We start from the raw sequence: 141917 nt of genomic DNA on the forward strand, positions 1-141917 counted from the left end.
TTTCATTGAAGGGAAGAGCCCCAATCCAGGGCCTGTTGCTCTGAAACAAGGGGGGGAATGATTTTAACCTGAAGGATACGTGTCCATATAGATATGAATTAATATTAGGAAGGATTTTTTCAATAAGAGGATGGTGAGGCCCTGGCACAGGGTACCCAGAGGAGCTGTGGATCCCTGCAAGTTCCAAGGCCAGGTTGGATGGGACTTGGAACAACCTGGGCTGGTGGAAATTGTCCCTGCATGGCCAGGGCTGGAACTGGATGATCATTGAGGTCCTTCCAACCCCTTCCAACGCAATATATTATGTAAAAAATTCCGTAGGCTCCCCGAGGAGGGGTCTGCGGTCAGGATCTGCCTTTGCGGTGTCGCTGTCCCCGCCGGGGCCGCGGGCGGGCTTTAGGACCCGGCCGCCTGTGACACCGCCTGTCCCTTCCCCTCCCAGCCGCGCTCCTCGCTCGGGACTTTCTCCAGCTTTATTTTTTTATTATTATTATTTTATTTATTTATTTATTTTAATTGGCGCGCGTGCGGGGGGGGGGGGGTGTGTGAAAACCCAGTTGTCTCTCTTTCTCTCTCTCTTTTTTTTCTTCATTATTTATTTATTTTCGGCGGGGGAAAATAAATAAAGAAGTTCTGCCCCCCCCTCCCCCGTCGGCGGCGGGGAAGGCGAAGGCGCGGCGATGGTGCGGACGGGATGAGCGGCGCGGCCATGGCAGCCCGGCGGCTCTTCCACCTCCAGCCCTGCGGTGAGGGACGGGGGTCTGAGGGGCTCCGAGGGGCTCTGGGGGTCTGGGGGGACCGGAGGGACCCGGCTGTCCCCCTGCCACCCCCGCTTGCCACCCCGGATTTTGCTTGTTGCACAGCGCAGGGGTCGCGGCGGGATGCGGTGGGCTTGGAGAGGGGGATGTGTTCTGGTTTTCCCTCTTGGGATGCGGGTTGGAAAATCTTCCCTTTTGGTTTTTCTTTTTTATTTTATTTTATTTTAGTTTAGTTTAGTTTTATTTTTTTTCTGTTGCTGACACTCCTATAGTTGAGCTGCTTGTGCAGAGCTGGATGTTCGAGCCCCGGGGATGCGGTGGGACAGGAGGACACAGAGGGGAAAAGGAGCGATGGAAAATTGGGGTCTGGCTGTTCTTGGGGTGTTTTATGCCCCGTTTTCACTTTGTCGCCTTTGCACCCAGCATGGGGCGGAGGGCACCGGGTGCTGCTCACTCTGCCGAGCGGATGAGGTTGCCTGACTTGGTGTTGGTGTAAAAACCGCAATAAAAAGGAGGGGGAGAAAATAAGTAGAAAAAGCGAAACTTTATTGCGAAAAGTTGGGACAGTTGTGCGCGCTGGGGAAGACCCCCAGCAAGGAGTTAATCTAAAATGCGGAGGGAGGAAGGGTTTAAATGCGCTGTGTGATTTGGGGTGAAGTTTCAGAGTTATTTTTGCGGTGTCTCCCCGCTGCCCTGCAGAGGAAGCGCTTCCTTCACCGGCATGGCCGCGGCAGCGCCGGGTGACACCGGCTGAAGTGACAGGGACCGCTGCAGGGACTCTGTGCTGGACCACAAGTGACTGTAGGTGGCACAGCAGCTTTGTCACCCGTGCTGTCCCCGCAGCTCGGGTGAGGATCGGTGTTCCAGGAGGGTTTGTGCCTCCGGAGCTTTCCCCGCTCCGGTTTAATGGAAAAGTTTTCATTTAGAGCTGATGTTCTGCCTTAGCTCTGCTGCTTTTTCACGGCCGTGTTGGCATTTAGAGACCTGCAGGATCAGAAAATCATGGATAGGTTTGGGTTGTCCTGCAGGATCAGAAAATCATGGAAAGGTTTGGGCTGTCCTGCAGGAGTAGAAAATCATGGATAGGTTTGGGCTGTCCTGCAGGAATAGAAAGTCAGGGGAAAGTTTGGGCTGTCCTGCAGGAACAGAAAATCACGGAAAGGTTTGGGCTTTCTATTCCTGCAGGAATAGAAAATCGTGGAGAGGTTTGGGCTGTCCTGCAGGAACAGAAAATCATAGAAAGGTTTGGGCTGTCCTGCAGGAACAGAAAATCACGGGAAGGTTTGGGCTGTCCTGCAGGAGTCAAAAATCGTGGGAAGGTTTTGGCTGTCCTGCAGGAATAGAAAATAATGGGAAGGTTTGGGTTTTGGACCTTAAAATACATCTCATTCCACCCCTGCCATGGTCAGCGACACCTTCCAATATCCCAGGTTGCTCCAAGCCCTGTCCAGCCTGGCCTTGGGCACTTCCAGGGATCCAGGGGCAGCCACAGCTCCTCTGTGTAGATTTGCACGTGGAGAATCCAAGGGAATTTCCCCCTTTCCCCCAAGTTATTTCAGTGTTTGCAGGATTTTTCCTGGACTGTCTCTAGGTGTGAGCACAGCCTTGTCCCTCCTCTGCCAAATTCCTGCTCCTCAAGTGCTGCAGCACGGGATAAACCGCTTGAGCCAGGATTGAGTAAACCCAGCTGTGCCTCACCTGGCTTACTGATGCTGGGTTTGTGGCTGCTTTTTTGGGGTTTGTTTGGGAGGCTGGAACAGCGAGGCAACACTTGGAGTCCTGTCTGCACAGCAACCTCAGTGATTGCCACCCCCCTGCGAGCCGCGCGTCGCCGCTTCCCGGCTATAATCGGGATTTGTTGGCTGATCCGTCTCAGCCAGAGCCCTCCAGTTTTGAAATATCTGTGGCTTTTGTACAGTTGGTGCTCCCTAAGAATGATGGACCGCAGAGGAAGTTCCCCTCCGGCTCTCCTGTTGTTCCTTGGCAGTTTGAATGCTTCAGCTTGTTTAAATAAATGCAGATAAAAAGGAAGGGTTGGGGTTTTTTTAAGTGGAGCCCTCGCTTGACCCACCTGGTGGCATAAGATATCTGTGTGTAAGTTCAGAGTGGCTTGACTTCTAGTAAAGCTGTAGTAAATCATTTGAGGCTGTAAACATTTATTAAAGCAAGCTTTATTTTTGTGTTGAGTCAGTGTGAAAACAAAGATGTCTTGGGTTTCAAAGGGAAAGGATCTGCAAGGGAAGTTTTCTGCGCTGGCTTAAAGGAAAGTGTCAGTGAGAAGTTGGATATTTCAGCAGAAGGGAGCTGAGCTAAGAGCTAGGGTCAGATTTTAGCTTCAGAGTTGGAATTTAATCCAGAATTATCAGACTTAGCCTGGTGCTGTTCAATTTGCCTGCTTGTTGTTTGGTTTGATCTTTCTTACAGGAGGCAGCTGAGGTAAGAGTTAGGCTCAAGGTGAAGCTTTAGTTGAAAAATTGGGTTTTAGTCCAGAATTACCCAGCTTAGCCTGGTGCTGTTTTATTTGCCTGTGTAAGACTAAAACCTCCAATTCTGTCCTGGCAGAACTGCACTGATGTTCTGCGCAGGTACTTCATGCTTAAGGACAGGTGTTAAATCACATTAACTGGGGAAAGCTGCTTTTTTGGGTTTGTTTTTTTTTTTAGTAATTCTAATAGTGTGCTGTGATTGAGGTGTCTCTGGGAAGCCACAGGGTTCCCAGAACCTTTCTGTTTCAGTAAGCTGGGTGGCACTTGAGTTACCTCCTCCTCATGTGAACCCACTTCTGGAGAAGTCCTGGTTCCTTGTGTAGGATTGCCCTGAGAGGAAACAAAGCCTGGGAAACTTTAATAACTCATCATCATCATCATGGAGCTGTTATCTACCCTCTAAATATGCAAATCCTTGTCAAGACATCTAGGACAGGTTAAGTCCAAGCTGCCTTTGCTATTCCCATCCAAACTGGGAATGCCAAGGCAGTTCCTCAAAGTTCATCCTTACTTGAACCTGAGCAGTGCTGTGTGATTGTGCAGTTTGCAGAGCAGCTCCTTCAGCGGTTTGAGCTGGGACCTGGCGATGCTGAAAATCAAGTTTTGTTTTTTATTCCTCTTTTTTAGTGGAAATACAACTTCCTAGCTCTGCTCTGGGCAGAGCTCCTCACAGAGGCTCTCTGCAGAGCACAGCACCGAGGGCTCCTGCATCTGTCAGTGCTGGCTGTGCCATCAAAGGGCTTTGCTGTCACTCATTGCTCCATGGGTTCTTCTACTCCCTCTTTCTAAATTCATCCCTGGCTCTGACTCCCAATTAAAACCAGCAGGACTGAGGGCTTCACTCTACCTCTGCTGCTGAAGGAGGTTCTGAGCTCTGAGCTTGGGTAGGGAACCTGAGGAGATTTGGGTAGGGAACAAAGCCAGAGCAGTGCCAATCCTCTGAGATTTGCTGAGAAAGTGCAAGAACACCAGGAGAAAAACATGAAAAGCAAGGCATTGGAGTGGGCTACACTTTGTGCTGGTGTTGGGTGAGGACTTTATCCTTCCCAACATGTTCTTTGGGGTTCCCCAGCTGATGGAAGTGGCAGAGAAAGGCTGGTGGGGCTGTGCCATAGTGGGATGGATGCCAGCAGTGCTTAATGGGGGCTGTGGTGGGGAAAACCACGATTTGAAGCTGGTGGAGAGATCTCAGCTGGTCAATGCTGAGAACTGGGCAACCCTTGTCTCAAGGTGTTCAGGTGGGCAAACAGTGGAGGTGGAGTTGTTGCTGGGTGTTACCCACTGAGAGGGGCTCAGGAGTGGAAATCAGGAGGACAGAGCAACTTGGGAGGAGGATGAGGTGACCTTCCTCCCGTCCTGGTGCTGGGGCAGGTGCTGGCACTCTGCAGTGCCCCCCTGGGATGTGCCATCCCATGGGACGAGGCGTGAGGCACCAGGTTTATTCTCCTTTTCCTCTGCCATCTCCTTTTCCAGGAGTTAAACGCCTCTTCCCCCTGCTCCGAGCCTAATTGCGTCCCCAGGGCTTAACACGCGTGTGTTTGTTTTATTCAACGTGTTGGCTGTTCCCACCGGAACAGGCTGATTTTTCTACTTTTTTTTTTTTTTAGGGATTGGGCTCTTTTTTTTCCCTTTTTTTTTTTTTTTTGCTTATTGTGCACAACAAGCTCCTGCACAAGATATTCGTTGCGGGAGGAGGTTGGGAGGGGGGGGAGGAACTGTAGTAATGCCAATACTTCTTGAATATTATAAACCTGGCTTATCAGCCCGACGCAGAGCTGGAATTTGTCTCTTCCTGTGCTGCATCTCTGCTTTCTGAGAGGGGCGTTTAAATACAGGCTGGAGACGCTGCCTTGCCAGTGTGCTCTGCTGGGCTCTGACAGCAGCAGCGGGGCTGCTCCAGCGTCTTTGGGCTTTCTTTTATTACTCTTTTTTTTTTTATTATTATTTTTGCACTAAATCCTTTGGGAAAAAAAAAAAGGAACTTCTCTGGGAGAAGGCTCTGAGACTGCATGTCCCAACAGTACGCGCTGCAGGAGGCGAAGGGAGACGCGGTTTGCTTCGTACCTGGCTCTCCTCTCTTCTCTGTGCTGATGGAGCCGGCGTCCTTCTGCTACCCCAGGCTCACCTTCCTGCGCTCTCCCTATGGCCAGTTTGGGGCCAGTGCTGGCTCTTCCCAGGATTTGGCCCCGTGGCCGCAGCATTTGGTGCAGCAGAGGTGGAGCAGGCCAGTGGATGGTGCGTGCCCAGGGTTTGGAAGGGTTGGGATGGGGCAGCAGAGCAGCCCAGGTGGGGTTTGAGGTGGATTTGGAGATGGGAGCAGCACAGGTGGGACTTTGGAAGGGTTGGGGCAGGGCAGCAGAGCAGCCCAGGTGGGGTTTGAGGTGGATTTGGAGATGGGAGCAGGTGGGACTTTGAGGATGATTGGTGTGGTGGTGGTGATGCTGTCCTGGTCGCACAGTTTGGCATCTCCACCAAGGAGCAGCTCTGGGAGAGCTGATAAACAACCTCAGCGTGGAAAAAATTAAAAATAGAAACTGATCTGAGCTAGTCTTTTGTTTCATGAGCTTGTTCACTTGCTGAAATGGATCCGGCACTGCGTGAAACCTGAAATACCTGCTGGAGGCTCAGCGGGCTCAGTTCACCTCTGGGGTTGTGATGCTGTCAGGGATCCTCTGGACTGTTAGTGAAGGTATCAGATGTGGGGATACAGGAAGGTTTGAAGATGTTCTGTGCAGGTTTGTCTCACTGTGAGGAGTTACCTTAAAAATTCCAGCTTGGTTCAAATCTTGCTTTAATGTAATATGGGGAACTTGGTGAATCCTGCTGGTTTAGGAGCTGAGCTCTGTGAGTGCTGATCCTAAGGATGGGAGTCTCAACTTCCTATAAAACTTTTTTTTGGGGAAGATATCTGGTGTTGTATTGCCCTGATTTCTCTTTAAAGGTGTAGCAAGGAGTGGGACTGGAGACCTCCAGGGGTCTCTTCCACTTTCTGAACCACGCTTTACCTCCTTAGCATCTTATTCCAGTCTGTGATGTGCCTTACCTGGAAAAGCTCGTCAGGTGGCATGGTAAGGGAAAAAAAAAATAAAAAATGGAGGAGACTGGCTGAGCAGTCTCAGCAGATAAAAGGCGTGGGAGGTGTTTAAAAACACGCTTTGCCTGTGGTTCTGTGCAGAGGAAACCAGCCTGGGGCAGGGCCTGGGGATGGGGGCTTGTGGCTGCTAAAGGGATGCCCCTTCCCCAGCCGGGTGCTGCCTCCCCTTGCCGTGCTCTGGTAAATATCATCACTGGGAATTATTTTACTGAACTCACAGGGATTGTCAGAGTTGCTGTAGTAGGGGAGTGACCCAGCCTTGCCAGCATTTGGATAATTTGCTGTTTATTTCTGTTTTATTCTTTTAGGGTTCTGCCTTTTCTGGGTTGATGTTGCTTTGGGGAGGTTGGTTGTTGTTTGTTTGTTTGGCCAGCTTAGACCATTCCTCTGGGGTTTAAGTCTCTGGGGGAGACTTGGCTTATTGTGCTGAAAATCTGGAATTGTAAGGAAAGTGAAGCAGTGTAGAACAGGCTGGAGCAGGAGGAAAGGATGTGGCATCTTCCCTCCAAAGCTTTTTAGGCACCTCACAGTCCAGTGCTGGGCACACAGGCTGGGATTTAAGTCCCCTCGGATGAGGTGAGGTCTTTCAGCTCTAATTTCTGCAACTTGCTGCTGGAGCACAGACTTGCTGCCCTGTTTCTCATTCCACTGCATGCATGCATTAACCCCTGCACTGCTGCTGCCGTGCAGCTGAGCTGGATGAAGCAGCAGAGCCCGGCAGGCACGGCAGCTGTATCTTTAAGGAATTTGCTCTATCTCCCTCTCAGCAGCAGGTTTTTCCCCCCCTCTCTTTTTTTTCATCCTCTGGCTTTCCCTGTACTTCTCTCTGTAAGGTACAGCATCTTCTCACTTCAGCTCTGGCTGACACAGAGCTTTTTTTCTTTTTTAAGGAGGCACAGGAGCTTTCTCCATCCTGCATCCAGCAAAACTCTCTGGAGCACTGCGTCGCTTTAACTACTCTATTTCTGCTCCTGGAGGCAAACAGCTCTGAGAGCTGGTGGGATCCGGGTGGCTGCAGGAGGACACATCCCAAATCCTTGTTTGGGGCAGTGGTGGCATGTGCAGAGGTGCTGCCCAGGTGTGGGTTTGGCAGAGCTGGGCTGGAGGTGTCCATCTGGGAGCTAATGGGTCGCGCTCTCACTCCACCCATCCGCCGCTCGCCAATTGGAAGTGAGGGACAAAGATGCTCTGGATGGATTCATGTTGGAGCCAGTGAAAAAGCAGGAGCCGGCTCTGCCTTGGCCACCTGAGCGAGTGGCCTTTGGGGACAAGTGCTGCTGGCTGGGGGGAGCAGCCCTGAGGGCAGCAGAGGCATCTGTGGCTCTTGGAGAAGTAGTGCAGGTAAGTTGTGGTCTTAAAACCCCTCCCAGGCTGAAGCGCTGCTGTTGCTGGGTGATGCATTTGGTCAGGAAATCTGAAAAAGCAGCTCTGCCAGCTCTTGAATTATTTAATTCACTAAAGTAAGGCAGTGCTTGATGTATTTTCTATGGGCTTTGCTGTGCTTGGTGATGATATCTATTGCCTGTGCTGGGTGTCTCTGTGTTTAAGGATGGAGAATGCCTTTTGAATTCCATTTAAATTAACCAGAGCGCTAGCTGTCAGGGTTTGAATTTAGTTTCAATGTATGCATGGGGAGATGAGCACTGAAGAGAGCTTCTCTGTTCTGGTTTTTCTCTTAATTAATGGCAAAACATCCTCCCAGCCTGTCAGTGAGCTTTCCATGAGCTGTTTCACTTGGGGGAAGTGCAGTGCTGAGTGGAGACAAAATCATGTATGTGGTGTGTCTGAAATGCTCCCAAACATCATCCCCGGTGCTGTAGCTGTGGAAGCCTTGTAGAGGAACCATAAACAACATCCTAATGAATAACATTATCTCTCAGCTTGTCAGTCTGCAGTTATTTCATCACTGGACTGGGGCATTTTAATTTTGGATTGATGATGGACTGGGAAATGGGATCTGGTGCTGCTGCCTCTCCCCCCCACCTGTGTTGTTGTTGTTGTTGTCACTGCTGTTGTTTTATGGCTCCCAAACTGCATGGGGTGATTGGTGTTGTCCTGCTGAAGCTGGTGGGAACTGCAGACCCTGTTTCTGAGGCTGCAGAGTGCAGCTCTGTGGCCATTTGGGGATCCTTTTGGGCTGTTCTTGCTTTTTGTGGCAGAGGGAAATTTTTCTTTCTGAGTCTTGATGAGAAGCACAGCTGAAAACGTGTTGGGTGATCAGGTGGCTGGGTTCAGTGCTCTGCTTCTGTTTCCAGTACAGACCTTAGGTTTGGCTTTAACTTCTGGTTTTCTGTGGGTTAGATCTGTTCCATCCAGTGATTTTGGGGGATGGTGGTAGGGAGGGATGCAGGAACAACTTTGCTGTTAAAGCTTGGCTCAGCCACTGCTGCCTTTTCAGCAGCTGTTTTCATTCCTGGTGGTGATAAGATAGCAGGGGGAAAAAAACTTTCTAGAAATTCACTTTGTTCCAAAACATGACCCTGGTACCCTGGAGGAGGGAGGGATGTTCCAGAGTGACACTGGTGGTGCTGCAGCATCTCTTCCACTTAACCCCCAAGAAAGGCTTATTCCCACCAGTTTACTCCTAATTTTTACAGTATTTAAACATTTAAACCCCTACAGGGAGCAGCTCGCACCCTGAACAGCCCCAAGTCAGTGAAATGTTGTCAGACTGTCTCTTAACCATTTCTGCATTGTTTACACAGTGCCACTGCAGATAAGTGGCAGGTGGTGGCCTCTGGAAGATCTGCCTGTACAAAGAAGGCATTTCAACAGAGAAAAAAGATCTCGGGCATCTTTTAAAAATCCATTTTCAACCCTAACAAAGGTTTGGGGCTGTTGCAGTATCTCTTTTTCTTTTGGATTAAGAGTGATGAGGCTTCTGATAGGGCCCTGCAAGGGAAAGAGCTGCTTGAGAAGCTGTCAGTAAGAGTTAATGCTTTCTAAATTATTTAAATGTTTCAGGAAAAGTCTACTGAAGAGCCTCAACTGGCCTGATCTTGGGCCTTTGCCAGCTTGTGGCATCTCTGGAGGTGTTTTGCTGTCTCTCCATGTAGTGCTTAAGCAAGAAATCCTTGTGAGAGTTAAATCGCTTTTTAGAGGGTCCAGCAAAACAAAACCTCCAAAAAAAAAGTAAAAATAACCCAAGAAAACCCAAAAAAAACAAACTAAAAAGGGGGAGAATAGCCAGACTAGTCCAACAGCCAAATCCCAAATGTTGTTGGTGCCTTGCTGCTGAAATTGTCCTGCTCACCTGTGAAATGCTGGCCAAGAAATCCAGTGGGTGAGGAGTGGATATCCTGCATGGCTCTGGATGTGCAGGGTGCCTTCCTCTTGCAGCTCACCTCTGGGAGGCAGCCTTGGATATTAATTGTTTGGGTGGGCTAAATTGTGATGAGTAAACCTAGAAAACGTGGTGCTCCTGCTAAATCCAAACAGCTTTTTTGTTTTTGGGGTGCTGGGAGCTGTCACTGCTGCACCCAGTGACTCTTTATTAGCTGGTTTTATTGCATGGGTGAGCTGCAGGAAGCTGAGGAGGGGAATTGTTCAATGCAGTGAGGAAAAGGCTTTGATTTGAAAACAGCCACGTCTGATCCCTGAGCCTGTGTGTGGGTGGGTGTTTGCCTGGCAGGGAGCAGGCAAGAGGATGCTTCCTGCTTTATCCTTTCAATATGATGCTTTATTTTTTCCCAGCCAGCCACTGTGAAAATGAGTTCTGGGGTTTCATTTACCACAGTGCCCCGTGGCATAACTTAAAACCTCCCCACACCATTTCCATCCTCAGAGGAATATCCAGCTCCTTGCAAATAATCCATGGTTTGAACCTTGAGTGCCTGCTGAGCCTCAAAGGCATGGAGTTGTGTTTGCTGCCTGGGATGTCATCCCACTCTGGTGGAGGACACTGTTTAGATAAATCCATGGAGCAAAACTTTATATCCAAGTGACTCAGGATAGCCCTGGAAATGTCAGAGGACTGCTTTGTGTTCTCCAAAAATCACAGAAATGGGACATTTTCAAGGGGTGTGATGTTTAGTTTAGATAATCCAGACTTCTGAGTCCTACAAACAGGGATCTGGGGGAATGAAACCCTTCTGGGAAACAAAGAAATGGTGAAAATCCTTTGGGGATACTTCTGGTAGGGGGATAGGGGAATAAGTAGCACATCAATGCATCCCTGTGGCAGGAGGAGCATTCAGGTTCCTTTATTTTAAACATAAAGGGAGTTCTAAAGAGTGATTTAACAGAAACATTCTCTCCTGTAAGGTTTTCTGGAGGATGTGTTTATGCATCAGGAGGGCAAAGCCTGTGTCCCTGCAGGTCTGGGTCTCTGGGCTGGAGCAATAATTTGCCTTCAGATTGGGGCTATTTAAAAACACCTTCCTCCTCAGTGTCTGCTCTGAGCAGCACTTCATCTTCCAAAAGTTTACTGGGGTGAAGAGCTTTGGAGTAGATTTAAATCTTTCTGGGGCATGGCTATTTCCTACACTGTTTTCAGGACCTCATGAGTTGATTTCTTGTAGATATTTGCATGCAGATGATGTTTTAATCAACCCATTTGAGTAAAAATCTGCAGTGAATATCCCTGTTTTGTTACCCAGTGATGCCAGTCACCCTTCTGTGTTAAATCTCCAGGTGTGCTGGGCTTTTTTTCCCTTCAGGGGCTGTCTTTTTCCTCCCAGCCTCATGAGGAGGATGAGGATGAGCTGAGGAAGGTGAGGGGCAGCAGATGCAGGCAGAGGGGAGCTGCCCTCTCCCTGTGGGGCACTGCCCACTCTTTGCTCTTCTCCTGGTGTTTTTGGGAGCTGTGTTGGGAGGATATTTTGCTGTCTGTGATGGGTGGAACCAGCGGGGAGCAGGATCCCAGCTGGGGCCTGTGGAGCTGGCTCTGTCCTTGCAGAGCCCTTCCCTGCAGCCCTGGCACTGAGCTGGGCAGGGATGGGGCTCTGCTGTGCCTTGGGCAGGGAGGATTGTCCCCCTCAGGCTCTGCTGGGGATGGATGTGTGGCTGCACTGCCAAAGGACAGCCAGGCTGCAAAGCTGTGCCTAAAAAGATTCCATTAGTTGATCTTGACTCAACCCTTCAAGAAAAAACTCCCTGGGACTCCCAGGGTGGATATTCCCCATCTGATCACTTACAAAAGGTCTTTTTGTCTTTGATGTTTTCCTTTGCCTTTCTCCATGATTTTTAGGGAAGGGTCCGTGTTTGGGCAGCATCAGACACCATTTACCTTTCCACTTTCCTTTCCAAGCATCCCTCACTGATCTTACTTGAATTACAGTGATCAGTTTGGAAACCTGACTTCTGTGATTTTTTTCCTTCTATTTTTTTGGTCACACCTCTCTAGGCATGGAGAAAAACAAGTGAAATCTCCAGCTCTTGTCCTCCTGTCTGTCTGTCAGTTGTGATTGCCCAGCCCAGCAGCACAGGGGCATATTCCAATTTCTGTGCCAGCAGGAGCTGTGCTCTCACCAGCCTTTTCCAGCTGAATTAGGTGGAGCTGTGGGAAGGAATCAGCTGCTGAAGGTGTAGATAGAAATGAGAAGTGGCAACTCCAGCCAGAATAGCTTTTTGCTTGCTGCTGCCCATTAATTCTTGCTGACTTGGGTGGTTTTAAATGATTTGCAGGGAATGCCTCCACTAAGAGCCTGTGCTGTTCGGTTCTTCTTGAAAATTCCCAGAATCTCTTGTCTTAAGAGCACAAGAGAGGCTGTGTTGGAGAAAAACTGTAATACTGACATATTTGGAGCTGTTCGTCTCGTCTGTGATCTGATTTGCTGCCTGACAAGCTCCTGTCCTGCTCTGTTGTCATGCATTTGTGTTATCAAAGGAGCTGGAGGCTTCCTCATCCTCCTCCTGTTGAGCTCTTGCTGCACACTGAGATTTTTAAACTCCATTTCAGTCAATGTTCCACATAATTAAAAAATTCCTTCTCTCCTACAGGTTTTCCCTGAGGTGTTATTTCCTCTGTGTGTGATTTTTCTCTGAAGTTTGGCTTGCTGCTGACTTTGGGTGGAGAAGGGGAGCAGCACCATTTGGTTATTGGGTATTTAAAGCACATAAATTGTGACTCTCTCCTTGCTCCAAATTGTGGTGCTAAGGAATCTGAATGCAGCTTCCAGATCTCTTGTGCAGGACTCCTTTGTCCTGGGGTGTTAATTCATGTTGGGGTGGAAAGAGCAAAGAATAAGAATTTATTAAGAGTTTAATATTGAACAGCAGGACTGGGGAGCTTTGGATGGGGGAAGCTGCATCATCTTCCAGCTTGAAGCCTTGGATGAGACCATGAATTTGTCCAAGTTGGAATTATCCCTGGATCTGTTTGAGGGGGTGCAACTTAACTGTAAAATTCCTCATTTTGCATTCAGTGAACTCCTGGAGTCAGCTGGAAGTGGCCAAAACCTTGCTGCAAAGCTCAAGTCCTGCATGTCTTCTGGGAAATTGATTTCTTTCCAGTTACCCATCCCGTTTCTGCCCAGTTATCTGACTGGGCAGTTCTGCATGATGCAATAATTGCTAATTCTTCCTGGGAGGAAATGGACAAAGTCTCAAGGCTTTTTCAGCACAAATGAGTGATTTTTGTGGTGACTTCTCACTCATAGTCTGACGTGTTTTGCTTTATCAGCTTTGAGGCAGGACATTGCACGTGCTGATGAGTCTGAGAAATGTCCTCAGAGCTCCAGCAAAAATGATGAAAATTGAGGTTCTTGAAGAAACTGTGGCTGCCCCATCCCTGGAAGTGTCCAAGGCCAGGTTGGACGGGGTTGGGGGAACCTGGTCTGGTGGAAGTTGTTGGAATATGGGGCTGCAGCTGGATGGTCTTTAAGGACCCTTCTGGCCCAAACCATTCTGTGAAATTGGGGTATTGGAGCACACCCTGAGTAAAGGACAATGAAGCTACATGATGTTTTCTGATCAGAACTTTTGGGCTAATTAAATTTTCCAGATGTACAAGTTGGTCATGTTTACAGACAGCCCAAGAGCTGCCAATATTAAAGGACATGTAAATAAAAAAGTTCTTCCCTAGTACCTCTTTCAAACTGGTGTTGTCTCAATACAAACTCCAATTAACTATCAAGGCACTAGAATTTTTACAGATTTAAGCCAAAAAAAGCCATAAATGCCACAGGCTGTGGCAGTACTTGTAGAAAGCTTTTGCAGAGCTGTTTCACTTCAATATAAGGCTTGTGCTGCAGAGGGCTGTTTATTTGGAAGATGCCAGCACCAGAACATTGTAATTGAGTTACCCAAGTATCCCGAGAATGTGTTTTTATTCATAATCCTCCAGTATTGCAAGGCTCAAGGGAACTTATTGCTAACTTTAAAACAAGAGAGTCAAAATGGGTTTATTAGTTGGAGGTGCAGTGTGCACAGGAATTTAATAATGGATGATGGCATGGCAGGGGTTTGTTGTTAAATGTAAAAATGATAAGAATGTAAGAAATCAGGAAATATACCCACTTCTTGTCTGGTGCTTCCCATGGCAGATCAGCTGTTCCATCCCAGCACCTTAAACAACAACAGCAACCCTGACTTTGCTGCCAGTTAAAAATAAATGTCATATCCAGGTCTGGTGGAAGGTGTCCCTGCCCATGGCAGAGTCTTGGATGGTCTTTTAACTCCCAGCTCAGATAATTCTGTGATTCTCTCATATTCCTCTGCCTTGGTGGCTCTTGGGGTCGCTGCTGTTGCCTCAGCTCAAAGGGTATTGGCTTAGCCATGAAATCTTCAGCTGCATCCTTGAGTCTGGAAAAAGCAGCTTTGTTTTCTCTTTTGCAGCACTTCAGCTCTTCACGTCTGAATTCAGTGCTCAGAAAGCTCAGAAATTTTCATTTTGAGGAAGGAAAGAAGTGGTAACACCGTGTGCCTCTCCAATTTAGTCTCATCTAACAAGCATCCCTGCAGGGAATAAGGTTGGGGTGGCAGTGGGAAGTTATTTTCTGGAGTAAATTAATGTTTAGAAAAGAAGAGCATGGCTTAAATTGTCAAAAGAGAGCTGCACCATGTGCTTTTGGGCAGACAGTGGAAGGTGACACCTTGTTCTGCCTTTGGATAGAGAGAACAGTTGGAGAGTCTGGTTGTCCTTGGAGGTGATGAGTGAGAAGGAGTCTGAAGAGAGGCAGGACCTCTCTGAGACCACTCAGAGGCACAGGAATGAGTTGTTGTGCTCTATCTCTGCTCCTTGGGGTAGTGCTTTCCAGCTTTGTCTCTAGAAGCGTTTGTCTTGCTGAAATTTCTTTGCTTGGATTTTTTTTTCTTTAACTGTTGGAGCCTTTGAAAGAAAACCTGAGTGGAAGAAACGGGAGGCATGGGATTGGTGGATCTGAGGGTGTGCAGTGGGGAAACCCCTGCACTTTACAGGCTGGAGGAAAATTTATCCTTCATGGAAACACTTCTGCAACTTCAGGCAAACGCTGGAGCATTACCATGTTGATACCTAATGAATTTGGAGACTTGTACTCCTGCCCAGGCTTCCCTAAGCCCAGCAATTGCATCGATCACTGCGGTGTTTCATAACTGGCCCTTGCTTGAACTCTTTTTAATTTCAGGAGTGGAGGTGAGGTGGGGAGAGGAAATACAAGGTTGGTGTGTGTGTCAGGCAGTGGCTGCTGGAGCAGAGCAGGCTCAGCCTTGCTGTCAGCTCTGCACAGCCCAAACCCAGCGCAGCAAAACGCGGCCGAGGAGCCGAGACCTTGGATGTGAAATCCTGTAAGCGCCAGGAGAGGGGAGCAGGTGGAGCTGCTGATGTGTTTGTCTTTCTGTCTGCTCCTCAGCCTGCACTTCAGCAGGAGCCAGCTGGCCTTGTCCTTAGGTAGCATCTCTCAGCATAAGGAATGCTGATGGGGGAATAAGGGGAGAAAGGGACTGGCGTGTAAGGAGATTAATTGGGCTGTCCCTGAGATCTGTCTGGTTTGTTCTGCTCAGTTCAGAACTTGGGGTTGTTCAAACTGGAAAAGAGATGTCCTGTATTAGAGGACGCATTTTAAGACATTTCCTCCTAATTTATCCAAAGCTGGGACAGAAGATTCTAGGGTAAACTTACTGTGACATTTTACTGCTTAAAGAGGGCCTTTAGGAAAGGTGGGGATAGACTTTTTAGAAAAGCTTCTTGGGTTAAGACAAGGGGTGATGGTTATAAATGAAAAGAGGTTTGGTTTAGATTAGGCATAAAGAATAAATTTTTTGCAGGTTGCCCAGAGATTTGGTGGATGCCCCATCCCAGGAAATGTTCAAGATCAGGTGTGCTGAGCAGCCTGATCTAGTTACAGATATCCCTTCCCATGGCAGGGAAGGTGGAATAAGCCTTTAGAAATCCCTTCCAACCCAAACTTTTGTATGAAAAAGTCAGGTGAATGTTGAATTCTGTAGTGCATCAGAGGTACAGATGCTGTAGCCCCCAATTTACCTTTCCCACCTCCACTTGTGCTAATCCCTGACCTTTCAGCTGCTCCCGTGGCTCCCTGCCTGTGTCTGGGCTTGTATAAACACCCATCACCTTTTACCTCCTGGGCACGCCAGGCACAGGTTCCTGATGTTAATGTGCCCCTTCCGTGGGGGATGGAAGAGCTTTTCCAAAGGCGCCAACAAGGCTGTTTGGAAGTCTGAATTGGGTTGGTGCTGTGGGACAGCATTATGTTGGGAGAAGACAAATTACCAGGGCTGGGTTTTTGCCAGGACATAGTAGGGTGAACGCCTGACTTTTTATCTTTTTTTTTTTTTTTTTCTTTCCCCAAACGTGCCATTGCATCTTTAATTACAAGGTTAAGACCTCTGTTTTATGACTCATCTGAAAAAAACAGCACCTCCACCATAATTACCTGAGCATGTTGCCGGGGGGACTGTGGTTCATTAGTGACTCAGAGGAACCAGTGGCACCTAATGAAATGGCACTGCCTGCTGTAACACCCCAGCCTTGCCCTTTTCATGCCTGCTCCAAGCAGGGACCAAACCAGTCTCCCATAAAGGTGTGATGCCAATCTTTGGGATGCTGCAGCTGGAAGGAATTTCTGAGGAAGAAACCAACCAATTCCTGATCATTAGACAGCATCAACCCACAGAAATAGCTGTGTTCAGTTAAAGGAAAAGCAGAGGGTCTCATTTTGCCCAGTGAAGGATGAACATGTTGCTTCAGGCTCCCTCAGAAGCCATAAGAGGAGTGAGAAATGGATAAACCATCCTGCTGGGAATGTGGGTTCCTTGGGTAATCCGCCCGCCGCCGCCGCCGAGGCGTATTTTGTTTGTTTCCCTGAAATACGTAAATGCAATCATTGCACAATAAAAGAGTCTTTAAAAACTTTCCTTTGATCATTAACATGCTAATCAGTCTGGATGGATCTTCTCCTTCCCTTCCAGGTGGAGGGAAACAATTGACTCGTGTAATGGGTGCCCCTTGGCCACAGTTCGGTGCCGTTTGTTCCTCCAGCCCATTGTTCTGGGATGAACTTTGGAACATTGTGTTTCTCCTTTGGACCAGACACTGGAATTGCCCTCTGGTTTATGTGCTGGCTATTTATTTTTTTTTTTCCCATGGCCATCAGGGTATCCCTTCAGGAACCTGTGGGCGCTGGAAGGTCTGAGTGGTGACAAGTGACAGGGCTGGGAGGTGCTGCCGTCAGTGACAAGTGGCTTTACATCCGTCATGTGCACAAGGGCTCCCGGGGGACCAGCAGCAATTGTGAGCCCTGAAAACGTGGCACACTGTACAAGGGAATAAAGAGCCTGCAACCTGGGAGCCAGAAGTGATGGGGCAGAGAAAGGGTCTTTGGGAAACAGTGTCATACCTCAAAGGAAGAGCAGGAAGCCTAATCTGTAGAACAATAAGGCAGGCAAAACCTCTTTCCTTGTTGGCCCAAATTCATCGCAGGCTTGCGTAGGTAATGTTTGATTAGCCTGATGAGCTGGGGAGAGACACAGCAAACCTATTCCTCTTTCTGATTGCATTTTGGCTGGGAAGAAATGTGTGAAGAGGCAGCATCGAGTCCCACGTTTCCAAGGGGCTGCTTGGGTGATTCTTGCTCAGGGCTTGAAATCAAGGGCTCTGTTATTGATGTAAAATGAGCCATGCACCTGTCCAGGGGCGCTGCTGCCCACACAGGCTGAGCTGTCACATTTTGTCAGCCTTCAGAGCAGCCAGGCTGGGTTTGGGCAGCAGGCTTTGGTCACACCTGAGAGCAGGTGCTGCTGTGCTCTGTTATCACACCAATAGATGTTCAGTGGCTGCTTTGCCAGCAGTGAATTGCAGAACTGACTCAGTAGCAAAACTCCTGTTCCTAATAAATGCTGGGGATCCATCCCTGCTGCTGCTGTGTTGGTGGATTTGCTCTTGCTCAGCATCATTTCCCATTTGTGGCTTCCTCACCAGACCCTGTTGGTGCAGATGGTGTTGCCTGCAGGACCTCAGCTCAGGAAGTGGGCCAAGGAAGGCTGGAGGGTTCTGGGGCTTATCTTCAAGTGCCAAGCACTGTTTGGGGGATATCCTAATGATCAGGAGCAGCAGGATGGAAAGTGAATTCCCATTTTCATAAAATTGAGTTGTTTTTTGTAAATTAAACTGGTTATTTTGTCTGAGCACAAGGTACTACCTGGGCTTAATTGTGGCTAGTATTTTTATAAAAACATTTCAGATGTTTAGTTTGTGTTTTTGCTGACGTACTTGTTCAGGTTTGGTAAATCCCTGAGATGATCAGAGTCATCCTGATCTTTAGCCTTGCTCTTTTGTGGTCCCAGCCCAGGTTGTCTGACACTTTTTTCCAAGTACTGCCTGTGGCTGTAAAGGAAATTTCTGGTAAATACTATAATATCAATAAGCAAAAAGTTACATTTACCACACTCAGGAAAATCTGATGCCTGCAGTATTTTGTCATTGGCTTTGTGCTGTAAAGTGAAGACATTCAGCATCTTGATGATTCTCATGTTTCACTTTTTTCTGTCTTCTCCAGAGTCTCCACCAGCAGCGATGTCAAGGAATGGATACTTCTTTGAAGAGAGTGGCAAGTATTATTTGACTTTTTTGCACACACACCTTATTGGAGGGAGAGCTGCACTGCAGGGGTAGCTGCAAACCTGCCATGGGTGATAGAGAATCCATTCAGCTGAAGTGTGATGTGAAAACAGTCTGGTGTGGTGCTTGTGTAATCCAGTACTGTGAGCAGGCTCCGTGTTTTTAAATCCTGTAGATGTTTGAGATAGGCAGTAAATAATCAACTCATTGTCATCGGTGACTGTTCTGGGTGGCTCCTTGTTTTTCAAGTTCTTTTGTGATGTTTTCCTGTCATACAGCCTGGCAGGTGTATCTGCTTGTCTTTTTCTGGAGTGGGGATCATGCGTGGGTGTTGGATCCCTTTGGAGACATCCTGCCAATGAGCATCAAGCAAAACTTGGATGGCTCTGGCAGACAGATCTTTAACTGCAAGGAAATTTTTTTATTTTCTTTGAAGCAAGATGAAATGGTGGCATTTGAAAACTTGGATCATCTGCCTCAACTTGGATCATCTGTGTCAAAGATGACTGAGATCTTGGAGGTATTGAAGTCCCATCTTCTCTGCTGATTTTGGAGAAGTAGAATGATGGAATAATTTTGGTTGGAAAAGACCTTAAAGATAATCTTGTTCCAACCTCCTGCTCTGTGTTTCCCCCAAAACAGCATGTATTTAGGGTATTAGGGAAAGATCTTCTGGAGAGTTCCAGCCTCTTCAGGAAGTAGTCCCTGAGGGCTTGGGGCTTCCTGCCCTTGAAAGTGCTGGAAATACTCAGGACTTCCAAATGGTGAGAAAAAAGACTAAAATTCTCTGGTTATTTAGGCCCTTAGATGCTTGTAGCTGTCACAAGGCTCATCTTTCTTGTTCCAGGGTGGGCCAAGCCTTAGGTTGACATCTGGAAGGGGAAGTTGAATATCTGCCAGATGTCAGCTGATCCAGCACCACTGGTGACGGCACTTCCTTTGGCACTGGCTCTCCCTTTCTCATACAAAGAACAAATTTTGGGGAGTCAAAGGACAAAACTGGAAGCCAGTCCTCTCATCTCTAGCCAGAGGTGTTCTCTGGAGGCTGGGTTGAGTTGCAGAAGGGCAGAAAATCATGCTTGAACTCAGGGAGGTTTTCTGAGGGCATGTGGGACGTGAGGTTGGGGTAGCCCTGCTCCTTCCCTTCTTCCCACCTCACTTGTGGGCTCGTGGTTGGTGCTTTCCTGAGGACTGGGAATGTGAGAGGGTGTCCTAGGTTGGGACCTGGGGAGGTGACTGAGCCCCCAGCATCTGCCTGAGAGCAGTGAAAGGGTTTGGGGGGATACACTGCTGATTTTGGCAGTACAAGGCCCTACTTCTTCCCCAAACCCTTCTGCCAGAGCCCAGCTGTCTGTCCTGACATCTTAGGTGCCTCTACATGTCCCCTTCCAGGACTCAGTCTTGCCTTCTTCAAACTATCCCCACAAACAACAAAAAACCCCAAAAGCAGATCTCTGAATGTTTTTTTTCTTCTTGTGGCATCTTCTGAGAGCGGCTTCTTCTTTTGTCGACTTGGTGCCATGGCAATGGGCATTTCTAGCCTGGATTTGTGGTATTACTCATCTTCCTCCTTTGTCTTAAGGAGACAGCACCTTGGAGCTGCCTCTGAGGGCTTTGAGGAGCTCTGTGGTGCTTTCCTGTTGTGCTTGTGTGGTTTGGGGAAGGAGGGGAGGTTCCTCCTCGGCCCTTGTTGTGTTGTGATTGGAAATACACTGGATTTCTTGGTTATTTCACTCTCAGAGCTGCTGTCACTCTTACTCCTCATTACAAAGTGACCTTTTGGAAGAGTTCAGCTGCTGTGGAGTGATGAGTCACCTTCTGCTGCTTGATTGCGCCGAGGCCTTGGGGTGGATGGACAGCACATCCCAGAGTGTGTGCTGGTGTGAGCGCTCCCACCCCGCTGTGCTGCTTTGGTGATCTCTCTGCAGGAGCTCTGTGCCCTCAGATTCTCAAAGTCTTCACCCCAAAACGTCATCAGGGCTGCAGGAAACCACAGATAAAGATGTTACCTTTTCACAGGGTTTCAAAACAGCTTGTTTTGAAATGGAGCTATGAAATCACCGAGCTTGTGGGGATCTGCCAGGCAGGAGATGTTCTTGCCCCACCTCTGAAGCAATAAAAATCCCCAGTCCCCCTAGAAAGAAAAAAAAGAAACCTCTTAAATTCTGTTTTTTGGACTTTCCTCCCTTTTCTCAGCAGGGCAACATCTTTTGATATTCTTGCTCTGTGTAGAGTGGAGCTTTTTTCCTTATCTCCTCCTGGGATCTTGCATATACATATGGTTTTCTGTATTCTTAGTAATTAGGATGTTTTTGTTTCTGAGCATATCTGAGGCTCTCTTCGGAGCCTGTGTCTGTCTTTTGCCAGCTAACTTTTCTTTACCTTTCTTGTGTTCTCAGCAATGTTAAAATTTAAAAGTTGAAAACTCATTTTCAGTTGAAAGGACTGTAGTGAGCATGATCTTGGCTTCAGCACTGAAGAACGTCCTGGATGTTTACATCCATAAAAACTTCAAGTTTTTAGTAATTTGCAGCTCTGGTAATTACTGAGGAGCTGGGGAAAGCCCTGAAAGCATTTTCTAGTGAATTAATATGTGACTGTTTGGGAAATTCAGAGGTTGTTATGGTCCCAACCATCTCCCAACCTAACTAGCTAAAAGTCTGGAAAGTTCATCAAGGAAATCAGCTTTGAGTTCAAGTTTTCCCTTATTTCTGGAAGAACTTGAAAGCCACTTTTGTGGCTTTTAGTGCCTTGCATGAGGTAAATACTTACAAAAGGTAAATACTTACAATGTAGCTGGGAAAAAAAATCTGGTGAAGAGTTTGTTTGTACAGGCAAAATTAAGAGGAAAAAAAGGAAATAAATTTATGCCTACCCAGTTGGACATTTCTGATTGAGGGTGGTGGCAGCAGATTTGATAACATCTGATGGCCATGGTCTGTTTTCAGCCCATGTGTGCTGTCAGTTTTAACAGTTGTCCTGTGCCATCTTGCTAATGAAAATCCATATTTTTATTCATTTTTTTGATATCTGGAAGAAGCCTCTTGCACAAACAAACCTGGCAGGGCCTGGTGGTAATTGGTGTCCCCCTCCTTGCGTGTTAAAGCCACTTAAATCTTCTGTAAGGTTCTTTTGACAAATGAGTTTTCTTTCTGGTGAGTGTAAGTGAGTAATGAGATGATTGTGGAGCCCCAATCCAAACCTGGGGATAATTGGAGTCCTGATAAAATGCAGCTCAGCAATCAGGGCTCAGAATTAACTCATCAAGCCCCTCATTGTCTCTTGTGAGCATCCTGCACCCTCCTTGTGGAAGTGGAGCTCTAAAAGCACTGGAATTACCTGCAAGTGATTAAATTCTCCCCAAATTATGATGAGGTTTTTAACTGAGCCAAAAACTTTCCCTGATAAGACACAAACCCAGAAGTTTTCTGGTTCTTCTTGTAAAATCTGAGGGATGGAATCCCAGTGCAGTGCTGGGGATATCTGAATTGTTGCATTGTTTTAAAGCTGGCTCAACAGATCCTGCAGCATATTTTTTTTTTTTTTTCTGGTCTTCCAGAGCAAATCCCTCACTGCTTGGTCTCCTCTGACTTATTAATTGGTTTTGCTGGCACAATAAATCACAGTTGTGTTGAAGGGCCCCAAGGCCCCAGACTGGCTTGGGATGTTTGGATATATTTTATCTGCTTGTTTTTGTTTTTCAGTTTGCAGTTCAGCTTGGTATGTGTTCTGGGGGAGTTTTCTTTCTTTTTTCTTCTTTTTTTTATTTTTAAAATATATTTGACTTTATCTATCTTGGAATTGTTTGCTTAAGTAGGAGATTAATTTAAATGTTTTTTTGAAACAAATCCTTTCACAATGGGTTTTTTCCCATGAGATGCCCAGTTTGGCAGCAGGAGATGAACTGCTACCTGTGGGAGAGCACCAGGAGATGGCTCACAGGTCTCTTGTACATTTTTATTTCTGGAATCATCAGGAGAAAAACCTTTAATAAAATACCAAAAGGAACAGGAACATCCCTGATTTCTGAGGGTTCTGCTGCAGCACTGAAACTCCACATGCTCCTGTGTTCTGTAAAAACAAAACAAAAAACCCCCACAACACTCCACTGAATTACTTGGATTATTCACAACATTTCCTAGAAATCTGGCTGCAAAATACAATACTGGAATTAATTCAAAAGTGCCTGGGTGTTGTTTGTTTTGTTTTGGGGGTTTTTTTGTTTTTGTTTTGTTTTGGAGGGTTTTTTTGTTTTTGTTTTTGTTTTTTTTTTGCAGCAGCAGCAGCAACAGATCAGTTCTTGGAGCTCTGTTATAAATTATCACTGAAGTGGCAGGGGAAGCTTGATGTTTTCATCTGGCTCTTCATGACAAAAGGCTGGAGTAGGGTTGGGAAGATGCAGCTGAGGTTGTGGTCAGCCAGTGGTGCAGGGATGTGGGAGAGCTCTGCTCTTGCTGACTCACCTGCTCTGCACTTTCTACCTCTGCTTTGGATTTTTTTTTTTTTTTTTTTTTTTTTTGCTTTTGCAAGAGGAGGTTGTGGTTTAATCTGTGCTCTTGACCTTAGGTAATGGATTGACATCATCCTAGCAGGTGGTCATTGCTGTAGAAAATCTGTATTTTATAGAGAGGCAAAAAGCTTCACCCAACACTGTTAAGGTACCTGTGGAAGGTCTGGCATTGGGGGACACCTCATGTAAATCCTATTTACATGATCTGAAGATCTGCCTGTGCCAACCCGAATTATTTGGTTAAAATCTAAAGTGATTTATTGAGTTGGGAGCACCTCTTCCATCCTTCCCATGGGCAGAGTTACCTTCCACTTGACCAGGGTGCTCCAAGCTCTGTCCAGACACTTGCAGGGATGAGGCAACCACAACTTCTCTGTGAATCTCAATAAAAGAGTTTTTCTAACCAAGTTATTCAGGATAAGCTCTGGGTCCTCCTGGCTGATGAATTTTCTGCAGCAAACCCTCAGCAGTCCAGCCATGAGGTCTGGGGACACCCCCAGCCCCCCCAGTTGGTCCCTGTGGCTGCCAGGGGTAAATAAATCTCCTGTGAGCCTTGCCAGGGACTCTCTCAGATGTGAACCAGAGAAAAAGCTTAAAATCCTAGCAGGCATCCAGATTTATTTAATCATTGTGCCTCACAGTTTTAGCAGGGTGGGAGACAGCTTTGGGTGCTGCTGGCTGGCTGGCTGCAGCCTTGCAGTTGTTCTTGTCTGTGAAATGCAATAATTTGTTAGGAAAGAAGAGGATTTTTATGACTTTTGTCATGCAAAACAAAGCCCAAACTTTGCAGTTCAACCTCAGCAGGGATGTGTAAAATTTAGGTGTGTATTTACCTAAAAAAATGTCGTTATAGCAATGTAATTGCTCTCATTTTGTCTGGAAAAAAAGAGAATTATTTTGTTAAGTGGGTGATTTTGCTGGAATCAGGCTGTGAGATGTGCCTACAAACTTGCTGTGGTTCATGTGGAAGTAGGGTGATGTTTAAACCTTTTTTTTTCTGGAATGTTCTGGAGATTGGAAAACTGATAACACTTGCACAAAGTTCTTCCAGATCTCTCCAGAATCCTCCAGCTGCTCTCTCCCTGCCTGAGTTACCTGACTGGAAGGTTACCTAACCTATGGAGGCACCAGGAATCTGTGTTTTCTGTGCAGAGTGGAAAGGTCACTTTGGAGGTGGATGCTCCATTATTAATTGAGTTTCCTTTTGCACCCAAAGTTTGGGATTTGGGTGTTTTCCAAATGGTGCAGTGAATTGGAGCCTGCAGGGAGTGAAACAAACCCTTTGAGAGCTCAGGTTAATTAAAACTTCATTCCTTTCTTGAAAATCAGTGTCTGTTCCTGGCTAGAGCAAGTTAAAAATCCACGAGGAGAAAAATTAGGTGAAGATGACTTCTTTTAACTCAATACCAGCATTACCAAGTGAGTTTTTAGGCTTAAATCTCTCTTGAGTTCCTTAATACTCTGTTACAACCAGGAACTGGGATGCTGAAAAGAACCAGGCTGGATTTTAGGGTAGTGCCCATGTCCCATCTGATGCTCCTTTACCTTTAAAAATTATTGAATGTACATTATTATCATTGATTCCTTTGACCCTCTGTACTTGACCTGTAATTCCTCTGAGAAAATGGATGCAAAAATGGTTTTCAAGCTCTTCCAAAACAATTTGCTGCCTTCTGTGCCTAAAAACTTCCTTGAGGAATCTGAAATTGCTTTTAAGGTGACAAGCTGATAGCGTTGGATTGCCAATCAGAGCTCAAAAAGCCTCTTTAAATGTAGTTTGAGGTTCCTGGCTTTCTGAGGAGAGTTTTTTGGAGAGGTGAAGAGGAGGAGATGCAATTCCATGATTCTGGAAGCCTGGGCTTGGATTTGACAGAGGGAATAAGCACTGCTGTAGATGAGAACAGTTTTCCAGGCTTGGTGAAAAGATTGCCTTGGAAATTGAGGGTAAAAATCAGTTGCTTCCAGAAAACTGCTGTGAGTTAGTGGCTTGTGCCTGCAGATGTTGGTTAGAGCTCCACAAGTGGCTTTGTCACCTGAGAGGTTGTGCAGGCGTTGTGGCTGGAATAATTCCCATCACCTGGGGTGTGAGAGGATGTTTTTAGTAATAAAGCTGCTTTTTCTCCCAGGAAATTGAGCTTGATTAAGGTTTTTGGCTCTCCTGGAGAAGCCTGCAGCCCTTGGGCTGGGAGTGCTGCTTCCACTTCAGCTTTTCCAGGGAATTTATCTGACGTGGCTGAGGCTGAGCTTCCTGCTGAGCTGATTTTATTGGCCCAGGTGCAGCTGCCAGGTGCCACCAGAGCAGCAGTGGGACACTCAGTGCCACCTCTGATGGCAGCAGCTGCAGTCACTGCTGCTCCCTACAGAGCCCTGAGCACTAAAACTCAGCTCCAAAGCAAAATAGCTGCAGGGCAGGCACCTTGTCAGAGCTGTGAGAGGGCTGAGAGCAGCAGGAGCTGGGAGATGGAGCTGAGAATGTGAGGAGAGTAAGGAGAGAAGGCTGGGAATGGAATCATGGAATCCTGGAATGGTTTGGGTTGGAAGGAACCTTAAAGATCATCCATCACCCTCTTGCCATGGGCAGGAGCAGCTTCCATCAGACCAGGTTGCTCCAAGCCCCATCCAGCCTGATCTTGGGTGGATATTGGGATATCAGAACACAGCAGGTCTGGGATTAACTACAGAGGAAGGGCTGATGCTTTGCAGGGAAATCACCAGAGAATTCCTAATTATTCTTCTTTTTTTCTTCCCAGCACCTGCATAAAATTGAGTTTATTTTCTACTTATTCTGGTTTATTTTCCTGTTGCATAGTATGGGCTGAGGGAAGCCCTTAAGGCAAAGGAAGATTTAAGGTGAAAGCATCTGCTGCTTCTGAGGGTGAGGCGGGGGTTTTGTTCCTGCAGCACTGAAGGATGCTGCTTGTTCTCCTTGGTCTCATGCACTTCTCATGTTTTTCCATTTCTTTGCCATGAGATGAGTCCTGCAGGGTGGTCTGAGGGGGATTATCCTGACCACAGTGTGTTCTTCATGGTGCAGGAGGGCTGCACTGGTCTGGGCCAGCTTTAACTGTGTTCCAGCTCCTCCTCAGCCAAACCTCTTTTCTCTCCTTCTTTTCTCTCTTTCCTCTCTCTCTCTTTTCTCTCTCTCTCCTCTCTCTTTTCTCTCTTCTCTCTCTCTTTTCTCTCTCTTTTCTCTCTTCTCTTTCTCTTCTCTCTCCTCTCTCTTTTCTCTCTCTTTTCTCTTCTCTCTCTTTTTCTCTCTTTTCTCTCTCTTTTCTCACTCTCCTTTCTCTCTCTTCTCTCTCTCTTCTCTCTCTCTTCTCTCTCTCTTATTTTTCTTTTCTTTTCTTTTCTTTCTTTTCTTTTCTTTTCTTTTCTTTTCTTTTCTTTTCTTTTCTTTTCTTTTCTTTTCTTTTCTTTTCTTTTCTTTTCTTTTCTTTTCTTCTCTTCTCTTCTCTTCTCTTCTCTTCTCTTCTCTTCTCTTCTCTTCTCTTCTCTTCTCTTCTCTTCTCTTCTCTTCTCTCTCCCTTTCTCTCTCCTTTCTCTCCTCTTTCCAACCATATTTTGGGCTGGAGTGACACTTTCTGTGCTCAGGGCTCTGACTGGCCCTGTCAACACAGCTCGTGGCACTTCAGCAAACGCTGCCTTCATCTGAAGGTGCCAACTTGCAGTGATAAAGATGGGGGGAGCATCAATTTGAAGGTCTTAAACTCTCCCCCAGGAAATCTGATGCCAATGAAAAGGTGTTTAACTCTGCCCTCTGTCTCTGAAGCAACTGCTCCTGACAGAGTCTGTGAAGTGTTTCTGGGACATCCATATGGAAACTTAGTTGGCATTTGCACAAATTCTGCAACAGCCACATCAGATCCTGCTCTGAACTTCTGCAAAACAACCATCAGACTTCCAGAGGAGCTGAACAGCTTCTGCTGTCGCTTGTGGCATCTGCTGCCCTTCAAGCAGCGGGGGTGGCACTCAGTGAGCATCAGGGAATGAGGGGGAAGCAGCTGCCAGGGCTGGAGGCAGGGCTGCAGCTCACAGGGAAGGTGCATCTGCCACCACAGAGCCTGTGGTCACCTCGAGGTCACCCTGCATTTTACAGGCGTGAATTGCTCATGGTTTCAAGCTCCTGGCAGATGAAATGGGCTGAAGGATTCCAAACAGGAGTGATCTGAGCCTGGAGGTGCTTCAGTGACAGAGCAGACACCTGTCTGGGAGTGCAGTTCCTGTCCAGCCCAGGTTGGGGATTATTTGCAGGCCGAGTGTTTTGTCCCTGCCTTGCCCAAGGGACACGAGGCTCAGCTGCCTTTTGTTCTGCTCTTTCCTCCCCTAAAGAGGGAGGAACAGAGGATGCTTCCCTTGCCAGAGTCCTGGCTGACCTCTGCCCAACCCTCTGATCCTACTCCACCCTTGCCCTTCTTCCAGCTCCTGGGCTGCTTCTGTCCTGTCTCCAGCCCTCTCTGGTTTCCACCACTGCCACCCTCTTATCAAACCACTTTCAGTGGCTGGGGAGGGGAATAAATAATTTTCCCTGCTTGGCTTTTCCCTATTTACCCATCTCGTTCCTTTAGGACAGGGAGGAAAAGCTCAGCCATGTTCTCAGAGCTGGGTGCTCAAACCATCCTTATGTGACCCAGTGAGTGGGAAGGTTGGAGATGAAGCTCAGAACTTCCCTGAGGCTGAAATCCTGGATGTGGTTGAGGTGGAAAAAGCCTTCCCCAGGCTGATTTTTTTCTCCTCTGGATGTGGTTGAGGTGGAAAGAGCCTTCCCCAGGCTGTTTTTTTTTTCCTTTGCAGGGCTGCCCAAACTCTCCTGGCACTGAGGGGAATGTCAGCACTGTGGGTGCTCAGCTTTGAGGAGAGATTATGGTGTCCATCATGCATTTTGGAGGAACCAAACCCCAACTTTGGGACTTAGTTTGCGATTGAGATGCTTGTGAGGGACTTTGCAATACTTCTGATGGCAGCGGGCACCTTGGCTGGCTGTTGTCCATCCCTGCCACATCTGCCAGCAGAGATTCCATAGCTGGTGGTGCCCTCAGTGTTCAGGTGTTTCCTGTACTTTCCTCACTTCACTTTTTTTCTGTCTGGACAAGTTTCCATCGTGCAGGGCTGCAAACACCCCAAGCTCTGCCAGCAGCAGAGGGTGATATCCTCAGTCTGCTTTGCTGGATGGGGACAGCAGCACCTTGGATGCTTTTTGAAGCCTTCAGAGCACTTCAGGGCTTATTCACATTAATTCCTGTCAGGCTCTAAGGTGTAGGAGGCAGAGGTCAGGAGGGGGGTTAATCTGAGGGGCTTTATCAAGTATCCCACACCTTTGATAAGTAGTTTAGGAGTCATCTGGAGGCTTGAAGCTCCTGCAGGCCCTTTGCACCCTCTGAGCCCTCTGGGGGGATGCTGAGCTCCATCAGCTCGTGGCAGGAAATGCTGCAGCCCCTGTCCTGTGTTACTGAGTTCCTGTTTGTGGCCTCACTCCTCTGGGTTTGTGTTTTGTGGTGGAGAACTGTTGGCTCGATCCCTCAGAGGCAGCATGTGCTGCTTTCAGCTGCTGCCTCCACATTTGCTTATACAAGGCTTTAAAAAAAGCCATCAATATTTTAGTTTCCATTCAAGCCTCTGCCTTGAAGCTCCCCCTTTTCATTTCACTGTAGTGCCTAGAGCCAGCTAATGAAATATCTCCCTCCTGCTTCAAATTAGGCATAAAAGACTTGTTAGAAGATGAGGAGAAGCTGCTGAATAATCCTGGTAATGTAAAAATCGACATTCTATAATGTCCCTAATTCTCCTAATTAAACATGATACATGAGTGTGCTACAAGAGTCCTCCAGCTGCTCCCTAATGAGATGTTGCAGGGACCACTTTGCTGTTGGATGAGGCTGGGTTAAACTCTAATTAAAGCCTTGCAAAAGGCTAAGGAGTTGTCTGGTGTAATTAAGAAACTTGTCTCGCATTCTCAGTGCTGCCACCCCCAGTGACCTGCTCCTCTGCCCGTTGGGGAACTATGGGTCTCTCGGTCCATATCAGGTATCTCCTTGGAAACTTCTTTTACTTTTTTTCCATTTTTCCACCTGTAGTTTCAAATTGCCGTGTCCCAAAGCAGCGGCGCGGCCTTGGCTCGGTTGAGATGTTGAGTTCGGGGTGGGCTGGGGCACAACTCTTACTTTTGGTGGTGTTTTTATGCAGCATTTTCATCCTGTGGTGGCTTTTACCTGAAGGGGAGCAAGGTGTTGTGGCTGAGTCTTGCTGCCCACACTGTTGGCATGAGGAAGAAGCCTCTGAGGCCACCCCAAAACATGCTGGGTGCCATTCCTTGAACACCGCGGGCCTCGCAGGGCCTCAGAGCGGCGCCTCACAAGGCCCCGGCGATGGCCGAGAGCCCCTCAAGCCTGGACTCAGACTCAGACACCACAGACACCTCCTCACTGCCAACAACAACAGCAACACGCCCTGAGAGCCTGCCCTCTTATGACACCCCCCTCTCATTGTCAGGGTACCTCAAGTGCGACACGGACGATGCGAAGGAGGAAGTGGTGAACGAGGAGCTCTTCGATGGCGTCAACTCCACCATCGTGTCCGCGGACAGCATCCGCTTCTTCGTCAACGTCAACCTCGAGGGCACTCCCAGCGCCACCGGTGAGTGGCCCCAAAAAATAGGGGTGGCAAAGGGGGTTTGGTCCTGCTGGTGGGATTTCATGGGATCACAGTAGATTGGGTTGGAAGGGATCTTAAATGTGATTTCTTTAAGGGTAGGGACAGCTTCTGCTAGGCCAGGTTGCTCCAGGCCCTGTCCAACCCATCCTTGAACCTTTGCTTCTGGCACAGTGTTTTAATATCCTCAGTACTGATAAATGATGAGGAAGGAGAATAGCCAAGCTATTCACCAAAAAACTTCTGTCATCATTTTGTTTTATTTCATATGCAATTTTTAACTTTTTTCTTTTGCACAAAATCCCGTTGGCTTAATTTCCCATAAAATCCAGCGCTGATACTTAGTGAATCCTTTGAAAAGTAAAGCTGGAAGAGGAAGGGAATACAGATCTAAACTGAGATCCCACATAGTGCCAAGCCAGGTCTGAGAAACAGAGGTTTTAGGAGAAAATAAAAATCAAGTCATACAGCTAAAGAGGTTTTGTTTTTTTTTGTGGCTGGTAGCTGTGACAATCTTTCTTAGCTGTAGCAACCGTTTTATTTTTCTAGAAAATGTTTTCAGTTTTAGTAAGATAAGTCGTTCTGAATTAGACAAAACTTAACCTTCTTTATTCCCTGGAAGTGTTCAAGGCCAGGTTGGATGGGGCTTGGAGCAACCTGGTCTGGTGGAAGTTGTCCCTGCCCACTGATGGGGAGTGGAACTGGGTTACCTTTAAGGTCCTTTCCCATCCAATTTGTGAAATTTGGATTTTGTGGGATATACCTGGGAAAACACAGCTCTGGGATACAGAGCAGCCTGGACTTGTCCCAGCAGCTGCAGCCTGCCTGTGTGGGCTATTTTAGAGGTTAAATGCACAGGCTCTGGCTTATTCTTGGTGTCACAGTGTCAGAGAGTCCTTTAAGTTTGTTAAAAGTTATTTTTGAGTTACATGCAAATCCCAGTTGATCTGCAGTGAGCAGTTACTGGGAATGGTGATGCACACTAGGCACAGCCTGGACTCCTCTTTGACTGTCCCGGAGTCTGCTTTTTGACTCTGAGCAGTGACTTGAACTTAGGAATAATATCCAGCAATTTCCAAGCCTGCAATTTTACAAATGCCATCTTAATTGAAAGATTTAAGGGAGCTGTGCTCTGCTATGACAAGTCAGGACTCAATGCCGTGGGGTGCATTGTTAGGGGATGAGGAATGCAAGTGCTGTGGATTCTTCTGCATCTGAAGAAGTTCACTTTCCTTGTGTGTCCTTCTGGGCTTTTTTTGTTTTCCCTTCCATTCAAAACAGGACAAAAAAGGCTGCCTTATTTCCCTGAAGCATTGCTGTTTGTGCTGGTGATATTAGTTGTATCCTTTTTTTTTTTTTTTTTTTTCAGCTGAGATGATCAGAATTTTTAAGGAAAAATGGATTTCTGGTGTGTTGGGGTCCTGTTTCAAATGGAAGGCTGGAGATTTTTAAAATGAGTTTCAGACAGAGCAAAACCCCAAACTTTCAATAAGGGGATATGTGAAAAACTAGATTTTTTCCCCCTTTTACAACATCAAAGTGATCCAGGTAGCCAAAATCCGACTTTTTCACTGTTATGCAGAGAATTCATCAGAGTCCAGGGGTAGGAGTCATCTGGGCTATCAGTTCCTTTACAGAGATGGTTTTACTGGAGTTTCTTCCAGGCTGGATTTTACACACATCAAATCAGTCTGCGGCTGCCCAGGGCACAGCTGATCCTCCTGGAGGGGTGGCTGAGGGTGGCTGAGATGAGCCCCTTAAAATCCTTCAAGAAAAACACCCTGAACTTCTGAAACTGATACCCAGTTCCCAAACTGAGGTTTAATTATGCCAGAGCCAAGGTGTGTCTGGGAGTGAATTGTTCCCTGCACAGAAATTCCCTTCCATCACTGCCACTCTTTGGGAGGTTTGTTTTTATACTCAGGTTTTGATTTCCTAGAACAAAGCTGGAACTGAACCTTTGCATGGTTTGTCAAAGCTGGAAAGAAGGGAGGAATAAAAGTGGGGTTTCTCCAAGCAACGCCAGAGGCCCCAAACACCTAATTTCCTACCCCTGGGGAGCTGGTGCACCAGGATCCTACAAAATCCTCTGTTGCTCTGAAAACACAGAGGAAAACCAAGTATGGGAATGGAATCTTTGCATCCTCATCTAATTTTCCTGTGTTCTCCAAGCTGGGTGAAATGTTTGAGTCAAAATGTGCTCTCTTGGCTGAATGTGGTACCCAAACTCTCTCCTGCTGGAGATTTTTTTGGGTCAGCTGCTGTGAGTTTGCTGCCCACCTTAATAAAGGGCTAAAAAGATCCAAAATTCACATTTAGGCAGGGGATGAATTGGAACCCTGGGATGCAGGTGCTGGCAGGCAGTGAAGGTGGAATTACAGATGCAGTGACAGCTCTGCATCGTCCTGTTGAGCTGTTCCTCTCTGTGTGATGTGTGTGCAGCTCTCCATGAGCATAATTGGATGCTCTCCACTGCAATTCTGTTTTTAAAAAGATCACTGTGTGGGATTAAGCTTTGAGCCAACAAAACCCAGCACGACCAATAAAACTCCAACAAATGACCACTGACATAAAATACTGGGCTTTGTGCACAGGTGTGTGTAAAACAGGATGGCTTGAAGAAATCTGGGGTTCAAGGTATGGCCTGTGTTATTTTTAATTAATACTGGCTGCCTTTGCAGGGAGTACTGAGCCCAAAGCAGTGCAGATGCCTGAGGACTAAAATGCTGCTCAGTGGTAACATTTGGGTCATTTCTCCTGGGTGTTCCAGTGCTTCCTTGTGTTAACTGATGGAAGTTTTTTTTTAAATTCTTTTCTGCTTTTCATCCTTGTAACTTGGATTTTGGTGGTAACATTTGTTTTTAGCAAATATTCATAGCTCTAAGAGGAAGGTGGGTGTTTATCTGAAGCTGGAGGCTTTTGGACCTGGGATCTGCATTTTTGGGGGAAGATCAGGGTGGTTTTTAGGCTGAGGCTTTTTCTGAAGTCACAATAAATGTTTGCAAGTAAAATCACAGAATTGTTTGGGTGGGAAGTGACCTTTAAAGGTCATCTAGTCCAACACCCCTGCAGTAAGCAGGAATGTTTTCCACTACACCAGTTTGCTCCAAACCCCATCCAACCTGGCCTTGAACACTTCCAGGGATCCAGGGGCAGATCTCTGGGCAATTGGGCCTCACCACCCTCATTGTAAAATAATTTATTTTTCAAGTCTAATCTAAATGTCCTCTCTGTCAGTGGGAAACATTTCCTCATTGTCCTGGCACTCCAGGCTTTTGTCCAGGAAAGCTTTATCTGCAGCACACCTGGAATTAAATACAAGCAAATAAATACAGCAGTTTGGTTTAGGCTGGGCCTTAAATTTAATGGACAGGTCATGCAAGTGAGTCTTGGGAATATGTGGGGGCACATCCTTGCCATCAGTCACAGCGTTCTTATCTCCTTGGCAGCTCCCTTAAATCAGCCAGGCATGTATTTTCATCATTTGAATCTTGAGTTTTTCTTTCAGTTTCAGGTTTTAAAACAATCATTTGAATCTTGTTCTTGTACTTTGGGCTTTTAAAACAGTTCTTTGGATGCTGTTTTTGTAGTTTGAGGCTCTGAAACAATTCAACCTCTCCTTACCCACATTGCAGGAGGTTTTGCACAATATTTCCTCCACAATTTCTCCAGGATTTGTGGAGCTGTAGCTGCCTTACTTATCCCACTTGCAGCTGATGCTCAGACTGGAGATTTTAGAGAGTTTTGGGGAGCACAAGCCAAACTCCTGCCGGCAGTGAGAAGCCAATTGGAAAGCAGGATGTGGCTCTGCCAGGGTGTGGGGGCGAAGCAGCAGAACACCAATTACGCTTCAGGAGAAATTAAAGGCTGTTCCACCCTGCTCAGACTGATCATTCCTAGATGATGTTTTTCAGTTTTGAGTTTTGTTCAGTTTTAGGTTTTAAAACAATCATTTGGCTCTTGTTCTTGCACTTTGGGCTTTTAAAACTGTTCTTTGGGTGTTGTTTTTGTAGTTTGAGGCTCTGAAACTCAGCCTCTCCTTACCCACATTGCAGGAGGTTTTGCACAGTATATCCTTAAATTTAGGCACAATTTCTCCAGGATTTGTGGAGCTGTAGCTGCCTTACTTATCCCACTTGCAGCTGATGCTCAGACTGGAGATTTTAGAGAGTTTTGGGGAGCACAAGCCAAACTCCTGCCGGCAGTGAGAAGCCAATTGGAAAGCAGGATGTGGCTCTGCCAGGGTGTGGGGGGGAAGCAGCGGAACACCAATTACGCTTCAGGAGAAATTAAAGGCTGTTCCACCCTGCTCAGACTGATCATTCCTAGATACAGAGAATCAACAGTTTCCTGTGCTCCTGAGGCACACACGTGCACGCCCGCCGCCACAAAACACAGCATCCAAATCCTGGCCCAGCCCCTGCCCCGATGACTTTTTTTTCCTTCAAGGGGACGAGGAGAAAAGCTGGATGCTGGCGCCAAGGATATTCCAGGGAGAGTAAGGTCCAGAGACAAGTGGTCTGGGCTTGAATGGGTATCACTCTGCACACAATAGTCACATTTCCTCACATTAATACCAAGGTCCTTTTTATGTCTCGAGGCACAATGCTGACCCACGCGTTCCATCTGATAACTCCTGTTTTAGTAGTTTGATGTCAGAGTGGGATGTTGGGCTCCTGAGGCTTCCTACCCTCTAATGGAAAGTGGATATAGCGATTGTGTGCCGGGGAGGGGACGGCCTCCCTCCGAATTTCCTGGCCAGGGTGTTTTCAAAGCGCTGCTTAGGAAGCTGAGGGAGGTGTGGGGGGAGCACGGGTGCTTCTGCACGGAGGCAGCACCCTCCCTTCTCCGTGCTTCACCTTGGTGCTTTGGAGCAGCTAAATCCCCCCTGTGGGATTTAGAGTGCATGGAAAAAAATGCACATTTTCCCCCTGCTCCAAATTGATTGATAGAATCTACCACAGGTGGGTTTTTTCATGAAATATTCGGCTTTTATTGCACATGGGTGTCACAAGTGACACCTTGCCCCTAATCAATCTTTGTGATGTCCCCTCTCTTCCCAGTTCCCCACCCAGGAGTGTAAGGGATGGTTCTTCACCTGCCCTGCTGTTTTTGCTGCTCCAGAATCCTTATTCCCACCTGCCTTTGGCCTGGGGGTTTGTGGGATGAACTGAGCAGACTTCAGGCCCTTTTCCTCATCACTTCTTGTGGGAATGTGGGAATATGGAATAATGAAGGCACAGTTATTTATCTAACAATATTTAACCAAAATTACTCAAATCTAATGGTGATTAGTCCAAGCTCAGTACAACAAAGCAAAGAATCCTGCTGTCCTGCTGTTTTTGCTGCTCCAGATTACTTATTCCCACCTGCCTTTGGCCTGGGGATTTGTGGGATGAACCCAGCAGACTTCAGGCTCTTTTTCTCATCACCTGTTGTGGGAATGTGGGATAATGAAGGCATAGTTATTTATCTAACAATATTTAACCAAAATTACTCAAATCTGGGGGTGATTAGTCCAGGTTCAGGACAGCAAAGCAAAGAATCCCTCTGAGATCCTGTTAGTGCAATCCTTCACTGCTAGCGGTGTGTAAGAGGTGTCACCAGTGCTCCTGACAAACTCCTGTCATGCCATGTGGTGATGGGGTTTTATTTAAATATCTTTAAGGCAGATTTGAAAAGCAGAACAGTTTTTTTCTACTCGCAGTGTGGTTCGACACAAGTGGCTGAGTCTCAGATTTGGGCAGACCCTTGATAAAAAGCAAAGATGAAATAGATTTTTTTAGTTTTTTTAAGTAATAAGCCCTCAAAATCTTAAATGCTTCCAGTCACACCAGGTCTTTGCTATTTTTCAGGGAAAACCATGGAAGTGCTAATACAGTATTCTGCTCTGATTTATTTTACTGTGCTTATATATATTTACTGTGAAGATGCACTGGGGAGTGTTTGTAGATCTAAAGAAATGTGCCCAGCCAAAAAGCTCTTTTTCTCTAATTTCCACTCCTTTTATCCCAAAATAAAATACTGTCTTAAGATGCTGCAGGCATCCAGTGGTGGCTTTGCTCCAAGGGCTTTTGGATCTTCTCAGGTGTTAAGGGCAGCACTGGGGACCTGGATGAGGAAAAGGATGGAAAGGGATCCTGGGTGGAAGGAGATCTCTTAAGGCAAAAGGTGAAAAACCTTAAACTTTGATGTTTGACTTTCAGGGGTTTGTTTTCAGGCTTGCATGGCAGATGTTGTTACCTAAGCAGGGGGTGGAGGGGAAGCAAGGAGGGGATTTTGTTTCTCAGGGTTGCTCTCAGGGATATTATCAGGGCAGCTGGGATGAAACCAAACAAATAAACTTCCAAGCATTAAATCTCATTCGTGTTGAAGTTGGACGGGGCCTGTTTGGAGAATAAAAGGACAGACAGAGTGTGCCACAAGGTCTGATGGTGACAATTCCTCAGAGTTGTCACAGCTGAGCTCCCTGGGAGTCGCTCGTGGGGTTCCCAGTAACGCTCCGTGCCTGTGTGCACGCATCCCAGAACGTCGGGATGCGCGTGGCGCCTTGATCTGCCTGCCAGGGGATGCGTTGCTGACTTTTTGGCTTTTCCCCTGGGCAGGACCTGGAGCAGAGCCCAACAGATAAGCTCAGCCACCCCTGGCAGCTCTCCCTCACACACACAATAATGCCCCTTGCTCGCTCGCTTGCCTAAAATAGGCTTTTGCTGCCTGCTCTGTCCGGCGAGGAGCGCCACAAAAATAGACGTGAAAATTTCACGTGGTCCCGACCTCCCCGTAGAGTTTCATTGTGACATTCAGGTGTGAAATCTCAAATTACTGAGATTTTCAAGTTACTGCTCTTGGCTGAGGAGATTGATGGGGAGTTTCTTGTAGGGTGAATCCAGGGTTTTCTGTATCCATGTTATCCCCATGAAGGACTCCTTTGTGGAGGTGCAAGGGCCAGTGGTGTTGACTCTTTTTACCCCTCCTTGGCTGGAGGGAGGCAGGGGTGGTGCTGTGGAGGAGGAGAAAATGAGTGGCAGGCTGGTGGTGGTTGGACTTGAGCTTTGGATGTGTCATGGGCAATCTCCTGCAGGGTTTGATCCCACTATGCCCAGCAGGAAATAAATGGATATTTATTGTGAACAAGGCAGAAGAACACTTGAGAAAACTCTGTGTATTTTTCCCTTCCCTTTGTCATGTTCCAGTGGATTTGCTGCTATCCCTGAGTGATTTTGTAGCACTCCAGTGAGCATTTAAGATACCAGCCCAGAACTTGCCTGGATTAAATCTGAGCTGTGTGTTGTTGGGATGAATGATGAATGAAGCTCTGGGCTTTCCAAAATTTCCTCCATACCCAGAACAGCTTTTTTGAGAAGTTTGAAAGATCCTGCTCCAACAGATGTAATGAGATGTTTTTGCTTGTGTTGATAAAGCAGCACTTGGTGCTCCTCCAGCTGGGTACGTGAGAGAGCTGTCAGCAAAGATTGATACACCTCGAAAATGATAAGAGGAACCAAGAGCTGCTGCCTGATAAAAGCACAACAAGAATTTCTGTTCCATTTCCATGTATCCATGAGGACAGGCTGCAGCTCTCTCTTCAGCATGTGCCTGCTATTGTTCAGGATTGTGGGTATTTTTTTGTCTCTCCAGAACTACTTCTTGCAAAAGCAGATAAACCAAAACATGTTTTCTCCTCAATGAATATTTATGGGCTTCCAAATCTCCCCGCATACTTCTGCATGTGTAATTAGGCTGGAAGTTGGGTAAGTGAGCATTGGAGAACTACAGATGTGAGAGCCTGGGGAAAATGCTTGATGTTTCTGGTTTATTTGGGTGCTTGCTTTTTAATAATAAATTGCACTTTTTAGATGAAACAGCTTGTGTTTTCCAAAAGGCGCAGCAAAAGCAGGAATAATTGGGGCTGTTGCAGCAGCAGACTTGTCTGGTTAAGTGATGCTTTTAATCACATGTGCAGCATCCAAGTGAAATTTGGAGAAGTTGGGTGATGTAACTGAAGCCTCTGAACCACCTCATTGTGTTTAGGGGGAGATGAAGTCAATCCTTTCCCTCTTTTACAGCTCTGCTCCCACTTTGAGTTGGAGCCTTTGAATCCCATTGAGGGCAAAACTCAAATTTCTGTTTGATCAGCAATGATTTTGTTTAAAGCAGCTTTCTGCATGCAAAAGATAATAGTTTTTTTGGGGTTTTTTTTGGAGTTCTGGAGTTTTAACATAAGTTGCGCCCTCAGCTTATTTTTGAAGAGTAGCAGGGCTTGGCTTGAAGGTGAGTGGCCAAGTCATGGGATTGCAGCAGCTCTTACAGGTTAGGATTTGGAGGCAGAGCTCTGGAAAGGAAGCAAAACCCTCATCTGAATAACTTAACTCCGTGTTACATCTCTGTAGTTTTCCACAGCTTGGCCTCTGGAAAAGTTTTGGTCTTCAGTGGGTTTTTCCATGCTGCTGCTGCTGCTGTGCTCATTCAAATTAAAGCTGTTCATGTGCTTCATTTTGGTAGCAGCTCAGGCTTTAGGGGTTTTTTTTTGGAGAACTTAAGGAGAAGGATGCCAGGCTGGAAGTGTTTAAGTCCATGTTGGATGGGGCTCGGAGCAGCCTGGTCAAGTGGAAAGTGACCTCAATGGTCTTTAAGATCCCTTCCATCCCAAACTGTTCCATGATTCTCTGCACAAAAAGTACCTGAGGGACAAATAATGCCACAGAGAAGCTGCCTTGGCTGCAGGGACTGGGCTTTTGGCAAATACAGCTTGATTTTGTTTTGTTTTGTAGCTGATACCCAAAAATTGCTTTGTAGTTACTCTAAGAAAATGTTATTGTTGGCTTGTGGAAGTTTGAAGTGGGAATTTCCCGGGTTCCCCCATCCTGTGTATTCAATGACATTTACTAGTCCCTAAACAGCAGTTTGCTTTCCCAAGAGCTGTGTTGCTTTCTGCTCAGATTTATGGAGGCAGCGTGGTGAGTTGACAGGACATTAATGTGCTCATCTTGGAGTCACTGCCTGCAATCCCTTGGAAGTGCCTGGCTGTTATTGTTGACTCCTTAACGAGGACAAGGAGGGTTTCCAAACGAGGGTGACTCATGAAATCGTAGCCTCAATCTATCAAAAAACGATGCATTGGATTAAATGATTACTTCAAGGATTAGGAGTTGGATTTTTGGGGAGGTGGAGAGGGAGGGGAGAGAAGGGAAGAGTAAAAATACATCAGAGTTACAAAAACTCAGCCAAAAAAAGCTGCAAGACACAATCCCCTAGTGAACAGATAATGCCAATCCAAGCGTGCTTGGTTCACGCTTCCAAAATGGGAGATGTTGTAAAAACTGAATCTCTGCTTTTCTCTAGAGATCATCCCCTGCCAAGAGAGTGATGCTTCACCTCCTCCTGAGCCTCCTGCTCGGCTCCTGCTGCCTGTCAGGTACCTCTGATAGTAACACTCTTCTGATGTGGGTTTTTTTCTCCTTCTTTCCAGCTGAAAGTGAAGGTGCTGGCTGCGTGTTACTGCACACATCAAGGAAGGTAAGTAGAGGTGCTGTGTGACCAATTTGGTTTTTTCATCATCCAGAAGTACAGAAAAGGATCATGAAACACACTTGAGAGGCTGCTTGTCGATGGCCTAAACAAAAGGCATTTAAATGCTTCTTCTCTTCAATTCCTCTCCCTTTCTTTAAAGCTAAAATGCCCGTGCTGCTCATTCTCAGAAAAATTTCTCTGTAATTCTGATTGTTCCACTGCTTTTTGTCACAGACAATTCCTTGACATGTTAATTCATCACTTTCTCTTCTGCAGCTGCCTCCACAGGGATCCAAGTGTGTCCTGGCTGCTGAGCTCCTCTGGAGCTGGAAACAGAGACACCCAGCAGACATGGCTGGGGTTTGGTTCCCTCTTTATTCCAGCTATTCAGTCATCCTTCAGGAGGTTCAGCAGGAGTGAAATCCCTGGAAACAAGGCTAGGAGGGAGATTGGGAGCCCACACTTAGTTTACACTTGCTCCTGAGACTGCAACTCGCTAATGATAAGGTGAAAGTGCAAAAAAACCCTCTCTAGGTTTTGTTATTCAAACCTTCAGCTATGGAAGGGCACAGAAAGTACTCAGGGAGGAATTGGGTTGGTTTTTAATAACTTCTCTGTGAGGGTGGGGAGGCCCTGGCACAGGGTGCCCAGAGCAGCTGTGGCTGCCCCTGGATCCCTGGCAGTGTCCAAGGCCAGGTTGGACAGGGCTTGGAGCACCCTGGGGTAGTGAAGGTGTCCCTGCCCATGGCAGGGGTGGCACTGGGTGATCTTTGAGGTCCCTTCCAACCCAAGCCATTCTTTAATTCTCTGATTTTGCATTTAGTACTGTGTGAAGTTTTGCCTTTAGAGTTGGGAGGCTCTTGGTGCATTAAGTTGTCTTGACTTTGTGCCTGAAGGAGTGGCTGTTGTCATGGGAACTTGTGGCATCAGTGATCCTGGTAAATCACAGAATCATTTAGGTTGGGAAAACCCTCTAAGGTCACAAATCCAACCATTCCCCCAGCACCACTAAGGCCACCACTGACATGTCACCAAGTGCCACATCCACACAGCTTTTAAATCCCTCCAGGTGTGGGGACTCCACCACAGCCCTGGGCAGTTGTGCCAGTGCCTGAGATCTTGGATTTCAGGCTTTGCTGCAGGTTGTAATTTGAAGTTTTAGTTTGTCCAGCCTTGTAAGCTTTGGGGGCTTTTTAGGGAATCCCAGAGAGCTCTTTTAATTCTGCTTTGCTTTAGGACTCTGAGACAGCTCAAATCCTGAAAAGATATTTCAGAAGTGTGAATTAGTAGTGGGAGGAAATGTGTGATAGCTTTAGAAACCTTTTCCCCAAGTTAACAAAAAACCCCAAAGCAAATCAATACCAAAGAAAACACCACCCCAAACAAAGGCACCACCAAAAAAAATTAAGCATTGTTTAGTATAGAATCATGGAAAGTTAAAATAAGCAATTCTATGCTCAGGAATGAAAATGTCTTTATCCCTAATTTGTCTTGTCTAATCCCAGTGCCAAGGTTCTCAGTCATACACACTTGACTGAAAGTAACCTGAGAACTTAATCACTTAAAAGTGCAAATTCTAAGCCCAAACTCAGGATCTGCCTCTGATAAGAAATAGTTGGAAACTGCTAACTCATAAGTGTCTCTTCTATTTTGTTTTTCCTTTTCAGAGCTGTAGGATTCTTGCTTTTTCTGGCCTGTAGTTCATGCTTGAGCATTTTAGTGTGCTGTGGAGCCACAAATACCAGAGAGCTTTAGCAGGGCTTGAGAAAAAGACACTTTTGCCAGTTTTTCCCTCCAGGGAGGATGAGTGGAAATTTTGTGCTTCAAATGCAAAGGAAATTGAGACCTGACTCATGGAGGAGATGGCTCCAAGTGTCTGGGAAGGGGGAATCACCAGCAGAGAAGTGAGAAGCTTTGTTTGGAGAAGTTTCCCTGCAGGTTGTCCCTGTCTCTGGTGGAAGCCTGTGGTTCTGGAAGGGCAGTTTGTGTCTCAGGCAATTTGCTATCTAGCATTTGGTGGGCAGGAATAAAGGCTCTTCACACAGATTGAGCTATTTAATCACCATCACAGAGTGGTTCTGAGGGAATTGGCCCAAAGCACCATGGCAGCAGCCCAGGCAGAGCTCTGCTCAGCAGAATGGGATTTTTTGGACACCAGAAAAATTGTGCTGGTGGCTCTAAGTGAAGGTGTCTCCCTCCTGAGCAGCCAGCCAAGAGAGAGCTTGCATTTTGAGCCTTGTTGATAAGTTAGAATGTGTGATTTTGGCCTGCCTGAAGTCAGGGCAGGGTTTTTCAGCGTTTTCCCCCTTTTTTGGCACAACAGCCTCTGTTCTGTCACGGTGCAAGTGGAGCTTTGCAATCAAGGATGCCCAGACCTGTTCAAATGGCTCTTGGGTAGCTGACTTGGGTTTCTTCCTAAGCAGTTTCCAGCATCGAATTTCCAGCATCAAGTTTCCTGGTGTGACTTGACTATCCAGCTAAAAATATTAGAGAGGGAGCCTTCATTAATCTGCCCTGAACCCAGTGGGGGTCCTGGCTGGAACAGTTGTGCCTGAGCTGTCTCTGAGGCTTTGCTGTGCCAGTGCTTCCAGTAATTTGATTTTGGTGTGTCTCAGGGAGTGATGGATTTCTCTCCTTTCATGGTGGCTGCTTGCCTTGTGATGTTTAATGTGCATAAAGCCTCTTTAAGCTCAGAGAGTAGATTTAGATTGGGTGTTAGAGATGCTCCCATTTGAAGGTGGTGAGCCCTGGCACAGGGTGCCCAGAGAAGCTGTGACTGCCCCTGGATCCCTGGAAGTGCCCAAGACCAGGTTGGACAGGGCTTTGGAGCACCCTGGGCTAGTGAAGGTGTCCCTGCCCATGGCAGGGCTTGGAACTGGATGAGTTTAGAGTTCCCTTCCAGCCCAAACCATTCCATGACTCTATAATGCTTTCCCTAATCTCAGGGAGTGATAATAATGCTAAATGGATGATAAATATGAGTCTTCCCCCTATTTCCTATAAAGGACCAACAGCAGGGAAATGAAACAGCTCTGGGGCATGGAAAGTTATTTTTCCAAGGCATTGCTTGAAGCCTGTGGCTCAGCTGGAGCTGAATCCTCCTGATTTGCAATGAGCTGCTGCTGGTGCTGTCAGGCACAGCTCAGTGCAGGATCAGGGTTGATTGAGATGAGCTAGGGCCTTCCAGTGCCTGAAGGGAGTTACAAGAAAGGGAAGAGATCATTTAAAATAGTCTGGAGTGACAGGACAAGGGGACATGCCTCCAGACTGAAAGAGAGTAGGTTTAGACTGGATATTAGGAAAAAATTCTTTATCATGAAGATGGTGAGGCCCTGGCACAGGGTGCCCAGAGAAGCTGTGTCTGCCCCACCCTGGAAGTGTCCAAGGCCAGGTTGGATAGTGCTCTGAGCAACCTTGGCTAGTGGAAGGTGTCCCTGCCCATGGCAGGGGATGGAGCTGGATCGTCTTTAAGGTCCCTTCAACCCAAACCATTCTGTGATTCTGTGATCTGGGCAGATAACCCACATGAATGCCTTTGATTAATTTTTTGCTGTCCCTCACCTTTCTCCTTCTGCTATTCTCCTTCTGGCTGCTTCTCTGCAGAAGCTGGTGACACAAAGCCACCTTTGCTATTTTGAAAACTCATTATTACAGGTGTATGTTAATCTGCTCTCACTTTTGAGACAGACTCAGTGCTTGCACTTCTGAGGTGGAGTTGTAGCTGTGTCACCGTCTCCTCTCCTACGAGCAGATGGCTCCAAAGCCTTGGGGGTGGGAGCTGCAACGCTTCAGAGAATCCTCCCTCTCAAGGATGCTGTGGAAAGAGTGATTGATGCAAAGTAAAACAGTGCTAATTGCAATGGATGTGTACTGACAACTTGATAGTTGCTGTGATAATTACAGTAATTAGGGAGATGTTAGCATTTTTTTGCCTGTGTCTATAAATGGAAAAGGTAAGAGAGAGTGTGCATGGAAGGAGAGGACCCATGAGGGATGGCCCTGCACCCTGGGGGAAATCTGGCATGGTCCTGGCTGTGGAGGCAGCTGGGGATCAGATTTGTAAAAGCAATTCAGAGCTTGGTTCTTCCTGAGCTTGAGGGGAACTGAGGGTTTCAATGTCTCTTGACAATCTGGTCTCAGCATCACGAATTGAGCTTGGCACCTTTCCCATGGGAAGGAAGATCCACAGAACAGCTCAGTTCCCATTTCCTCACTCAGGCTGTTGAAGGAGAGGGCCAGCACTGCCAGCCCTCCTTGTCCAATGCTTGTGTGTGGATTTCCGAGGACTCTGCAATGGGAATTTGTAGTTTGATCACTCAGTTAATCACCTTCCCACTGACAGGTGCAGGAAGGAGTTGAGGTCTACATATCTCAGACAGGTAGAAAAATTGTAAAAGAAAAGCCTCATAAAATCAGGCCTGCTCTGCTACATTAATAGCTGGCCTGTCACTTCTAAGTGCAGCTGAGTACTTTGCAAGTTCTCATGCAAAAACATCTTGAAAATGAGAGTTTGTTAACACAACAGTCTATTTCTAGGGTAGAAAACAAGTGCACCTATATAAACAATAAGCTCAGTCCCATAAGAAGATAGATAAACAATAAGCTCAGTCCCATCAGTGAAGGTAATATGTAAACAATTCAAGAATAGAGAGATTTGATAGACAAGTAAAATACCTTTTACTAACCAATAGAGTAATTAGCAAGAAAGCTATTAACCAGTTAAAGTTGCCCAGGAGGGCTGTAAAAACTGTATTAAACGAGTTGTGTGAATAAAGAATTAACTTTTCCTGCATGAAGAGACTGAGTTCTGACATACTGGGACTGTCTCTTCCATCTCAAAGCCAGTGAGTCTGGGACAGCAGAAAGAACCAGCAGAGAGCTGGGATAGTTTCAGCCTCTGCTGTCTTTTATTCATTATTGCTTTAAAGCTAAGTCTACAAAGGAAGAAAACTTCCATGGAAGTGGAAAGAACAGAAATTTAGCAAATGTCAGAAAAGTTGGTGGGCTGGATGAGATTCCCCGCCTGCCACTTCAGGCTCCCTAACTGGGAGCCCTGGGGACAGATGGTTCCCAGTTTGAGGACAACTGAGTTGACTTAGCACTGAGATTCATACTGGTGATTTTTCATGCTGCTGAGCTCAGTGTCCATTTCTCCCAAATAACTTTCCCTTGTTTTTTCAAACTTCCTGAATTACTTGAATCTAAAAAAGATTTAAAATGCTACGTTAAATATTTTGACTTTTCGACCAGCTTATTCTAGTTTTAAAAAACAACCAACCACAAAAAAGCTTTTTTTAAAAAAATTCTGGTTTCTGTGTCAGTATATATATGGGTATAAATGGTACCTGGGCATTCACCTGTGGGCACACTGTTAGGATAAGCCTTGAAAATGCAAACCTTCCATGCATTAATGCATAAAATGCTTTTTCTCCTGTGATCTCCATGGGCAATAGAATCTTTGGTTGGGTGCTAACCTCAGCAAAACTGCTTGTGAAGGACCCAGATTCTGCTTTGCTGGTTTTGTGTACAGCTGTCTCATGCTCTTTTCTCAACACAGTACCTGAAATTAAAGAATTTTGAGGAGGAGGTGAGAGCCCAGAGAGACCTGGATGGTTTCTTGGCCAGAGCCAGCATCATCCTGGATGAAACAGCCACGTCCTTGGACGATGTTCTCCGGGAGATGCTGAGACATTTCGCCGAGGATCCTGAGAACATGGAGCCCAGCTGCAACTTCGAAAAAATCATGAACACTTTATTCACAGATTCAGGGACCCCACGGGAAGGGAATGGTAATCAGCTCTTTGCTTTGCCTGCTGGGCTGCTCTTCATTTGCCATCCTTGCCATGGTGGGGTGTGCTGGACAATCACTGTGTGGTCCCCAGGCTTGCACGTTGCATGTGATCCCATGGGCTGATTTTTTTTTTTTTTCCATGTCATTTAGACTGAAGGGCCTCATTTCTCCTGGGTTTTTGTGGTTTGGTGGAGTCTTGCCCCTGTTTCATTAAGATCATCCATTGTGGTGCTCTCTGGGGTGTCTTGTCTGTGTGGACCCTTTTGGTTTGCTTGTCGTCATCAGCAATGGCTCCTTTGCCTTGTGATTCTCCACCTGAATTCACACAGGCTGAGGAATTTTGCCTGCTTTGGATGAGTAACTGGGGAGGGTTGATCCTTTGTGTCACTCCCAGCCCATTGGAGGAAATTGGAGACACTTGATTTTCCTCCAGAAGCTCAACTGGGGCAGCCCTAGCCAAGGTTGTTGGCTTGGTATCACCTTAAGCTATCAACAGCTGGTATCACCTTAAGCTATCAAAAAATGTTGTAGTGTAGTCTAAAAAAATACTGCCTTGTAGCCCAAGATGTGAAGAAGCTTAACTGAGCATTGTTTCTCTGTAGGCATCCTTGATGGTTCAGAGCCACCAGGAACGATTGCACTATCATATCCAGCGCACCTCAAATGTAACTGTCACAGCCTGAGTGAATTTGTTTAACAGATATGTCAAGTCCTGAGCATGTAGTAAGCATGTTCATGCTTTGGTTACTTCTTGCTACCTGTCTGTAGAGCTTCGCATTTGTAATCCTTTTAATTTAGGCTTTCTGCCAATAAAGAACAAAAAGTAAGTAGTGCTGTAAAATAGTGTGAGAGCAGTAGCTGGGAAGAGGGGGAGAGAGGGCAGGGGATTGGGAAGGTGACATCCCTCCCAGTCCTGTCTGTGTGTGTGTGGTGGATAATGCTAATCTAATAACCCAGTACTGCAGTAGGATGATGTTGGGAGGAGAAAGCAGCTGCTTTTCTAAGCTGTGAATAGTTTAAGGACACAGTTCAAAAGCAGCAGGGCAAATGTTTCCATCTCTCTCTGTCAGCCCCCACCCCTGCATTAGTCCACTGGGCAGATAGGAATGCTTGGGATTAGTAGTCAGCTTCCATTTAGACAGAAATGTTATTTACAGCTGCAGAATAAATGAGGACAGCCTGTGATGTTTCCCTCTCTTCTTTTCCCAGTTCACCTCTTATCAGACACAATTCAAGGGGTCACAGCCACAGTCACTGGGGTGCAGTATCAGCAGTCCTGGCTCTGTATCATGTAAGTACCTGGCTTAGATGAGCAAAATCACTGACATCCAAACCTTTTCCTGCTGCTGGGAGGAGCAGAGGTTCAGAATGTGCCCTTTTGGGTTAAGATGGTGGTGCTTGTTCCATCCATCCTGTGGGATCTGTCTCTCTCTGGGCTGCTTCTCTTGGCAAACACATGCAGTAGGTGACCACAGCCCCTCCAGGGCATTCAGCTCTTGGATGTTATAGAAATCTGCTGTTAACAAGCTAAGAATGCTGAAAAAATGAGCCAGAAAATGCTAATTACTGAGAAATGCTAATAAGGGGACAAGCAAACTGGTTCATGGACTGCTTTGCCTGCCAAAGTCTGGGAGCCTGGACCAAAAGATTTCTTAGGTCCTTTGATGGAACCATCCAAACTTTGTAGCTGAAAATTGAAGTCAGACATTCCACACTATTTATACACTGATTACTTTGTCTGACAATTAATTTGGACGCTGATTAATTGTCAACACTGTTAAACATTGGAGGAGCAGGCCCTTAAGAACTCTGTCACCTGGGATTTATGAGATGTGGTGGCTTCACCCCAGCTTGCACTTGACCAGAACTGGGGTTTGAAGTCATTGTCTCCAAGTCAGGCCTGTGGGGTGAGCCAGGCTGTCCCTTCACAGGGGAAAAGCCAGAACCTGAGTCCCTGAGCCAGCCAAAGCTGTGCCTTTTTGACTCTTGCTTTATTCCTGTGCATTCCTAAAGTCAGAGTTGTCAAGAAATATGTTAATTCCCAGAGAAATGGCTGGGATATGTGGGATAGGTGCCTAAAGGCATGCACATATTTTAGCCTTCACAGCCAGTTTGCTGGGACAACTGTCACAATAGTTTTCCTTCTGCTTGCTCTTCTTCTCCTGCCCTCTGCTTATGGCTGGGGAAAATGGAGAGAAATAGAGGATTAAAAAAAATCAAAAAGTAGACAACACAATCAACAAACAAGGAGAAATCTTCCCCTTGTTTTGAATCTCTTATGAAAGAGAAGGATGTGATCTCCATGTGAAAAAGAAGTGATGGCATATCAGGGCATCAGAGAGCTGGATGATATTTTGTGCTTTTTGTGCAACTTTTTTACACCTGGCACTTACAGAGCAGGACCACAATGAACAAAACTAATCTATGAAGTAAAATAGTGTCAACCAAGAGCACTTCTGGGCAGTTTTCTCCTCTTTGGACGCCATAGGAAGGGTAACAGCAGTAAGGATAAGGTGCTGCTGATGCAGAGGATGGAAGTTGCTCCTGTGGAGTGAGGAGGGTTTTGGGGAGTGTTGCCTTAACACCAAAGCATTTTAAAGGTCAGGATACAAATGCTGTGATTACATACATGAGACTGAAAAGGGTGGGTTCAGCCTGTTAGGAAAGTGAGCCAGAGCTTTAAATGCATCCATGTGAGTAATCCTGGCTTCCATGACAAGAGATGATTTAAAAAATAAGCTCACAGCCTGAAGGTGTCTTGTGCAAAACTTTCCTTGTTTCTGCCTTTTGTTGCTCTGAAGAGGGAGAAGAAAGTGGTGGGAAAGCAGTGATGAGTTATTAACCATAATTATCTAATTATTGCACTGTATTTCTGCTGGAGTTATTGTGCAACAGATTGTGAACCATATTTTTAGATCTTACATTTTTCTTGAAGTCAGATTGCAAAACAGCTTCCAAACCTCTGAAGTAAAAGGAATTTGTTGATGAAAAATTTTTCCATAGGAGTGGGAAGAACCTTTAAGATATCTGCTATTCTTTATCCTTGCATTTGGTCTATACCCTTTGCTAAATTTTAAATTAGCACTGCTGGGTTGGTGTACCTTAACCAACTTTTAATTCCTGGTGGATGAGATAAAATTGATATAATAAGATTATATTAATGAGGAGGAACAGCTCAGAGATAAGGTTTTGGTGGTGTTGCTTATGTATAGATAATGAGGGGAAATATTAACAGCTGAAATTAGTTAAGGGTGAGAAAAGAAGGAATTGTGTAGGATATTCACCGAGTTGTGCAGAGCCTGCCTGCAGAAGAACATTCCTAATGAAGACAAAAATGTGTTTCCCTCTCCTTTGTGCTGGAAAGAAGGCTCTTATTTCTTATCTGATTTATCCTCTGTGAAAAGAGCAGTGGGGAAAACCTGGGGTTGAGATAATTGTTCTGCTTATGTTGGATTTGGTGCTTTCCTGATGGTTTCAGGTCTAGGGAAGCTCCAGCAAGGTCAGACATTCCATATGGAGCTGGGCTTCAGCCACAGGGCAGAACAAACCCTTGAGGAACTGAAGATCTCAAGGTTTCAATGTTACTGTGAAGTCCAGAAAAACAACTGAATTTTGATTCACTGCAGGCTTTAGGGGTGGTTTTGTCAGGAATGACCAGAACCTGATTTTGCTGAGGAGGCAAGAGGAGGAGGCTGACCAGGCTACATCAGCTTATGGAAAACTTGGGATTCTTCTGTTAAAATGAGTATCAAAGCCTTTCATGTTCCAGTGGCCACCAGGGTCCAGCTCTGGAAGAATGAAGTTTTCTATTTGTGTACATGGTCATTTCCTGAGTAGAAAGCAAACCTTGTTATAGATGAGTTCCATCAGCCCAGGACAAGGTCTCTCACCTTTGAAACCATGGACACAACTCTTTTTTACTCCTATTCCAGCATTTGCCAGAACAGGAAGACCCAAACTGGCCCAGAGATCTGCTCTGCTTCCCTGGGAAGCTGCGGCTTGTTGTTTCCTTGGAGAACCTGGGATGAGGGATTTCTGTCCCAGACTGGGGAGTGTTTACCTCAGTTATTTAAGTGAGGAAGCTCAGCTGCTGGCAGGACCTGCAGCATGGAGTGATTAAAGCTCCCCTGAAGCACCCAGACCTGCCATGATCCCAGCACAGAGGGGTAAACTGGATGTTTTCCATGGGATAAATGGGAAAGAAGCTCTAGATGGAGCTGCTGGTTTTGGTGTTGCAGTTTTATACCTCAAAAAGGCCAAGAAACTCCTCCTTATCCCATGAAGACGTGACTCTATCACAACCCAAGTCCTGTCACACCCCACTCCTTCTTTAACTGCCTGACAAATGAAGATGAAAATGCCTGATTTTTAATTTTTTCCTCTTGGAGTGAAGGATAGATGATTTTAAAATGGCTTAACTGGGTGCTGGTGGATTTTTCTCCCTCATGTCCTGCTAGGAAAAGTATCAGCTCAGTGGGTTATGGAATAAATATCCCTGAGCTGATGGAACTCCCCAGGCATCCCAGCTTCCAGGCTGTGTTCTCCCTGCCAGCAGATTGATATAACTGCTGATTTCCAGAGCTGAATCCTTAGAAGAATGTGAAATCAAGCTGCTCCATGGTCAGGATGGAGTAGTTGTAGAGCCATTTCTGGCTGGATTGCTAAAGCACATGGACTGGGCATTAAAGTGATTTCCCAAAGCTCTTTTAACAGGCAGAGCAGAGGGGAAAAAAACCTCTCAGCAAGCAAAGAGTGGTTCAGTGCTTTGTGTCCTCTGTGTTGCTATAGAATTTCTGCCTTTGATGCAGCCTGTCATGGCAGTGACTCCTGTGGAGGAGTTTAACACAGAAAAACCCAGGTAGCCTCTCAAAAATAGGTATTGTGAGATGATATTGGATAACCAGCAAGGCTGCTGTTGAGATAATCAAAATTTGAGGAGTTAGATCCCAAATTTAATCTATTACTGTGAAAGATGTGACTCTCAACAGAACTAATGCCAGTCCATTTCATGTGTTTAAGAATTTTTCCAGATCCAGAGGTCTGTGGGTTTCTAGTAGAGTCACACTGTCTCTGATTTAGCTGTTGAATAGATTGCAAATAGAGATGATTCACTTGCTTCCTCAGATTGTTCTTTTAAAGGGCAAAAAGGGAAATTAAAACAGTTGGACTGCTTAAAACAAATATTTTCATTTAGAGGGATGATTACAAGATTTGGAGCCTTGAAAGCAAGAGCCTCTTCTCCAGAATTTACAACCATCATCTCTCAAGTGTTCTTTGGGCTCAGAGAACCATATAATCTTTTTAAGGGCCTCTCCACCCTTTTTGGTTTTTCCCGGATTATGCTGGAGAGCTGAAGCTTTTGCAGGTGCTGTTTTATGTCAAGAAAACCTCAAATTCAACTTCTGCATTAGGAATTTGGGCCCTGAAGAAGAAAGATGGCTTGTTTTGATTCCTGCAAGGTCTGAATAGGGGTGAGAAGTCTCCTTATAGAGTCAGGAAGGTTGGAAAAGTTCAACCCTTAATGCAGCACCACTGTGTTCACCTCCAAACCATGGCCCCAGTGCTGAGTTTGTGAGGTCCCCAGGACAAAGGAGGAATTGAGAATCTGACTCCATGTTCTTAGAAGGCTACTTTATTATTATATTATATTATATTATATTATATTATATTATATTATATTATATTATATTATATTATATTATATTATATTATATTATATTATATTATATTATATTACATTACATTATATACTAAAGCTATACTAAAGAAAGAGAAAGGATACAGACAGAAGTCTTAGCAAGAATGATAATGAAAAACTCATGACTGACTCCTCAGAGTCTGACAGAGCTGATGGTGATTGGTTATTAATTAAAAGCAAATCACATGAAACCAATCAAACATGCACCTGTTGGTAAACAATCTCCTGCCACATTCCAAAGCAGCAAAACAGGGAGAAGCAAATGAGATAATATTCCTTTTTTTTTTTTCTGAGTATTCTCATCTTCCCAGGAGAAGAAATGCTGGCGAAGGGATTTTTCAGGAAATATCACAGTGACAGCCCCAGTGCCACAGCCAACATCTGGCAAGGGTTCTTTGAATTCAGAGAACCAATTAATTTTCTTTTAAGGGCCTCTCCCTCCATACTGGGCCATCCCAGGTGGTGCTGGAGAGCTCCTGCAGGTGCTGTGTGATGGAGCAGAATTCTCAATACTCACTGAGCTGGAGGAGATCCTTCCCCCTGGAGAGGATGAGTCTCCTGGAGCCCAGCAAGGTGCATTTCCCAGGCCAGAAGGACTCCCAGCCTGGAGTGGGGGTGTTGTGGCTGAGACCAGCCTGTGCCAAGCTCTGGGTGAGCTGCCTGGCCTGGCCACAGCTTCATTCCTCACTTGCAGATCCTGCTTTCTCCACGCTGGTGCCTGGAGCTGCTCAGCAAAGGAAGATTTATTGGCAGTGGTTGAGAACAAGAAGTGTCATTGTTGTTCTGTGTGGGGACAGGAAAAGGCTGGCTGGCTGATTACCTCTGCTGGGCACTTTTTCATACTGCAAGGGATAATTTGTTTCTGAATTAACTTCCTTTCTTGCCCTTTTAAAAGAGGGTTTCTGTTTCTCTTAGGTCTCCATAATTTGACCCTTTTTATGATTTGCTTGAGCAATGTGTTATTACTCTGATAACATCTTGGGTGTGGGGCAGACCTGGGGCACGTGGGACTCGGTGGATCTGGGATTTTGGTGGAGCTCTGCCAGTTCTCACCATCCCAGTGCCACCCTCAGCACCACCAGAGGCAGAGAGGAGCACAGGGAAGCAGAATTTGTGCTATCATTTAAATGCCCTTTTTTACAAGCTCAGTTATTGGGGGATCAAGATAAAACTGCTGAGAACAAAACTTGGCATCTCATTAAATCATAGTCCAGCATTTCCTGGGCTGACTAATACTGGGTGAAAATAGATTTTTTCAGCTTTCTGGCCAAACCAAGGGAGAATCAAATGTAGCTCAAGTCAAACCGAAAAGGAACTTGGAGGCTTTGACCAAACCAGACTTGATTTAGAGTCAGCTGAAAATGTCTTGCTAGTTCTCAGTTTTTTGGGGCTATTTACCCTCCAGCTTTTTTTTTTTTTTTTTTTTTTTTTTTTTTAGTGGGAGTTTAGGTTCTACTTTTAAAAAAACTTGTTTCATTTTGAAAGTGACTTTCTTCTTGGCCTGAGTTGTGCTGACTTTTACCTGCAGTCTTGCTTGGCTTGGGATTTCTCCATGTAAACCAGAGAACTTTATTTTTTTGTGTGTCTTTTACAAATATTTGCACAATTCTAGTTGGGACTGCAGTTTTGGTTTGTATTGTATTTGTATCTGGGTTCTGGAATTAAAACAAAAGTGGGAGCTGTAAGTGCTACACCAGGGAATAGGATCTGAGTCAGCTAAATAATGGCTTAAATTTGAAGAAAAGCTTGAGCTGCTGAATGATGCATGGGCAGGAGAGACTTGGCCTTGCACTGGAAGTATTGAAACATCATTTTTTTCCCCAAATTAATGGATGTAACAGAGGGAGAGCAGACTGAGATGAGGCTGCATTCTGCACTGTTCCTCCCGTCCATGCAGCCAGGCTCAGGTACATCCCATCCTCTCTGTGGCACCTGCTTAAATCTGGTTTTAATCAGGTTTGTCCTCACTAAATTAACTCCAGCCTGATTTGTAAAGGTGTTATTGATCTAAATTATTTGTACATTGACCTAAGTGCTAGAAATTCTCAATTTTGCTGGTGTGATATTGGGATTTAGATCCCTGTGTCAGTGTCCATAGAGTTCTTTATAGAGGAGCTGGAGGGGACTCTCAGAAGTGTGAGAAACCTCAAACTCCAGCACTCTGAATAAAACTATTTGAGATGAAAAGTGTTGATAATGACAATTAATTTCTTGGTGTCTTGTCAATGTCAATTCCACTGTGTGAAATATTTCAATACTGTGGGATCCTCTTTCCTCAGCTTAAGAAAACAGTGAACTCCTGACTTAGGGAAACACAAATTTTTGGTGGCTGCCATGGAAATGATCTTATATGTGAGAGAGACCCAATAGCAAAGCTCAGTTTTTTGCAGTCCAGTTTTCCCTCTGTACCTACCCAAGAAGCTCTTGAGCTGAAGTGGGATTTGGCACTGCTGGCAGGACTCTTGTCTCTGGAAAACACAGCTCTGGACACAGTTCATGGAGCTGAAATATAACCCTGTCACTCCAGGGAGAAAGAAAACTCCAGAACTTGTGGCTTGCTTGTTATTGCACTTTATAATAGGCTTTTCCAGATTGCTTTGTACTTGAGTGGTTTCTTGTTTGGTCAGGTCCTGCCTGGTGCACATGGTTGGAAGGAAAGGTGAATGAGAAGTGTTGGTACAACTCTGTGAGCCACAGGTGCTGATACCTGCTGCTGCTGGCCATGGCTGGGATAGAAAGGACGTCCAAAATGCCCAGCAAACCTTTCTTTCCAAAACAGGTTAATTGATGAGCTTGATGCCTCAGGTTTTGGCTTTTCTATTTTTCAGATTCTGTGCTGCTTTAGTGTGTGGGTCTGGGTTTCATATGAGGGGATGGTGAGCTCTCTTCAGAGCAGGGAGACAAAACAATTCCTTCTCCAGCTGGGGAACAAGGACAAATGATCCAAATCTCAGGCCCAAGACCACAAACACCGTGGGCTGGAGAGAGAAAAACAAGAAGGATGGGACTGCATGGGCTAAGGCTGGAATGGGATAATGAACTCCAATATGCAAATGGGGCAGAACTTATAAAAGTGAGAGACCCCATGACCAGTTATCCATTTTGTGACCATTTTGGTTCATCTTGGGTGCAGCCCTGGCTGGGCTCTTGTGCTGCCTAAGGTGCATCCATTGAGGCCTCCTAATAAATCTCTGCTTTATTCTTTAGCTCTAACCTCTGTTCTGGGTCAGCCTTCACAAGGCATCAAGCTCAGCAGCTGAGGTGTGCAAATGCTGAGAGCTGAGCTCAGAATTAATGTTAATGCTTTCAGTAATCATTCACTGCTGGTGACCAGGTGGGTGAAGGTGGCAGAACTGAAGGTGTTGGGCCACTTGAAGGTTCTCCAGTTGGTCCAAAGCCCAGAGTTCAGGTCCCCTCTGGCTTGTTGAGCTGTAACACAAGGAGACTTGTCTGCTGTCCAGCCACAGCTGGATTGCAACCAGGGGCTTGGCTTTGGTTGTGAAAACAAGTGTTGCTTGCACTCTATTTTCAATTACTTCAAAAGATATTTATTCCTCACCTTAGGACCTGCCTTGATCTTTCTCTCTTGCAAAGCTGATTCAAGTACAAAAAGAACAAGAGGCTGTGGTGAAGGGAAGTTAGGAAATAAATGAACCAGTGTCATCTTTCTCATGCCCTGTATTGTTCTAATTAAGCTGTTTGCTTGCTCTCAGACAAGTGTCTGTATGAGATTAATTTGTAGAATCAGGCTGCTTCCAGTTTGAGATCAGGAAGTCAAACTCAGTAAGAAAATACTTGATGGTATGATTTTTAATTTTTTTAAATGCAAATATTGAAGATATTAAAATCTGATTTTCTATCTTCAATCTATTGAAGATAGAAAATCTGACGTAGTCCAGACCAGGACATCTCCAGCCAAAGATCTTGTTAATTGAACAGCCCTCAGGGTGCATGGGGGTGAGAATGCATCTCAAAAACAAAGAAACAAGATGGATTATGGAAGAGAAATTAGAGAAATAAATCCTCTGTTGGAGGACTGTGATAGGTGCTTGTTAGATGAACAAAAGAGAGGAGGCAGCTGAAATAACTTTGAACCAGGTAAAAGGAGGGGAATATATAATAATGACTCTGAGGTAGTAAAACACTTCCATACCTCTTCCAGGTGTCTGTAGGCAAACCCTGTGTGCATTTTCCACCAGTGGTTTACAGAAGGGTTGGGAAGTGGTTGGTGGCTTTAAAGGGAACAGGAGAGCTGCATGCCAGGCTGGCATTACTCACTTGCTACCCCTGGAGCAAACCCCAAAATTTTCCAGCAGGCAAAGTGGCAGCTAAACAGGTCCCAGCTCTGGTTAAATATCCTGGGGTGGAGACAAACCTGATCTTTCACAGCCTCTGGAGATGATCCCTGTGTTTATTCCACACGACTTTCTTTGTTAGTCTTGGTTCTGGGAGTCAAACATCCATCCCAGCCCCTGGATCACAGCCAAGGATTTCCCTCCAAGCACTAATCTCATCTCTGTGGTTCTTGAGCAGGGAGGTCAGCCTGGTTTCTTTAACACTTGGGAGCCAGAAAGTGGAAAACAACAGCTGGGAGCAAATGGGGAAAACCATTACAACAGAGAGATCTGCCTGAGGCAGAAGTGGGAGTACATTGGCTTGGCATTTTGCCTTAGTGTTTCCAGAAGCACCTTGGGAGATCAGGTGAAATGAAATGTAATCTGCTTTCCAATGATGCAGGTGGTTTTTAATAAGAGGCTTTTTTTTGCGTGTGTGTAGAAGCTTCTGTAGCTCTGCAGGTACTCAGCGTGTTGTGCTCTCTGTCATTTGTTTTCTTGGCTGTTAAAAAGCAGCTGGAGGAAAAGGCAGAATACACCTTGAAATCTTGAAAGGTATTTCCCATCAAAACATAGATGTCAAATTGTACAAAAGGGAGCAGAATTGGGCTGATAGTAACGAAGTTTAAGACTTCAGATGTCTTCAACCAACATCATAATGTGTTTCTCAAAGGTGAAATGTGTTCTTATACCATGTGCACCAGGGGAGATCATGCCTGGAGTTGTGGGGCCCAGTCTGACAATCCCCTTTTCCCCACAGTTGCACTATAAAGTCCCTTCAGCGACGTCACGTGTGCATCAGCCGCCTGGAGAGGCCTCAGAACTGGGGGGAGAACTCCTGTGAAGTCAGATTTGTCATACTGGTCCTGGCTCCTCCCAAAATGGTGAGTTTTGTTCTTCTTGCTCCATAATTTCAGCAGTTTCTCCTGAGTTTGCTGTTCCTTGGGCTCCTCCAAGGGTTAATAAATGTTTTTAAACATTTATTGGTTTGTTTTTAAAACACAAGGGGATGTGAAAAGGCCTGAGGTCTTCTCAGCATCTGTCAAGATGATTTATGCTGCTGGTGAGGGGTGGATTGGCGGGCTGTGTCCTTGTCTCATGGCCTGTATCCTCATGGGGAGGAGAACACTCTCTGATCCCCATAAACACCTGGGATGCCCTTAACACTCCATGGATTCCCCTCTCCAGCTGGAGCTGCTATTTTTAGAAGTAAGAAATGCTGTTCCTTGCTAAAGCCAAGCTTTTGAAAGGCCCTTGTGAGCCTACAGCTGGTGCCCCAGGGCAAAGGTCTGGGTTGCTTCCCAGCAAACTTCCCTGATGGGGCTGACATTTACCCTGCATGTGTGGCTGCAGCAGCTGGAGGTGATGTAGCCAAGAGGAAGATTATTCTTTTTTGAGCTCTGTTGCAGTGAGGGTGAGACTTTCTGGGAGCTGTGGTGCTTTTAAGGTCAGCCTGTCCCTGAGGCTCTTTGGGTTCAGAGCTTTTAGCACCTGAAACAGCAAGGTTAAAGCTTGCTCAAGTTCTGGTTCTTTGGTGTTGACAAGAATGGCACAGTAGAACACTTTTACTGCAATCAGAATATCCTGAGTTGGAAGGGACCCACAAGGATCATCCAAGTCTGACTCTGATATCATGGGGTGCATCAAGGTTAATTGGGGATCACCATCCTGTCTTCCTAGAAAGCCCTGGCCTGACCAAGGTGGTTCTTGCAGCTGATGGCTGAGTGGTTCAAAGCTCAAGACCTTTTCACACTTCAGCTGGCTGTTTACACCTTGGGGCTGCTGGGTCTGTGCTCCTGGGAGGTGCTGGAGAGGTTGAGGACCTTTCCTGGGACAGGATATGTCCTGATTCAATTTCCTGCTCTTCAATGCTATCTGTGTGACCTTGGCACCTGCTGCTCTGGTCTGTCTCCTCCTCCCTTCACCACCACCCGCATTTAAATGGGAATCCTGGTGTTTCCTTCTTTCCCAGGATTTCTGGCAGGTCTTTCCCAACTTGCTTTTGGCATGGACCTTGAAGCCAACAGGCTGAAAACATATTGATGTTCCTTGTGCAAAGCAGGAGGGAGAACACCTGGAGCTGTGTGCAGCTCCATGGATGTGTCCCTCATTGTTATCTGGAGCCAGCTACGTGCAAAGCCCGCGCCAGCGGCTCCGCATCCGCTGGGATCCCCAGAGTTTGCAATTCCAATGGTCAGCATCAAATTAAGGGAAGGGAGTGGAGGCCAACAGAGCTTGCACTTGCCAATGTGCTTTATTATTTTAAATGGGTTGGTGGAGCCAGCCCCAAGTGCGCATTTCTGGTGCAGCAGTTAAAATAATTAACCTGCTGACAGCATCACGTTCAGTGGAAGGGGGGAAAGTCCACAAAATGGGCATTTGTTATGCTGGGAATCCAGATTCTTGGCCTTGCTAATATGGAGGAAGGTAAAAAAAAAAAGAGCTTTCCTGCAAATATCTGTCCTCTCTAAACTGTTCATCTCCTTAGTGAAGGAAAAATGGGAAGAGCATTGGGAATATTGAAGCAATCCTTGCAGCATCCAGCCCAAGGATTGTTGCTGCTTAGAGCTGAAAGGTGGAGCCTTCTCTGTGATGGCAAATCCAGGCTGGTTCACTGACTCTAAAAGCAAGTCCCAGGGAAAATCCTTCACTTGAATCCAAACCTCTCCCTGGAAACTTAAATTGAATGTGCCCTAGTGAGTGTTTGAAGGGACATTCCTGGTGATGGAATCCCAGAATAGTTTGGGTTGGGAGGGACATTTAAAACAATCTCATTCCAACCTCTGCCATGTTCAGGGACACCTTCCACTGTCCCAGGTTGCAGCAAGCTCCATCCAGCCTGGCACTGAACACTTCAGGGATGGGGCAGCCACAATTTTTTGGAGCAAATGGAAGATGGGGCAGTTACAATTTTCCTGAGCAAATGGCAGACAGGAGGATGATGTGAGCGATGGAGGAAGGACAGCATTAGCAATGACTCTGGGACCAGCTCAGTGCCACCCACGCCTGAGCTTCTGCGTCACCCACACTGAATTATTTGGTTGTGTCCATGGAGAAATTGTTCATCTGTTTGGTTGTGAATCATGAGAAGCAATTGGGATCAATCACAGATGCTCACTCTTCTTTTCACAGCAGAGTGAGGAGCCTGGAGGTGCTCCAGGGCTGGGGGAATGTTTGGGTGTCTCTGGTAGCTGCTGCCTGATAAGTGTAGAGTGTAGAAGAGGTGGGTGGCTTAAAACTTGGCATCAGAAGGAGCTTTTAATGAGCTGTGGTTCTGTGTAATTTAGTCTTGGCAAGTATTTTACCTGTCCTGCCACAGTAGGAGCAGGTCAGGGCCTGGAGAGCTTGGATTTGGTGAGTTTGTGCAGGGATTGGGGGACCTCAGCCTCCTTTACTCTCCCCTTTGCATTTAATTTCTTGCAGTAGGAAAGTAGCTTGGATTCTGTTGGAAGCTGGACCCCCACAGATCAGGCCTGTGTCTCACAGAAATATTAAATCCTGAAAATAAACACTTTTTTCACATCTGCAAGACTCCTGTCCCTTCCAAACATTTAGTGAAGACAGACAAGAGCTCCTTGTGTGTGTTCTCAGCTGTTTTTTCCCATCCTTTCCTCTGTGCCAGTGGTTACTTGAGCTGAGAGCTCTCAACCTTCACTTGTGCTGCCAGAATTGCCCCAGAGTGGCCAAATGAGTTGTTTTAATGCCCAGAAAATAGGAATCAGATGAGCACAATGATCTCAGTCTTTCAGATAAGACATCAGTACCTGCAGAAGCCTTTCCACCCCAGGAGCAGCAATGCTGAGGTGATGTTAAGTAGCAAAGATTTTTGTCTTGTCTTGAAGGGAAAGCAGGGATAAAATGCACACTCAGCATGATTCAGCTTTGGATTGGTTTCTGGGAAGTTGATCAAGTAAAGATCAATCAGGGCCTCAGGACCTGTGGTGGTGCCTCCAGAGGATTCTGCTGTGGATGTGTGCTCATCTGCAACAACTTCCACATGTGCCCTCCTCCCTCAGGTCTCTCTGGGATCCTGGGAGGTGGGCAGGTTCTTCTTCAGAGGGATAAATTATGGGGTTTACCTTTCAGAAGTGAAATTAAATGGTTTTACAAGCACTTTTTCTGTCTTTTTTTTTTCCTGCTTAGAAAAGCACCAAAACTGCCACAGAAGTGGGCAGGACCTTTGCCACGATGTTTTCAGACATAACCTTCCGGCAGAAGCTTCTGGAAACCAAAACTGAGGAGGAGTTCAAGGAGGCCTTGGTGTACCAACGCCACTTGCTGACGGTGGCCAATCAGAGACCCTCAGGAAGGAAAGATGGGCGCAAGTCACACGGTAGCAAACACCTCAAGGTGAGGCTTGGCCAGCACCTCTGCCATGCCCTGGTGTCCAAATCCCTCCATCCCTCCATCATCCATCCATCATCCATCCATCCCTCCATCCATCCATCCATCCCTCCATCATCCATCCATCCATCATCCATCCATCCATCCATCCATCCATCATCCATCCATCCATCCATCCATCCATCATCCATCCATCCATCCCTCCATCATCCATCCATCCATCCATCCATCCATCCATCCATCCATCATCCATCCATCCATCCATCCATCCATCCATCCATCCATCCATCATCCATCCATCATCCATCCATCCATCCATCCATCCATCCATCCATCATCCATCCATCCATCCCTCCATCATCCATCCATCCATCCATCCGTCCATCCATCCATCCATCCCTCCATCATCCATCCGTCCATCCATCCATCCATCCATCCATCCATCCATCATCCATCCGTCCATCCATCCATCCATCCATCCATCCATCATCCATCCATCCATCCATCCATCCATCATCCATCCATCCATCATCCATCCATCCATCATCCATCCATCCATCCATCCATCCATCCATCCATCCATCCATCATCCATCCATCCATCATCCATCCATCATCCATCCATCCATCCATCCATCCATCCATCCATCCATCATCCATCCATCCATCCATGGGGATTTGGGGTGAGGAGGTGAACATTTGAGGCCAGTGGGTGCAGCAGCATTTCCAGGCAGCTCTCAACACCAACTCTTCCCCAGATTTCTGCTTTGTGCACATCCACCTTCCTCAAATTTGCTATAAATCTCCAAAAAGCCACTTTAAGGTCCTGAAGGGATGCAGAGCACTTGGGGGTTGAAATGGTTGCAGGACTTGGATTCCAGATGCTTAGTGAAGGGTGGGATTAATGGATCCCTGCTCCTTGTCAGTCCAAGGTACTTAATCCTTACAATCAGAAGGCTCTGAAGGAAGCTGCTGCTTGTCTTTCCTGCAGCCAAAAAAGCTTCTTGGCCATCTCTGCACGGTAATTTCACTTAAAAGTTGCCTGTCAGTATTTGGCCTGAATTCTCCCTGTTTGATCTGTAGCTCTGTAAAACATTACTTGCTTTGTACTTTAAAGTTGGAGGGAAATGCTGTAACTCAGCTTTCTTTTCTGGAATTTCCTGTGTGTTGGTCATTGCTTTGTTTTTCCGTTCAGAAATCCATTCTTTAGGCAGACAGCATACCTGAAAAACAAACTGGGCCATCCCCAGCATGCTGTTCCTGTCTCTGCATTACAAATAACCCCAAAGCTTTGGGTTGCTTATAGTGCAGGAGCTGCTTCACTTATCACTTATTTTTTCCCCCTGGAACAGATTTAAGGGGTTTGATCTGCACATCTGGAAATGAGCAAAGCTCATGTTTTTCCTGTGGAATCCCCTTGCTTATAGGTAGTGCTTTGAACTTTGCTAGACCCCAGATCTGCTCTTAACTTTGCAGAACAAGTCCTGAAACCCTCTTTAAACCCAGGTCATGCAAGGCAGGGATATTTGGAGTAGTAATTTACCTAAAGTAGGTTTAACCCTCTACACCTGGCCTTTCAAATGGATTTTTGTTAGAGCAGTTGAAGTGTCTGACTTTGTCTTTTGCTAAAAATAGCCAAAAAAAATGTCTCCAGAGGGTTTTCTGCTCTGTGGTTTGGTGAGGAGGGCTGGATGAGACGCTGAGCTTGTAGGTTTTGGCCCTGAGACTGGTGATTCCTGCTGGCCTGCTTGGAAAAGCAGCCTTGGCCAGGCTGAATTCTGATTTCTGTAGAGGGTGACACTTCTTCCTTCAGCTCTTGCTTTTGGCATTGACAGTTGTGGGCCTGGATTTGCTGAAGTGTTTTGTCTTTTTAAAACCATTTTATCCTTGAGCTCTTGGGAGATGCAGCCTTTCTATCCCCACCTCACCCTGCCAGTACAAAGAGCTGGGAAAGGAGATTTCCTGGCAAGCCAAGGTTTGCCTGGAGAAGTGAGGTTGATTTGAGCTCTTAGGTTGGATTCCTCAGCTCCTGAGAGCCATCTCCAGCTTTTCCTCCCGTGTGGAGAGGAAGCATTTAATATGAGCACAAACCCATGTGAGACCAGGAGTGTAATTTCAGCCTGTCAGCCACCCCCAGAGAAATAAACACCCTCCCAGGAGCCCCTGGACTGTGACAAGTGAGCTCTCAGGAAGGTGTAAAGTCTCTGGGTGACATGAAAATCTGGCCTCTTGGGTCCTGCAGTGATGGGAGAGGAAACAAGCCTGAAATTCTGGGTGTGTGAGTGGGATTTTTTGCAAGTGCTTGTTTTTACCTCTGCTGAAATACTGAGGGGGATGTGACAGTCACATTCCCTGCTGTGCCTACAGCACTGTCACTTTGCTTTGGCTCGTCTCAGAGGATTATTTAGGCAAGGCTATGTACTCAATCATAATTAAGTCAGCCTGAAATCCTCTTGTTTACTGAGGCATCTAATTGTGATTTTGTTCATGGAGGAGCCCCTAACAGCTGTGATGTTTTTCTGGCTGTGATTTTGTGTCCTGTGTGGATTTGCTGAGGGGGCTGTGTGTGCTCAGCGTCGGCAGGAGGGGGATACAGAGGATGTTGTGGTTTTGCACAGATTCATGTCCCTGATCTCTGTAAAATACTCCTGCAGCCCCCCAGCACTTTTGGGGAGGGCTGAGGAAGGGTCAGAGTTGTTGGAGCACATTTTTTCTGTTTGGCTTTGTGGCTGGTAAGTGCTGGCTTAGCCTCTTCTCTAACCCAAATAATGGCAAGAAACTGGGAGACATTTGTAGAATGCAAAGTGGAAAAATTAATGAACTTCATCTCTTTGGCTAGGTTGGGGGATAAAAGTGAAACCAAAAAGGGCTGTAACTTTGGAGGCTAGTCTTTCATATTCTGTATTTTTTATCTTTTGTAACTCAGTCTTTTAGCAGCCTTCTACTTTAAGGAAGGCTGGAGAGGGCGTGGAATGACAGGAGAGGGGGGAATGGCATTAAGCTGAAAGAGGTAGATTTAGATGAGATATTAGGAAGAAATCCTTCTGTCACAGGGTGCCCAGAGAAGCTGTGGCTGTCCCTGGATCCCTGGAAGTGTCCAAGGACAGGGCTTGGAGCCACCTGGGATAGTGGAAAGTATCCCTGACTTTGGACCTAGGTGGGCTTTGAGATCCCTTCCAAACTATTCTGTGATTCTGTGATATCTCTGGTGCAGCCCAGGTTGAGTCTGAGGGTAGAGAGCAGAGAGGAAAGCTCACAGGAGGATCAGCCTAACAGAAGGAACAGCTTTTCCTGCTGGTGAGGTTCCACTGACACCCCCTACCCTCATTCCACACTCACACACACAAGAAATAAGTGCATGGAAGAAATCAGGGCGGGTCTTAACCATAATCCTGGTGCCTTGTGGGATGAGTTAGGCAGTGCTTTCCTCCTCTGCACACTCCCAGCTGCCTGGAACAGGTTTTGTTCCCCAGAGCCCCCTCCCTGCTGCCCCAGGCCAGCAGCAGCCTCTGCTCCTCCTTCCCTGGAAGATGAGACACCCTGAGCATCCTTTTCCCTGTGCTCACTGCAAGCATGATAAGTAAACATCCCAGTCTGAGGCCATTGTGATTCTCTGGCTGACTCATGCCTTCAGGAATCTCTTTCTGGGGGGAAAAATTAAATTGCTTTTCGAGTGCATCTGGCTTTGATGTCCAACTCTGCCACCAAATATGGTTGAAGCACTGAGATTTTTTCAGAAATGCTTCAAATGCAGATGTTTTGCTGGTAACACATCTGTCTGCTCATCCTGGTTGTTCAGGTTAGAGTTGAAACTGTCTTAAAGTTCGAAAAGTCCTACAGGTGCATTGGCACATTGCAACAGAATTGACTTAAATAGCTGAAATCTGAGATGATACAGTCACTGATAAAGGAGCTGCTCCTCTTTTGCACCCCACACCCAGTGATTGCTGTGCCTGGTGTATTCCTCCTAAAGGAAAATATCCCCTTCTTTATTTTGTTTGTGGTACTGATTTTCCAGGTGCTGCAAACAGGTGAGTCCCAGGAGAGAAGGCAAAGCTGTGTGTAGTCCATAAAATGAGCACTGCACCTTTCTAAAGCAGTCATTTTTATCAGTTTCCACATGAGGCAGCCAAAGGAAGAGCTCCCTGCTGCTTTGAGATGATCTGTCAGTGTAAATTTTGTGTCTGTAATTTTTATTTCCCCCCTTACACTCCCTAGCAGAGGTTATAAGTCTTCTGTGCCTGTTTCTGCAACAAATACATGAAATGTTTTAGCTGAGGCAGCTGGGGTTGTTATCACTGCATAAAGGTGCATTTGATTTTCAGAGTGACTTGTGTGCTCTGAGAGTAACAGGAAAAAATCTGACAGGTGCCTCATTTGTAAGTGTTGCCTACCCTGATGCTTTCCATGTGCTTTCCATAAGGAAGGACTTGTGAGGATTGGGAGGCTGAGAGTCAATAGCAGCTGTCACATATTCCTGACAAGCTCCTCATTGCCTGTGGTGAGCAGCAGATCCTGTCAGCAATCCCACTGCACCTTGCAGGCCCCCAAACCAGGAATAAAAGGGAAAATGTTGGATTTTTGGAACCCTTCCCCAGTGTTTTTATTGTGTTTTAAGGGCAGAAATGATGGTTGTGTGGATTTACTCAAGCTTTTCCCTGTTGATGGAGTTTGAGGTGCAGACAGCCTGAATTTCCTCGCATCTTTTGAGGTCTCCCTTTGCCATAGCAAAGCACTTGCTGGGGATCCTCTTTCAGAGGTTTCACATGGATTTAGGAGAATTTTTGTGCTGGCATCTAAAGGAAAAGTTGTGTGAAGGGATGGGGAAGGCACCTCAGACGTGTTCAACCCCAGGACACCCAATGTTTGATCCATCCAGTGGATCCTCAGCTCCCTCACCTGCAAAGCAGGGATGCAGATAGGGATGGGAGGGGGAAAAGGGAAGGAAGGGAGGAAAACAGGGTGGTCTGGGGGATTTTCTCCTTTACAATGCTATGAGGATATAAATTGAATCTGGGCGAGTTTATTTTTATTATCACGACAAGATGGGATTTGAATGCCCTATTGAAAACGAGCCCTCTCGCTCCTATCAGGCTTGAATAAGGAGCTTAATCTCTTTAACAATGCATGAGCCCTTACACTGACACAGCACTTCCTTCCTTTCTTCAGCTGCACGACTTTCTCAGTATTGGCAAGGGGATTTCTGATGACATTGCACGAAGATTCCCAGTGTACGCGCTGGATTTCACCGATGGTACGTTGGCCAATGTTTATGGAAGCGCTGCCCCGAGTGGGGAATTTTTTTTTTGTGATGTGATGTCCTGTTTACAGTGTGCATTCAATGTGTGCTTTGATATGTGTAACAGCTCTCCTGGCCCTTGTTTAAAAGGGTGTTTTGGCAAAAGCCTGTGAATGGGCAGCGTGGAGCACTGGAGAGGAGGCTCCTGCAGAGTTTCCTTAATGAAGGTGCTGGCTGTGCGCGGATGAGGGTTTTAATTTTTATTAAGCGGTGATTAAATGGATCGATTATTACCGTGTGTAGACTCACATCAACTCCTTGCAATCTAATTACTCAGCACTGGCCTGATAGGCCCTTTCTGCTGCCTCTGCAAGCTGGCTCCACACTAATTATAGTGATGCTGTGGGAGTTGAGAATGCTTAAACAAAATGTGAGCTGCAGCAACTTCAGCCCGGTGTTGTGAAAAACAGGATACGGCTCGTCCGCTGCCGCCAGATCACACGAGCAGCACACAGTGTTTAAAGTGAGCCTCAGCCTGATGCAGCTCCCACAGTGGCCTTGGGGTTTTGAAGAGTTGTTTTCTCCCTTTTCACTCACAGACTTTCGCTTTCTTGAAGGCAGGGCAGAATCTTCAGGGCAAAGTGAGGTTACAGAGCCCCAGCCTGACATCAAAACGTGTTTCCTGCTGCTTGTTGGGGAGCTGGTTAATATATTCAATCTCATACCCAGAAAGTTCAAATAAAACAGAGATTTAAAGTGTAGGCAGGGAGAACCTTGGAGATTTATCAGCTGTATCAGGAATGTATCCCTTCCTGCTGTTAAATCCACCTTAGCTCAAGTGTGTGTCCCTGCCTTCCTCAGTGCACCAGGGCTGTGAAGGCTCATGAGATGAAGGTGATTTTCTTTGGATTAGGCTTAAAAAAACCAAGATGCCCACCCAGACCCCAATTTTCTGAGTCTTCTCTTGCAAAGCCATCTTCCACAGGCAGCTTAAGCTTCAGAGAAGCCTGGCCAAGGCTGTGGATGTGTGTCCTCACTCCCTTCCATCCAGCAGAGGAACAGAATGAGATGTTGGCTTGGCAGAGGGATTGAGTGCTGGGTGCTTTGGCACTGCTGGGATGGAACTTATTTTCAGGAGACTTGGTGTGATAGGAGGGCTAATGCTGATTTCTCTGGGGATTTGAGAGTATTTTGAGGAGGATGGGGGATGTAAAATGATTTTCAGGGGAGCAGCAAGGATTTGGATAAAACAGAAACAATTTTTGCTGTGTGCATCACTGGCATCAGGTCTGGCAGGGGACTTCAGCTCCTAATCTGGACACTTCATCCCTTTGGCTGTTGCTTTCTAGAGCTGTCAAAAGCTCATTTTTCATTATAAATGGATTTTGAAGCACTTTAGAAGGGAACTGCTGCAGAAGTGCCTTGTGGGGACCCATGTTCACCTCAAGACAGAGCAGTGTCTGCTGTGCCTGTCTGAGCTCAGCAGGCACAAAACCATCAGATTTTGGTCCTGCAGCCAATTCTGGCTGTCAGCAGATTTAGGAGTCCCCTTCTGGGTCCATATTGTGGCTCTGTCTGCATCCATCTGTCTGGACCCTGTGGGTGCTGCCTCAGCCCTGGGCTCTTGGCTGTCAGCTCTGCAGGCTTTGCACATAATGATGTACAGAATAGGCATAAAATTGGGATAAAATGCAACCACAGGTTAAAAAGTGTCAGTGATTTGTAATACAACTTCTGGAGAGTGGAAAAGAGCCCAGTAAAACTCCAGAACTACTTCAGCTCAAATGGGAGGTTCTCATTTTGGGAGCAGTTGTGCCCTTTCAATAGAAAAAGGGGATTTTCTAAAAAATACTCCATGTTAGTATGGCCATTTCTTTTCAGAAACCAGAAATTAGGATGAATTCTTTAAGGAACTGCTTGAAATGAAAAGCAGATGGAGCATGAAGCATGTGCCATAAACCGCTGAGACTGAAGGTGATCAGGAATGTGGAATTCCTGGAGCATCTCAAAGCAGTGGTGCAGCAGAACATGAGGGATTTGAACTATCCCAGTGTCTGCACTCCAGATAGCCACATGTGCACCATCAAAGAGCTCTGAATTATAAAGATGCTGGGTTTGGTTGGTTGGAGTCTCTAAATCCTCAATCTCAGAAGCATCCTGGGGTTTGGGGTTAGACACATAAACCCATCAGGAGCAGGGGGATAAATAATGAGGTTTTTTGTAGGACCAGCAAGTCTTTGGCTAGTTGGAGTTTTGTGGGATCTGTCCTCTTCACATACTGCACAAATTATCCTTAAAGGAAAAGTCTTTCTCTTTTATTTTTTTCCCTTTTTACTCCAGATTAAGAACTCATCAACTTAATTTTGTGGCAGAGTCTTGTGCATTTTACTGAATGGGTCAGAGGATCAAGAAAGAGTTTTCTAAACTTTTTTCCCAGGATTTTGGTGATAAAGATGACTTTTAATAGATGTCTCCAGCAGGAGCATCTAAAGATGAACAGCTGGGCTATGGTGAATCTGAGAATCCTGTAGTTTTCCTTTAAACTTGAATTTACTCCATTTGGCTGTTACCTTTGTGTGTAGGATTCTATCTTGAAAAAACATTGTGACTGAACTTCATCCTGATCCTGTCAAATTGGCTCAGAGCACCTGTGAGTCAATTTTATTACTCTTTAAGCCTCAAACTGGAGCTTCCAGAAATTTCTTTATATTGAGGCTGTTTTGAGAGAAAGGGGATTCTGCCTGGACTCAGATACAAGATTTCTGAAACTCCTGAAAGCTGCTGTCCTCATTCTTCAGTGTTATTTTCTGGGACAGCACAGAGGAACAAACACAATTGCAGTGCCCGAAGTGCCCAGTGGGAAATGGGAGGTGCCTGAGATTTTAATGGTGAGCTTTGATGCTGTGTTCTTCAACATCCATATTCCTTCACCTCCTTCAGGGAAAATGAAGGAAAAAGAGAAAAACTGATGTTTATTCTTTCTCCTTGGTTTTTTTTTTGAGCTTGTGTCTTTGATACCTGGTTGTGATGGGTGGAAAGTTCTGCTGGAAGTGTGGATTCCTCCCTGTCCTTGGTCCTGCAGAGGATCCCTAACCAGCTCCTGAGGTCTGCTGGCAGCATCCTTGGGATTTGCTGTGCTGTTTTGCAGGAGGGAGATCTCCAAAGCTCCCTGCAATGTGGGCATGCTTAGAAGGCTTTAAAATGTTGGAGAAATTGGATTTGAAAGAGAACTTTTGTTGCTGGCTGTCTAAGAGTTTAAACCTTGATCTGAACCCAGAGCTGAAATGTTGACCATGGACTGGTTTTGATTTGTGCCAAATCCTCATCAGCTTTCCTGCCTGGTTGCCTTGGCCACCTTGTCTGTCAGGATTCCATTCCTGGGGAAGGAGGGGAAATAAAGGGATTGCAGAGAGGCCTTTCCCTTTCTCTCTGTCTCTCCTGCCTTAGATCAGATCTGGGGGAGCTCCTGCATCACCCTGCAGCCCTTCATCCCTAAATACCACCTGGGTGCCAAAGTTTAACATCCCAAACTTGTCATGATTGCCCAAAACATCCAGCCTGGGTTGCTTTGGGGTCTCTGTGTGTCAGCGGTGGATGGGAATGTTCTAAAGATGCATCATGTTTTGTGGATGGATGTTACCTTCCAAGAGACCCAGGATTTCTTGGGGAATGGGCTGAAGGAAGTGAGATGGAAAGGGAAAGGAGTGAGCCTTGATCTGATTTTTCATGCCTCTCTGCTCTCAGCATATGCTTGGCTTCTGCTCCAAACTCCCTGAGTGGATTTCCTTTTCCAGTTGAGTTCTTAGTCCCACTTGTTCTGTGATTTATTCCTCACAGGACTTCAGGGAAGATTCATCTTCACAACATTGGGCAGAGTCCAGCAGCCACCACATAAGTGAAAGCCCAGCTTGAGGGCTTTAGGAGAAGTTTGTAATTCTGAGTTTTACAGTGTTTTTAATATGAAATTTTATTTTTTTTTTATTAGGGCTTTAATAAACACATCCTTGCTGCTATGCTGCAGGTCATTGTAATTAAATTTTCTTTGCACAGGATGTTTCAGAGAATTGGGAAGAAACATTAAAAGGCAGTTCAGAGAATGTCCATCAGTTGTGATTTTGATTTAGTAAATACACAATTAATAGACTTCAGGAGCTATAAACCCAGTTTTTATGGCTGCTGGTCATTGAGTTACTGCTGTGGAATCCCAAGCAAAATGAGGCCAGAATTGCTGCAGTTTCCCCTGAAACTGTAACTTTGTCTCTACAAACTGTGAGATTTCAGAAATCCAGGCAGGTAAAATGGAACTGTCACGTTGATGAACATAATTGCTCCCCATTCCAGTGTGTAGCTATACCTTAATTTCAGGGGAATGCTCCTGTAATAATCAGCTACTCAAATTCCACAGCTGGACCAAAAGTTGATTTTTATGCTATAAATTTCCGTGGTGCAGGTGGAGTGACACGTTTTTCAGTGGCTTTATGAGCCTTGTCACAGATGAAATATCATCAAAATGCATCTCACCTTCTTCTGAATGAAGCCACAGCAGTCCATGGGCTGCAAAACTTCCTGAAAATGTTTCACCAGATGTTGGCTTCAAAAAGGCAGAAGGGTAAATGTGATTAATGCTGGATTTCAGTGCCTGTTGCTGTACAGGTGGATCTGTACAAGGAGAGGCAATGTTTGGTCGTGACTGCTATTAAAGAGTGAGCAGTCAGCTTTGGGAAGGAGTGTGTTTAATTATTGTCTCCATTACAAAGTGAATTTCACTGCCCACCAGAAGGATTCTTGATCCTAGAATCTTATCTGGCTGATTATGGATTAAAGAAAGTGCTGGAAGTCTTGGATCCAGCCAGGATGAATCACAGAATCACTGAAGTTGGGAAAAACCTCCAAGATTAAGTCCAAGCTTTGCCCAATCCCCACCTTGTCCCCAGCCCAGAGCACTGAGTGCCACCTCCAGTCCTTCCTTGGACAGCTCCAGGGCTGGGCACTCCCTGGACAGCCCATTCCAGTGTTTAACAACCTTTTCCATGAAGAAATTCCTCCTGATGTTCAGCTGAACTCCCGTGGTGCAGCTTGAGGCCATGTCCTTATGCATAAGGACCTCCATGACCAGCAAGGGCTCCTTTGCCAGGATGGAATCTGAAAATGAAATTTTGTGATGCTCTTCAAGGTTTCTTCCTTCTGCCCTCTCATACTACAGTTTAACCACCTGAACCTTTTAAAAAAAGATATTATTTGCTTCACTGGACCTGGTTGTCCTTTCAGAAATTATTTCAAAGCTTCCAGGCATCGTTGCCCCTGACCTTTCATATTGAAAAGACTCCCTTGTCCAAAAAACAATATTTTGGAGTGACAGAGAATCCTCTGAACCAGGGTGTGACCATGTCTGCTCATGGAGCCACCCCTCAGCCCTTTGTCTTCCAAATCCTTCCTTTTCTCTAAAGGCTTCAAGCAGTTTGGGCTGTGAGGTTGGAGTCAGGATCACAGGATGTCTTCATCTGTGAGAATTAAATTCCAACCCTTTGGGTTGCCAGGAGTGGTCAGGAATGTGACCTGTGGTTTCTGGATCTTCCCAATAAATGCAAAGGAATTTGCCTGGGAACAGCTGGGTCTGATGAGTCCCAAAAGGTCAAACTCATATTTGCATGCTTGAGGTGTCTCTTGTCAGGTTTTAGCCTGGACTTTGAGGATGCTGAGCATCAGAAGTGCTGTTTGTGTCTGTTCCTCTCCTGCCTGCAAGCAGGCACCTCACAAGGTGTCCTTTATTCATGTGGCTGCCTGTTCATTACACATCACCTTTGATTTTTGGGTTTTTACATCCTCCTCCCATCCTTATCTCTGCCCTGCAAATGGTGCAGAAAGCAGATGTTAGATAAGATCCCAAAGTCATTGAGAGATTTTTGTTCTTTTCATTCTGGCGATAAAGATTTTCAGTGTGGCACCAATAACCTCAAAAGCCAAACCCTCCTTTATCTGATCCAACTCTTTTTTTTTTTTTTTTTTGGTTTTACCTCTCTCAGCAAGGGACTGATGCTGCAAAAGCTTAGATAGACATTTGGCAGCTCAGGGCAGATTCCTATGTGGGAATTCTTGGCTCTGGAGCCTTCCAGAAAGGGGAATTGGGCAGCTCCAAGCACCTCCAGCTGTTTTAGAGGAACAGCACCACCAAGGATGGTGGCACAGGCAGCCTGGAGGCTGAGGAGACTTTTTCCAGTGCATCCTCTCTGTTCTGTGGAAAAACTTGTGTTCTTCTGGAGCAACATCAGCTGCTGTCATCTCATCCTTTCTCCTGTGCATCCCCAGTGAGCTCATATCAGCATCAGCCTGAAAACAGGAAGGGGAAGGGAAGCTACTTCAGAGGCTCTTAAATTCATATTCTGACACTTTAATTCTCTTTCTGGCTGCTTTGTGTTTTGGCCTGGTGTGTTTTTTTCCGATGGAGATGAGAGGAGTGAGTGGATGGAAAAGAGAGAGGCTGCTCTTTCAGCAGGGCTTGGTAAATCAAACCTCAGGGCAGCCATTCCTGACCTCTGGGGCTGTTTGTTTTTTGTCCTTCTGCCATTTTTTGGCTCAGAGTAGCATATTATTGATCAAACCTACAGCCTTAGATTTCTGTCTAGGGAAAAATGAAGTGTTTCATGTTTTTCTGCCCAAGACAAGAGTAGGGAAGACAAGAGATTGTTGTGAAGCTCATTAGGGACACAGTCCAGAATGCCTGAGAAGTTGGTGTTAAAAAGGCAGGAGTGGGGGTTTATGAACCCTAAACTTACAGTTTCTGCCTTGATCCTCTTCCAAGCTATGGGGACTGACAAAACTGAGCAAAAAGCTTCTTGTATTTCCTGTTTTGATGATGTCAAAAATGTCTGGTGGCAATTTTGGTGCTACTTCTGGTCCCAGATGAACAGAAGAGTGTGAGTTGTGCCTAATCAAATATTAACAGTTTGGTTACATATTTAAAGTGTGGATTGAATTTCTGCTTCTCAAGATGAACTAACAGTGGCTGTGGCTGATGTGAGAAGGTTTTCAGTGCTTTACCAACACGATTTTTATTGTGGTTTGCCCCAGGTATTATTGGGAGCAACAAAGCTATAGGGAAATACATCACAACCATGATCTTTCTGTACTTTGCCTGCCTCCTTCCAGCCATTGCTTTTGGGTCCCTCAATGATGAAAATACCCGAGGAGCTATTGGTGAGTTCATCAGTTTTGTGCTTCTTAAACTTACCAGTTTTGTGCATTTGATTCCATGTATTCAAAATTTCATTATGGTCACAGAAAGTTCTGAGAGTTTTTATTTGCAGAGGGAAAACAAACCCAAAATCATGACTGAAGGATTTTTTTCTAATTAAGTTTATTGCTTTTGTTAAAAACCAGAAAAATTGAACACTGCTTTGGGTGTTGTCATCTGACTTGGACTGATACAGATGTATGCTACTGTATTTTTGAATTATGCTGACTTAATGTAATTATTTGCACATTTTTCTTGGTACAAGCTGCTGTGATTTTGACCTGGATTTGATTGCCAGCATTGAAATCCCTGAGATAGAGCTAAACATCATCCTTTATCCCAGTTGTAGAAGCAGTTTGTGCTGCAGTCACAGTTCAAACAAGCACTGGTTATGTCTTATAGGTGTTAAAATAAAACAAATACATTTAAAATGTATATAAAATAAAATAAATACATTTAAAATGTATATATAAAATAAAACCATACACATTAAAAATTCCAGAGTCCACCAGTTAACTGAACATCTGAAAACCAAAATTATGGATACGAATAAAGGCTCACTTTTTGATTTATGAGTATGTCACCTGTACACTCTATAAACATTTCTTCTTCTTATGAGTGGTTGGTTTCTGTGCCCTGTGGAAGCTCCTGGATGAGGCAGGGATTGACCCAACTCCCTGTTTTTGTTTCCACCCTCCCCAATTCCAGATGTGCGGAAGACGATTTTCGGGCAGTGCATTGGAGGGCTGCTCTACGCCCTCTTCTCAGGGCAGCCCCTGGTGGTGCTGCTGACCACAGCTCCCTTGGCCATCTACATCAGTGGTGAGTCTGCAGCGGGGGATTTGAGGGATTGGGACTTTGGGTGAGAGCTTTGTAGAGTTTGAGTTGGGTTTGTTTGATAAATTGATGTTTAATGGCTGCTATCAGGGAAAGTTCTCCCCCAGAGGGTGGTGGGGATGGGAACAAGCTCCCCTGGGGAATTACAGGGCACAAAGTCAAGGAATACTTTGACAAGGCTCTAAAGTACATAATGAGATTGTTGGGATGTCCTGTGTGGGGCCAGGAGTTGGATGGATAATCCTGAGGGGTCCCTTCCAGCTCAAGATGTTCTGGAATTCAAAACCTGAATCAAATTCCTCCCCTTTCCATCACCATCAGAATATCCTAAGTTGGAAGGGACCCACAGGGATCATCGAGACCTGGTTTAGTTCAAGTTGTTTTTCTGAAGAAATCATTTTGCAGAGAAAAAAATTCATGAAAAGAAGCATTTCTTCAGCTTCAGTGAGGAAATCTGTTTAAGTAATAGTTTTCTCATGTGACTGCATTTAACCAGCTTGAAACAAAGTTTTTTGGGTCTGTTGAGTTTTGAATTTTTCTAATCAGTGTTTTAAAGTATGATCAGCAGCTTTCCAGGTACAGCAAGCTGATCTCAATGAACTAGAGATCAGCCAGAGGAACAAGCTCAGTATCTGTGGGGATAATCAGAGGATGGGCTGTGAGCAGCTGGAAAGAGCAGCTGTGACACCCCTTGCTCAACAGCATCCCAAAATGTCACTGAGAGCAAATGCCAACTGCTTTTGTGGCCTCAATCCCTAGAAAAATTACTTTGAGCTGTATGGGGGGGGAATATTTTTCCAAGTGTCTCTGCCCATTTCTCCTGGTAGAAGGAGAGAACAGTTTGTGTTGATCCAGTGGAAGTGCAGCTTGAGACAAAGTTTTTTGGGTTTGTTGAGTTTTGGATTTTTTTAATCAATGTTTTAAAGTATGATCAGCAGCTTTCCAGGTACAGCAAGTTGATCTCAATGAACTAGAGATCAGCCAGAGGAACAAGCTCAGTATCTGCGGGGATGATCAGATGATGGGGCTGGAAAGAGCAGCTGTGACACCCCTTGCTCAACAGCATCCCAAAATGTCACTGAGAGCAAATGCCAACTGCTTTTGTGGCTTCAATCCCAAGGAAAATTGCTTTGAGCAGTAAGGGGGGAGTATTTTTCCAAGTGTCTCTCCCCATTTATCCTGGTGGAAGGGGAGAACAGTTTGTGTTGATCCAGTGGAAGTGCAGGAATATGGATTTAATGGTATCTGTAATAAATGCATTGGGGTAAAGTCTTGAAATTGGTTCTTTTTGGCCTGGAGCAGATGGGGATCACTGGGTGGCAGTGACAGGAGTTGATTGTGACACATGAATGCTTCACATTTGCAGTCATCCAAGGAATCTGTGACGACTACAACTTGGATTTCAATGCTTTCTATGCCTGGATTGGACTCTGGAACAGCTTTTTCCTTGTGATCTACTCCCTCTTTAATGTCAGCCTCCTGATGAAGCTCTTTAAAAGGTAGCTATTTTCAAGAAGTCATATTTTGATCAGATTATTCTTCAAATGGAAAAATTACACATTCCACCAGCTCCTTAATTATGAACTTGCTGCAAAATGTATTTTGTGAGAGGAGGAAAGTATCATTTTGGCTTATTGTTCCAGCTTGAAAGAAGTTCTCTGATTTACTGGGTTTTGTTTCTAAGTTGGAGCCTAACTCAAATTGGTGTATTTTCATGTAAATTGATGAATATGCTGATTTTTCTTTGAGCAGAGTTGAATGCAGCTCTATTAATTCCTGGGCTTTTTCCGCAGGTCAACAGAAGAAATAATTGCACTTTTTATATCCATCACATTTGTGCTTGATGCCATCAAAGGCATTATTAAAGGTAAGTCTTGCAACAGAGTTTTTCAGAGCAGATCTCTGCTTTGCTGCCTTGTCAAAGGCAAGCACAAGGCTGCAAAAATGTGTGATGTTTGCTTGTTCTGTGTTCAAAGTCTTCAGGGGAAAAAAGAAAATCAGTGTGTGAGATAGGAGCAGCCCTTTGTCAGCAATTTACCTGGGTGTGCAGAATTTTTAGCAGCTCTGATTTCTGTTGGTTGAGACAGAATTGGTTTCTAAACTTCCACCAAATGGAGAAACCATTATGTTATTGATGTGAGTGCTTCCTCCTGATTGCAGTTTGGTTTTGAAAAAAGAAAAAAGTCCAATTTGAATGCAGTGTTTGGAGTCCTTATTCCTTGACACATTATTCAGACTCTGTGGAGGGGAGTTGAAAGATGGGTTGGGATTTCTTTGTTTCCCTGAGCTCTGAGACCCTTCTTTAATGTCAATACAAGGACTGCAGTGCCTCCAGCACCTTCTTGAAGCTCCTCTGCCCTTTCAAACCACTTGGTTTTCCCATTTCTGGGTTAAATTCTACATCTCCATGGAGAACCTTGAGGTGTGACAGATTCCTCTGAAACTTCTCTCCCTCCCCATGGGGATTGGCAGGAGGTATTTGAGAAGGTGAATCATGGTAGCAGAAATACCTTGTGAATATCAGCATTTCTGTTCATCCCAGTAAGGAGCCGGACAATTCCTTGATTTTTATGACCTGCTGTCCAGCATCCCAAAATTTGAGCTATCTTTGAAATCCTTCAGGATACACCCAAGCACACTCCTTGTTTTTAAGACACTCAGGCTTGCAAGGGAATGCTTTCCAAGAGATTTGACACTGCAGTGCAATTTGAAGTGAGAAACTTTCTCGCTTGACTGGGAATCCTTAATTGCCTTGTGTGCTTTGATTGTGCAATCAGAGGGTGTTTTTTTCTCTGTAGAACACCTGCATCTCTTAAATATCCTGCTTAGAGCTTGGTGAGGCAGAGGTTTTATGGGATAGTTGTTGACTCTGTGAGCTTTGCTGAGTGTGTGCAGTCAGTGCCCTGTCCTGGAGGCATGGGGCAGTCTCCAGGTGGTCCTCAAAAGAACATTCAGCTGCTGTGTAAAAATTAGCAAATATTCACAAAGTTTCTGTAGCCCAGAGCTGATCTCCCATAGCAGAGGTTAAAAATGCAGGAAGCATCCATTGCTCTTGTTTTGCCAGACTTTCAGTAATATGCAAGAAAATCCTTGGAGTATTGCAGTGGGAACAGGAGAAGATGCTGTAAGACAAGGGGCAGTGGCCTTACTGACAGAAATCAGGTTTAGATTGGATATTAGGGAGAAATTCTTCACTGTGAGGGTGGTGAGGCCCTGGCAGAGTACCCAGAGAAGCTGTGGCTGCCTCTGGATCCCTGGAAGTGTTCAAGGCCAGGTTGGATGGGACTTGGAGCACCCTGGGATAGTGGAAGATGTCCCTGCCCATGCCAGGGGGTGGAACAAGATGATCTTAAAGATCTCTTCCAACCCAACACCTTCTGTGATTTTACGTGTGATTAGTGAACCAGTTGAATGTTCTTTGTACTTGTGAAGGGATGAATTTGTAGGAATGATGGTGATAAAGTCACACCAACATTCCTTTGCCAGCTCATGTTGGCTTCAGCTGCACCTGGGAGCGTTCAGGGGTCCACAGGTGGGACCAAAGCTGTTTCCAGACACAGGACGGCACCGGTGCTGGCAGGCACAGACTTTATCCTTAACCCTCTTAGAGCCCACATTTAAAAACATGTCACCAGTGCAACTCATGGCCACAGGCTCATCTTTGTTCTTCCCTGCCTGTTTTTGAGGAGGTGATGGTTCACTGCTGCCACCTCCTCCTCCTCCCACTCAAAATTTTGGTTGAGCAGTTCAGTAGGAAGTGAAAGCTGGTATTTTTTCGGTGCTGTTTAAATGTGTCCTGTTAGTGCCTTGGCTTTTTGAGTGCCAGGGGACAATGCCACCTCTTCCCAGACATTTTCCCAGCCTGTTCATAGCCTTGATTCTGTGCAAGGTACACATGCAGGAAAGGAGGGGACGGGAGCCAAAGCCACACGGTCCGGTGACACTTTGTTTTCACTGCCTGGCCCGGCCACCGAGGCTGTGTTTGTTTGATCTTGACATCTGCACTGAGCAGGAAATGGTGGTGAGCAGGCAGAGGAAAACAAAGCCAGCTCATGTTGTTGGAGGCTGGAGAAGGGCTTGGCTTCAGCCAGGGCACCCCTGGCTCTGCTCTCTCTGGATGATGGCAGCGAGGTTCACTGAGCTCTGGTGCAAAAACAAACCAGAAATGTTCAGGAATCAAATCCTTTCCCAGCAAGGTGGTACGGGATGAAGGCTTCCACTCTCTTGGCGTGTTCTCGTTGCTTGAATTAAATACAAGAGTAAATCAAGGTTTTTTCCTCTTATCCAGGAGGGACTGGAGCAATCCTGCCTGGGTTGGTGCATATAAATGGAATTGCAACCTCAGAGATGGAATGTGGAGTTATGTAGTCAAGCTGAGCACCAAAGATCAGCCCCAAATATATTCTTGCAATATATCCCAGCCCTAAATATATTATTGCATTATAGCCATCTGTGGGAGCTTGAGAAAATCTGCAAGACCCAAAACAAAATCACTTGTTTGTTACTCATTCCAGTCCAAATTTTAATCCAGAGGAACGCAAATACATTCTCTGTAGTTCCTGGCTTGTTTGTGCTGCTGGTTTCTCTGATGCTCAGATGTGTCTCTGGGACTCAGCAGCACTCAGGGTGAGCAGGCTTTTCTCCCTGGCCAGCTGTGAATTCCCAGGAAATGCTGCCAGAATAATTTTTGTCAGGACAAAAGCATCCTTTGGCGTTCAGAGCCGGAAAGTGCAAATCTTCTAACGAGCCATTCTGTGCCAGGCTCTGGGTCATGGCAGTGCCCTGGGGCCCAGGATTTTTTTTTACCTGTTTTCAGAGCAGGTGTGTGTGTGTCCTGCCAGGGCTGAGGCAGCTGGAGCACAGAGGGAGGAAATGAAGGAGGATGCATGCACTGGGGAACCTTTCTGGAGCGGGGTCAGGATGGGATTGCTCCTCACTGGGGGAACCTTTCTGAAGCTTTAAGGTGATCTCCTCACTCCTGGTGCACTTTGAGAGGTTAAATTTTGATCTGTAAACCTTCTGTGATGTTTAAATTTATGTACAGATATATTGAATGAGAGACAGTCTTGTCTCTTGTGGCCTACATGCCATGCTAGCCTCATCCACTTGTGGAATGCCCAGACTCCTTTTAAAGCGCCTTTAAATCCTTCCAAAGATGGTGCAGGAAAGATCATTACTGCATTTCTAATGGCTTCTTTGTTGAACTTGGGGCTTTTTACAATGGGGTGAGCTCCAAAGCAGCAGTAACACAACCTGGGCTTCAGTCCAGGTGGTTGCAAATACTGGTTGGGCTGCACAAGAACACTCAAAGTTCCCTCTCAAATATTCAGAATTAGTTTGTCTTCACTGCTTTCCCTGTGGCCACTGCAGATGGAAAAGTTGAAATGTTTGGTGCTTTTAGAACCTGGATTTTTATTTGAGAGTGAGGGAAATGTTAGGAAGTGCATTTTAGCCTAAGCTTCAGGTGGTTGTGGTTTTGCCTAGAGAGGATGGTCTTGCCCTGAAGTTCTCTATGCAAAGTTTGAAGGGGTATTTTGACCAAAATGAAGAAGGATAGTGGGACTGCAAAGTTCCAGTGTAGTGGTTTCCATGCTCCTGTATTTCCCATGGGTATAGGGAAGTGTGGATGCTGCATGTTGCCATTGGAGCAGATATTGTGGGAACACTGAGGCTGCAGAGCCCAATTCCCATCTTCTGCTTTTCTTTGCTCCTTCAGGCTATTCTTCCCCAAAGAGGTGAAGTGATCCCAAAAACATATTTTTACACTTGGAGCCAGCCAGTGACATAGAAATGGGAACACAGTAAATGCTCAAGAACAAGAGGGTCTTTACAGCTGTCCATTCCTTAAATAAATGCCTTTGAGCTGTTCTAAAATATTTATGGACAGTTCCATTGCTGGGTGTTTTGCTTGTGCAGGTTTACTTCAGGCCTGTAACTCTAATTTGCATGTAAATTTAAATGTTCTGCCAGGTTTTGCATATCAACACTTACCTCTAAAATCTGGACTAGCCTTGGAAGAAAAGTAATTAGTGTACACTGTGTAATCCACTTAAGGATCTGTGCAACCTGGCTGCTCTTAGTGTTTCCAGAGAATCCTGATGGAATTTGTTTGCCAGGCTGCTGAAAGCAGGTGTCTAGATAGAAATATTTATATGTGTATCTAACAGCAGTGCTTCCAGTGTTGGGAACAAAACCACATAATTAGCACTGGAAGTCCTTACAGTGTTGCTTTATAGATTAGTCTAAATTAACTGTTAAAATAAGTGAAAAAATCATTTTGTGAAGCGCTGGCTTCCTAAGAGCAACAGCTCTGATTTCTTTCTGCAGGCTTGAGAGGCAGAGCTGGTGAAGCATAACGTTAATACTTTGTGATCAAGCAAGAAACCCACTTTATTTAACTTGCTTTGATTGTCTTCTCCTAACGCTTGCCTGTTGGTTGTTTGTGCAGTTTTTAAGACATATTACCGCAATGACCAGACAGGAGGTGGAAAACCAAGAGCTGATGCTATCCCAGGCCTTGGCATCAACACCAGCTTCTTGATGAACTCCTCAGTGGGCGAGAACCAGACTTGCACTCAGGATGGGCACCACTACGGGCGCGAGACCGCTGTCCTCAGCCTCATGCTGATGTTGGGAACCCTCTGGCTCGGCCACACCCTCTATCAGTTCAAGAAAAGGTGAGTTGTTCAGAGCTCAGGCTGCTGGCTGTTTCATGTTCTCTCTGAGGGAGTCATTAACAGAATGACCAGGTTGGAAAAGACCTTCAAGATCATCCAGTCCAACCCAGCCCCAACACCTCAACTAAACCCTGGCACTGAGTGCCAAATTCAGTCTTTTTATAAACACACCCAGGGATGGGGACTCCACCACCTCCCCAGGCACCCATTCCAGAACTTTATCACTCATTGTGTGAAAAACTTCTTCCTAATATCCAACCTGTACTTCCCTTGGTGCAGCTTGACTGTGTCCTCTGGTTCTGTCAGTGCTGCCTGGAGAAAGAGATCAACCCCACCTGACTACAGCCACCTTTCAGGGAGTTGTAGAGAGTGATAAGCTCACCTCTGAGCCTCCTTTTCTCCAGGCTGGACACCCCCAGCTCTCTCAATTGTTCCTCACAGGGTTTGTGTTCCCAGCCCCTCACCAGCCTTGTTGCCCTCCTTGGGACGTGCTCAAGTATCTCAACATCCTTCCTAAACTGAGGGGCCAGAACTGGACACAGCACTCAAGGTGTGACCTCACCAATTTTGCAACCCAGGAATATCAGGTGGAAGCCAAAGACAGAGATGAACTTGCCAGGGCCACCTGGAAATATTCCCAGCAGAACAAAATGTGCACTCAGTGGATGATGTCCTTCTGTCTTTGGTTTGGCCTCACAAGTGACTTTCTAAAAAGCTTTGGGTTCCCACTTGGGATCCCTGTATCTCCCTCCAAACAGGCATTGAACCATTTTGCTGAGCAAAAATTCCTGATGGTGCAGGAAGGTCTACTGGGAATGTACCTTCAGTGTGCTCCCGGGAGTCAAACATTGGCTCTAATTTGGGGTTTGGTCCTATTGCTCTTAAAACTCTTCATTTGAGATGCAGGAATCAATTAAAGTAAAGTGCAAATGAGACACAAATTGGTGCTTGAAGGCCTTTTTTTTTCCTAGCTTGCATCTTATTTTCTTGTGTCTTTGTGTTTTGCTTCTGCACTCATCAACCTTCAAAGGTTCCAGAAGATTTAGGGCTGAGTAAAAGACTAATTCATCACTCCGAGTATCTCTTTAGCATTGCAAGATGAGACTGAATTTTCACTTTTAAACATTAAATGTTGTCAGGGTTGAGTGATTGTCCTGACAGTGGGGTGCTGATGGGAATTTCTTGTCTCTTTTGCAGCCCATATTTGCACGCGAGGGTACGTGAAATTCTGTCCGACTGTGCCTTACCCATTTCAGTCTTGACCTTCTCTATTGTGGGTTCCTTTATCTTCAATGAAATTGAAAGTAAGTTCTTGTTTTGTTCTCTGGAATTCTGGGGTTTATGAAAGCGAGAAGTGAAATCCTAGAAGGGTTTTGCTAATAAAGTTCTTCCATATAATTTCACAAATTCTTTGTGTACCTCCCACCAAGAGCTCAGATTTCCTTACTGTTAGATTTGTATAATTCAAAACCCTGATTGAGGCTGGGGCAAGAAAAATTATCCAGATGTGTCTTTTCAATGAGTTTGAGGTATGTGTCATAAAAAGGGAGATGAACAATCTCTGGCAAAGAACAAAGGGCAGAGTAATCAGCAGGCAGGAAGGGTTGTTGCCAGTCATATCAACATGGAGTTGGTCATCCCAGTTTGTCCTCTTTGTCTCCAGTTTGTTTTCCTAATTTAGGTGAAATGGTGCAGAGCATCTGGGCAGCTCTAAGTTACACAAGGAAATCTAAAAATGAGCCACCATTCATTGGCCAGATAGATCAACTTTTCCATATCAGGAAGTGATAATGGGGACAGGAATTGCATTGTCCTGCAGTGACGTGAGCGGGTGATGTGAGGAAATGTATGGAAACAAATAAGAAATGGCTTTTTTTTTATTGTGATGGCCATTCCATCCAGTTGGATTGCAAAATGATATGTGGCCATGTGTGATTTATCCCTAGCCATGGATTGCTTCCAATAGCAGCAGTTTTGATTTAGATTTTATACTAAAATGCCTTGCACAGCTTGTTGGAGATGAGGAAGTTCTCAAATGCCTCTGTGGGTTGATGAGCTGAGCATTATGGTGCTGGTTAGAAATAAGGCTTCCTCATCTAAAAACATGTTGCATCTGTGGAAAACAAGTTTCCCTCTTTTGTTTTGCTCCAATATCTGTAATGCCTCACTAGGACTAGCAGTGGTCTGTCCTATCAGGATGGCAGCCAAGTTGTAAGTGGATGGAGGAAAAAAATAAACCAAACCAGCCAGATGGACCCATCTTCCATGGCCTCCAGGCTCCCACATGCCAGAGCATCACTCCTGCTTTCCTGCTTGCTTCCCAGTACTTCGTGGTGTAAAACATTGATGGTTTTATAAGAAGGTGCCTCCTAACATCCTTCCCCTCCTCTTTGCAGTGTCCAAATTTAACTACAACGCCTCTGACAGCTTGTTTGTGCTGGCCCCTGTGCAGTCCCTGTCCATTGGGTCAGTGATGAGTGCCATGGGGCTGGGATTTCTCCTCTCCATGCTCTTCTTCATCGAGCAGAACATCGTCGCGTCGCTCACCAACGCCCCAGAGAACAGGTAACACCTCTGTGGAGGGATGTCCCTGGGTCTGTCACCACCACTGCTGGCCCAAAGCTTATCTGAACACCAGAAATGTATTCAGGGTGTGTTTTTAAGAATTTCTGTTGTCACAGGTGGAGGTAACTGCTGCTTAACTCCTCACCATCCCCAAAGCCTGATGTTGTGGCAATGAGCCAGAACCACAAATCCTCCACGATCTCATCACCTCAACCTGTTTCTTCCTTACTCTCTGCCCAACACCACTGTTTGTCCTCTAAAACTCTCAAGGCATTTTTCAGGAAGAGTTTGGGACACAAGAGGTGGTGTAGTGAATGTGAAGTGGATGTTTTGTACAGTTTGAGGTCTTTGGATGCACCTCAAGATATTTTAGGGAGTGTCTGACACATGTGGACACTTGCACTGCTCTTGCAGTACAGAGAATTTGTTGAAAATGAGAAGTCAATGACCTACATAAATGCTGTAGCACAATGTGCTGCAGCTGAGCATCAGGAGTGTTGGGAGTTGGTAAATTCCATCTGCAAAAAAGGTGGAAGTGCAATAAAACAATATGTACAATGTCTGATAAGTCTCACTTGTGTGCAAACTTGAGATGTTGCACTATTAAAATATTCCCTCTGATGTTTTTGTGCCAACTGCAATCAGATGTGATGTCAAGAATGAATGTGGATGACTTTTTTTCCAGGGGAACTACCACGTCTCTGAGGATTTTTTGCTAATGTGATGCGTGGGAGGGTTCTCTCCTTGCATAATATCCATTAGCATTCTCCATGTTGTAGCTGGAGTGACACAGTATTAGGAGAGAGGAGACAAGCTCAAATTCAGCTACACTAATTTAGTTTCCTTTGACCACCTCTTATCTCTATTATATCCCTTTAAGTGTTGCATAAATCTGTATGTAAGTGGGTCATCTCTCGGCTAAGATGAATTTCTTCTACACTTTTGGTATTTTCCACTAGAGTGTCTTTAAGGAATGTAAAATACTCTTTGGAGTTTTTTAGAGTGCTTTTCAGAGCATCTGGGTACAGAGCTGAGCTGGTCAGGTGTTGGGGCAGGGATTTTTAGAGATGTAAAAGCTGGGACTTGACACCATCTGTTTGTGGTGCCAACACAGACACTTTGCACTATCCCAGGTTGCTCCGACCCCCATCCAGCCTGACTTTGGACACTTCCAGGGATCCAGGGGCAGCCACAGCTGCTCTGCGCAATCTGTGCCACCCATACAGGAAAGGATTATTTTCTAATATCTCATCTAAATCTACTCTTTGTCTGTTTGAGTCCATTCCCCCTTGTCCTGGAAGGCTGCAATGAGGTCACCTCCAAATTGAACAATCCCAATTCTCTCAGCCTTTCCTCACAGAGCAGAGGTGCTCCATCCCTCTGATAATCTTGGTGGCCTCCTCTGGATTCATTCCAACAGGTTAATGTCCTTAAAGCCTTCTGAAAAGAATAGGGAGGACAACAAACAATGACCCTGAGGGTGCTGAAGGTGCCTTTGCTCAGAGAAAGCAGCACGTGAGCAGGGGCTGTGTTTCCAACGCAGGAAGTGCGTTTGCAATCCCACCCTTCCTGCCAGCACCTTCCAGAAGCATTACAGGGCAGACACCTACCTGACCCACTCACCCCACAGCCTCCTCAGTCAGTGGAAGGGGACACTCCCAGTGGGACCAGGCTTTTGTCCCAAAACAAGCCCCACCCCACATTTCTGCTGCCCAAACAATGGCTTTGATCTTTATGGGCTGGGTCATCTCTGCCAGCTCCATGTGCCTCATGTCCAGGAGTGTCATGGGTGGCTCCAAGTCTGTGCAGAGGTGTTCATTGCAGCTTGTTTGGGTGGCATTGACATCTAAATGATGCTCCCTTTCCAGCTGGTGGTGCCCACAGAGAATTCAGCTGATCCCTCACATTGTGTGAGGGTGTGAAGTGCTCCAGTGGCAGAGATTCAGCCTGAGACCTTTCAGTGAGGGTTTAAAGTCTGAGAGCTGAGTCCTTCCCCAGCTTTTTTTCTGAACTTTACTCATAATATCTCAGCATTATATCTCTCTTTACTCATAATATCTCATAATATCTCCTACAAGATAGGAGTATTCAGGAAAGGGACAGACCTTGGAAAAAATGGTTAAAGTCGATGTGAGTTCAGTCTTGGTGCTGCTTTCTGCACAGTCCTGGCAAAGTTGGTGTGCTCAGATTCCTCAGTGAAGGCTGTCAGATTCCCCATCCCCTAACAAATAAAACAGGGAGGCTCTGCAGCATTTGATGAACTTAAGAGCAAATTTCCTTGGCTGGCTACCAACATTTTGGAATGTGTTGCCCAGAGAAGCTGTGGCTGTCCCCCCTAGAAGTGTCCAAGGACAGGTAGGATGGGGTTTGGAGTAACCTGGGATAGTGGAAGGTGTCCCTGCCTGTGGCAGGGGTTGGAACTGGATGATCTTTAAGGTTCCTTCCAACCGAAACCATTCTGTGATCCATTCCACAATTCTGTGACTACCAAGGAGGAGCTGAAGTTTAATGAATTCCTGTCCCATTTTCTTATCATGCAGTAGCAATTACATAATTAGGGGATTACTGCAGCATACCAAGCACATGTTCTGCGCGTGGGGAAGGAGACAGATCAGTTTCTTGTTCTTACAAACAAGAAAATTCAGTGTCAGTACTTTGACAACAAATGTTCAGGATTTTATGTGGACTCTGTGAGCAAACACATGCATGGATTTTGTGTAGACTCTGCAATAAATGTAGGAGAAAACCACTGAAATTTTCATGGGCTATTACTTGATGGGCTGCCTTTCTGCTCAGCATTGTTCTGTCCAGATGACAGCAACTTTGGGGAACAAACCATCACATTTCACTCCTTTAGCGTTCACACTGTAAATCCAGAGGTGTGAAATCTCTGTGTGTGTGTGAGAACTTGAGTGTTTGACACAGGCAGCCTGTAGGGTGTAACTGCTGTCCCCAACTGCTCATTGCAGGTTGGTGAAGGGCACAGCCTATCACTGGGACCTGCTGCTGGTGGCACTGATCAACACGGGGCTCTCGGTTTTCGGCCTGCCCTGGATCCACGCGGCCTTCCCGCATTCTCCCATGCACGTCCGGGCCCTGGCCTACGTGGAGGAGAGAGTGGAGAGTGGACATATCTATGAGACGTAAGTAGGGCTCTTTGGATTCATTTTTGAGCTCTTTGGATTCATTTTTGTGCCTTCCCAATCCTTTGGAAACGGTGGGTTTGCGTGGTTGGGGTGTTGGGTGTTGTATTCCAGATAGGAAAGTGATGGAAAGATGCACCCGATGAACCTTGATTTGGCTTCAGCCCCTTCACTCAGGCACTCAAATTCATGCTCTGGGCAGTGGCAGCATCCTACAGGGATCCCACCCACTCCATTGCAAATTCTGCTCTGGAAAAGTCAGCCAAGGCCATTTGCAGTTTCAGCCTTGTGGAAAGCTGAGGAGATGCTTTGGCCGGATCTCTCCGGATGCTTTCCCCAGAAAGAATCCAAAGCTGATTCACTGCCTGAAACCTGTCTGGTGGTTATTACGAAGGGGAGGAAAAATGCACCATTATTTCAGAGCTCCCATAACATCTCCCACCACATTTTGGGAAGGAGATGCCTAAATTCTCTGGGTTTTAAACAAAAACAAGTGTGAAGCCATGGCTGGGTCATGGGTTTCTATTTAAGACCAACTCTTCTGCTGCTCTGAGTTGAGCAACACATTCTTATCACAGACCTATTAAAAAAAAATTAAAAACCTTTTTCTCATGAAACAATCTCTGCTCTGGAGCAAATCTGGCCTGTTTGATCTCAGTCTGTTGCAGTTGAGTGCTTTTACCACAGGAGTGGTAATTTCCACTCACATACCATTAGTTTTAATTATCCTGCCTTGGTTTCCATTTTCTCCATTGCCACTTATCAAAAGTGATGCTAAGTGATCATTGATTTTGGGGGATGGAGTAGGTCTGTCTTAATCTCAGTCTTTCCTTCATGCTTGTTTTGGTGCCAAATGGCCCAGCCCAGCCAGGCACAGCTGATTTTTGGGTCAGAGATGGACAAATTTCACCTTCCACATCTGGAAATTGCTGAGTTCTGCTGCACCCTGTAACTCTTCTACAGATCTTTTCCTGGGAGATCAGTCCCTTGGGTTTGTGTTCCCGTGAGGATATGTTGCTATTGGTTGTTTCCACAGTTGTACCTCTCTTGAATAAATGCTAAACCCTATTTAAAGAAAAAATCAACTTTGAAATTTGAGTTCTGTAGAGTTTTAATCCTTGCCCTTGCTCCTCATGTGCATGATGTGCTCTGGGATACCTGCACTCTCTTTCTTTGGGAGATGCAAAACTCACACTTTGAAATTCATGTGCCAAACCTCCCTCCTGTGTCTCCTGTTGTCACTTTGAATATCCAAATGCCTCTTTTTCCTGTTTTTCCACTGTCATGGTTCTGTATTCTGGCTTTGCTTTGACCAAGTCAAGTCCCCTGCCTGAATTAAGGACTAATTCCTGCACCCCTCCTCTCCTCCTTCACCCCAAATAAAAGCACCAGAGAGGCCTTTTTGGCCACTCTGTCCAAAATACAGCTGCAGGGATTATCCTGGGAGGCCTGAGTGCTGCCCTGATCACCCTGAGGATGTTTCCTCATGGCACAGCTCTGCTCTGCTGGAGGCAAATTGGTGCTGGGGACTGGATATTGAGAGTGAAAAAGGGAATGAGGGTTTCCTGGTGCTTTGAACTCCCTTTGAGACCTAAGCTTTTTGTTCTCTGCAAAGCACTGGGGCTAGAACAGGAGGCTCCAAGCAATGCAGTCATCTTTTTCTTTTCTTTTTTTTTTTTCCCTCTTAGCCAGCTCTGCTGAAAAAGAAATGAAGCTCAATTAGAAAATCAACTCTGTCTCCCTTGGCAGGCTCCTTCCCTGCACTCAAAATCAAAGCTCCCACAGGATGATGATATAAACAAGGATAAAGATCTGTCACACTGAAAGCAAAATTTTCTTCTCCCCTGTAGAGAAACGATTTCAGTTTCCTGTGGCAATCTGCAAACAGGCTCTTGTTGCTTACTTGGAGAAGTTCAGGAATGGCTAATCCCATGCTAGCCATATTTAGAGGATTTTGGGGAAATGAGCCTGGATTATGCTCTTTAATCTCCATTAGTTACTTTATTTCTATCACAGCACAGACTTTCTGGAGCTGTTTCCTCAAGGGCCAAACCAGATTCTGAACACATGGAAATCAAGGATTCCTCTGTCGATTTAATGTGACTGTGATGTTCTTATTCTGGAAATGAGGTGCTGGAATTAGCAGAAGACCAATCTAAAGCTGGGAACATCAGTTTTACAGATATCATGTTTGGCCAATTATGAGCAATTATAGCTATGTTCTGATAAAATATTCCAAACTAATAAGTGGCATTAGCAGGAGCTGGCAGCAATTGCAGTACATCTTGCCTGTGATCAAACACAGTGCTGTGATTGCTGCATCCCTAAGAGATGGCTGCAGAAAATTCCATGAACTTCAGAAATCTCTTACCCAAGGGCTGCCACTCTGAGCTTGTTCTTGCAGCCTTGCTTCTGATGGAAATGTGATTTTGTAGCTCCTTTTGTTCCTGAGCTCTTCCACTTGCATGACTTCCCTTGCAGACTTGTGTGTGCTTGCAGGGCAGGAGCCTCCCCAGCAGGAGGAGAGATCTCTGTGTGAAACAGCACAAATTCTTCCTCTGTGGCTGACCTGGTGATGGAGGAACTCTTGTGTACCTGGATGAGGTTAAATCAGTGCATCCTTAACTCCTGCTACTCTGAGCCACCAAGGAGGCTCGTGGTGGTTCTGGCAGCTCTGGAGTGGCCAGACTGGAATTACTCTGGCACAGTTGCACTTTAAGCTGCTTGGCTTTGTTCATCTCCAGCAGTTATGTGGTGATCCAGGCCTGGAGGCAGTGGGAAAGATGCCAAACTCTGTCCATTTAGGTGATGTCCCTGTTCCACCAGAGCTGGCAAGAATGGAGCACTCTGCTCTCCCTCAACCTCTCTAGGCACTGGCAGGGACCCCTTGGATGTGGGAGACTTGCAAGAGGATCCAACAAAATCTGTTTGGAAGGAGAAAAGCTGTGGTTTAAACCTGTTGGAAGGTTACTTAAAGGTTAACACCTCTGTGCATCCTGTCCTGGTAATCCTGGATTGTTTGTAGGACCTGCCCCACTACTCACAGAAGAATTCCAGTGTTGTCATCAGGATTTTGTGTGCTGTTTGCGGTACCTGTTGTTCTTTAGGTCTGCCTTGTTGTCCAAATCCTCAGAGCAAGCTTTGGGCTGTCACCCTTTCCCTCCCTGTCCAAATACAGGTGTTGAAGGCTCCTTCATCCCCTTTTGTTCCTTGAAGGTATAAACAGATTTCAAGTTCAACCTGACCTTACTTCTAAGCAAAACTCTCCAACTTAATGTTGCAATAATTGTCTTCTTCAGAACAGAATGATTAAGAAGTCCCAGCAGTGCATGTGCAAAGGAGAGAAGTGTGTTCTGATAGATCTTTGGTGTTAATCCTCAGAGAAATTTGTGTATAGGGTTAATTCAGAATTTGAGGGGTCTCATCCAGGGAATGAGGTCACTAAATGATACCAAAACAGCCTATGGACAAAATTTTTCCCTCATCATAGGGGGATTTATTCACTGGCTGATCCACTGTATCGTTGGATTTATCTTCTAAAAAGAAAAAACAAATTAGGAATCCTCTTTTTCTTTCCTTGTAAGTAGTCTTGACAGATGTGGGTTTCCTTTCCTCCTATTGTTTCTGGTGATTTTTTTTAGACTGGGAGGAGATGCTCACAGGTTTAGCTGAAGTGCACAGAAAACACAGCAGCCTCCCCTTAAGCAGGTTGCTAAAGCTGCTGCCTGCTTTCCTGTCAGTCTTCCCCTCAAAAAAAGCTCAATTTGTGGCCTGTCAGCTCTGGAAAATTTGCATTAATTAATGACATGTTTAGCATGGTAATAGGCAGTTGCCCACAGCAGGACAGAATCCCTGTGTGGTGCTCTCGGCACTCCCTTCCGTGTAAACAGGGAGATCCTCAAATCCATCAGAAATGCTGACTCGCTCCCAGGAGGAGACTGCTGACTTGCTGTTTGCTTTTTTGTTTGGTTTTTTTTTCCCTCCAAGACGTTCCTTATATCCTGGAGAAGTCAATGAGTTTTCTTTGGGAGAGAAGCCAGTTGCATGTGCCCAGGGTAAAGCAAGGGAGGGAAAGACCAGAAAGAGGATTCTTCGCTGTTTTTTTTTTTTTTTTCCTGCATTGTGCTAAACAGAATCAGTTTTGAGGGCAGTTTAGTTCAGGATAGGATCTGTCGAGCTTTACAGAAGGGGAATTTGGCACTTTTCCAGCTGCTCTGTTTGAGCTGTGGATTAAGTGCCTGGCCTGGCTCCAGCCAGGCTCTGCCTCCTCAATGTCAGCACGGGGCCAGAAGTGCTGATTTCAGTGGTGGGGATGAGTTTCCCTTTCCCTGGTGGCACGTGTGCTCCGTGGAGCAACCACTGGGATAAATACGGATCTTGGGGTGTTCTCCCCATCTCCTAACCCCTCTTTTCCTGCTGCCAGGATTGTGAGTGTGAAGGAGACACGGCTGACAAGTCTGATGGCCAATTTCCTGGTGGGGCTGTCGCTGCTGCTGCTCCCGTTCCCCCTGCAGTGGATCCCAAAGCCGGTGCTCTTCGGCCTCTTCCTCTACATCGCCCTCACCTCCATCGATGGCAACCAGCTCTTTGAGAGGGTGGCTCTGCTGCTCAAGGAACAGGTACCTGGAGCTGTGTTTGCAACCCAGCTGTTCAAAATCTCAGCGTGGGATTTTTTTGTGAGGTGTTTATTTTTTAATGAGGGTTTTTTGGGGAGTTTTAAACCCCCCCTGTGCTGTCGTGTATTGTGTTTGGGTTTTCCCTAGATGAAGGAAACAACGATGAATCTGACTCCCTGTTCTTAGAAGGCTAATTTAACTATATTATATTAAAAAATACTAAACTATACTATACTAAAGAATACAGAGAGGATACTTACAAAAGGCTAAAAAGATAATAATTTATTATTTTATGATACTATATTATATTAAAAATTACTAAACTATACTATATAAAAGAATACAGAGAGGATACTTACAAAAGGCTAAAAAGATAATAATGAAAACTCCTGACTCTTTCCAGAGTCCCAACACAGCTTGGCCCTGATTGGCCAAAGAGTGAAAACAACTCACAGCAGAATCCAATGAAACGATCACCTGTGGGTGAACAATCTCCAAACATATTCCAAAAGAACAAAACACAACAAGGAGAAGCAAATCAGAGGATTACTGTTTTTCTTTTTCTCTGAGGCTTCTCAGCTTCCCAGGAGAAAAATCCTGGGCAAAGGGATTTTTCCAGAAAATGTGAATGCCACTGTTGTCATCTGCAGAGTACATGCATTTAAAAAAATAATAATATAAAATATAATAAGCACAACATCAAGAAATTATGATCTTTGATTTCCCCAGCAAAGCTTCAGGCAGGTATTTTTTGGTGCTGTTTTACACTTTCATTTTGTGTGAAATACAGCAAGATGGGATTTTAAACTCAAAATGAAATTAGTTGTGTTATTGAAACCTCTGTGATGTGGGCTGAAAACAAACCTGGAAGATGTTTTTTTAAACCTGTCTCTGTTACAGGTGCTAAAAATGTGTTGTTTGGGAGTGTAGGTGGTACCTGGAGCAATCTCCAGCTCACCTTCTCTTATATAACAAGGATCAAGGGCTTAATAAGCCCAACATTTGGCTCTACATCTCTGCTAATCTGTCTTGATCTCCATTATTACATCCCAGAGGTCAAAACTGTGAAATTTGGGTAAAGATTGCATTTGTTATGTCATGTCAATTTTTGAACAGCTACTGATGTATGTGACTTATTACTTCTGGTTTCAGTAGGAATTATGTGTGGAATTTTCCAGGTTTTGGCATGCAAAATTAAAAAGTATTCTCAAATATGGAAAACTCCCTTTTGTGGAAACCTTTTAATGAGTCATGGCACACTCTAAAAGCCACTGAGGCTGTGTTGGTGCCAGCAGACAGTCGCTCATCCTCTTCATTGATGTATAGACAGTGAGTCAAAGCCTGAGTGCTCAGACATGAGCAAGGAACTGTCAAAAGAAACCACCATATTTAGCCTATTAATGTCATTTTTTCCCCTTTATTTCTCAAAAATGGGTGGCCTATAGGAGCTGAGAAAATCCCTGTAGTGTGAGCACAGCCTCTTCCCATGTTTCCCTCATCTCCTGAAGCCCTAGAGGGGTTCAGCCAAGAGATGGGAGCTCCGGGGGCAAGCCTGGAGCCTTGCAAGGCTATAAAATAATGAGGAGCTGGGTGTCAGGGGGAAGAGCCACGGACAGGAACAACACCTGGATGCATCTGCTCTCCTTCCCACCTCTGGCTCTTGAGCCCTGGCAATCCCAGTCCTCCTCAGGGAATCTCATTACTGCCCTTCCCAAGGTGTTTCATTGCACTCCAGATGTTCCCTGAGGGGTGTCCTGTCTTCTCTGCAGGCTCTCAGTGCCCACTCATCCTCTGGATCTTACTGCCCATGCTGTGGTTTCTGGAATTAACTCTACAAATCCCATGTTCAACTGCTAAACCTTTTAAGGACCCTGATGGTGATTCCATGCATTGTACAAATTGATGACTTCCCTCAAACCCTGGTGTCCCAAAGCTCCATTCTGCTGTCCCAAATCCAGGTCCCTGCATGTCTAACATGTGACTTTTCTCTTCCCAGACTGCTTATCCTCCGACCCATTACATCCGCAGAGTTCCCCAGAGGAAGATCCACTACTTCACAGGCCTGCAGGTCCTGCAGCTCCTCATCCTCTGTGGCTTTGGAATGTCACCCCTGCCTTACATGAAGATGATCTTCCCCCTCATCATGATAGGGATGATCCCCATCAGGTAGGAAGCTTGGTTGTATTTTTTTCCCTGTCTCCCATGTCTTGTGTTTTCAGGCTTGGATTGTTGGAAGTCTGAGGAGAGGAGAAACTGGAGCTGGACTTGTTTGGTCTGAAGAGAAGAGTGAGAGGGGATCTCACCAATCCATATAAATACCTCCAGGATGGTGCCAGACTCTTTCCAATGATGCCCAGTGACAAGACAAGCACTAAAGGCCACAAACTAAAACACAAGAAGTTCCACCACAATATGAGGAAGAACTTTTTTATGTTGAGGGTGGGAGCAGCCCCGGAGTCTCCCTCTCTGGAGACATTCCAAACCCACCTGGACATATTCCTATGTCACCTGCTCCTGGGGAATTGGGCTGGGTGATCTCCAGAGGTCCCTTCCAATCCCAGCTATTGCATGAAGTAGGAGTGGTTCAGGAGGGTTTTCTGCATTTTCCAGACAAACAGCTCCTGGAAGTGGGTAACAACAAGGGATTTTTTACCAGCTGCTGAGACCTGAGGAGAAATCAGGATTTCACTGCTGCTGAGAGTTGTGCAGAGAGTTCTGGGCTAGCAGGTGCTCTTCTTCCAGCTTCCCAGGAGACAAAACCTCTCCTTTTTAGTTCCTTTGAGATGCCTGATCTTCCAGAGAAGCCATAGTCCAAACCTCTAGGTGGTATTTGATAACGTTCCTTATCACTTTGCAATTTGATTTTCCAGCAGAGCTGGAAACTTTTCCTAAGAGGAATCCTTATCTCTTACATAGTGCTGTGGTGACCTCCCAGAACTCCTGCACTGCTGGATGCCCCTGTCAACGATCAGTTGGGTGAAACTGGCCACATTTAAACTTAAAATATATATTTAAAGCTGGGAGGACCACACAATATCCTACAGAGAGAGAGAGAATTGAGATAGAATCGTTAAGAAATTTAACTAATTTCTTCCTTGGTGTTCATTAGCAGCCGCTGCCCATCATTCTCCAGTTAAATCATTCATGCTCTCAGTCCTTTGGATATAATGAGAGGCCATAAAAAGATCTTGGAAGGAACAGATCAAGTTTCCAGTCCACTTGATTATTTTTAGGCCAGCATGGTACCAGTGATATCTGCTTGACTTTGAGCTTGCAGTCCCAGAGATTTTGCAAAGTCCAGGGCTGCCAATTTGCTGATCTGCACCACCTGCAGTGCTGTTTTCCTTGGCTGATAAAGATGGGTCCAGTCCTTTCTGAAACAAAAGCAAATGTTAGAGCCACCATGGCTTTCAGCAGGATCATGTCAGAGCCATTTGGGCTGGATTTTAAAAGATAAACAGGCTTGGAAAACACAGAAATTATTGTTCCTCTGGTGGTAATGCCTCACCTGCCCTTCACACTGGTGGCACTTGGGGTGCCTGGATGAGTAGCTGGTAAATATTCCAGAGCTGGATGAGTGGCTCCTGTGGGAATTGCAGCTCAGTGCAGAACAAAAAACGTGGGGCACACTCAGCCAAATTCAGGCATTGGACATGGTATAAAAAACTCAATTAGTGTGGAGAGAATGCAGTCAAAAAATCTGATTTTGTACTCAGAGCTAGATACTAATATGCAAATCTATCTTCTTTTCAGTAAATAAGATGCTGTCACTTTATACCCTCTGTGTTGCTAACTCATTTCTCTTTCCAGGGCAGTTTTTGCCCAGCAGCTGGATAATCAGCCCTGCTGCCAAGGGGAAGATGCTGCCTGGCACAGCATGGAAATTTGCCCTTGGCTTTGCTTCCTCTGATTTCTTTTGCCTTCATGTAGTTTGTGTGGCCTCCAGCCAAGAAGCCAGCACCATGATCCATGAGCTCTGTAGTTAATGACTTTTTCCCAAAGATTTGGCACTCTAAATAGATGAGGCACTTGAAGAAATTTAATATATTTTCTCCAATATATTTTTTTAAAGAAGTGAAGGGAGAAGGAGGAAGTGGGACAGTAGCCAGGGGGCAAATGCAAGAATCAAGCAAGGCATGGCCTTGTTTGGTGTCCCATCCAGAACTCAGCCATGTCCCAAAGCCACATTTCCATCCATCCAACAGCTGGAGAAATGTGATTTGTGTTGTCATTAGTGGGGGATCACTGGTGTGGTCTCAGACAGATTCTGAGAAGCCACTGAAATCCATGACTGCAGTGGAAAACAGCCTGATTGAAGAAAACTTCATCTCTTTGGCTATTCCCAGTTCCTGGCCTAGATTCAGAACTTTGGGATGATGAGTTTTTGGTTGCCCACAGAAGAATCTTCTCTCCAAGTTGTCTCTTATCTGGGCTCTCAAGCATTTTATTCTATGATGGGTCTATTTAAGGAGATCCTGGTATTTCTCATTTATAAGTGATGTTCGGGATCTCTTGTACAGCTGTTGAAATCTGAAACTGATTTTTTTTTGGTGCTTTATCAGTTATTTTAACAGCTGAAGAGTCACATCCTTGTAAAACAAGGGAAAATGCCACATAAATGTGCATTGGGATTGGGTTTTTTCTCATTTTTTGTTGTTGTTGTCGTTGTTGAGTTGTAGTTTGTATTTTATTATAGGCTGCTTTATTTATAAAATAAAATATAATAGGGTATTTAGGGTATTTGATTTATAAAATACCCTATAATAAAATAAAATAATTCCTTATAATAATAAAATAAAATAATACCCTATAATAATAATAAAATAAAATAATACCCTTAATAATAATAGAATAAATAATAATCATAAAATAAGAATAAAATACAAACAGTTTTATTTACAAAATATTTAATTAGTTTAAAATATTATTTTAAACACTTCTTAAAATAAATTTAAATTTTATTTTAATGTGTGACGGTAGTATAAAAGTAGTGTTAGTTCTTATTTTTAAATGACATATATAATACTATTTATTTATGTAAATATATTATTTGGGTTTTTATTTAAAATTTTTGTATATATGTGAATAGTTTTATTTATTTACAAGATTTACAAGGGCAACTTCACAGTGCCTTTCTAACCCAAATATATTAATTTGTGAGGATGTTCTTGCAAAAAATCAAATTTAAAAACATCTTTATAATAAGTAATTTTTATTATTTTTTTATATCAAACTTACTTCTTAAAGTAAGCTTATAAATTTTTTTTAAAGTAATTTGTTTTACATGTGTTTGTCCATGCATCTCCACATGGAGAAGCCGGACACCAGGTCAGGATGGTCTTGTTTGGAGTCACGGCTCTTCACCTCTGTATTTTTGTCACCCTGAGGACTTGGTTGTGACAGAGCTGTGGGAAAGTGACTTCCTCCAGTGAGCATGAGGATGAGGATGTTCTCTTTCCAGCTGGAAGGAGGGAGGAGGCTCTTGCAGAGGGACTCGGGCATTGCTGTTCATATAAATAAAAGCTGTGTTTGCTTTTGTGGGGTATTTCTGTCCCCACTTTGTGTCCCCCTCAGTGTGTGAATGTCACAGCCAATCTCACCCTGGAGCTTTAGGACAAAGAGAAAAATGCTGCACAAACAAGGACTGATCCGTGTGTCTGCTCTGCCCTAGGTACAACCTGCTCCCCAAGATCATCGAGGCCAAGTACCTGGATGCCATGGATGCAGAGTACTGAGTGTCCCCAGCCTGCAGAGCAGCAGAGACAGCCCTGGGGGCCAGCCAAGGCCTGGGACCATCCCTGCAGCTTCCTTTCACCACTTGCTTCGTGCTCTGACGTTGGCAATGCACTCCTGTCACAGCTCCACGGGGCCTGTGCCAGACCAAGGGAGCCTTGGACTGAGAGGACGCTGCTCTCTGGAGCTGTCAGGCCAAGGAGCTTTATGGAAAACGCTTCTTTCCACATCCCCAAAGCACACCAACCCCAAAGATCAGCCTGGCTGCACGGTTGGAGCATCCAGAGTTGGCCTGTGTTCCCTTGTTTGAGGATGGGGGGGATTTTTTAATGCACCACATTCTTTTCTTCCCCAACACTAAGAACAGACCCTTGTTTTATAGAATGACAGCCCTGGCCTGGCCTTTGAAATTCCAATTACCTGTGCATCCAGTGTTCCCAAATTGGTGTTCTGGGTGGGATGGCCTCGTGCTAAACCACTGATGGCAGCAGAGATGGTGACTGTTTTCTCACATTCATGGGTTTGGAAGCACTTGCAATGTGTACTGCTACAACCCACAGCTTTGGATGAATTTTTAATCCCAGCAAATGAGCTGGGAACATTCAGAGGCTGGGCTGGAATGGCCCTGTGGGTGAAACCCCTGCTGGGTTTGAGCTGTTTGGGCATTAGTTTGGATCTCTCTCCCATTTCTCCTGGGTAATCAAACACAGAATTGTAGGTTTTTGCACAACTGCAGCATTTTTTGCTTGCACCCAGAGGGCAGTTGTGTGGAGGTTGCATATATACATATGTACAGTAGTGCCTATGTGTACATATATACATATGGAGTTGTGTATATATTTTGCATAGATATACAAATAGGCCTGGTTCTTTCCAAATTCACAAAGTGTTTTGTGCACTCAGTGTTACCCACCATGTCCTGACCATATACTTGTTCTCTCTGCTTCAGTGCTGCTTTTTCTCATTTTGAGATATGGTCACTTTTATTCCTTTGGAAGCTGCTCAGTTACTGGTTCTGTTCATGTGTTGCTTTCCTCAAGGTGTTTTGTTTGCTTTCTCTTTCCTGTGGCTTGAGACCTTCATCATTCTGTCTCGAGGCTCCACCATGTGAATTTTTCATTTAATTTTGATGTACAGAATGCAATGAAAGTTTTCCTCTTTTCACCTAATCAATATTTGTTGGTCATTTCATTGTTTCTGTTGTGTAGCTGATTTCCAGTTTCCCTCCCCCTGCCCCTCCCAGATGTTATATTATATTTCTGGATGAATCTTAACTTCTGCTGTCTTTTATATTTCAGTTTATTTAATTTTGCTTGTACTATGGTCAGTTTTCTTATTTGGAGTACTGTGAAACAAAGCTGTCCTTTAGTTCAGTGCTTGGCACATCACAGGTCACAGCTAAAAATGTTCAGAAAATTGTGGACCTCGGTGATGAACTTTCAAAAGAGTAGAAATGAGGGAAGAAGAAGAATGTAAAATATGAATTTATCAGCACAGAGAAGTGTGTCTCACCAGTTGCTTGCCCAGTAAATGATGCAGAGTTTTTTCCTCCCACCCCAGCATGGTGAGGGAGACCAACCCAGCCACGAGGGAGGAAGGCTTTGGGTGCAAAGCTCCTGTGCTGATGCTGAACCAGGCTCAAGCCACTGCAGATTTGGTGTATTTGCACTAAAGATCAGAAGGTATTTAATCTTTGTGGAGCTGCCCACGGCTCTCAAACACGTGTGCAGAACTAATTTTTGCATTTTCTTACTAAACCCTTTGTATTGAGACTCTGGAGGAGAGCAGTGAGAGTTCCTATATCCATGATTTTATATCCCTGGGGGAATTGTAGGGGAAACCCCTCAGCTTAGCAAGCAAAACAATGTCACAGACAGCAAAACCACGACTTTCGTGTGGCACCAGGATGATGTGAGAATTCTCAGGGTCAGGGTGACCACCCCAGTGCATCAGAGCAGGGAATTTGGCTTTCAGCAGCCTCAGGGGCAGCTCCCGCATGTCTGACAAGAGCAGGTACAAACCCAAACGTGGTTTCTGACCATTTTCCCCAAGATTCCCTGGCTTTTGAGTCATTTCTGTGGCAGCAGGATCACTCAGAGCTGTTAGCAAGGGCTGCGTGCAGGAACGGGGGCAGGCAGGATCTCAGAGGTGGCACAGCTCTGTCTGATCTTCAGTCAACAGCAAAAGGGCAGGTGACAGGCAGCAGTTCAGGACCTGCTGGGAGCCAGGCGGTGCAGAGGCTGCTGAGGCTGAAATAACATGTTTTTCCCACAGATGTCAAAAGATTGAAGCAAAGCTGCAATCAGAGGTGTCATCCTCTGGCTGAGTGAAGCTGTAACACACACGTGACCCGCGGGTGAATTCCTGGTGTCTCCACAGGAAAAAGTCCCCTTGGGGGGTGGTTTGAGGGGTATTTTGGGTGCTGTGGCTGGAGGAAGGACAGGATGTGCCCAAGGGAGTGTGACTTTGGTCCTCTTTGAGGCTGTGGGTGGGATTTCCCATAGTGGGATGGACTGGCCTGCAGGTTTTACCAGATGAAATAATTTTGAGATGCACCTTCCATTTCCCCACTTAGAAGAACCAAAAATGTCCCCATTTAAAACCTTTTTAAAATGTCCCCATTTAAAACCTTTATAAAAGATCCACTTCAGATAGTGTCAAATGGTGCAGAGAGAATTGAAAATCCAGGCAGCAGGGAGGGTAAAATATCAACCACAACTCTTGTTTGTATCTTTTCTTTTCCTTCAGAGGTGTGACTTGAGTGTTTGTGTTTTCTTTCTAGCATCAGTAGGATTCTGTTCTGCAGGGTTTTTGTTCTTACAGAAGTCAGGGGCCAAAGAATCAACTGATGGGAAATCAGCACAGCTTGAGGGGGGGAAAAAAAAAGCTGTGCTGGCTTGGACTGATTGAACATTTGAACCTATGTCTCAATATTTGGGTGGAAGGGAGATGTGAGACTCAAGGCCTCTTGTCTCAGGAGGGGTTTTTATGATCCTGCAGAGGATTTATTTTTTTTCCATGCCTTTTCTCTTCTTGTTTGCTTCTGGTTTTGCTGACTTAAGTGCAGGCGTTTCCAGGAAGTAGCTGACTAGGGAAGGAGGGTTTGTTCAGAGTTGATTGAGCACTTTAATACTTCTGTGAAGGTTTAAGACAATTAGAATGTAAAAGAAGTTTTATTATAAGCTCTTTATATACGCACAATGCTCTGTGTAACTGTTGCCAAAGAACTGAGTCTGAAAGGTGTCAAGAGCTGTTGGGAGAGTCTGTGGGCTTCACCTGGCATTGCAAGGTAGGGAAAAGCTTCTGAAATGAGTGGATTTTGGAAGTTGCCCTTTGACAGCTGCCAAAACGATCAGAAACTGGAGATAGAATAAAATTCTACTCTCAAACTTGTAGTTTTTGATCCTTGCATTGAATGTAGGAGCTAGAAGTGAGCTTGACAATTAAAATTGGATTTGTACCTGACTGGTTTTGTTGGTCTGAGACTTTATTTTGTTGCTTTTGAAGATGTGCTGTGTGTGGGATTGGATGTGTTTGTCCATGTAATTGAAGGGAAGTTGGTGAAAAGGTGGAACTTGCTGACCAAGCAGTGCAGCCCTTTTGGGATTGCTTAGGGAGCAGAGCTGACAACTGCAACAACCCCAAACTGCCTAACACCAACATTTGAAGTTATTAAATAAATGTCAAGCTCCACTTGGATGTGCTGCAGAAGGATGGGGATGGAGTAAAGGGATTCAGCTGCTTTGGCTCAGGGCTGCTGCTGTGAAGGGTCCAGGATGAGCCCCAGCACTGTGGGACACAACAGGAGCTTCCTGATGACCCAGGAAAGAAACAGGGTGGATGGCCACACTTCTGTACAGCTGTAGGTTCTTCCCCAAAATTCCACATCCCCAGCTGCACCCAGAGACTTCACAAACTCCTGCTCATGCTCTTTGGCTGCTTTAGGAGCTGCTGCTGCACTCTGCTCTGTGGACACTCCTGGGAGGAGCAGGAAATTCCCCAAAGTTGGATGGATTTGAAGGTGGGAGGGCAGGGGTTGGTTTGGGAGGGTTTTTGTGGAGTTCTCAGCAACAAGAAAGAGACCTGAGCTGTCACATCACCAAAAGCAGCTCCTGTGTGTCCCACCAGGCACCATCATCACACATTCACGTTACTCCTTCCCAACCTCTTTTTATTGTTTGTTGCATTCTGAATCTGCCCTTTGCAGTTTTTTTACCTGTCTAGAACATTGATGGGCAGAGTCAGGGGTGGCTCAAGCACCTCTGTTGTGTCTGTCCCCCCAAAACTCAGTGCAAGCTGTTTGCTGTCATCTCCTAATTCAACTCTCTGCTTCCCCAACCAGCTCTACAAGCTGCCTCTGGAATTTCCATGGGGAAATGCTGAGGGGGAATTTTTCCTAGAGAGCCTGATCCTGTGTCTGGCAGTGGCTGCTCCTTTGCCATATAACCAATGATGAAGGATTGATTCATAACTGTGCAGCAGCTGCACCTCCCCATCTCTTCAGAAATCTCCTTTATGGTCCCTGTTCCTGTTGGGATGTCCTCCTTTCATCTGCCAAGCTTCCCAAACAACCCAAATGGACATAATGGGGTGGGGCTGGGTTATTTTCTGTGCTGAGGCCTGAATGTTAGAAGGGAATCATCTTCTCTAATTATTTTCCTGTCTAATTAAGGCATTGAAGGACCAAAGCTTGACCATCCCACTCGTGGCTGCAGCCTTGCTTGCAAAGAGCAAACCAGAGCAGAGGGGAGGGAGTTGTTGCAGTACAAGCTTTAGAATCACAAATTAGCACTTTCCTCTTTGGCTTTTGGGTGTTTTCCTCTCACACTTCCCTGGCTGTGTCTTTCTTTGCCTTGTACAAAACGCTGCATGAGCTGGGATCACTTTGCTCTGCTCTGATGTCACATTAAATATTGAAGAGCCTGTCCTGGGGGAGCTGCTGCCTTCTGCTCCCCATCTGCTCACTTGGAGACTCTGCTCTTCATCCAGGAGACAAATCCCTGCTGCTGCAGGAGCAGTGTCCCTGAAAGGGCACACAGGAGGGTCACTCAGCCACAGAAGGGGAGCAAAATGCAAAGAATTGGGAAAAACAGCTTGAAAATAAAATCTCTCCTAATCTGAGTGATGTTGGGACTTCTTAGTACGTGAGAAGCAGGAGCTCTGCAGCAGTGAGATGTTTGTGATGTGATCAGGAGCCTGCAGGAAATCCTCCTTATCAAATTCAGCATGTGGGGGACTGATTTCAGTGCTGATTTTGGGAGGGCTGGGAGCAGTACTTACCTGGTAGATCCAGGGGTGGCTCAAGCACCTCTGTTGTGTCTGTCCCCCCAAAACTCAGTGCAAGCTGTTTGCTCACCTGCCCAGCAGCAGCAGTTGGTGTCCTGGAATGCTTTTTGAGGTGAGTTTTCCGTGGCTGGATGGCCTGGGTGGTTCTGCAGGGGTGGCAGGAGCAGAAGGTGCAGCCCTGGGCGCCCTGAGCATCCCCAGTGCTGCGGGGAGCTCTTGGATGGGGGTGACAGAGCTCAGGCTGTGTCCCCTCCTGTCTGGGGCTGCATCTCCTTGGAGCTCTGCTGGCACCTCCCATTGCTCAAATTTGGGACCAAATTTGACTGCAACAGCACCTCCAGGGAGTGCTGGCCTGCTGGAGCAGGATTTTATGGGAATCACATCTTCATGGAATCACAGAGTGGTTTGGGTTGGAAAGGACCTTAAAGCCCATCCAGTTTCACTCCCTGCCATGTTCAGGGACACCTTCCATCAGCCCAGGTTGCTCCAAGCCCTGTCCAACCTGGCCTCGGGCACTTCCAGGGATCCAGGGGCAGCCACAGCTGCTCTGGGAATTCCATCCCAGCCCCTCCTCAGCCTCCCAGGGAACAATTCCTTCTCAATCTCCCACCCATCCCTGCCCTCTGGCAGTGGGCAGCCATTCCCTGTGTCCTGTCCCTCCAGGCCCTTCACTGCAGAGCTCCCTCCCATTCTGATACTAAAAACTAATTCTGATTCTGGGATTGAGTGGCCAAGTCTGGAAGCTGCAGCCCCTGGGAGGTGTTGGATGTGTCCCTTTGGAGCTGGGTCATGCTCTGAGGAACCCACAGGTCCAAGGGGATCCCATGGGAGAAGGAATGATCCAGCTGCAGAGCACAGCTGGCACTGTGGAGTGAGAAGCTGCTGATTGACCTTGGGAGGGTTTATTTAGCCTGCTTTCATCAGTGACCGAGGGCTCTGCTATTTTTGGAGGTGTTTATCCCCTCCTTTCCTTGCCCTCTTTGTGGGTGTGAGTTTGTACCTTGTCCCCACAAAGGAAAGATTGGATTCAATGATCCTTGTGGGTCCCTTCGAAGTTAGGACATTCCATGATCCTATAAGATGTTACCCCAGAAAACAGAAATTCTCTTACTAAAAACTGCAATAGTTCAGCTCCTAAAAAACCCGAAACTTTACCCAAAGTACACCCTCAATGCAAACCAGCCCCTTCCCCATGTTCCACCTGAGAAAGGAGTATCCTAAATACATAAATATCCTAAATCCTCCCTCATTTCCCCCCCCTGCTTTCCCTGCAGGGAGTGTAAATGCAGGATAAGCCCTGCTTAAGAGAAGAAACCTTCCAGGGGCAGACCCAGCTCATCTCAGCCCGCATCCCCTCTCCCTGCAGCACAGGCTGGATTTCCAGGGTTTATTTCCCCCCATGATGTGTAACTGGTTAAATTCTGCATTGGGAGCCCAGGAGGTTTTTCCCAGGATTCTCAGAAAGGATTGGAAGTGAGGGAGGTCCCTGCTCAGGGATTTCTGGCCCATGGATATTGCACTTGCTAAAGAGGCTCTCCCAGAGCACGTCCCTGATCTGGTGTTGATTTTCCAGTGAAGGATTTCCTTTGATAAGAGTTGCTTGGAGGGGGAGGGAGGGAGAGGGAATTCCTTGGCTGTATAAGGAAGCTCTGTATTTAAAATGGAAAGAAAAAAGAAATATGCTGTTTAGATATTTCTACTTTTTGTCCAATCCCTGTTTTTTCTTTAATCTGGGTTTCTGTCCCAGTGCTGAGGGTGTTTCTCTGGGGATATTTGGGTAATCCCCAGCACTTGGAGCACTTGAGCATCTCAGCTGTGACTGTACGAGCACGTGTCTGACACAGGAGAGTCTGGAGAGCCAAAAATTGGATTATTTCATCATTTAATGGAGAATAACTGCACCTTTTACCTGATTTGGTGGACTGGCAGCATCTGGAGCTGGCTCTGACTTCCTTGGCATCACCCAAAGCAGAGAAGAGCCCAAATCGTGGTGAATGTTGTCACTGGGGATCCTGGGAATTCTCCAAGGAGTGGATTTGTTACCTGCCACAGGATCCAGCATCCAGCTGCCAACTCCAACCTCCTGTAACTCAAAGAGGAGCTCACAAGGACACGAGACTGAGGTGAGGCTGGGAATGGCTGTGTGGGTGTGAGAGCAGGATCTGGGACAATCCAGAGCCTGCCAATATAGAAATTGTGACATTTATTTTTCTATTACGATATCAATATTGATATAATATATATCAATCCCTGTATATTGATATATTATTATACATATAATATTGATATATAACTATGCATATAATATTGATATATTGATATATTAATATTGCTATTGATATATTATTATACATATATTATATTGATGTATTGATATTGATATATTGATATTTTATATATTTATTGATTATATCTATTTACATATTGATTATATATTTATTTATATATCATTATTTTATATATTGATATTTTATTATACATATATTATTATATCAATATTGGTATTATTATATTACTATTTGTTGATAATAAATAAATAATGCATATATATATAATGCCAATATTGCAAAAATTTTATTGTCTCTGGTCTCAAACCATTACATCTCCCCAGGTTCTTGGGATTCCTCTTCCAGCTCTAACCTTCATCAGCATGAGCTGCCCTAAAGCAATGCTGGTGACCCTTATATAAATCTATTTTTTTTTTTTAAATCCCAATTCCTAAATGGACAGAACCCCAGGAAAAGGGGGAGCAGTTTGGGTGGTGTTAATTTGGGTGATTTTTGCTTCCCTTGGATTTTTGGGATGGGAGATGCTCCCTGCTCTGCCTGTTGGGATGTGCCAAGAGCAGAGCACTGAACCTGCCCCAGCCCAGGGCTGCTCCCTCCTGCACAGGCTGGAGAGCCCCAAAACAGGAGAGAAAAATGGGTGAGAAGTGATTGTGCTCAAACAGCCTCAGGTTCTGTGGCTGAGATGGCCCAAAGGTATTAAAAGTCTTTTTTCCCAGCTGCACTCGAAGAAGAACTCGAGATTTGTCAGTTCTGCTTTTCAAGGTTGTTTATTTGCTCTTATCTATTCCATTCTTTCTCTGACTTGACCTGAGATCTGTCCAGCAGGTCAGGTTGTGGCAGAGTCCCTGCCCCTGGGGTAGTGTCAACTTTTTATACTAAAAACTACATGTAATTTATTCACAATAATTTTCCAATACCTATCCTCTATGTTAGACAGTCTGTCTCTACTCTAAACCAATCCAGAAGTGCCACCATCACAGCAGAAGATGGAGGACAAGAAAGAGAAGGAGGACAGGACATGCCCAGATTCCTCCATCTTGCCTCTTGAACCCCCACTCTAAAAACCCCAAAATTCTTCTTTTTCACCCTGTAATAAATTCACTATCATTCTACTCAAACCCTAGTGGCTTGTAACTCCACACAAAGTTGGTTATTGTTTTTCCAAGGGCTAAATCAAAGGCACAGGTGTTTGTGACTCCTTGCCAAGGTCTCTGAGCCCCTGCCAGGGTCTGCAGTCCTCCAGGGCAGCCAGAGCAATGTCCTGGGTTCTGATAAAACAAAGCCCTCTGGGGCTGTGGGGACCCTGCAGGTACCTGGGGGTGGATGCTGAGCAGCAGGAGGGACCTGTGTGGCACCTTCTGGATGTCACTGCATGGATTTCCTTTGGATGAAGTGCCAAGTGCCCCTGTCCAGAGCAGATTTTATCATGATATGGGTTTAAATGTTGGTGCAGAGCTGGGGAGGAGCAGGGTCAGGTGGGGACGTGTTTCCCTCACCTTCCTCACCAGGACACACGTGGTGCTCTGCCAGGAGCTTTGAAATGTGAAATGGCCAAAAATTTCATGGATAAACTGCCCAAAGAAGAGCCAGGCCCTAGGGATGTGATGAGTGGGTTTGCCCTGTGCCATGGAGGGCATGGAGAAAGGGATTATTTAGGGCGGCTGCGTCTTCAAACTGATGATTTTGTCAGTAATTTTCCCTCCTCCATCTCCTGCTTGGGTTTAAACTAAAAAGGGAGTTGGGATATTCCTCCCTGCATTTCCCAGCCTTATAAACAGCTGAAATACCTTCCTGGAGTGACCCAGGTGTGGCAGGGTCTGTCACAGCCCCCAGATATCCTCGTGCCAAGCAGCAAAGCTGGGGAGAAGGAACCACTCATTCCCTGTGTCCTGAATTTTGGGGGGATGCAGAGCCCAGAGATGGACCAGAAGAGAAAGCAGCAGAAATGTTGGAGCCAGCAAAGGGTTAGAAATATGAATTTTTCAGTTTGTGAGCAAAAAAATCCCAATTAACTGTAGCTCCTTTTCTTTTTTCTCTTTTTTTTTTTTTTTTTCTTTTTTTCTTTTAAATGTTCGGGGTGGATTTTGTGTTTGTTTCTGGCCCCAAATCCTGCTGGTTTTCATCGGGAGTTTGATGTGCTGAGAGCCGGTGCCATCTAGGGGACAGAGAGGAGAACGGGGACAAGGAGGAGAACACCGGGACGGGTTGCACTCCCAAAACTCCCAAAATTTCAGCCCAAATCCCTCCATCCCCCGGGCACTGGGGAGCCCCTGGGCTCAGAATGGGAACCTGGTGGCTGCAGGGCTTGACTCAAGCTCAACCAGCCCCAAATCCTCTGTGAAAAGCAGAAATCATGGAATGGTTTTGGTTGGAAGGACCTTAAATCCCCTCCCATCCCATGGGCAGGGACACCTTCCCCTATCCCAGGTTGTTCCAAGCCCTGTCCAACTTGGGGGCATTTTAATTTTTTTTTTCATTTTAATAAATTTCTTCTCATTTTATTAAATTTTTTTTTTGTCCAACCTGGCCTTGGACACTTTCAGGCTGTTGCCTTCAAGCAAAAACTTCTGTCCAAAGCCAGGCACCAAAGAAATTGCCAGGAAAGGTTTTCATGGCGTGGTTTGCTCCCAGGGGGACAGAGCCCTGCCAGCTCCCTCTCCCAGCTCTAGGCTGATGTCCTGCAGCAATGTCCCCTCCTCCTGCTGTGCTTTGGGAAGGGTTTGGCCAGGAAAGGTTTGCTCTGCATGGGGAGGGCCCAGAGGCGTTACAGGGTCACAGAATTATTTAGGGTGGAAAAGCCCTCGGAGATCACCCTAAATCTCCGAGCACTGCCAAGGCCACCACTGGCCATGTCCCCAAGTGCCACATCCACGTGGCTTCGAAATCCCTCCAGGAATGGAGTCTCTAAACTGCCCTGGGCAGCTCTGCCAACCCTCCCCAGGAAGAAATTTTCCCAAATATCCAACCTGACCCTCCCCTGGCCCAGCCTGAGGCCGTTCCCTCTGCTCCTGTCCCTGTTCCCAGAGCAGAGCCCGACCCCCCGGCTGTCCCCTCCTGGCAGGAGCTGTGCAGAGCCACAAGGGCCCCCCTGAGCCTCCTTTGCTCCAGGTTTTTCCCCAGGCACTGACATATTTTCTGAAAAATCCCTTCACCAGGATTTTTCTCCTGAGAAGCTGAGAAGCCTCAGAAAATAAATGTAAACAATAATAACCTGATGGCTGTGGGAAGTGCACTGGAGGTTGCTTACCAACAGGTGCATCTTGGATTGGTTCCATGTGAATTGTTTTTAATTAATGACCAACCACAGTGAGCTGTGTCAGGACCCTGGCCAGTCACAGGTTTTTATTATTCATTCCTTTCTAGCTTCTGATGTCTCCTTTCTCTTTCTTTAGTATAGTTTTAGTATATCAATATAATGTAATATGATGTAATGTAATGTAATGTTATGTTATATTATGTTATGTAATGTAATGTTATGTTATATTATATTATATTAATAATATCAATTGATATTTATTGATTTGTTAATATTGTATATAATGTATAATATATGTTATATATTATATTATATATATTATATGATGTAATATATTATAATATAATGTAATTTATATACTGAATATAATATAATGTAATTCATATAATATCATATAGTATCATATAATATCATATATCATATCATATCATATCGTATATCAGCCTTCTGAGAACTTGGAGTCAATTCTCATCTCTCACCTCGTCCTAGGAATCCTCACAACCACACCACAACAATTGGTGACCAAAATAAATCTGTTCTCTTACTGCACAAACCTAAAACCAGGCTCTTCCAAACCTTTGGGAGAGCAGCAGGGGGAAAAGCTGCACTTCCATCACTTTGAATAAATCACCAGCACTAAGGATAACAAAAAAAATCACCAATAAAAATCTGTCAAATGGGTGAGCACAGCCTCGAGCCATGGCTGAGGGCTTTGTGCTGGAGACTTCACCTAAATCACTTTTTTTCCCACTCTTTCCTATTTCACTCTTTTTTTTTTTTTTTCCCTCTTTGTTTTACTCTTTCCCATTGTTGGTTTTTTCCCCCTAATTTCACCAGTGCCTCTGGAAATCCTTTTGGCACCCACCAAGGGCAGCTTCAGGGTGGACAGGAGGGACTGTGGACAGAAGTTTGTTATCAGGGGCTTCTCTCCCACCTCCTCATCCCAAATCTCCCTGCAGCTCATCCCCACGTCCCCAGGGCAGTCCCAGCTGTGCAGGACATCGCGGGGAGCCTTGGGCACATGGAGAAAGGGGAAACCCCTGAGGGCCCTCCCAGGTAACCAAAATCTGTCAGTCTCCACCAAAAGCTGCCTGTTGTCCGTGCAGGCTCCAGCAGAGGGAGTGTGGCTGCACGGAACAGGATTAAAACACTTCTCTTCAGCAAATCCACCTTTGGAGATGAATTATTGGCAATGAATTATTAACAATCCTTTGGATTGTTATCCTATGACACTTCCAATTACTCCTCACCTGCTCAAACAGCAAAATTTACTGGGAGCCTTTAAGAACAACAAAAAAAGTTTCTTTTTTTCTTTTTTTTCTTTTTTTCTGTTTTAGGCAGGACCAACAAGAAAAAAAACACCCCAAAATCCTCTCTCTGAGTTTTAAATTACAGGTAAATTTAAAGGGTAAATTTTAAAATTGCAGGTAAATTTAATGGGATTGGACCCCAGGGCAAGGGATTAATTTCTGAGAGATCCAACCCTGTCTTGGGTACCACATTCCCACCACTTTATTCACTTTATTTCTGTTTGCTGGGTGATCCCAGGGAGATGTTCTTGATGCTCATCAGGGCTGGTTTTGGGAGAGCCTCAGGGGGAAAGCAGGAGATGCCCATGGAGAGAAGGGGGTAGGATTTGGGTCACTAAAACACCTCAGATTTTGTTATTCCTGATCACAGCACCCACAGAGAAGCTTTGGGTACCCCAGGCCTGCTCATCCCGAATTTCCCTGCAGGTAAAATCCACCCTTAGAGATGCTCCTTAAAAGCTGAGAGTGCCAAGGGATTCATTTTATCCATCTGGGAGGGAGAAATGTCAACATCTGTGCTGCAGGGGAGATGCTGGACCTGGAAACACCTCGGAATTAATGAGATTTCTCCAAATTTGCATATTAATACCTGCGCCTATTACCTCGCCATTAGACTTAATAGGGCTCAATATTAACAATTAATTGTTAATAAAACAGCCATTTGTACATGAAAAATGGAATAATAGATCTGGGCACTGAAGTGTTGGGAGGATTTTAGCTGCCTCTCTTCTTCTGCAGGTGCAGGAAACTTTTTTATTTTGTGATTTCTGCTTCTTGTTTTTTTTTTTTTTTTTTTTTTTTACATGGAAAATCTTCCTTGGGGTTGATCCCACCTTGCTCCAGCATCATCCCTGCTCCTCCAAACCAAAGGCAGAAAGCTCCAGTGAGTGCTGAGCTGAGGCACGCTGGCCATTTCCTCCCCTTAATTACCATTAAATGCAATTAGTGCTTCCCAGCTCGCCCCAGAGGCAGTGTCTCAGCAAGGTCACCGTGGCCTGGGGCTGGAGAAATGCTGCACTGAGGGTTTTAGCCAGAAGAATGATAATTATTTTAATTATTTCTTCACATGAAAATTGGCATTTTCCCTTCTGTCCTCCTCAAAAGCAACCCAAGCAAGGAATTTGCCCTCTGGCTGCTTGGTGAGTGTCCCCAAGAGCTGGGAGTGAGTTTCTGTCCCTGTTTTTGCTCCCCAAGTTATGACAGCAGCTCATTTCCCTGGAAAAATGGGGGAAAACTCCCCTTTGGAGTTGCCAGGGCTGCAGGAGGTCAGAAAGGGAAAAGCTGTAGGTTGCATCCTACAGAAATGGGGCTGGGATGAGACAGAGTGGGGTCAGTTCTGCTTCTTGCAGGACTTTGAGGCTCTGCCAAAAGTCCTGGAAGGGCAGGGCAAAGGAAGCCCAGGAAACTCCTCGTGTCTAAAATCTCCTTTTCTCCTTCCTTCCTTCCTCGCTGCCAGGACATGAACTCGACCTCTGTGCATGAACCAGCTGCTTCCCAAGGATGCCTCAAGGAAAAAATCCTCCTTCCCTGTCTCTCCTTAGTGCATAGTGGTGTTCTCCCAAAAGCAGCCTCCAGGGAAGCTGGAAAAACCCTTCCAGTGTGAGAAACCCCTCCAGGAAAGCTGGAAAAACCCCTCCAGTATGAGAAACCCCTCAAGAGAAGCTGGAAAAACTTCTCCAGTCTGAAAAACCCCTCGAGGGAAGATGGAAAGACCCCTCCAGTATGAGAAACCCCTCCAGGGAAGCTGGAAAAATCTCTCCAGGCTGAAAAACCCCTTCAAGGAAGATGGATAAATCTCTCCAGGCTGGAAAACCCTTTCAGGGAAGCTGAAAAAAATCTCTCCAGGCTGAAAAACCCTCCAGGGAAGCTGGAAAAATCTCTCCAGGCTTAAAAACCCTCCAGGGAAGATGGAAAAATCTCTCCAGGCTGGAAAATCCCTCCAAGGAAGCTGGAAAACCCTTTCCAGGCTGGAAAACCCTTTCAGGGAAGCTGGAAAAATCTCTCCAGGCTGAAAAACCCCTTCAAGGAAGATGGATAAATCTCTCCAGGCTGGAAAAAACCCCTCTGGGCTGTTCCCCACCCCATATCCTCCCTGTAACCCCTCTCCCAGGGCTGGGAGCAGATCTGTGGCTCGGGCACAGATTGTTTCCCTGAAATCCTCCAGGCATCTGCCCCAGACTGCCTGAGCTGGTCCTTAGGGGGTGTTTTTCTCCTTGGCTGAATTTGTCTGGGTTTGGAGACTGCAGAATCCGGCAAGATTCCTGCAGCAGGGAGTTCTGCAGATCCCCCTTTTCCTCCTCGGAAATTCCTTGGGTGTATTTGGTAAATCTGAGAGAATTCTCCTCCGCAGCTCCTGCAGGGTTTGTGCATCAGCCCCATCCCACCGCGGCTTTGGAGGGGCCGGGAAAAAAACCCACCTGGCATGGAAAGAAAAAGGGAAAAAAAAAAAAAAAATCCCGGAGCTCCTCCAGCACGTCCTGGCCTGGTGAGGAAGCTATTTTCACCAGCCTCCCACACACGCTGCGATGCTCGAGCAGCAAAGGAGGAACCCCAGCGCTAAGCACAGCTTTAACAGCCCTGCTTTAGCTCACCGGCGATTTCCTTGCAAATGCACTTTTTTTTAATACTTTTTTTTTTTTTTTTCCTCCCACCGGGAACATCTGCCCCAAAAATCCCTGCAGTGCTTGGTATCATTGAGATTTTAAGGTGTTTTTCCCAGACTCAGTCCTCCAGGGTGTCCTGGGATGCGATTCCCACCTCGCTCCAGCTGGGGCAGAGCTCGGGAATCGCTTCCCGAATTTGCCAACAGCTCCACAGCCACATCCTCTCCCCTCCCAACCCATCCCGAGGGATGCAGGGTGGGCCCCGCACTGTCCATCCCCCCGAGGGAATCATCCTTGGGAACAACCAATGTAGGAGATGGCTCTGCCCCGCATCTTCCACCCAGGAGGAGCAAAGTGTGACCGACATTGATGCCCTGGGTGGAAATATCAGAGTGATCCCAGCTCCAAAGTCCCCGTGGAGGGGAGTGCATGTGGATCTCTCCATGTTCTTCCCCGTTTTTTGGGTTTTTTTTTAAAATCAGTTTTCCTAGGATTATAAAGGCTCATCTTTAGGGATCTGCTTCTCCTTGGCTGTTTGCAGCTCCTTTCAGAGTGGAGCTGAAGGAACGCGGAGGACAACCCAGGAGGGCTGAAAAAATGCCCGGAGCGATGGAAAAATAGCGTAAAAATACTGTAAAAAAATGTATCCTGTAAAATAATCCTTTAAAAAAAATCACAAGGAAAGCCGCCTTTCCCCGTGCCTGCCCTCCTTGCTGCCTTCCACGCTGCTTCTCCTGCCTCTCAGCGCTCCAAGGCATCTCCTCAACTTCCAGCCTTTCCCTCCAGATCCTCACCCGCTCCCTCCCATCGCTGCGGGACCCAGCCCGGACCCCCCCGCCCCGCTCTTTGCTCCTCCCTGGGGCTCCGAGGAGGGAGCCGGGGACCATCTGGGTCCCTGCCCGGCAGAGGCGAGGGGAGGGCGGTAGGAGGGACCGGCGAGGCGGGGAGGGGAGAAGGATGCTCCGGGGGTGGCTCTTTGCTTCCTCGCCCGCCCGGAGCTCGCAGGGGCTCGCCTGGAGGATGTCTCACCCCCTCGGCACAGGTAACTCCGGGAACCCCCCGGGGGATGCTGCAAAAGGGGAGGAAGGGGCCGCAATCCGGCTGGGATTGAAACAAAACTTCGAGGGGGAAATGGGGTTAGAAACAAAACAACAATAACAATTTTAAAAAAGAGGATGCGGGTTTATGCACGATGCTCGGAGCATCCAGGGATGATCCCTGCCCTGAAGTTTCCTTGCGGATGGCAGGGGTGGGATGCCGGGGGTGGGAGCGCGTCTCTCGGAGCCGAGCGCGGTGCTGATGCTCAGGCTCCGGGAGCGAGCTGGGATGCCTGGGCTGTGCGTGGTACCCGGGATGTGCTGCATGCCACCGGTCCTCTCCCGTGGCTACCGACAGCCCGAGCGTGGCCACGGCGTGCCAGGAGCGGGGATTTGCGGATTTGCGGTCCCGGCTTTGAAGTTTGCGTGTGGCACGGGCAGGGATGCAGCGGGCGGGGGCTGTGCCCACGCTGGTGCTGTGGCTCGCGTTGTCGCATGCACAGAGGAGGCTCTGCAAGGGATTAAATGTATGGATGCAGAGGAGAAGTGCCACAGCAGCAGGCACAGCTCGGCAGGGAGCACACAGGGAACCACGAGCCGTTCTCTCTGCTGCAAAAGCACATGGATGAGCGGGGAGATGTTGCAGGGAGCCCTTGGTGCTGCTTCCCAAGTGGAGAGAGGCTGCCTCCAAGCATCCCCCGGGAAAATGCGTGTCCTTAAGGAGACTTGGGAAGCGGCTTCCTGCCGGGCACGTGAGATGCAGCCGCAGCAAGAGCTCGGAGGGGTGGAGGGGGGTGGTGACGGTGGGCGAGAGGATGAGGGGATGTTGGATTTTCTTCGCCCTGTTTTGTGACGAGATGTTCTGGTTTGTCACTGGAGGTGTCACTGCTGGGGGAGCGCTGGTGGCGAGCTCGGAGCATGCTGCTGAGGGCCAGCCCCAGGAGGTTTCTGGAGCAGCACCTTCTGCTGGTGGAGAGCGCAGAGCAGCAGCGGCCGGCTCGGGAAGCGCTCCCGAATCCATTCATGACTGAGGAACCTCCCGCCCCAGCCGAGCCCGAGCTGCCGCCCTCCAACCTCACCAACAACGGCACCGACTGCGGCGAGGAGATCCTGCTCTATGGGGACACCGAGAAGGTCGTCATCGGGGCCGTGCTCTCCATCATCATCCTCACCACCATCGCCGGCAACGGGCTGGTCATCATCTCCGTGTGCATCGTCAAGAAGCTCCGGCAGCCCTCCAACTACCTGGTGGTGTCCCTGGCCGCCGCCGACCTGTCGGTGGCCTTTGCTGTCATGCCCTTTGTCACCATCACGGACCTGGTGGGGGGAGAGTGGCTCTTTGGGAAGGTGTTCTGCAACGTCTTCATCGCCATGGACGTGATGTGCTGCACCGCCTCCATCATGACCTTGTGCATCATCAGCGTGGACAGGTGAGGCACGGGTGGGTTGGTGCCCTGGGCTCAGGTGGGATCTGGCATTTGGGATGTTGGGAGCTGCTAGGGTGGTGTTCCTGGTTGGGTCAGTGCTCCTGGAGGTGTTTTTTGCAGGAGGTGAGGGTTTCCTGTGGGAGTTCAGTGCTCCCTTTGGAAGAGCTGGGTTTCTCAGGGTGTTTTCTCAAGTTGCTTCCCTAAGTTACTTCCTCAGTCTTCCCCCCTTTGGCAGGTGCTTCTCATTGTTCCTGAGGAACAGCACCTGACCTTCTCCATGGAAGGTGCCTGGGCCATGAAACCATTCAAGAAATCAAAAAAAAGAAAACCCAGATGCACTTTGGAAATCCAGGTTCCAGGGCAGCCAATCCTGTGGGATTCTGTGCTGCTCCCTGGACTCACGCCTTAGCTAAGGATATCAGCAGCTCCCCACACCCCATCCCAAGATCCCAAACCCCCCGGTTTAGCTCAGTTAGCACATTTGTGAGGATTTGCTGGCTTCACCTCCCACACCTGGAGCTGGGAGGGAAAGGCAGAGCCTGCCTGGCAGAGTGGCCAGGCTTGGCCAAGTCAGCACCTTGGTGGCTCTAATTTTAGCAGCTGCGTCAGCGGGGCCATGGCGCTGCCGAGCCGGGGCCGGGGCTGACGTGCGCTGCCTGCTCGGGGGTCGCTCTGGGCTGGGCTGGCTCTGCTGGGCTGCTCTGGGAGCTGCAGCTCAGGGAAGGGACACATCCCACGTCTGAGATGTGCCCTCACAGCTGTGCCACCTCCCCGGTCACCTCTGCAGGTGACAAAGCAGAAAGGACAGAGAGGATCCTGCTGCTGCTTGATATGCCCCCCACCCTGGGTGAGCCAGCAGAGAGTCCTGCTCCAAAGCCTTCATCCCCACCAGGCACTGCTCCCCTGGGAGATGCAGATCCACAGCTCTGGGCAGCTCAGAGCTGCTGGTGACAGAAAAAACCCTGCCAGGCCACAGGGAGGTTCAGCTCTTCTGCTGAATTTGCTTTATTTTAATAAATTTCTGGCTGGGAAAAAAAAATAGCAGGTGTGCTCAGAGCTGGCAGGAGTCTGACTCTGTGAGAGGGAAGGGATGGAATGCAGGAATTAAATAGGAATTAAATGTCTCAGTGCTTCCTCCCGGTGGGTGAGGAGCAGGGAAGTGGCTGCACACAACCCAGATTGACTTTGCTTGAAATGTTCCTTTTCCTTTTCCTTTTCCTTTTCCTTTTCCTTTTCCTTTTCCTTTTCCTTTTCCTTTTCCTTTTCCTTTTCCTTTTCCTTTTCCTTCTCCTTCTCCTTCTCCTTCTCCTTCTCCTTCTCCTTCTCCTTTTCTCCTTTCTTTTCCTTTTGCCTTGCCTTCCCTTTCCCCTTTTTCCCTTTTCCCTTTTTCCTTTTCTCTTTTTCCCTGTCCCCTTCAATTTCTCCTTGGCCAAGCATGTCAACAGCTCTCCCCACTCGATCCCAAGTCCCCAAAACCCCGATACATGCAATCTTTTTCCCTTTCCTTTTCCTTTCCTCCTTCTTCCCTTCCCTATTTTTCCTCTTTCCTTCCCCTCCTTTCCCAACCAACCAATCCCATTCTTTGGAGCAAGACTTCTCCAAACACACACGCACAAACAGGAGAGATCTTTCCCCAAAAAAAATCCTTGCCGTGGATTCCACCCCTCCACCACATCTCCAGGGAGCAGATCCCTATCCAAGGACACCATCCTGAGTTTGGTGTCACTTTGTCCTTCCTGGGAAGGAGGGAGGGAAAAGCTGTGTCCCAAGAGGTTGTCAAAGAGCCTGAATTTTCTGGCCTGGGCTTGTCCCTCATGTGTTGGCACAGGAACTGCACCATGATCAGTTTGCGCCCAGAATTTCATCCTCACCACACCACAGGCCTGGTGAGGAAGTTGAGTGGTTGCAGGGCAGCTGCCTGGAATATTTCCAGCTGGGAAAGGAGAAAACCAGCAAGGACTGAGCAGAGGGAAGGGACTGGACCATCGCCCCAGCTGTGCCCACCCAGGAAGGGAGGAAGGAAAACCTGCAGGTGGAGGGGGCTTGTAGGGTCAGCCTGTGCTGGGGCTTGAGGAGGGAATGGGAATTACTGGGATGTCCTCTGGTGTATATCAGAGGAGGAGGGGACTCAAGGATGCCCAGGAATGGGCTGGAAGTTGTGTGAACCATCCCAGGGCAGTGTCTCAAGCATCCTGTGCAGCATCCCTGCTCCACACCCACCCAGCATCCTCAGGCAGTGCATGGAGGTGGACTGAGGATCCAGGATCATGCCTGGGGCTTCCCCCCTGAGCCTGGGACAGGCAGGATTTTTCATTTGACTCTTGATGGAAACATCTCCAAAATCACAATTCTCAGTTTCTGTGCTGATACAACCAAAACCCAAAAGCACAACGAGACCTGAGCTTGCAGAATGCCTGAAAAACCTGCTCTAAAAGAGATTAAATTGTTATCTCAGTGAGGCACAACCCAAACCTCCCACAGTGATGGGGACCAGCTCTTCCTCCTGCCCTGTGAGGAAGAAGATGAAAAGCTTTAGTATTTCTCAGAAATAGAAATATTTCCTCTGTTCTGTCCTGAATCCAACTTGGTCAGCACTGTCAGGCCTGTCCCTGCCAAGGAGGAGACCCTGCTTTTATTGATGACTGAAGTGTCCTCAATATTTTGCTTAGCTTAGATGGAAAAGCTACTTGCTTTGCCCAGGATGATGAGGACTATTAAAATGTAGGCTGCTGTTATTGATTATTAATGCTGAGGGCTTCCTAAAAGCCTCTCGATTGAAGCTGGTAGAACTAATCTTGTCTGAAGCGAGATTTGATTGATTTCCTTTGAAATCAGAAAAGAAAAATGCTGGAAACATCCATCTCCCTCTTATATTTTCCTTATGTAAAAGCCTGCCAATGTTGCAGATTTTTTAATGTCACAAACCAAAAACAAACCACCAACAAAAAAAAAAATCCCCTCTTTTGGCTGCTCAGCTTTGATAAAACTCTCCATAAAAATGCCAAGAAGCTGACAAAAGGAGCTCCCCAAAGCCCACACATCACTTCTGGCATCCCTGGTGGAGAAAAAAAACTCTCCATCCATTTCCCAGGCAGCTCTGCTGGGGCTCTCCCCTTTCCCTGGCAAGTATTTTCCACCCAAAATCAGATTTTATGCTCCAAATTGGGGTCACTCTCAGTAAAAGGATGCCACCCCAAAGTCAGTGGGATAAAAACTGCAGAGCATTTTGCTGGATTGCCTTTCCCATGTCCTTCATCCAAATGTTGCCCAGGCTGGGTAGATCCCTGCTCTGTATCTGGGATGGATCCCTGGGATGCTGCACCAGCTCTGACTTAGGGCACTTCAGCAGCCTTCAGCTGCCATTTGTTCCCTCCTCTCCTTCAGCAGGATGGGGCAGGAATGGCGTCAATTTGGAAATCAGGGAATGAGCTCATTTTGGCTCCAGAGGAGGCTTGGAATTGTGGTAAAACAGTAGGGTTGAGGAAACCCTAATTCTGAGCCCTAATTCTGGGCTCATTTGTCCCCATGTGTGAGTGCAGATTCATCTTTTCCCAGTTCACCAGCTGCAGGATGGAGAAAGGGGCACCTCAGGGAGGTTTGGGTTGTTTTGATTATTTAATCCCTGGCATAATGATCCAAAAATTGAAGGGAACCTACAGGGAAGGCACAGAGGGAAAATGTAAAGGCAGGACAATGGCAGGGATAGATGGGGTATTGGGAAAGAATTGCTCCCTGTGAGGGTGATGAGACCTTGGCACAGGGTGCCCAGAGCAGCTGTGGCTGCCCCTGGATCTCTGGAAGTGTCCAAGGCCAGGTTGGACAGGGCTTGGAGCAGCCTGGGACAGTGGAAGGTGTCCCTGCCCCTGGAGTGGAACCGGATGGGATTTAAGGTCCCTCCCAACCCAACCAAACCCAACCCAAACCAACCCATTCCATTATTCCCATTGAATGTAGAATAAACACTCTGAACTGGGTCATCCGTGGGGTTTCCTGGTGCAGCCCGGCCTGGGGCACATCTCCCACCCCACAGCCAAAGGATCTGCAGGATCAGGGATGTGGCAGGAATTTATTGCAGCTGGCATGAATGGCTGCCCTGCAAATCCACACTGAGCGCCTGCAAACCCTAGGAATTGCCTTTTGCTACCTGGTTACCCTAAACTTGATTAACAGCACAACACACACAGAGAGAAAAGCTAAAAAAATTTCAAAGGGAGAGAATTCCACTCAAATTCCACTGCCTGCCAGCGCCACCGTGCCTCCTGTAAACGCTGCCCTATTTTGAGGGCTCCCTGCTCGTTTCAGAATTATTACAAAGACCTGAAAACGGCCCCGTTTCCCCCAGCAGCAGTGGATGAAATGTGTCAGCTTTGCCTCTCATTAAACCGCGTCACTGAGCGCTTCCCTCGTAAATTCCTTGAAGTTTCAGCAAATCCCAGGCGGATTAGCTTCCAAAGAAACCTGGTAATAGCGTAAGAGAGGGTGACACACAACACAGCATGGATTTGTTGGTGAAGTTTGTAGCTTGGATACCCAGAGGGTGATTTTTGGGGTGTTAATTTGGGAATTGCTGGAGCAGAGCAGGGTTTTCTCCCAGCTTGGCTCCATCAGGAGGGACTGGGGCACCCAGGGAAGCTGTGGATGCTCCATCTCTGCCATGTCCAAGGCCAGGTGGGATGGGGTTGGAGCCACCTGGGATAGTGGAAGGTGTCCCTGCACATGGCAGGGCATTGGAAATGGATAATCTTGAAGGTTCCATTCAACCCAAACCATCCTGGAGTTCTCCGAACATAGAGAATTTCGGTTGGTTCTTGTCACCAAGGCCAGCTCACTTCACATCCCTGGAAGTGTCCAAAAAAAGAATACAGAGGAAAATAAAGACAGAACAACTCAGTGAATGAATTCAAAATAATTTTATCAGGGAGGCAGGGGAGAAGAATTTAGTCTCTCAATTGATTTAGCAGTCAGGAGGGGAGGAGAAATTAGATATTTTTTTTTTTTATATTTGATTTCCATCTTCTAATCTTAAGGGATCATCTGGAAAAGCGAAATAATCAGGGAAGAGAAAATCTCCTAACACACTAAGACTGACTGTCAGAGAAAAAATTACACAGCAGAGGTAAAATTTTCCACAGATATTTTTCAATTTTTCGTTCAGCTTTTAGCAAAAAGTACTCATAGAGCTGCTGCTCTCACTGCCCCTCTGGAGTGACACCTTTCATCCAAGAACAAGTTAAGAGGTGATGTGTTCCTGCCTAAAAATTCCTGGCAGCAGGAGATTGGAATCAAAAAAGGCTGTAACAGAACAGAAATCCATATGAGTGGCTCGAGGTTTTTGCAGGATTGATTGGAGCTGAGTAGCAGGCAGATGTTTTCCAGGGGGAATGTTGGCTGACAGCAGCCAACTCCCCCCTTGATTTATTGCTTTACAATTCTAATTTACTCACAGTTGACACAATTTCTTTATCACACAAATGTCTCCAATAAAAGTCAGGATAGTTCACATTTACACCCCAGGCACCACCAGGAGCTGATGGTGGGTGCAGCCTCCAGCTCCTTTCAGGCAAAATAACAAGGTAACTCCTAACCCCAGGGGTCAGGACTGGGGGATCTGTGGGCCACCAGGTGGTTTTGGGATCTCTTACTCCAAACTCCACTCATTTCCCCCTTGAGGAAGAGCAGGACTCCATCACTTTGGCAGCTCCTGGCTGTGCAAGCGAGCAGATGGCTCCAGCTGCTTGGATAATTTCTATTTGAGTTTCCAGAGGTCAACAACTTTCAGGGAGTTGTGCAGAGCCACAAGGTCTTCCCTGAGCCTCCTTTTCTCCTGGCTGAGCTCCTTTCCCAGCTCCCTCAGCCATTCCTGCTGCTCCAGACCCTTCCCCAGCTCCATTACACTCCTCATCCCCTCAATGGCTTTCTTGTCATGAGGGGCCCCAAAACTGTGCCCAAACAATATCGTACACTCTCCAACTTTGCTTGCAGGGCTTATCCAGACACATCTTTAAATCTTCCCCAAAGGCAAGATTATTTCTTGGTCTCCCAGGGCCATCTTAGCTGCAGGTTGTATTTCTTCACCAACAAATAAGAGAAGGCTGCAGTGCTTCCCACATCCCATTAAGCACTGCTAGGAGTTATTCCTTTCACCTGGAATCAGTCCTGTGGCACGTCACTCTGAGCATCACCCAGCCCACTCCTGGGTGTCTCCTTGGGAAGGGCAATACTCTGGAGTGAGTTATGTGCCATGGCTGGAAGCTGTTGCATGTTCTCTGTGCAGAATAGTGAAATACTTCTGTAGTGGAAAAATAAAATTCTTAAGGCATTTTTTATTCCTGAAAATGAGGCTTTTTAAAGTATTTTTTTTCCACAGGATATCATGAAGAGTTCAGCTGTTCAATGATACCTTGTGTTATGGACACCCCATCCCTGGAAGTGTCCAAGGCCAGGTTAGACAGGGCTTGGAGCAACCTGGGACAGTGGAAGGTGTTTCTGCTCATGGCATGGGGTTGGAATGGGATGGTCTTTAAGGTCTTTCCAACCCAAACCATTCTGTGATTCCACATATGGGATGATCGCAAGAAAGTGAGGAATAAATTGTGGTGTTTAGTCAAGAGATCCCATGCCTGTGGAGATTTTCATTTGGTGAATTCATTTCTTGCCCCCTTTGAGGGCCAAAATTACCTCACAGCTGGACAGTTCCTCCCAGGGCTGGTAGAAACTGTCCAGCCCCACCAGACATTACCACTGAGGGTGATGGTCCTTTCCCTCACCCTGGGAACAAGTGGAGGGAACTTTGGGAACAGCCTTTCCTTCTCACTCTGTCCCAGGTGGGGGCAAGACCTGGGGTGGTGAAAACCACCTCAGAGGGAGTGAAAACCACCTCAGAGCACCCACCCCTAACCCCTGACAACTCCTCCTCCTCCCCGCAGGTACCTGGGCATCACGCGGCCTCTGACCTACCCCGTGAGGCAGAACGGGAAGCTGATGGCCAAGATGGTCTTCATCGTGTGGCTCCTGTCGGCCTCCATCACCCTCCCTCCGCTCTTTGGCTGGGCCCAGAACGTGACGGTGGAGCGGGTGTGCCTCATCAGCCAGGACTTTGGCTACACCGTCTACTCCACGGGGGTGGCCTTCTACATCCCCATGGCCGTCATGCTGGTGATGTACCGCCGCATCTACCAGGCAGCCAAGGTGAGCGCCGAGAAGCACCGCTTCATGAACTTCCCCAAGCACTACGAGGACGAGGGCGTCTACTGCCTCGAGGCCTCCGCCCGCGCCCACCACAGCTCCTGCCGCACCAAGGCCGCCGAGGAGTGCGCCACGCTCTCCAAGCTGCTCCGCCAGGACCGCAAGAACATTTCCATCTTCAAGAGGGAGCAGAAAGCCGCCAGGACCCTCGGCATCATCGTGGGGGCCTTCACGTTCTGCTGGCTGCCCTTCTTCCTGATGTCCACGGCGCGGCCCTTCATCTGCGGCATCCGCTGCAGCTGCATGCCCCTGAGGCTGGAGAGGACTCTGCTCTGGCTGGGTTACACCAACTCCCTCATCAACCCCCTCATCTACGCCTTCTTCAACAGGGATTTGAGGACTACTTTCTGGAACCTGCTGCGCTGCAGGTACAGGAACATCAACAGGAGGCTCTCGGCCGCCAGCATGCACGAGGCCCTGAAAGCCACGGAGAGGCACGAGTGCATCCTGTAGTGCCTGACCTCCTGCCTCTCCCTGCCCTCGCTTCCCTGGCGTCCCAGGGGCTGGCAGGAGCTGTCCAGCCCCACCAGACATTGCCACTGAGAGTGATGGTCCTTTCCCTCACCCTGGGAACAAGTGGAGGGAACTTTGGGAACAGCCCTTCCTTCTCACTCTGTCCCAGGTGGGAGCAAGAGCTGGGGGGTTCAAGGTCTACCAATGACTGTGGGCCAGTCACACCACCTTTCTGTGCCTCAGTTTACCCATCTGTTATTAAAGTTAAAAAAAAAAAAAAGGAAAATAATAGAAACCCTCCCAGCTAACCAACCAAACTAAAAAAACTCTAAAAACTTGATAAGACTGTGACTCTCCACCTTCAAAAAGGGCTCTAAGGTCTGTGGAGGGCCCACAAAATCCTGTGTAAAGACAACACTGGCTGCACTTCTCTGTGGAATCTGACAGCAGCTCCGTTGTACACCCAAGCCCTCTGTGCCATCCCAGCTTATCCAAGCCCTTTTCCCCGAGGTAATTGCATTTCACACCCTGAGCTCACATCCAGGTTTGCACGTCAGAGCAGAAATACCAATGCCCCCGTTCCCCCCACACTGTAGCACTGCAGCACTTGAAGGAGATGAATTTGGAGGGTGAAACACAAACGAACACAGAGTTTCCTTCATGGTTGGATAGGGAAGTTTGACGCCTCCTGCTCATCAGGGCAATGATCAGAGAGCAAAGCCAGATGTGTTTATTGGGTTGTACTGTAATTCATTCCCAGACAAGTGACGTGTGTTCATCATTTGTGGCTAATTGACTCCATAAAAGCACGCTTTGGTTGACAACAGAAAAAAAACCATATAATTTCCCTGACAGCTTTACGGTATTTCGGTATGATGTCCAGCAAGCTTGAAAAAATACACTGAATGATGTTATCTTTTTCTTAGAAAAAAAAAAAAGAAAAAAGAAAAAAAAGGTTTGGTTTCCTTATTTTGGTGTAGAATCTTTGGTCCCTCTGACTTCAAAGTGTCTCTTCACTATTTTTTGTGGTAGTAGGAGTTGCTTTCCTGCAGTTGTCTTTCCTCATTATCAGCCTTGCAGTGTCAAATTTGCAGCCACACAAACCTTTGCCTGTTTGATCATAATATCATAAAATCCCAGTGTGGTTTGTGTTGGAAAGAACCTTAAAAATCATCTTAAAAACCATGGGCAGGGACACTTTTCACTATCCCAAGTTGCCCCAAGCCCTGTCCAACCAGGCCTTGGACAATTCCAAGGTAGTTGATGCCTGCTCCAGTCCTAGTTGAACATCTCTGGGTTTTTTTGTCAAAGCCAGACTGCTCAGAAGCTCAGGGAAAGTTGTTTGTCGTGCTCTTTTTACTCCAGATTTGCTTTATCTGGCATGAGTGGTGCAGTCCCACCTCTGACACCACCAGGAACTCTGAGGCCTTCATCCATATCCGAGCTGGGTGTTGGATGTCCTGGCCGACTGCTGGCAGGGCTTGGCTTAGCAATCAGTATTTCTCCTGTGATGTGTTTTGTGTTCTCATTTGGCCTCTTCTCAGCAGCCATTTCTCCCCTGTCTCATTTTAGAGCTGCTTTTCCTCAGGATGCCCAGTGGGATTTCCAGTTTGGATGGGTGGGTGACAGCAGAGGAAGTGGCTCGAACCCACTGGGAATGTCCTGAGGGACTGTGAGGTTGGACACTGCAATGTCCCCAGATGTTCCCTGAGCTCCTGTCCTCACAGATGGACTCAGAATTGCACAGAGGAGCAGGGGAGGCTCTCTGCTGTCTCCAGAGGGAGATGCTTTAATACAGAGCAGAGATTTGAAGGAGAACCTAATCAGGAATGATCCTAAAGGACTGAACTGGAGTTCCACACACCATGTCCATAGGGCAGACTCTGACTGCCCATCTCAGGACCTGCTTCACAAAACCAACCTCTTTTTCTCCCAAAAAAACACTCCAGGCCAGCATCTCCTCTGCCACAACATCTCAGCAGCAGCTGTCACAGCTTCTGTCCTGCCAGGGGAGCACAAAGCTCCTGCAGGCTCCACTTTCCTCCCTCAGCTCCTTCCCTGCCCTTCTGACAGAGCTGTCTGCATGAACACTGACCAGCTGCTAATTCAGGCTGTCTTGGCAGCGTGGAGAGCCCCAAGACAGCTCATTTCACATCCAGCACACAACAGAATCTGGTTGTGCTGCTGCAGTGCATTTATTGCTGTGCCTAAGGTCATTATTTCACTTATTTTCTGTGTTGGGGGTTTTTAAACTGTCGTAAAAATCATAATGCTGTTTAATTCCTCTAAACATCCTTATTCTGATGGCATTTTTGTCACTCCTATTCTGCAACAGAGCTATGAAGCAGTGTTTCACTTTTTAAGTGAAATAGCTGTTTTTTCTGGTTTGAGGGTTCTTCTAGAATTTAAAAAGTAAAAGAAAGAATAGGATTCTGGATGATCCAAACCCCAAACTTCTTCTAAGCAAAGAATCGAGCAAAATGGTTTTATCTGTCTCAAAAAAAAAAAAAAAATCAGTGTTTGCCTTGACTTGGAATTGAATGTTTTGTTGCACTCAAGGCTTACCTGATAAATGCTTCCACAGCTTAAAATGAAAAATATGAAGGAAAAAATTTAAAAGGAAAGCTTTCTTTCCACAATGTCAGAAGTTTGCATCCAAAAATATTTAAAGACGACAGCTCCACTAAAACACTTTGCTCCAAAAAATAATGAGATAGGCTGGTTTTCCCAGAAGTGATTGACTCAGGCTTTGAGACATCAGCCTCAACTCTAGCTTTTTAACTCCCCAAGATTAAATTGTGTTTGGGTTAAATAAAATAATGTGCATCCAAAGACACCAGGGCCTTTTCCACACACGAGTGAGCACCAACAATTTAGCTAAGCCAGTCAAGATCCTTGTAGATGAGCCACTAAATCATGCTGAAAATACTCCGTGGGTTTTATTTTTTTTTTTTAATCAGACAGGAATCAATGCTTTTGGCATCTGCAAAAAAAAACCCGCCCTGGCTTAAAAATAAATCTGAGCCATTTTGAAACTGATTTTAGCACACACACACGTGTGCCTAAGCAAACTATGAAGAGAAATTAGCCCTGAAAGAGTCCATATTTAGGCAAAAATTTGAGCTCAGGGAAAAAAATCATCAATTTAGGAGCACGAGAGAAACTTTTGTGGACAATGAGAGATTCCCAGCAGGCCAACAGCAAGACAGTGGAAAAAAATGAGGAGCCTCGGGCAGAGAAAATTGAACTAATTCAGGCATTAAATGAGGTCTCAAGTCAGCTTTTTATTCCACTCCCTGTGCAGGGGAAATGCAGGAATGCAGGCAGGGAGATCTGGGGAGAAAAGGCAGTTTTGAGAAACCCTCTGTGGGGCTTTGTAGGGTTTTGGTAATGACTAAGCAAAGCCAGGCAAGAGATGTAAAGCCCAAGGAGTAAAATACTGGTTTTCTCCCCAAAAAATCTGAATCTCCCCACTCTGAGCCCAGCACTTCATGGATTAACAGGCAGATCTGGAGATGTGCAGGGACAGCTCAGCAAACCCATCCTGTTCCTCATCTCCTCAGGAGTGCTGCCACCTCCTCCATCTCCTGGGACAAAGGAACCTCAACCAGACTGGAAGCTGATCCAACCTGGAGCACAGACCTGGATTCTGACAGAGCCAGATCAACAAAAATATATGGAATCCTTCCCTGTCCCACCAATTAAAGGCTCAGCTGAGCCAGCAGGGCTCTTGCAATGTTTAATAACCTCCAACACCTGCGGTCCTTCCCCTTTATTTAATTTTTCCCCATTCTGTTATCCCAGGGTAACAAGTTCCACAGTTTAATTACTTTTTAGGTGAAGTGTCTCCCTTCCCTCTTTTACACCACATTTTAAACCATCTTTAGGCTCTGGCTGATCCCTGTCTCAAGAAGGAGAAGGAGTGATCAGCCCTGTTCACCCTCTCCAGCCCATTTATGATCTTGCAGCCCTTTGCCGCGTTCTTCCTCTTGAAATAAAAATCTGTTCAACCCACAGTTCCTCTTCCAACAATAGGAGACACTTTGGGAAAATTATTAGGACAAGGACAGCCTGGATCACGTGCCTTCCCACCCTTTGAAGGCATCAAACCATATTTAGTTCAAGAAATTCTTTGTTTATCCATGATTTCCATGCAAGGGTCAGTGGTTTTCCACAGGGAATGCCCAATCTTTCATCTGGGATTGGATAACCTCACATCATGAGCACTGCTGAGCTTGGCAAGCAGAAGGCTGATGGTGGCAAGTGAGGGGGAAATTCAAACCTGAGCTCCCAGAACCTGACCTGCCTCTGAACCTGATTTTGCTTTGAATATGGCACAGATTCAGAAGCCTCCAGGCTGCCCTTCCAACTTCAGTATTTTAGGATTTGGATGATCTGTCTAATTTCCCACTCCATCTATCATCCAGAATTTTTTGGCAAGATGATTTACAGATCTCTGACCTGCCATGTGAAAAAGCTCCTGCTGTTTTGAGTTTCGTGTCAATAAAACTGAAAGGGAGCCACAAGACACTTTCCACCTGTGTCCTTAGGTAAGAAATGAGCTTTATTCTTTACTTTATTGCCATTTTAATCTGGAAATTTTCACATTCACTATGCAAGATCTTTAGTAGACTGACTATTCCTTTTCTCTGTCTTGTGCATTGCTCTGAGATGGAGTTTAAGCAAAACCCCAACACCATCAGATGAACATGCAGGTCAGTGCTTTAAAATCATCATATTAAGGTAAAAAATGGGTATTTCATAGAATCACAGAACAATTTAGGTTGGAAAGACCTTAAAGATCATCCCCTGCCACAGGCAAGGACACTTTCCATTAGAGCAAGTTGTTCCAAGCCTCATCCAACCTGGCCTTGAGCACTTCCAAGAAATTTTTCCAGCCCTTCTCAGTACTGGCATCCAGCAGACAGCTCTGCTCTGGCAATTCACTTTTTTTTTTTTTTTTTAATGACAAAATCTTCCATGTAGAACACACAATTTCAGAAGATAGCAGGAGTTAAAAGATGATATTATACAAATGCTTTAATGTGTGAAGAGCTGGACCTCCCTCACTCACAAACAAGTGTGGAACTGGGTGAGTTTTAAGGTCCCTTCCCACCCAAACCATTCTGGGATTCTCAAAGGTGGAGCTGCATCATGGCTTGGTGTCCCAGGAGGGCCAGCCTGAGGGAGGATGACACAAATACAGGTGAGCTCCACATCCTGTGGATGATGGACAAAAACATCACCAGGGTGGGCATGAAAAACCCATCCTGGAGATGGTCTCTGTCACAGTCAGGAGATGTTTCCACCACCACACCTTCTCTAGAAGCTCCCAGGATTTCTGTGCTAACTCTGCTGTGTTCCAGCATCCCAGTGCTGAATCCACCCCTCCAAGGGGGACAGACTGTTTATTTATTTCTTTTTTTTAATACATTTTTATTGTTTCCTAAGCTCTATGCTATTTGCTCTTAATTCAAATTACATATTTGATTTCTATTGCCACTGTGCAGATTCTGGCTTTATGCTGACAAGGTCTTGAAGTCTTAAAGGGTCTTTTCACCCTTCTCCCAGCAGTTTTTCACCACTAATCCCAGACTATTTCCAGGCTCAGATCTGGGCAGCCAACACATGCCGGGTGTTTTCCTGCTCCTCCCACCAAGCACACGGACCTTGGACAGCAGCAGCAGGACTCTGCTGCTGCACTACTTGGCAAAGAGCTGCTCTAGCAATTAAAAAAAACAAAATCTTTACAGGCTGCAGTGTGTGCTGTGCTTGGGGGTGGCTGGAAACTCCCAGCTCTTGCTCAAGACAATGAAAATTAACTCCCTCTGCGTGATGAGAAAAGCTGCCTTTTTTGGAGCCACTTCTTCAGATTCTTTCCCACTCTCAGCCTCACACTTCTGACCTTTTGAGCATGATCAGTGGTCTGTTAACTCAGCAATTAGGAGAAGAGGGAGGCAGAGAGAGGCCAAGTGCCAGACACTTGGTGACAGTGTGTGACAATGCAGCCGTGAGCTTGTAAATCGTGAGCGCGGCTCCGGAGGGCTCTGCTCAGAGCTGGGATTTTTCTGCTCAGTGCAGACAATCTCAATGGCTCTGTGCACTTCCAGACTGGGAATGCCTCGGTCATTCCACTCCCAGGACAAAGCTTTGGGCAGCAGCTGCTGCTGTGTGCTGGGGTGTCCAGAAGAGCTGCAGCCATCCCTCGGGAATTGGTGCCTGTCTTGGTTTGGAAAGACAGGGGTCTGCTAAGGATGGCAGGAGCCTCCCCTGAAATGGAAAATGTAAACCTCCTCCCACACACAAAAATTGCTATAAACTTTAAATTAAGGGGCTCTCAGGCAAAAATATGGGAGCAGGAATAACAGTTCTTTACTAGGGAAGAAAATAAAAGGATAAAATAAACAATGCAGTATACTAGAACAACACTGACAGAGTCAGAACTCAACCTGACACCCTGTGGGTCAGGGTGTTGGCAGCAGTCCCATTGGAGTTGTGGCTGCAGCCCTCCTGCAGTGTCAGGGGTGGTTTTGTTGGAGCAGGGATCCTGTAGAAGGGATCCAGTGGAAGAGGCAGCTGCCGTTCCTCTGGGAAATCCAGTGGAGAAGCCGTGCTGGTGTTCCAGAATCTCCAGATTATACCCAGGTAGCAATGCTTGGCTCCTCCCCCTGGGCTCACATCTCCCAATGGGATGCTGTAGTTCTTCTCAGCCATGCAGTGACATTCAATGGCTGTTATCAGCAGGTGTCCCCTCCCGAGGGAGGAGTGATTGTGGAAGAGATAAGGAAAACTTCCCAATGAACAGAAGACAACTGCCGTGCAGATGGCAAACAGTATACAATTTGCTTGGCAAATCCAGGACAATGCCACAAAAAAGAGGATATGAAACTGTCAGAGAATGTCCCAAGGTGAAAATGGTGAATGGTTTAAAGGGGAAGCCATACCACGAGTGGTTGAGGCCTCTTGGTTGGTTTAGCCTGGAGAAGAGGAGACCGAGGGGTCTGGAGCTCCTCCTGAGTAGGGACAGCTCCGGTCTCTGCTCTCTGTGACAGTGACAGAACCCCAGGAAACATCTGGAGCTGTCCCAGGAGAGGTTTAGGTTGGATTTCAGGGAAAGGTTCCTCATCCAGAGGGTGCCCCCAGGCTCCCCAGGGAATGGGCACAGCCCCAAATCTGCCAGAGCTCCAGGAAAGTTTGGACACCGCTCCCAGGGGTGCCCAGTGTGGGATTGTTTGGGCTCTGTGCAGGTACAGGAGCTGGATCAATGATCCTGGTGGGTTTCTTCCAGCTCAGGATATTATGTGGTTCTGTGGTAAATCAGAAGCAATTAGAGGTGAAGAATGTGAAACCTGTGGTTTCCACCAGTCTTTTAACTTCACATTTCCATGCTTCTTCCCATCCCCAGGCCGTGTGCAGGTCTCCTAAATGAGAATTAAAACCCTCAGGTAGGGGTGGCGTGGGAGAGTGTTCAACCTGTTAATTTAAGAATTAACATTCCAGGATCTTTTATGGAGAGTTTTGGGAAGGTTTTTTTTTCATCTCTCCTTAAAGGCTGAAGGGGAAATATTCCTGATAACAAGCAGTGCTTTTTTTCCAAGCATCACATTTCTACAGCATTGTCAAGCAAAGTCTGGGCTACATATGGAAATGGAGGCAGCTCAAAGGAAATCATTCTGGTTGACTCTCCTTGGAGACATTAATCAGAGTTTGGTGCTGTCACTCCTCAAGAGCCACTTCTCTGCTGCATCTTCAAGAGACATCAAAATGCCAACAGCCCCGAGCAAGAACAGATCCTGCGTGGAAGCAGAGGGATGTTTCTCAGAAATCTTTCTGAGGGCTTGTTTTGAAGGCTCAGCACCTTGGGGAGCACCCAGGTTCACCCAGCCCTGCCTCCTGATCTGGGCATGGCCTTCCTGGAAAACAGTCCATGGGGAAACACTTCAAACAGCTCTTGGGATGAGATTTGGAGCTGTCTTGGCTCTCAGAGCCAGCTCAGGACACAATGTCCTCATGGTGTGGTAGAAAAGTGCTGGGAGAAGGGTGAAAAGACCCTTTGGGACTTCAATACCTCATCAGCAGCAAGCCAGGGCTGTAAAACTGCATGGTGACAATAGAAATAAAATATGTCATTTAATAATAAAAAAGCATTTTTTTCTTGGTCTCTTTATATGAAAATTGTTCCTAATCAGAATCTTTTCTTAATCTGTTCTGTTTCCTAATCATAAAATCTCTGGCGCCATCAGATTTTAGCCCCAAACCCCTTTAATAGTTATCTCCCACTAGTTCACAATGCAACGTTGTTTTCTAACAGGCAAACACCCCACAACACATTTCTGAGAAAGGATCTAGGGCTGTGCCTGTGGTTAGAAAAATGATGGCAGGAGTAATGGAGATGTAACAGAGAAAGCAAAAATATCCCTGTGAGAAAAAGCTGCCAGAACCAAAGATCAGGGGAAGAAAAATCCAGCAATTCCAGGTCATTTTTTGAAATCACAGTGATGTAGAGCCTTTCCACCTCTGCTTTTTTTTTTTTTTTTTTTTTTCCTTTTTTTAATACAGTAAAAATCTTTTTTAGTACAGATCCTTCTTATCAAAATCACTGATATATTTTTTAAAAGAAGCTTTAAGGAAAATACATCAACAAAGATAAGCTACTAGTAACACTGAAAACTAGAAAAGAATAAAGCAGTTCAACAATCAGCAAACCAATACATCAACACCATCCCATTTTTAGGTTTAAATTCTATTATCCAGTGTCCTAAATCCTCAAAAAGAGCTGAAATTGGAGCAGAAACTCCAATAATATTTTGCAATGAGTGAAAAGGTCAGACTTAGAGATGAGCAGTCTTGGGCACGGCCACTGCTGGCTGTGTGGACGTGGTTGCCACCCAGAACAGGGAAGATTTATACATTTGGGAATAAATATTCCCAAAGCAGGGGATATTTCAGGCATGTCAGGCCTGGGGAAATATTCTTCTGGCAGCCTCCCATGCAAGAATTGGTGTTAATTGGTGAAAATTAACTTTTCTCCTGCCACAACTCACACAGAGATCAGCCCAAGCTCTTCTGCTCCTGGATTGAGGAATTTGGGAATGGGGATCAGAACATTCCAGTGGGATTTGGCAGCACAGCAACAGGGATTTGGGGAGTGAAAAGGAGCTGAAAGGCCTCATCTGATGTCCTGGGAAGTGGCCACACTCCCTTTCCTCTCCTGGGTCACATCCCAGCACGACAGAGCCTTCTCCTCCCTCAGCTCAATGCCAGGAGAGATTCGGGATCTAAACTCTGCAAGGGATGGTGTCTAGACATTAAAGGCCAGATGTTTCCTTGAATTTCTTTCAGAGAACATCTCAAAAGGATATGGACCTGACTGGGTAGAAAAATGAGCTTCTTTTGCCTTTCACAGCCCCTGCCAGAGATGCATTCCCAAATCCTGGCAGTGTTTGGACACACAGCTTATCTCCCCTCACTTATCTCATTTCCAGAGTCACCAAAACACTTCATCAGGATTCACAATTCTCCATGGACCACAGGAAATGTTTTATTTTATGTTTAAATGTTCTACAGGTGGAAATGTTTAATTTTAGGTTTCTGCTGATGCTGAGGGTAATGGCACAATGCTCCCATTGCAGTTGCTGGGGAAAAATGAAATTGGGAAATTATTTCCTTGACCAAACTGAGATGTCTGGTAGGGATGAGATTAATTTCACCCTAAAAAGGCTATTTCTTTCCAGGCACAATAAAGAGAGCCCTGAGGGATTTTGCAGTGCTGAAGGCGCCTGAATTTGATCTGAATCCTTCCCTGTGTAAAACCCTGCCACTGCTGGAGCTGCAAGTGTGGCTTGGAAAGCTGAATCCAAACATTTGGCATGATTGCCAAGGGCTTTGGCCCAGAAATCTCACAGTGATAAGGATTGCTGGGGTCTGTGTGAATGACACCATTAAAATCAGACCCCAAAATGGGTTAGAAACCTTTCAATTCCTGACACAGAAAAGCAGGGGGAAATAATGATCAGGAGGAGGCTCTGAGGGTGTTATGGAGTCAGGTTGAGAGACTTCAGCCTGGAGAAGAGAAGGTTCCAGGGAGGGGTCAGAGCCCCTTGCAGGGCCTAAAGGGGATCCAGGGGAGCTGGAGAGGGACTGGGGACAAGGGATGGAGGGACAGGACACAGGGAATGGCTTCCCACTGCCAGAGGGCAGGGATGGACGGGATATTGGGCAGGAATTGTTCCTTGTGAGGCTGAGGAGGGGCTGGGATGGAATTCCCAGAGAAGCTGTGGCTGCCCCTGGATCCCTGGAAGTGTCCAAGGCCAGGTTGGATGGGGCTTGGAGCAACCTAGGACAGTGGAAGGTGTCCCTGCACAGGGCAGGGTGTGGGACTGGATGGGATTTAAGGTCCTTTCCAACCCATTCCATCATTCTGTGGTCTCAAGCCATGACTTTTCTCACTTTTCCCCCAGTTCCCTCTCTGGGCAGGGGTAAATGGGATATTGGGAATTAGGAATTGTTCCCTGTGAGGGTGCTTAGCCTTGGCACAGGGTGCCCAGAGCAGCTGTGGCTGCCCCTGGATCCCTGGAAGTGTCCAAGGCCAGGTTGGATGAGGCTTGGAGCACCCTGGGCTGGTGGAAGATGTCCCTGCCCATGGCAAGGGAGCAGAATGAGATGGGATTTAAGGTGCCTTCCAACCAGTCTGAGCTGCTGTGATAACATGGATCTTCAATTTGAGGGGAAAACTTTGAGTTTTTCAGTGTCTGCTGGAAGCTCTCCAAGGGTCATGAAGCCAATGAAGGAGATCCCAGTGTCTATCCTGCCCCAGCTGGGTCTCCTGGGGATGTGTCAGGAGATGCCCTTGGCCCAACACTTGGCTTTCCACTCCTCTGCCCCCCTCCACACCTTGGGCCAAAGTGAATTTAGAGCAGTCTCGTGGCTTTGAGTGTGACAACAGGACAAATGCTCAGCTGGACATGGAAAAATCCCCAGAGGGACTGGGGGAACCTCAGCCTTCCTTCAACTGACCCAAAAGAAATATCTCCTCAGCTTTTCAAGCTCATTACTGGCAAATTTAGCCTGCTCAGCCTCACTAATGTGACAAATCAGGGCCAAGGCTGACCTGGGAGGGTCCAAGCAGCCTCAAACGAGGCCATCAGGAGAAATCTTTGTTTTAATTCAGGGATTAAAATAAAATACACTTATGCCACGAGGACTAAGTCAGTGACACTTCAAAACTATCACAGCTTTTGGAAAGCTGAGAAGACATTATTTGGGATTTAACCAGAAAACATCTCTCTGACTGACACGATGCCACCAGCTGATGGGAAGTTCAGTTCTCTCCCCACCCCCCAATGTCCTATAAAAATAAGTGATGCAGGAAAAAAAAGAAAGAAAAAAAAGAAGAGAGCAGAGTGAGAAATCTCTTGGCTGTCAAAACATCCATCAGTGAAATGAAACACAATGTGGACACCTCACACTTAGTACTTTTGTTCTTTACTGCCAGAACCAAGGCAGAAATGTTCCAGTTTAGGATCTGGACAATAAATCAAACAGCCAGCCTTGGAAAACTTCTTCTGAGCACTGAGAAAAGTTACCTTGATACCTACAGAGATGAGACCCTCTTAATCCCTCCAAAGCTTTTATTAAGGCTTTTCTTTGCACTTGTGCTATTTTTTCCCACCTCACAATATCTCACAGCAGGTGGGAAGGGGAAAAAATAGTCTGCAGCCTGGTAATTAACTAGGTTTGGTTTTAAGGCTGCAAATTACAGAGAGATGTGACTGGCTCAGGTATTTCTAATGCTCCAATCACTGTCACACCTGGGTGCTCTTCCCTGGCTGATGTGCTCAGTCTCTCCTTGTGCAGTGATGAGTCTCTGGTGTTGAGATGACCCCAAGTGTTGGGAAGGATGAAAGTTTGACAAAAAAGTCTCACAGATGCTTAGCAAAAAGATTTTTCAATGTAGAATCTGAAGAAGGAATAGAAATGAAAGCACAGAAAATAATTGCTGAGCAAGTTATACTGGATAACCAAGGAGGCAAAGGCTGTGTTAGTTAGAAGGGGTTTTTATGGTTTAGAGCAAAGGATAAACCCACCCCAAACAAGGTGTTTTTACCAAGCAGAAAGAGAGCACAGGCAAACAACTCAGCAAATGTTGCATATAGAAATTTCAGAATTTTCTATTGCAAGAAAACTGAAAAACACCTTCTAGCTTAAACTGTAATGTACTGACTTTTAGTGATTGGAGAACAGTGACATGAATATGGTAATTACAGTAGTTATGACAGGCTAGAGATAAAGGTTAAGGACTAGATTGGTTCTACTGTATGAAGATGCTCAGCAAAGAAAAGTAAATAATGCATTTATAACCTAAACTAAGGATGTCCAGGCCTGCCTGCAGCTGGAGCTGACAGCTGTGGGCACAGCTCTGTCACCCACAATCCTGGACTGCTGTGACATCTTGGATGTAATAAACTGCATTTTGGAGAGCTGCCTGGAGTCCCACATCTCTCACTTAGGCTCTTACACCCAAGGTATTAGAAAATCTATTTTTACCAGCCCCATGCTCGAAGAAGTTGTTGGGATTCCTTGGCTCAGGTTCTCAAGGTTTTTTGTTTTCTCTTATCTAATACATTGTCTTTCTGACCTGCTGAGATCTGTCCAGCAGGTTGGGTTGAGGCACACTGACCACCCTCAGGGTGGTGTTATCTTTTTATACTGAAAATTTTGCGTACTTTATTTACAATAATTTCCCAATACCTATCACCTATGTTAGACAGTTTGTCTCTACTCTAAACCAATCCAGAAGTGTCACCATCACAGCAGAAGACGGAGGCCAAGAAGAAGAAGAAGGACAGGACGCACCCAGATTCCTCCATCTTGCCTCCTGAACCCCCATTCTAAAAACCCCAAAATTCTACTTTTTCACTCTGTAACAAATTGACTATCATTCTACTCAAACCCTTGTGAGTTGTAAATTGTTTCCATGGGCTAAATCAAAGGCACAGGTGTTTTTGTCTCCATGCCAAGGTCTCTGAGCCTCCTGCCAGGGTCTGCAGTCTTCCAGGGCAGCCAGAGAAATGTCCTGGGTTCTGACAGTACAATGCCATCATCTTCATTCCAGAGGAAGGAAAAGGAGGGGGAAGACTGGAGGGACCTCCTGGGCACCCCACAGACACCTTGTTACACAATACCTGTCTGGGCATCCCAAGAACGAGCTCCCTCTCTTTTTTCCCCCCCTCTTTTTTTTCCCTTCCAAGAGCTTTTCAGCCCCCTCTCCATCCCAGCCTGGTGAAGGTCTGGGCAGATTCCAGCTTGGCAGCAAGACCTTTCCGTGAGGTGGCTTTTTTTTTGGTTTTTTTTAGCACTGATTTCCTTCACTCCCTGCTCAGGATATTTATAGAGAGCAATCAAATGATGTCTTAGATTTCACTGTCAAGGCAGGATGAGGCAAAAATCTTTTTTGTCTCCTCTTACAAGAAAAACTCTTTGTTCCTCTGCCCTTCAGCTGCTCCAGTTTGGATCCATTGGGTGGCCAGGAAAGCATGGACACAAGGGGATGTGCTCTTCCCGGGAGCTCAGAGGGAGTTTTTACAAGGATATGTAGGGATGGAATAGTTGGAAATGGCTTTAAAGTGTCAGAGGGCAGGGATGGATGGGATATTGGGAAAGAATTGCTCCCTGTGGGGGTGGTGAGGCCCTGGCACAGGGTGCCAAGAGAAGCTGTGGCTGCCCCTGGATCCCTTGAGGTGCCCAAGGCCTGGCTGGACAGGGCAAACCTGGGCTAGTGGAAGGTGTCCCTGCTCCAGGGGTGGAACTGGATGATTTTTGAGGTCACTTTAACCCAAATCATCCTGTGAGACACATTAATGTGGGCAACTGGTGTCCATAGCACCGGGACAAACTGGAAAGGGGGTGGCTGGGACTGGTGCACCCACAGGCCCTGCTCCTCCAAAAGGTGTCAAAGCAAATTCCTCGACAAAATACAAAACAAAAAAAACTTCCTCGACCTCCTTGGGCTCAAGAATTCCAATTTCAAGCCAAGCTACCTAAATTTATTTGTATTTAGTCCTAGATCCTACTGCTGTAGGTGCTCCTTCACCAGCTGGGCTGTGCCCACTTCCAGGACAGGGGAGATCCCAAAAGGAAAACTTCCCAGGGCCCACAACAGATCCCAAAAAATCTCCCTTCCTTCCTGCACAAAACACAGCTGCAGACTCAGAGAAATTCAGGAAATGAGGGGTTTTTAAGGAGGGTTTTAGTTCAGAGAGAGGCCCTAAGCCACAAGAAGGGATTCCACCGGGGAGCAAAGCTTGTGTTCCCCACTGCAGCCACAGAAGGGTCTGGAGCTGCCCTGCAGCCTGAGCTTCACCCAAAAATCACCCAAAGTCTCTTTTATCTCCTTTTTTAATTTTTGGTGGCTAAGGAAGAAAAGATCATATCCAACACCAAAACTTCCAGTCAGCTCCCAGTAATCCCCTCTGGAGATGTTTCTCCTCCATTACCATCAAGTGTGTGACCTGTTCTGTGTGACCTGTTCTGTGTGACCAGGCCCAAATGACAGTCATCATTTGTTAAATATCACCAATTCCAGGAATTCAGCCCAGAGAGGGAAAAAATGCTTTAAAAGCCAATAAAATAAACACATGTTGCATGAAGTGACAGGCAGAATAATCTAATTGCTGAGTTTTAAAAACAAAAGGAAAATCTGTCTGAATCTTGCTGAAAAGCAAGAGATGTCCCAGAACTCTGCTATTTGCTGGTTTAAATGTTTCTTTGATGAGTTCTCTTGTTTGTTTGCTGTGTAGCCCACTCGAGTTTGCTGTGAAAATTCATCTCCAGCTCAAATTGCATCTGTGTTTCCACTTGAGCAGAAACAGAAGTCACCTTGGAAGGAGTACAGCAGAAAATAATCTATATATTAAAAAAAAAACAACCACTGGCAAATGTCTGTTTTCTCTAAAACCAACTTCAAGCCACTGTGTTCTCTCACTAGGCCAAAAAAATTTGTTCTTTTCTTGGGATTAAAGCAGCTCTCCCAAATGAGGCTGGCTGTGATTGACACTTTAATTGACTGGCACAATTTCATGCTTTAATGACTCTGGGCTCCTCAGTTTAGCCATGAATAAATTTAACTGTTAAGTCCTTGCCTATAAATCCTCCTGTCTGGAAGTTCCTATTCTCTTTTTAAAATCGAAACTTGGATTAAGGAGGCTCACCCACATGTCAGGAGCTGGCTGCTGTGATCTGCACATCCTCTGCTCACCAGTTCCCCCAGTTGCTTCCTGGACCAACCCAAGTGGCTGCAAAAGGACTCCAGGTGGGATTTTTTAGGGAAAAAACCCTCACGAATTTTGGTAGCTGTCTTGGTTTGGAAAGCCAGGAGTCTGCTAAGAAAGGCAGGAGGTTCCCCTGAAATGGAGAATGCAAACCCTCCCCATCCCTCTGAATTGCTATAAATTTTAAATTAAGGGGCTCTCAGGCAAAAAATGTGGGAGCAGGAATAACAGTTCTATAATAAGGAATAAAAAACATTAAAAAGATAAAATAAACAATGCATCACACTAGAACGACACTGACAGAGTCAAAACCCAACCTGACACCCTGTTCAGGGTGTTGGTGGCAGTCCCATTGGAATTGTGGCTGCAGCTCTCCTGCAGTGTCAGGGGTGGTTCTGCTGGAGCAGGGATCCTGTAGAGAAGGATAGGTTCTTCCTCCAAAGATCCAGTGGAAGAGACAGCTGCTGTTCCTCTGGAGAATCCCGTGGAGAAGCCGTGCTGGTGTCTCAAAACCTCTGGATTATATCTGGGTAGCAATGCTTGGCTCCTCCCTCTGGGCTCACATCTCCCAATGGGATGCTGCAGTTCTTATCAGCCATGCAGTGACATTCAATGGCTGTTATCAGCAGCTGTCCCCTCCCAAGGGAGGTGTGAATGTGGTCACTCAAAGAGAGAGATAAGGCAAACTGCCCACTTGACCAAAGATAATCTGCCATACAGATGGTAACAGAAAACATCTTGCATTGCAATCTTCAACAGTAGCTCAGCACTATGCTGGTATCTGGTCAGCAATTAGTGGCATCATCATTGTCCTGAAATTGATGATCAATAGAGCAGGAAAACATCTCCTTTCTGGGAAGCACCTTCTGTCCCAGAGGTCATTAATTGTAATTCTGCAAAATCCTTTGTGTGATAATTCAGGGGAGAATTTTGGACTGATTTAGCTCCTCCTGTCCTGTGTTTCCTGTAGGTTTTAACCCTCTGGGTCTGCTCTGTCCCCTTTTTCCCTGGTTTATAGGATCTACAAGCAAAGCAGGATGAAATGCAGCTCCTGGGCAGGCTCCACGTTTCAGGCTGTATTTTTAACTTTTCAGTCATTTTGCTTTTTTTTTGTTTCTCCATGCGTCTAAATCTCCTGATTTAGCAATCACAGCTGGTTCCTGGTCTGAGCACTTTTTTTCTAGAAGTGTCCTCCTCCTCCTCCTCCTTCAGCACCTTAAGTCAGGGATATTCAGATTCATAACAGGTTGCAGAGAAAAAAAAGCTGCAGCTGAAAATTCAAGCATTCAGTGAATATTCTGTGAATCCATCACTCCTCAGTGGCTTCTGCTTTCCCATCCCTGTGTCACTACATGGAACAGGATCACTCAGGCACATTTTAGTCTGGAAAAGCTCATCTTTTCCAAATATATCTTTGATTATGTCAGGAGCATCCCCAGTTCTAGGATTTCCCCACCCAGTTCCACCCAACTCCTTCATGCTGCCCCTTTTTCCCCAGGGAAATGCTGGAATGACTGAAAATTCCATGAGTGCATGCCCATGGCAAGGAGGATGCCCTGAAGATGCTCATGGAGGTTTCTGGATGTCAGTGACTGATTTAGTGGATTATTGGTTTCTCCTGGAGAAGCTGGAGGAAAAAAAACAGTAAAAAAAAAAACAAAACAACCAACCCAAAAAGTCAAAACCAAACCACAACAACAAAACCCAAAACAAACAAACAAAAAATCCCACCAAAACAAAAAAAAAACCCACAAAAACAAAAACTCCCCAACAAAACAAAATAAAAACAACAAAAACAAACCCCCAAAACCCAAAGCAAACAAACCCCGCAAACAAACAAAACTAAATAGAAACTAAAACAAACAAAAAACCACCAAAAAAGCCAAAAAAACCCAAAAACCAAAATCAAAGACAACAACAAAAAACCCCAAACCAAAAAACAACAACCAAAAACACCCCACCAACAACAAACAAACAAAAAAACCACCAACCAAAAAACCAAACCAACTAAAAAAACCCCAAACATTAAAAAAAAATTCGAACAAACAAAAAAAACCAAAAACCAACCAAACAAAAAACCTCATCAAACAAACAAACAAACAAAACCCCATGAATGGGCCACTGCTGCAGCTTTGAACTGGGACTTTGGAGTTTTCCCTTGCAGGGAATGGTCTCAGATGTCCCCAAAAGCTACAAAAACCCTGCCAAGAAAGAAACTCCCTGCTCAGCAGCTCTGTCTAATTAAGGGATCTTGCCCCTTGTGCCAAATCAGACCCAGCAGAGATGGATAATTCATTATTCTACCCCACCAGCACTTGGCAGGCCACAGCTGGAGTACTTGGTCCCTGCAGTTTCAAATAGATGTGGACAGGCTGGAGAAGGACAATGCAAGGACTGGGAAGCTGCCACGTGAGGAAGGGCTGAGAACTGGGTTTGGGCAGCCTCATCCCCATGGTCCAGTGCTTAAAGAACAGCTGCAAAGGAGATGGTGACTCCTTTTATGGAGACTCACATGGAAATGATGACAAATAATGGAAAAGTCACAGCTGGGGAGGTTCTGATTGGATACAAGAGGAGAAATTTTCACAAGGAGAATAATCGTCCCTTGGAATAATCTTCCCAGGGAAGTGGGGGATTTTCCCACTTAAAAGATTCAGCTGGACATGGTGCTGGACCATCTTGTCTGGACCAGATGACCCTTGAGGTCTCTCACAACCTGGAATTCTGTGATTCCATGAAAATCTGGACATGATTCAGCTCAGCTGGGGGGTGTTGGTTTACTGCCATGAAACCTCTGCAAGGTTCTCCCTGGTGGGCATCAAAGCACCAGTTGATGTTAAAAAAAATAGATTATCAGTTCCCATAAAAATAAATGAAATATCGAGATTGCTTGCTAATATATGGGGGGTTTGTGTTTTCCAGGACTCTCCTTCTGCTGTAGCAAAAGGTGTGGTGAAGTTTCATCTCAAAGCTAAGCCTTGACCATGCCCGTCCTAAATTTAGGCCTTGTCCCTTTTCATAATGAAAAGCAAAGCTCTTCTCCTTGGAGCCACAAGCACCAGCAATCACCACCCATCACTGGGCATGGCCAGCTCTGTCTCCTCCTCCTCCCCAGGGATGAAGCTCATCCTGCTCATTCTCAACATCCCTGACTCCAAACCCAAGGTAAACCCTCACCTCCTCCCAAAGGAAAAGGCTGCTTCAACTCCAGCCCAACAAAAATCCTGGCAGCGAACAAAGATCCCAAAGTGGAGCTGGGAAAAATTAATTTACTTGAAGGGAAAACAAACATGGGCTGGGTTGTGCTCCTGGAGGGAAGGCAATGGGACAAAACTGAACTGGGAGATGCTTCAGCATCACTGAAGGATAAACAGCTTTTCAGAAGCTCTTGTTGTGAAGAGAAACTGGCAACAGAAACAGACTCTTTTTTGTTGGGAATGGTGGGAGGAAGGTAAAAAATAACAGTGGTGGAAAACTTCACCAGCTCTTTTCTACGCCTCATCTGCTGCTTTATTAGTACTCCTAAATCTGTTCTGCTAAGTATAAACATCACCAAATTTACATAAACTTCATTAAAAGCCTGAGTCTCAACTCTGCTGCTCCTGTAGCACACCCAGGAAATGGAGAACTTCAAACTCCTCTGCAGCAAAACAAGAGCAACAAAACAACATTTCAAGGGTGTTTTTGATTTTTTTTCCCTGTTTGGTTATTTATTTCTGCAATTGTTTTTTTCCCTGGTTCCCAAGGCTTGTGGGCAACTTCTCTTTCCCTTTGGGGCCCTTTCTTTCTCCCAGACCTGGAGCAATGCTTCCCATCTCCTCAGAGCACATTAAAAAAGAGAAGTGGGATCATGACAAAATACAGAATGTGATGGGCTCTTTTAAGAGCTTTTATTTCCCTGCTGGTCCTGCTGCTTGTGTCCCCACCAGAAAACATTCCAGCAGTGCTGGAACAGGATAATTCCTCTGGGAGATGCTGTGGGGTTCAGGATGTGCTGGTGAGGAAGAAGAGGACCCTATTTCTGGTTGCTCATCACTTAAATAAATCCTAAAGAGGGTTTGTGGTTGGCAGTGCTTGCTGGAGCCACAAGTTTGTCTTTGGAAATGCTTAAAAGTGTGCTGGGATTTGGGGTTGTGTCCCAAGTGCACCCAGTGCCTCAGTTTCCCCAGGAAGTTTGACTTTTATCAGATTTAGCCTGTTCTATTCATAGAATCACAGAATGATGGAATGGTCTGGCTTGGGAGGAACCTTAAAGATCATCTCATTCCACATCTTCCACTGTCCCAGGGTGTTCCAAGCTCTGTCCAGCCTGGCCTTGGACACTTCCAGGGATCCAGGGGCAGCCACAGCTCCACTGGACAACCTCTTCCAGTGTTTCATCACCCTCACAGTAAAGATTTTTTTTCCTAATATTCCATCTAACCATGCTCTCTTCCACTGTGAAGACATTCCTCCTCCTTGTCCTGTCTCTCCAGTCTATCTCCATTTTTCTTGTAGCTCCCTTCAGGTCCTGGAAGACCACATTGAGGCCACCCCAAAGCCTTCTCTTCTCCAGGTTGAGCAATCCCATTTCTCTCAGCTTTTCCTCCCAGCAGAGCAGCCCCATCCCTCTGACCAGCTTTGTTCTCCCTCTGCATCAGTGCTGGAGAAAAAGTCCAGGGAAGTGTTGGGGCAGGATCGAGTTCACCATCATAAAGTGAGGCCTCCCTCAAGGACAGCATCTGGTGGGACAAATTAAAACACCCTTCCCTTGTGCCCCTCCCTGTGGATGCTCTGGCTGGGAGAAACCTGAGAATGCTTAAATTCCACACCAGATGTGCTACAAAACCAGGTGGACGTGCTGCCTTGTGAAGGCTGACCTAGAACAGAGACTGGACAGAGCTAAAGAATAAAGCAGAGATTTATTAGGAGGCCTCAATGGATGCACCTTGGGCAGCACAAGAGCCCAGCCAGGGCTGCACCCAAGATGAACCAAAATGGTCACAAAATGAACCCAAGATGAACCCAAAAGTATCACAAAATGAACCCAAGATGAACCCAAAATGGTCACAAAATGCACGACCGCTCACGGGGTCTCTCACTTTGATCAGTTCTGCTCCATTTGCATCTTGGAGTTAATTGTTCAATTACAGCTTTAAGTTATGGAGTCCCATCCTGCTTGTTTTTCTCTCTCCAGCCCACGTTGTTTGTGCTCTTGGGCCTGAGATTTGGATCATTTGTCCTTGGTGCCCAGCTGGAGCAGGAATTGTTTTGTCTCCCTGCTCTGTGCACAGAGCTCACCATCCCCTCATATAAAGCCCAGACCCACACACTAAAGCAGCACAGAATCCGAAAAACACAAAAGCCAAAACCTGAGGCATCAGACAAGCTGCTTTTTCATTCAGCAGCAAGGAGCAGGAGGTGGGGACAGAGAATTTGCTGACGTGCCCTTCCACGAGCAAAGCATTTCCCACTCCTGCCCTTCCCATAAACCTCAAACACTGCTGGGAACAAAGTGTCCCCCTGCAAGAAAAGCCCTCACCAGCAATTTCTGCTCCCACCAGAGCTTCCTGAGATATTCCAGCTTGTGCCTGCTCCTCTCCCACCGATTTGAAGCGCTCCTGACAGCTTGAGGGAGAGGGTGGGATGCTGTTGCTGCAGCTCCGCCGTATGTCCCCAGCCACGCTCCCTCCTCAGCTGCCTCCCAGTGCCCAGGCACCTGGCCAAGGCAACCCCAAACCTCTGGGCATCCCTGAACCTCCTGGGCAAACCTCAGAGCTGCTCTGTGGCCACAAACCCTCTCCAGAGTTTCTCCAGAAACTCCCACACACTCCCAGAGTAACCCTGAGTTTGCACCTGGGCTGGTCAGCCCCTGGCTCCATTCAGCTCTCAGGTGATTATTTCATGAGATGGATTTATTTAATGAAATGGATTTATTTCATGAGATGGATTTACTCCATGAGATGGATTTATGCCATAGGTTTAAGAGGTGATCCAACCCCTGCGATGGGAATAACCTTTCCTGCAACGTTCAGGCAACAATGGCCAGAATGCAACTCCTGTGAATGGTTTGAGAGGGAGGCACAGTACAAATATACAGCTTTTGGGAAAATAAATCCTCAGTTTGGGCATCAACACCATGGCTGTCTGCTGCATGGAGAGCTGGAACACCAACCCAGTGAAGGAGTTCTTTAGGGACCAAGCCAGACCCAGGTACCTAAAAAACCCAAAACGAGAGACAGGCAATTTATTGACCAAAGGTGCAATTTTCTCCTTTCCTTCCTTAGGGTTGGATTAAAGCTCTTTGGGAAAAAAAATTGTCAGCAAAACGCCCTCACCCCTGCACTGAGGGAAATCTAGATGCAGCCCCCAAAGATCTGTAATCCCCCAGCCACAAAACTGTCCCAGAAGTAACAGAGAGGAAACAAAAACCAGTGTTTGCAGCACAGGGCCCTCTGGATTCCAAGCATTTCCTTTCAGCAGAGTAAATGATGTTTTATGCCTATAATTAACTGGGAGCCAGTACACACTGAGCTGGTTTTAAGCTGACTCAATG

General features: G+C 46.2%; 2 protein-coding genes across 4 annotated transcripts; both read left to right on the forward strand.

Moving 5' to 3' along the window:
• The first annotated feature begins 533 nt into the window (after positions 1–533).
• SLC4A11 (solute carrier family 4 member 11) lies at positions 534–98673 on the forward strand. 3 transcript variants are annotated; one of them, XM_058803085.1, is made up of 21 exons: positions 534–746; positions 18275–18325; positions 29333–29476; positions 38961–39007; positions 44559–44790; positions 45395–45457; positions 46002–46083; positions 55585–55708; positions 58968–59174; positions 64337–64421; positions 71475–71600; positions 72346–72459; positions 73841–73973; positions 74268–74341; positions 78923–79151; positions 80349–80455; positions 81548–81716; positions 84686–84859; positions 89283–89478; positions 91472–91641; positions 95147–98673. In XM_058803085.1, the coding sequence occupies exons 1-21, from the start codon at positions 695–697 to the stop codon at positions 95208–95210; spliced, it is 2643 nt and encodes an 880-aa protein (XP_058659068.1). In that variant the 5' UTR covers positions 534–694; the 3' UTR covers positions 95211–98673. The 3 variants fall into 3 exon arrangements, with proteins under 3 accessions (XP_058659068.1, XP_058659066.1, XP_058659067.1); XM_058803083.1 differs by lacking the exon at positions 534–746 and adding an exon at positions 5254–5479; XM_058803084.1 differs by lacking the exons at positions 534–746; positions 45395–45457 and adding an exon at positions 5254–5479.
• A 13233-nt stretch (positions 98674–111906) lies between these two features.
• LOC131557121 (5-hydroxytryptamine receptor 7-like) lies at positions 111907–120113 on the forward strand. Its single transcript, XM_058804161.1, has 2 exons — positions 111907–112418; positions 119342–120113. Exons 1-2 carry the CDS (start codon positions 111907–111909, stop codon positions 120111–120113), a joined length of 1284 nt encoding a protein of 427 aa, XP_058660144.1.
• Positions 120114–141917: the final 21804 nt, after the last annotated feature.

The sequence above is a fragment of the Ammospiza caudacuta genome, chromosome 4 (genome assembly GCF_027887145.1).
Source record: "Ammospiza caudacuta isolate bAmmCau1 chromosome 4, bAmmCau1.pri, whole genome shotgun sequence".
Taxonomy (NCBI): domain Eukaryota; kingdom Metazoa; phylum Chordata; class Aves; order Passeriformes; family Passerellidae; genus Ammospiza; species Ammospiza caudacuta.

What these genes read in the sequence shown, in the direction of transcription:
- LOC131557121 (XM_058804161.1), top strand. Translation starts at nt 111,907, where the DNA reads ATGCTGCTGAGGGCCAGCCCCAGGAGGTTTCTGGAGCAGCACCTTCTG. An exon ending in TGCATCATCAGCGTGGACAG is followed by an intron (nt 112,419 to 119,341) that starts GTGAGGCACGGG and finishes TCCTCCCCGCAG; the next exon opens with GTACCTGGGCATCACGCGGC.
- SLC4A11 (XM_058803083.1), top strand. Translation starts at nt 5,254, where the DNA reads ATGTCCCAACAGTACGCGCTGCAGGAGGCGAAGGGAGACGCGGTTTGC. An exon ending in TCCTGGCTCCTCCCAAAATG is followed by an intron (nt 55,709 to 58,967) that starts GTGAGTTTTGTT and finishes TTTCCTGCTTAG; the next exon opens with AAAAGCACCAAAACTGCCAC. An exon ending in CTCTATCAGTTCAAGAAAAG is followed by an intron (nt 79,152 to 80,348) that starts GTGAGTTGTTCA and finishes TCTCTTTTGCAG; the next exon opens with CCCATATTTGCACGCGAGGG.